The 144,179-nt window shown below is 49.4% G+C and overlaps 1 protein-coding gene across 1 annotated transcript; it reads left to right on the forward strand.

Moving 5' to 3' along the window:
- The first annotated feature begins 3,095 nt into the window (after positions 1 to 3,095).
- Positions 3,096 to 108,653, forward strand: LOC142310811 (alpha-2-macroglobulin-like protein 1). The gene is made up of 21 exons (XM_075348525.1): positions 3,096 to 3,429; positions 5,982 to 6,165; positions 7,962 to 8,124; positions 9,095 to 9,147; positions 11,340 to 11,360; positions 12,521 to 12,674; positions 23,787 to 23,871; positions 39,684 to 39,804; positions 40,964 to 41,078; positions 46,830 to 46,948; positions 53,747 to 53,914; positions 63,017 to 63,247; positions 63,759 to 63,822; positions 67,291 to 67,436; positions 68,370 to 68,519; positions 76,883 to 77,050; positions 85,897 to 86,008; positions 96,039 to 96,186; positions 96,284 to 96,509; positions 105,454 to 105,580; positions 108,267 to 108,653. Exons 1-21 carry the CDS (start codon positions 3,362 to 3,364, stop codon positions 108,416 to 108,418), a joined length of 2,775 nt encoding a protein of 924 aa, XP_075204640.1. The 5' UTR covers positions 3,096 to 3,361; the 3' UTR covers positions 108,419 to 108,653.
- The last annotated feature ends 35,526 nt before the right edge of the window (positions 108,654 to 144,179 follow it).

Genomic DNA, 144,179 nt, shown 5'->3' on the forward strand with positions numbered 1-144,179 from the left:
TCCCGAGGGTAGATCCTAGGATCCCACTCCGGCATTGCTCCGGGCAACAGGTATGCCGAGGAAATCATAGTCTGGGTCCCTTGGGCGCTAGTCACTGACCTACTGCGGGTCCCTGCAGCCTGGGTAAGAGTGGGGCTGCTTGCAGGCACAACACGGCGTTCTTGCAGGGGACTGCTTGTTTGCAGGGGGCTGCTGGCTTGCATGGGACCGCTGTGGTCTTTGGGGTCGTGCTTTGGCAGGGCCCTGGGCAGCATATAAGCCATGGAGATTTTGGTCTGCGTCTCCTGCATGGCTTTAGCAGGGCTGCTGCATAGTTCTGCGGCCTGAGCCTGCTTTGAGGTAGTGCTGCTGCTGGCGGGGGAGGTACTGCACGCTGGCATAGTGCGGCGCCACTCCGGTTCTTCTGGGGCTGCCTCTTCCCGCAGGATGTGGACATTCAGAGCGTACCAGCCACGGCTCCCCATCAGCCGGGTGTACTCCACGGTGTCACCAGGCTTAGCATCACGCTCTGGGTGGCCTCTGGGCAGGTGCTCCTCTATATCACGGCGGGCAACAAAGACATCCTTGCCCAGTCCGGGCTCTCTGATAAAGCCCCAGCCGCCTTTCTGCCGGAAGTCTATCACCTGGCCCCTTCTCACTGGGCCCTGAGATCCCTTGAGGGCTTTTCGAATCTGCTCCTTGGAGGCCAGGTTGGACGCCTCCTCGGCCCTCCGCTTCTCCTCCCGGGCCTCCCGCTCCCGCTGGTACTCCTCCACCAATTTCCGGCAGGACAGTTCATTTGCCAGGGGAGTCTCTTTGGGGCGCAGTGGCTGCTGCAGTCTCCCGCTCTCAATGGGCGCTGCGTCCCAGTTCACTCCCGGGGATGTTGCTCCCAGGAGGCTTACAGGGGGACTTGGAAGGGGGCCCACTAACTGTTCGGGGTCCACCCCACCCCAGGCGCCGTCTTCGGGGGTTTCCGGCAGGCCTCCGGTGCCCCACCGGGCATCAGCGGGGCTGGCGGGGAAAGCTAGCGGGACGGTGGAGGGACTGGGCAGTGGCGCTTGGTAGGGCCATGGGTCCGGACGGGTCGGGGTTATAAATAGCTCACCCGGACGCTGCTCGGCGGCCTCCATTCTGTGGCCCACGTTCTCCAGCACCATCGGGTTTTCTCTCCGCCGGTCCACCTCTGTTTGCATGCTGTTCAGCCTCCGGGCCAGGATTTTCATCTCCTCCCGGAGCAGGTCCAGCTCAGGATCCATCTTCCCGGTCCCTGGTGCGCACTTCTGCAGCCTCTCTGCCATGCTGCCGACCTGGGGAACGCTTGCTGGAACACTGCTCGGGTGCTCGACCACGCCACTCGGCTGCACCCTTTCCCTTCTCGGAGGCGGGGCTGGAGGCTGCACTAGCATCTGGCGCCAGACTGGCGCCCAGCCCATCACGGCCGGCACCGCTCCGCTTGCGATGAGGTACATTTTGGCTCTTGTCTGATCTGGCATCTAGACTCTTGCTGCCAGTCGGCCAGCTTTTCTAGTCGCCATATCTTCTTCTTCCACCGCTCTCCATGGCGGGCACTTCTTCGCGCTCTTTTGCCAAGACCAAGGGGGCGGGGCTTCTCTTCGCGCCCTTTCTTCTGACACGCCCCCTTCTTCCCGCTCTCAGCAGCGCTAATGGCGGCGGTTTTCACAGTAAAACACACAGTTTTGTCACACTGTTCTTCAGGCGCACAGTACCCGGTGGGCGCCGGGCACGAAATCCTGTTCGTGACGCCAAAAGTTGACTCGCCCACCCCAGGGCTATGGGACACCTGGTGCCGGGCCGGACTAGTCCGGGGGTCGTCAGTGGTGGCGGGGCCCGGCTCCATGGCCCTGGTGGATGTCAGTTAAAATATGGCTGATGACTTGGTGATGAATAAAGTTTGTGTTCGTGACGCCACCTGTGGTATGCGGCTATTAAGCCGCCGCTGCTGTGTAAGGCCTCCGGGGTGATGATATGGCAGCAATGATGGTACTGCTCCCCACAGGTGGAGCAATGCCCCGGGGCACACTGTTGGTGCTCGTGAGAGTCTATGGTGTAATGGAAGGCTAAGCAGATAAAATAACAGAGACCACTCCAAGGGTGTAGTTTCAAGTTCTTTACTCATACGTCCTGGTATGCGCACACTGGTGCCCTCAGACGACTGAAACCCACTGTCAGGGACCTCCGCCGTTTCTGGGTGATTCTTGGAGTGAAAACCGGTACCTTTCTCTCTAAGGTGTCTCTATCTTCAGCTGTCTTCCTAAGCCTAGCTCTTTTAGGATGAACCTGCTCGGCCTCCACTACAGCCTCCAGGCTGGGGGGTCACCTGTCGGATGATTCTCCCTTTTCTAGAGGTTCTGCTGTGGGCTGTGGCCCGGGGAGTTTACAACTTTCCCTGGGCCTCGGTTTTTACTGTTTGGAGATGATTTTGCACTCCTCCGGTTTCTAGGGACCGTCCCCTGTTGCAGCTTGATCCCTCCACCGATGTTCCTGCGGAGCAGGCCACCACAGCTCTACAGCTATCCGTGACCCTGGAATCCCTTCTTTTCTCTGCTTGGTGTCACCTGGACCCTCTAAGTCCCAGGATCTTCACCAGGAAGCGTCTCTTTCTTCTTCTCAGCTCCTGACTGACTTGGAGCTCTCTTTCCTTCTCTCCTTCTTGTCTGCCTCCTGCAGACCTCCTCCTCCTCCCCACTCTCTCTCTTTCTGCTCAAAACTTGACCTTCCTTTCTCTGACTGCTCTCTGCTGGCTCCTCCCACCTCCCCAGTTGCTAAGCTGTACCCTATAGGAGCAGGGATGGGTCTTACGGCCCCTCCCAGCATGCAGCATGGTAGGGTTGCTGCCACTCTCCCTGGTCCCAGTATGTACCTAACAATGGGTGTTGTGTAGATTTACCAGGGGACCGGTGTTCACTCCTTTCCTCACCCAGAATGGGGCATCACACCGCTGGATGGGGTGCAATGTCCTGTGGCGACGGAAGCCTCAGGGGCGCCACACTTCTCCACCATCCTATGGTCATTTAGTTTATTCTTGGTGCCTTATGCACCTTATTATAAAGGCTGCAGTAAGATAGTACCTCTCATTGCCTCATAGGACATATAAGAGGAGGAGGAGTCAAGACATAAGATTGAACTCCAGCAAAGGTGAGCAGCCAAGTCAGACAGAAACATTTCTCCAAAGACATAAGGACAGATTAATTCGAAGCAGCCTGGGACACGAATTCTCTGCTGACATGCTTGGAACCTAAAGTGGACAGTCAACAAGCTACCAATGAAGACGAGACCCACAGTCACATCCTAAGGTGGACATCACCTGCACTATTAAGGAACTATCCAGAATAGTTGAAGTTTTCTTATTTCCCAGAAGATGTGGTACCAGCTTGTACTACTCACTTATTGCTTCATCCCCATGACCATTGGAACGAGCTCATCCATGTAAGCAAAATTGTTATTACACTGTATTCAGAAATATTGTAGGAAGAATTTCCATAAACCTATGAGATCTATGTTAGAGATCCCAAGCATTGTAGGTATTGTTGGGTCACATTTCATATGGAAAAAAAGAGCTTATAAATAATATTGTTAAAAGTAAATTACTTTTATGACATGATAATTGTGGGCTGGAGCACAGTGTCAGGTGCCCACCAGTAACATTACCTCTGGTCTGATCAACTACATGCAGATATGACATTAACAAATGTACCTATGCTGCTATATAATAATATACTCGGTAGTTTGTAAAATGAATGATGCGATACTTCCTTGCCTGTGCGTAGCGAAACAAGTGTATTGTGGCAACTATTAATCATGTTTAGGGGATAAGTGACATAATACAGCAGAGGGGCCCACCAGAGAATCCTCCGGTTCTCCTGTGGGCCAGTCCAAGCCTGTCAGGAGGAACTTGGGGACTCTTCTAGTTTCAGTGCTTTACAATAAAATATATAGTTGGGTGTCAAGGGCAGGGATCTGAGCTCTATATGGAATCTGGAAAGCATTGGTTCGGGATGATGCTTTACAGTATTTATTACTTAAAAAAATTGTCTCAATTCAGCAAATTTTCACCTATGGGCAGTATAAGGCTGAAGCTACATGGCCACTTGGCCACAGTTTGCTATATGTGGCTGCTACTTCGTAACGAGGTGAAGGGGGGTTGCATTGGGCCTCCAGGGATACCATGGCAAGTAAGTCACAAAAAGTCTTTTTTTTTTTTGCGACTTGCTCGTCATGGTCAGATCACCCCCGGGGTTGCAATGTGAACCCAATCACTTGTACGGCTCTGAGATGTAATAGCAACACAGCTAACTGTGGCCGTGCAATAGGGGTCACAGCCAAAGTCACTGTGCAGCCCTAGCCAAGTGATAACTGGTTGATTGCTAGGAGTCCAACCATGGGACCCCTGTCCATCTTGAGAAAAAGTACACTCTAATTTATTTTTATAATATCGTGCTCCTGATTTATTAAATATCTGCTGGATAGGAGACAAATGCATGTCTCTGACCACTGGGATCCCAACCATTCTCATAAATCAAGACACCAGTCTCATATCCTTCCAGTCAGATCACAGATGGTCATTGAGCTGATAGGTAACACCATGGGTGGACATATCTTTGGTGCAACCTGTGCAGCTGCACAGGGGCTCAAGGGGCAAGGGGACCCACTTCCACCTTTAAAGCAGATGGAATTGTACATTGTGATGAGCTTTTGGACTGTAAAGGACCCATACGTTGTTCTTGCAAAGTGGCCCTCGTCTCTTGGTGTCCGCTAGTGGGTAAGACCATGTTGCTTTTGCTGTGAATTTTGAAAGCCCCAGCAATAAGGTGCAGTATTTGCCATGATTGCTAGCAAAAACATGAAAATAGGCAATACCTAATTTATAATTTATATATCAGTTATTTTGGTCTGACAGTCAGATCTCAAAGTAATGTGACTGTCAATAAAAGAGGTAGGGGTTGTTTACATGAATCCTATAGATGTGGACAATGACTAAAGGCCGCTTTACACGCTACGACATCGCTAAAGCGATGTCGTTGGGGTCATAGAATTTGTGACGCACATCCGGCCGCGTTAGCGATGTCGTTGCGTGTGACACCTATGAGCGATTTTGAATCGTCGTGCAAAAACGTTCAAAATCGCTAATCGGTGACATCACCCTATTCTCAATTATCGTTGCAGCTGCAGGTACGATGTTGTTCGTCGTTCCTGCGGCAGCACACATCGCTATGTGTGACACTGCAGGAACGAGGAACCTCACCTTACCTGCGGCCGCCGGCAATGCGGAAGGAAGGAGGTGGGCGGGATGTTACGTCCCGCTCATCTCCGCCCCTCCGCTTCTATTGGGGGGCGGTTCGGTGACGCTGCCGTGACGTAGCTGTGACCCTGAACGAACCACCCCCTGAGAAAGGAGGCGGTTCGACGGTCACAGCAACGTCGCAGAGCAGGTATATGCATGTGACGCTGCCGTAGCGATAATGTTCGCTACGGCAGTGATCACCACATATCGGCCGTATGACGGGGGCGGGTGCTATCGCGCTCGACATCGCCAGCAAATGCTAGCGATGTCGCAGGGTGTAAAGCGGCCTTAAGATTTCTTGCAATGTCCACACTGCCATCTCCAACCCCAAAGTTGAAAGACCGATCCATAATACACACTACCTTAGGAATCTACATTGTGTCTTGCACAGATGAGTTCAATGTATTCACAGAAAATCCCTTTAAGCTTTATTTTTCAAACAGATTATCTGACACATGCATTGATGCATGGCAGAACCAGAGTTAAGAAAGTCCGCGGCTTAGTAACAGTAGTAGCGTATTTAGTTAAATCCTGGCACAGAAAGCAAGAGACAGGATGGCACCAGCCATAACATGAGGACATCGAGCCAAACCAGAATATTAACTAGAAGGATGAATGAAAGGATGAACATTATGGAGTAATACAATGGGTGAAGTAAATAAACTGCAGTGTCTATGTGCTCCATTGTCCTCCACAGGAGTTACATACTACTAATTCCAGCCAAGATTCACTTTCCCTCCAATGAAACCATTTGCGTGGATGTCCAGGGAGCTCGAGAAATCCTTAAAGTCACTGCTACCTTACAGCATGGCGTAGAGGACACTGTCCTGCTCCAGGAGATGGTGACAGAATCCCAATTATTCAAGTGTGTGCAATTTAAGGTATTCATCCAATATTATACTAACTACTCACTGTTCATTCAAGAGTAATGTTTCTTCAAGTCCCTAAGCTTAGTGCTCCCTACTCCAACAAATGTCATGAAAGTGCTCCTCGACTATGACCATACAGAATGAATGTATAATGCAGAGCGAGTACTCCAAGATAAATGGCATGTAACCCCTGGGAAAAAAAATTCCAAGAGTAGAAAACCTTGTGTGTAGCTCAACATCACGGTCTCATTTATTGACTGATTTGACCTATTTGTGGAGACATACAGGTGCAGCTCAATAAATTAGAATATCATCAAAAAGTTAATTTATTTCAGTAATTCAATATAAAAAGGGAAACACATATATGATATAGAGTCATTGCATGCAGAGTGATCTATTTCAAGTGTTTATTTTTTGTTAATGTTGTTGATTATGACTATAAACCACAAAAGGTCATTGCTAAAGAAGCTGGCTGTTCACAAAGTGCTGTATCCAAGCATATTAATGGAAAGTTGAGCAGAAGGAAAAAGTGTAGTAGTAAAAGGTGCACAAGCAACCGGGATAACCACAGCCTTGATAGGATTGTTAAGAAAAGGCCATTCAAAAATTTGGGGGAGATTCACAAGGAGTGGACTGCTGCTGGAGTCAGTGCTTCAAGAGCCACCACACACAGACATATCAGACACATCGCTATGTGTGACACCGCAGGAGCGAGGAACGTCTCCTTACCTGCCGCCGGCCACAATGCGGAAGGAAGGAGGTGGGCGGGATGTTACGTCCTGCTCATCTCAACCCCTCCGCTTTGATTGGCCGGCCGCTTAGTGACGTTGCGGTGACGTCACTGTGATGCCAAACGTCCCTCCCCCTTGAAGGAGGGATTGTTCGGCAGTCACAGCGACGCTGCCGACCAGGTAAGTATGTGTGACGATGCCGTAGCGATAATGTTCGCTACGGCAGCGATCACAAACAATCACATGCGCGACGGGGGCGGGTACTTACACGCTCGCTATCGCTACAAATTGCTAGCGATATCGCTACCGTGTAAAGCCCCCTTTAAGCTTCTTCCTATCAATAACTTGCTGAGGGTCTGAGTAGTTGGAACCCCTAGAATAATGCCTATGGGACTGCGGAGTACAGCGCTAAGCTCTTTCCGGCAGTCCAATTCACAATGGGTTGGAGAGGAGGCAGTCCGATTCACAATCTCAATGACTAGAAGATACCTTAATTTTTGGGGGATAAGTCTTGATATGGAAATATCAGTCATTAAATGTCTTCATTAAAAAATGGTCCTACACACAATGGTTGGTAGAGTAAAATCTTTCTTAGACCCTCATTAAATTACTGTTCTACATGGGAAAAATATCTATCACTTTTGATGGTGAGGAGAACCATTGACCCAATACAAAATATGGTGGTCACTGTCAGTAATGGTGAGATCTATGGCATCCTATGGGTTGATAGCGCACAGACCATTGATATTTGTAAGATTCTTCCAGTTTATACCCTCTGCAGAGGCGTAACTATAGTAGGTGTAGGGGTTGCATTTACACCCAAGCCTTGGAGCCTCTTTAGTCCATAGGAGTAGACCTGTGATAGTTGGGGGCCCTTTTGGAGATTTTGCATTGGAGCCAAAAGCTTCAAGTGACACCTCCAACCCAATGTAAACTCTTCCTTATATAAGCCTTCTCACCATATTGGTAGTGAGGACCAATTAGATGATACATCAGTTGTATGTTTATGGTTTCTTCAGTTCTTCATAATGCTTATTACCATGGATTCATGTATTTCCAATGGCTTCTCCTATACAGACACCTCCTCCAGAAGGAGGCAAAGAAGAAGTCGTGACTGCTTTCATATCTCTTGTTGGAGCAACCACCCAAATGTCCAACAGTAAAAAAGTTCTGGTACGTGCTGTAGGACACGCAACGCTCATTCAAACTGACAAACCTCTGTACAAGCGGGGAGAGACTGGTGAGTAGCATCTTGTGGGTGCACAGTGAAAGGGTAATGCCCCCACTTTTGTTCCAGCCATGAGGCCTTCTTAGCAGACCTTAACCTTAACAGAGTTAAGGACTGCCTGAAAGGATCATTATCCTGTGGTTCATAGCATTTAAGGTCAGAGAGGTCAAAGTTATGTAATCTGCAACAGAGATATTTAGAATGTTAATGACTTAAAGATGTTGGCACCTTATTGAGCATTTATTTAACTTGAGTGCAGATTTTGGGGCTAAAATCTCTTCTTGCATTTGGTTTTCATTACAAATTTTGCATTATTTTGCTTTTACTGGCCCTATGTTTCTCTGCACATTCAACTTTAATGCAATCTGTAGCCATAAATCAGCTGAGGTGAGCTCAGAAAGTACATATTAAAAAGTTAGAGACTTTTCTATTAGACTTTCAGAATGAGCTCAAAAACTGACCAGAACAATGGCGACTGGTGGCGGATTATGTGACCAGACCAGCCCATCAGCCTCCTCCGACAGAAAAACAGCTTTCCCATGTGGAATTTTCCTATTGGAGGCGGTTGATGGACTGGTCTGGTCATATGTGTCTCTACCAGTCGCCAATATATGGACAGAATTGCTGATCTGTTTGGTAGGAAATTACAACAAAACAATATGGCTGACCTCTGCGTTTTTGTCTGAGCTCCTCTTAGCAGATTTTTGGCAACATACTACATAAAATTTGTAGTGACAGAGAACTAAAGAGTCTGTAAGAGCAAAACTGTGCAACATTTTTAAAAAAGTTCCCAAACATATCCAATCCCTTTAATATATGGCTGAGGCACTCATGCCCAGTTGTAGATGCTAATTCTGCACCTCCCATAGGCACACTTCTATAGAATCAATTATTTGCAATGCTGATTGCCTCATGTATATGAAGTGCTCTGTAAAATTTAGAATTAGATTGTGTTCTGATTATCTACCATTATTATTTCCAGTGAACATTCGAATCCTGATCTTTAATAGAGACTTCATGGCTGTTGAAGACAATGTAAGTAAAATCCCATCACACCATTATTACACTACAGAAAAATTCCTTATTTCTCCCAGACAATGAGGCAGTTCCATGAGCCACCTTATTACCCCCCAAAGCCAAAGTTCTCAACAGTGCCACTATAAATATCGTTTTATGGTGACACGAATTCTACCCCATGTGACCAGATCACAGATTAGGTCATTGGTGCAAAACTTTTTTTTTTTTTTGGTCCAAGGTCCAAGTGGTTAAACCAAACCTCTCCCAAGAGCCCAAGAGCCACAATAGAACTTAGGCTGCTTTCCTACCTGCAACGTTCACAGTCCGATGTAGACTGCGGGTCTCATGATCGGAAGTCTATAGCCTAATGTATAACTATGAGGCTGTAAAGTTCGGGTCAGGAAACCCGTGGCTGGTCCAGACATCACGGTACATACTCGGACCATGAATGGTAGAAATGTGAAACTTGCCTTAAGTTTTGATCACAAGAGTGAAACCAAATACATCAGACGAGTGCTATCCAATATTTTGTCAGCTGTCACAGGATGTTTGGCTCTAAACTTGCCGTGTGTCATGGCTGCACCAGACGTTGTTCAAACTACAGAAATACACTTAATTAAACACCAAACCCATAACCAGTATGGAAAGCTCAATGCATATAACACTGTAATTATACAGAAATAAACTTAATCACCAAACCCATAACCAGTACGGAAAGCTCAATGCATATAACACTGTAATTATACATCACTCGTGGATGAAGCATGGTTGTTGCGAAACGCGCGTCAGTGCTTGGGGATGCCACACCATCACTTTACTTGGACCATTGCGTACTGGTAATAATATTACTATTTGTGGTTTGAATGATACCGTAGAGTTGCTCATATAGGCTCTCACACTAGTGAATGTATAATATATGCTCCACTGATTATAGTGATGTTGGTTAATATTTTTTGCTGCACTTATTTTGGAATTAACATATAAATAGCCTATATATTGTAGGTACTTTTTTCATTGTAGTGTTGGTGCCGGGTCCCTGGTATCAATTCCATCCGTCATTTGGGTCGGTCCATTCGTTTTAAATGACTTTTATAATTGTCTGTAATAAAGATTTATTGATTTTTTTCATACTTTTTGACTTGCATTGGTTTATCAGACTACAGACTCTGATACTCCTCATTATGCTTTCTCTGGTGCATCTGAGTTGCACAGGCAGGCTCGAGTGTCGACCAGCTGTGTGCTCATTAGTGAATGGACTAGTAGGAGTTAATTTCTGCTAGTCTGCTGGTTACTTTTTGGATCACATATTGCAGGAGACCTATGTAGTTACTCCCAGCCTTTTTAGGATGGAAGACTTTGGCTTCCCATGCCAGCTATAGCTTTCTGCTAAACCCGTCTGTGTGCTGCTCTGTTCCAGTAACTGGTAATTTACTGCGTGTTGCTTGGTGTGCTGTGGAGATCCTCATATCATCTGGTTACTTCCTTCCAATTTTTATATTCCTTCTTATTACTTGTCTGATAACTCTGTGTGATAGCATTTTAGTTTCCTTTGTTTGTCTATCACTGTTGGTGTTAACATGCTCCCATCCTGGGTTAGGTAGGGAAGGAGTATTAGAAAGGTCAGGTTGGCGGCTCAGGCCTCCTCACTATCAGAGGTAACTCTGAGAAAAGGTATAGGTAAAGCTCCCTAGTCTAAGGTCCAGTCTAGGAGCCCTGGTCCCTCGATCATCATGACAAAAGCATTTGACGCAATGTTATTCGCCAACAGGGACATTTGCGATAATGATGCAGAATCAGTGTGTTCTGTTGGGCATCATTTTTGGCTGTATATGCCTATTTAAGGCAGTCAGCAAGATATAGTTGACTACTTGTTGCCGCCCTCCTCACCTAGGCGTACACAGCAGAAAATGATGCGCAACAGAACAGATCGTGACTCTGTCTGCATTATTATAGTCAATGGCCCCATCGGCGCATACTTGCGAATCTTGTTTGGTGGGGGTTCGGGCGTAACCCTCGACGGAGCAATTGAATGTAATAACAAGCTCTATGTGAACACAGCCTAAACTTAGAATACATAGGAAGGAATGGGAGGGAGCAATTACAGAGAAAGTGGATATTGTAGATACCAGACATCCAAACAAAATACATATTTACATTCACTAACCCCACCTATGAATCTTTCAATTAATTATCTCATTTTCTTCTTTTAGTGTCCTATGGTGGAAATACAGGTGAGTGATTATACAGTTTGCCTCAAATAGTCTCAATGCAACTCAAAATTTTTTTGAGTGTTTTACTACCGGAATCGCTGACCCATAATGCCGCCATCGTGTTATGCACATACGGTATCGAGAGGGTTCTAAATGCTGTCCTTCTACTTGGAATGGCATGGCGGTAGTGTGCCACCCCAGCATTGGTCAGGCTGTTCGGATCCGGGATAGTCGTGGCTTGAGGGGTCCGGACCCGGCGTGGCGGACACTTTGATCCGTAAAAGGGATTATTTATAGGGGAAAGGTTTGTGACGCCACCTCTGGGTTGCAGTAATGGGAGTACTGCCGCTGCTGGAAGAAGGAGCGGGGCAGATGGTGTTAGGCAGCAAGGTGTTAGTCCCTCCGCAGGTAGGGAAGACCCCGGACTCAGGGAATTGGAGCTTTGGGAGGACAGGGTGCAGGGACCAGGGTACTCACTGCGGGTAGTTGTGGTGTTGGATGAGGTTTAGAAAGGAGAAACACACACTGTAGGTAAACCGAAGTCTCTGAGTACAGCTGCCGCTGCCGGGAGCCCGTCCAAGTACACGGTCCCACCGGTGTCACTTAGTGATTCGGAGCCTGCCTCCGTGCACAATTGTTGACCGTTGATGGCCCCCGTGGCTTGAAGCTGTTGGGGGACCTGCTCACTATGTGTAGTGTAGCTGTGCTCTTAAGGGCTGGCACTTGGGACTTCAGTAGGTTGCTGTGTCTAGAAAAACCCTGTCCCTCTCTTTGTGCTGATGCCCTCAATGTCTGAGCGTTTAGGGAAGTCCTTGAAGATCCTCTCCCTTTCATGTGAATTGTCAGGACGTTGAATCGGCTCCTGACCTAGGGTCCTGTACCCCGTCGTGCTCAGTACCGGTCAGTTCTGTTGAGCCCTTCTGGTGCCGACAGTCCCTCCAAGTCTACATCCGTCAAACCCCTGTCCAACGTCCACATGTGCCGCCTCATATGTCTGCCAGCCTGACATGAAAGTCATTGTTGTAGATTCTGACCGGGGAAAATGCCACTGGATAATGGTCAAAAATACTAATTATACCTAAAACTTAGTTTCAAGGAAATCCAAGACTATATGTCTTAATTTTATATATGTTGTATTAATTTTTTTATATACCGTATATGTTTCTTTTTTTTCTCACAAGGATCCTAATAAGAATCGTACTGGCCAATGGGAAAATCTTAAACCTCAGAAAGGCATCATAGACCTTCCCTTTTCTCTTGATTCTGAGGCACCGCTTGGAGCTTACACCATCATTGTTCCCAACGCTCGCGAGAATTTCCATGTGGCTGAATATGGTAAGAGACTAATTCTGGGTTATTTTTTGTTTTATATACTGACATTTCATTGACATTTTAGATTTTTAGCCCCATAGAAGAAAATGGATCTATAGAATCTATGGTTACACATGGGCTGGATAATTAAAGGTCCCCATTTTACAAGTTGTTGGATGTTGAAGTAGTCATAGCTAAAGAAATCAGACATATATTACCCAACCGGTGAATAGGAGATAAATGCATTTAGTTGGTAAATGTGTCATCAGAAAATTTTATATACAGTATATATATTTATATACACTGTATATATACAGTACAGACCAAAAGTTTGGACAAACGATCTCATTCAATGAGTTTTCTTTATTTTCATGACTCTGAAAATTGTAGATTCACATTGAAGGCATCAAAACTATGAATTAAAACATGTGGAATGAAATACTTAAAAAGTGTGAAACAACTGAAAATATGTCTTATATTCTAGGTTCTTCAAAGTAGCCACCTTTTGCTTTCATTACTGCTTTGCACACTCTTGGCATTCTCTTGATGAGCTTCAAGAGGTAGTCACCGGAAATGGTTTTCCAACAGTCTTGAATGAGTTCCCAGAGATGCTTAGCACTTGTTGGCCCTTTTGCCTTCACTCTGCGGTCCAGCTCACCCCAAACCATCTCGATTGGGTTCAGGTCTGCTGACTGTGGAGGCCAGGTCATCTGGCGTAGCATCCCATCACTCTCCTTCTTAGTCAAATAGCCCTTGCACAGCCTGGAGGTGTGTTTGGGGTCATTGTCCTGTTGAAAAATAAATGATGGTCCAACTAAACGCAAACTGGATGGAATAGCACGCCGCTGCAAGAGGCTGTGGTAGCCATGCTGGTTCAGTATGCCTTCAATTTTGAATAAATCCCCAACAGTGTCACCAGCAAAGCACCCCCACACCATCACACCTCCTCCTCCTGCTTCACGGTGGGAACCAGACATGTAGAGTCCATCCGTTCACCTTTTCTACAAAGACACGGTGGTTGGATCCAAAAATTTCAAATTTAGACTCATCAGACCAAAGCACAGATTTACACTGGTCTAATGTCCATTCCTAGTGTTCTTTAGCCAAACAAGTCTCTTCTGCTTGTTGCCTGTCCATAGCAGTGGTTTCCTAGCAGCTATTTTACCATGAAGGCCTTCTGCACAAAGTCTCCTCTTAACAGTTCTTCTAGAGCTGCGTCTGCTGCTAGAACTCTATGTGGCATTGACTTGGTCTCTAATCTGAGCTGCTGTTAACCTGCAATTTCTGAGGCTGGTGACTCGGATAAACTTATCCTCCGCAGCAGAGGTGACTCTTGGTCTTCCTTTCCTGGTGCGGTCCTCATGTGAGCCAGTTTCTTTGTAGCGTTTGATGGTTTTTGCCACTGCACTTGGGGACAGTTTCAAAGTTTTCCCAATTTTTCGGACTGACTGACCTTCATTTCTTAAAGTAATGATGGCCACTCATTTTTCTTTACTTAGAATTTGTATTATGGCAAGAAAAAATCAGCTAACAGTCTACTGTATTCAGTAGGACTATCAGCTGCGTATCCACCAGACTTCTGCACAACACAACTGATGGCCCCAACCCCATTTATAAGGCAAGAAATCCCACTTATTAAACCTGACAGGGCACACCTGTGAAGTGAAAATCATTTCCGGTGAATACCTCTTGAAGCTCATCAAGAGAATGCCAAGAGTGTGCAAATTGTCTCTCCAGGAAAGGAGACAAACTCTAGCACAGCGCCACCTATTGGAAGTAGCGATCCTAAAAGTCAAAAGGGGATTTTTAACAATCCTTTGCATATGACTTAGGATTTATGCCAGATCAGAATCCCAATTTGTAGACACGGTGTTTCGGGGTGCTTGCCCCTCGTCAGTGCAAAGTATGGGGTGTCTGATCTGGCTCATGAGAAGCTTTGTGGGGACCACGGGGGAACACTATTCTCCTTATGGAGACTTTGCAAGGCAGTCTGGTTGCCAGTAAGGGGACTTATAGCTACAATGCCCCTCTGGGAAATATTCAAATTGTCTCTCCAGGAAAGGAGACAAACTCTAGCGCAGCGCCACCTATTGGAAGTAGCGATCCTAAAAGTCAAAAGTGGATTTTTAACAATCCTTTGCATATGACTTAGGATTTATGCCAGATCAGAATCCCAATTAATTAAGAGTGTGCAAAGCAGTAATCAAACCAAAAGGTGGCTACTTTGAAGAACCTAGAATATAAGACATATTTTCAGTTGTTTCACACTTGTTTTGTTAGGTATTTCATTCTACATGTGTTAATTCATACTTTTTATATGCCTTTAATGTGAATCTACAATTTTCAGAGTCATGAAAATAAAGAAAACTCTTTGAATGAGAAGGTGTGTCCAAACTTTTGGTCTGTACTGTATATATACTATATTAAAATCTTACATAGACATCAGTGCAGACAAAACAGTCATCTGGTATCCCTCCTGCAGCTGTTGTAACCTGCTATGTTTGTCGGACGTACATCACATCCTTACAAGTGACCAAACCATCATGTTGGACTTGACTGATCTTCAGAACAAATATTGAAAATCATCAAATAACACTCACATAAATGCAGGACCCGCCTTTATACTGGATTCTGCATCTTATACTGCATTTTGTTTTATCTTTTTTTGCCATAGAGATGCAATAATTGTAAAATATTTGATTGTATTGTACTTCAGTATGAACTGTGCAAATCGCCACTTCAGAGAGGAAGAGGACTAGAACTCTAGCGCCACCTATTGGACATAGCAATCCTAAACGTCAATATCAACACTTTAGCAAGCCTTTCCATATGACTGTGGATAAGAAACCAAACCAAAAACTCAATTTGCAAATATAACGCTTTTTTTTAAATTTAATATAATCTTTATTAACATTCATTTGTCAAAAACTTACAGTGTACTGTGCGGCAGCCCAGTATACACTCAATTCTACAGACACTCTTAGGCCTGCGACACACATCCATGCCGCTGGTACGTGTTTGCCATTTTTTCCACGTACCGGCGGCACGGAGACAAGTTCAGCAATGCTACCCTATTGTAGCAGGCACACACACGTAAAACCACACGGAACGTATGTCCGTGTGCGTTTGTACGTGTGTGCGTTTTTCTACACGCTGACATGTCAGTGTTTACTCCTGCAGCACGGGTGTCACACGGCCCGCACCCGTACCACACGAGTGTAGTGTGGATGCGGTCCCGTGTGACACGCGGCGGCGAAAACACACGTGTCAGAGAAGAAAAAAAACCCTTAACTCACCTTCTCCAGCCCTCCTGTCTCTGCCGCTGCTGCCACTTGCTGCCGACCGCCGCTCATTATTCTCATTTAATATTCACTTCACTGCGGCCGGAAGCAGCAGCAGTGGGGAGACGGCAGGGCTGGAGCCGAAGATCAGCACCACGGACAGCAGGAAGGACCACATGAGTATGTAAATAACCTGTTTTCCGTATGTTATCACGGATAGCATGCGGAGAACACACGTGTCCCGCACGTACCAGAGACACGTACTTACCTGCACGCAACATGCAGGGGAAATACTTGTCTCTCGGCACGTGCGTGATTTTCACGTGAGTGTGTCGGAGGCCTTACATAGTATAATGGAACGTTGTACTATATTCCTGTGCTACACATCACAATCAAGCTGAAATTAAAAAGTTAGACAATAAATACCAATAAATCGGGGATAAGTGAAGGAGGGGATAGGGAAGGGGGTATCACAACTTTATTGAAATGTAATGACCCGAGGTCTGAATGGGATCCAGCGAGTCACAAAACAAAGGCCCAGGCAGAAATATACCCATACACCAAGCTAGAAGCTAAAGATCAGCGTGTTAAGGGTGCTTTACACGTTGCGACATCGCTGGCGATTGCTAGCGATGTCGAGCGCGATAGCACTCGCCCCCTCATTCTTGCGATATGTGGTGATCGCTGCCGTAGCGAACATTATCGCTACGGCAGCGTCACACTCACATACCTTGTCAGCGACGTCGCTGTGACCGCCGAACAATGCCTCCTTCAAGGGAGAGGTGCGTTCGGCGTCATAGCGACGTCACTGCGGCGTCACTAAGCGGCCGGCCAATAGAAGCGGAGGGACGGAGATGAGCGGGACGTAACATGCCACCCACCTCCTTCCTTGCCGGTGGACGCAGGTAAGGAGATGTTCGTCGCTCCTGCGGTATCACACATAGCGATGTGTGCTGCTGCAGGAACGACGAACAACATCGCTACTCACCTGTCAATGATTTTTGGTGTCTCCAACACTAACGATTTTTACCTCTTTTGCAATCATTTTAGGTCGCTGAGAGGTCATACATGCTGCGATGTCGCTACCGGCGTCGGATGTGCGTCACTAACGACGTGACCCCAACGATATATCGGTAGCGATGTCGCAGCGTGTAAAGCACGCTTTAGTTCCACAGTTCCTTCAATATTGCAGCTGCCAGGAACAAATTAACCTAAGGGGTACTTTGCACACTACGATATCGCAAGCCGATTGCTGCGATGCCGAGCGCGATAGTCCACGCCCCCGTCGCAGCTGCAATATCTTGTGACAGCTGCCGTAGCGAAAATTATCGCTACTGCAGCTTCACATGCACTTACCTGCCCTGCGACGTTGATCTGGCCGGCGAACCACCTCCTTCCTAAGGGGGTGGGTTGTGCGGCGTCACAGCGAAGTCACACGGCAGGCGGGCAATAGAAGCAGAGGGGCGGAGATGAGCGGGACGTAAACATCCCGCCCACCTTCTTCCTTCCTCATTGCAGCCGGGACACAGGTAAGGTGATGTTCCTCGCTCCTGCGGCTTCACACACAGCGATGTGTGCTGCCGCAGGAACGAGGAACAACATTGTAACATCGGTCCTTCCGAAATTATGGAAATGACCGACGCTACACCGATGATACAATTTTGACGCTTTTGCGCTCGTTAATCGTATCAAAAAGGATTTACACACTACGATGTCGACTGCGACGCTGGATGTGCGTCACTTTCGATTTGACCCCACCGACATCGCACCTGCTATATCGTAGTGTGCAAAGTACCTCTAAGACTCACAAAAATAATAGTCAATCACAAACACAGCAGCAGATGGATAGTGTATATGTGCCGCCCCTGCAGCAGTCGAACCGCTCGGATCCGGGATTTGCTGTGGCTCAAGGGTCTCCGGACCCGGGGGCTTGCGTCAAGTTAAATGTAAAGGGGACTATTTACAGGGTATAATAGTTTGTGATGCCACCCGTGGTCCGTGGTAAGGGGAGTACCGCCGCTGCCGGTGTTGGGAGTACCTGGGGGAGATGGAGTGGGGCAGCCAGATGACGTTTCCCTCCACAGGTAGGGGAGACCCCAGGACTCTGGATTGTGGTGTGCAGGGGAGAGCAGGGCTAGGCGGTAGCAGAGGATGACCATGTACTCACTCAGACAGTGTCGGTGATGAAAAGCAGACTCTGACAACAAGGTAAACCAAGTCTCTGGATCCCGCTGCTCTCTTGAGGGGAGCCCATTCGGGTATCCATCCCCTACAGTACTGTCTGATGGTCTGGAACCTGCCTCTGTGCACAAATTTGAAGTGTTCTTGTGGCCCATTGGCATAAAGCTGTCTGGGCCATGCTCCCTACTGTTTGTAGTGGAGCTGTGCTCTCAAGGGCTCACGCTTAGGATTTCAATGGGCTGCTTGGGTTGGAAAGCCCTATCCCCCTCGTTGCGCTAGTGCCACTGATCTCTGAGCTTCTTGGGGACAGTCCATAAAGTTACTATCCTTCACAGGCTAATTGCCGGGTTGCCTAAAGCTACTCCCAGACCCAGGGTCCAGTACCCCGCCATACTTTCGGTCCCAGACCGGTTATTAGACTCAGATGCCTCCTGTCCTCCAAGACCGGGTCCAGGCAATCAGCCTCAATACCCTGAGACCAGGTCTCCAACTCCTCCGGCCCAGATCACCATCGCGACCCAACCTGTAACCCCCCAGGAGCTCCAACTCCCAGCTCCTCACTCTCTGGGAGCTACTACTCTTCTCTGGGGAGCTGTTACTCCCAGCTCCTCACTCTTTGGGAGCTACTTCTGTTCTACCTGTCAGCTCTGCTCTGCTCTCCACTTCCTCCCTCACTGAATTCCCTCCTCTCACAAATTTGCCTGACCCCTAGGTGGACGGCCCTATTCCAGCTCAACAGCCCACTGGTGTGTCTGGCAGGGTGTGTTGTGAGGTGTGGTTGGGATTTGGATGCTGATGGAGGCAGTACTATAGGTTGGAAACCCATAATCATGGGGGGTTGAGTCCTGCACTAAGGATAAAGAGCGTGCAGTACCCTGTGACAACCTGACTAGTCTAGGGGCGTCACATATATATAGGACAGGATATAGAAGGAGGGTAGGAGAGTCCCCAGGAAGAGATAGAGAGAAGAAGCTATTTATTGTCTGATTAACGATCCTAAGGGTCACCGCATTAAACCCAGACATGTGGGGTCCTGCTTTTGAGAGGACTGTGGAACTGCATCCCCAGAAGTGGGGTATTGTCCAGTCGGTCGGGGAAGCATTCGTTCTTTCAAGGATACGAAAACCCTAAGAAATCCCCTGCGAGACCAAAGTTCAGTTGGCCCTTGTCTGAATAGGGTAGGTCCTGGAGTGACGCTCTGGCCTATCAGGTCGTCACAGGGTATTGTGCAATCTGCCCTTCTGTGCAATATCCACCTCCTCCTTGGTTACAAGTCCCCAACTTATGGTGTTGCCAACAGCAGTCAATCAAAATCCTAGGAACACTCTGCACCACACCCACCAGACACACAAGTGGACGGCCTGAGTGGAATAGGGTTGCCCACTTGGGGGGTTGGTTAAGGGGAGGTCAGTAGTGTCAGGAGTCAGTCAGCAAAAGGGAGAGTGAAGCGTAGGAAGTGAAGGAGAAAGGAGGTCAGGAGCTGGGCTCCTTGGAAGTAACTAGGTGGCAGACGGTGGTCTGGACCTAGTAGGAGCTGGACCCCTGGTCGCAGGGGATCGGGGTACGTGGACCCTAGGTCAGGGAGTAGCTTCAGGCAACCTGACAATTTACCTGACGAGAACGGAGCCTTCAAGATCCACTCTCCACCCGCTCCAAAATTGGGGTACTAGCGCAACGAGGGGGACTTTCCACAAAAGCGGTCCAGAAAATCCCAAGCATCAACCCTGAGAGCAAGCTCCCACAGTTAGCCACACTGGGGATCGGGACCCGACTAGTTTTACAATACAGGGGCCAACTAGTAAGAGAACTAAGTGTCAGGGAAAAGGTCACAGATTATCAGGCAACACCATCGGGGACGGGACCCAAACTAGCTCCACTCAGCGGCAGCGGTGTCCAGAACTTTGGTTTACCAAGTTGTCGGTGTCAGCTTTATGGACTGATGCAATTGACCCTTTCACCCCCAACGGCACTTCCCAACTTCACCACCGAGGCCCGGGGCCTCCCCCCTAACCGTGGAGCGTCACAACACCTGGCTGCCCCTGTCATCACCCCGGGTACTCCTCAACGGCAGCCGTAGTGCTCCACCTTACCACACACCACGGGTGGCGTCACGAACTTTAAATACAGAATCCCCTGTAAATACCCCCTTTATTTGAATGGTCGCATGACCCCCGGGTCCGGACGGCTCTCGTGCCACCGCGGATCTGGATCCGAGCAGCCCGGCTGCTGATGCGGGGTCGGCACACTGGCCTACAGCACGAGCAGAGGAGTGCTATCGCACGTAGCCTTTTCAAAGTGCAAGCTAATCCCTGTGGGTGGGACGGAAAGACTTTAGGACTATTTGAATCGGTTCATGTAGCAGGACGTGACATGGGAGAGTGAGGGGCCTAGTGGTATCTAATTGAACCCAGGTGCCAGGAAGGTGTTCGGCTGTTAAAGTGGAGTGGAGTTAAAGTGGAGTCTGGAAGAAAGCCCATCAGGACCAGAAGCGGTGCCCGTGTAGTGCAAGTGAAGAAAGAATCTGTATTAAAGAATAGTAAAGTACCGTTGTTAAAAAAGAATACTCTGGTGTCCACTTTATTGTCTCAGAGAGCGAATGGATTGAAGAATGGACTGTGGCGGAGGGAGTCATCCTTTTAGTGGAGCGACAACTTCGAGGCAAGGGGATACTGAGCAACTGCGCTGTGACCTGGCAACCCCTCTATACACGACTACCGCTGCCTGCCATGTGCCTCCCACAACAGCACTACAGAAAAGGTTGTGGCTAAATCCCAGTGGCTAGAAGGACCTTGGGTGTGACAGGTTTGGATAGTGAGTGTGGCCAGCTTGGTTGTTGGGCATGGTGACATTTCCTCCTGTCCACTATAATGATGCAAGAGCGGGCTCCCCCCCCCCCCCGGAACCCTACCCCTTATGGGGGTCTGTTAAAAATATACTCTTAAATATATTTTTCTTCAAATACGCGATAAGACGCATGAAAAATGGACTACAAAATGTGTAAAAAATAAATGTAGTTTATATCTGATAAAAATGATTGCTAAATTATAAAGTTGCAGTTCAGTTACAGAAAAGGAAAAAAAAATATACTTCATTAGCTTACGTAAAAGAGTTCAATTAGTCTTTCTTGAGTTCCAGAAAGAGCAACCATATCTTGCTTCGTCTTGGGTGAATGCAGGATCAAAGGAACAGACAGACATGCTTCTTAGAGGCTGGATGGATGGGATGGATCAGCTTCGACATGTGTGGATTGACTCTCAGAGCAGGAGTCCATCGCCACCCCCTCCCACCGTGTGTTATATGACAACTCTCCAATCCATATAGGGTATTTCAGCTGAACACAGTTACACATGACATAATCACTAGAAGCTTCCAGATGGAAGGATATATATATATATATATATATATATATATATAAATAAATATATATATATATATATATATATATATATGTACCATGCTATGTCAGCAGCTATCCATATTCAATACAGATACCTTATTATTTATTCCTTATAAAAACTTTATCAATAAGCTATGCCCTTCCAATATAGACAAAACTGTGAAAACATATAATATGTCCTACTATAAAATGTTTGATAACTAGATGTATTAATTTTAATGTTTTTACAGGGTCTTACCCCCAGACCCCCCTTCTATTATAAACAACTCCATCACCATTTCGACTCAGAAAAAGAATGTTGCATCCTGGTATCAGCTATGTTGGTGGACGCTCCACTCCTTCTGGTCACATGGGCATGACGTCAGCAGAGGTCCCTCTGTCCACTGGGATTTAGCCGTTACCCTACAGTAAACTTAGCTCTGGGTTTTCCCCTGAATCTTTCCTCTTTCACTTCCTGGTCCCCACCACTTTCAGGGAGGAAGCCTCTGAGTCCTAGTGCCCTCAAGGTCCTTACCACATACATGGAGCTGCACACAGAGGAGACATGTCCGTACCCACAGAACTTTGCATACTCTTACAGAAAGACGAAACACATGGGGGGGGATTTAAAGGAAACCTGTCACCAGAGTTGTCCTCTACAAGCTGCGGCCACTACCAGTAACCTCTTACATACAGCATTCCAGAATACTGTATATAAGTGTCTAAGCCACTCTGTATAACCTAAAGAAAAACTTTTATTATCCTCACCTGCGGGCAGATCGGGTCCAATGGGCATCGTTGGTCTCTGTCTGGTGTCTCCTCTCTTTCTTCTCTCGCTGTCCTCCTTCCCAGCTCTATGTGGATGACACATACTATGTCATCCTGTCATCCACACAGTGGCCTCTGTTGCACTCCTGTACTTTTGTCTGCCCTACAGGTTCCCTTTAATCCTCGGCATAGTCATTTGGACTGTCCACGTGCTTTAGGTTGTTTGCCCCTCATCATGGCAAAGCAGGAGGTCTGATGTGGCTAAGTGAGAGCCTTCTGACAATGGATGTAGAGGGTTGCATCTCTCCTTGTGGTGAGTGCTAAACAAGGAAACTTTTTATAGGCCATACAATTGCTCCTCTGGGAAACTAAACATACAAATTGCCTATTATAAGAAGACTAGAACTCTAGAGCCATCTATTGGATGTAGTAATCCTAAAAGTTAATATCAGCCCTATAATGAACCTTACAATATATCTTAAGATAAGGAGCATTGCATGGACTATAAGCCTAACGCTGATGTGGCACTCTCCACAAGGCAAAAACGTTACATCCCAAACAATATGTCTGAAAATGTAGTGTCTGGTTTCACTTGTTGTCTAAAGTCATGTGGCTAAAGCCTGCTTTACACGCTACAAGATATCTTACGATGTGTCGGCGGGGTCACGTCGTAAGTGACGCACATCCGGCATCGTAAGGTATGTTGTAGTGTGTGACAGCGACGTGCAATTGCAATTGAACGAAAAACCGTTCATCGCATGCACGTCGTTCATTCCTGACGAATTGAACGTCAGATTGTTCATCGTACCCAGGGTAGCACACATCGCAGTGTGTGACACCCCGGGAACGATGAACAGATCTCACCTGCCTCCTGCGGCTCCCGGCCCACAATGCGGAAGGAAGGAGGTGGGCGGGATGTTTACGTTCCGCTCAGCTCCGCCCCTCCGCTTCTATTGGCCGGCTGCCGCGTGATGTCGATGTGACGCCAAACGTCCCTCCTACTCCAGGAAGTGGACGTTAGCTGCCCACATCGAGGTCGTATGGAAGGTAAGTATGTGTGACAGGGGTTAATCGTTTGTGCGGCACGTTCAATAAATTGCACATGCCACACATACGATGGGGGCGTTGCAAATCGCATACGATATAAAAAAAAATTCAACGTGTAAAGCAGGCTTAATATTAAGCTAATGGAATGCTTTAAAAAAAATGAACAAAAAAAAAATAAAATAAAAATAATTTATATTTATATACAGTATACTGTATATCAATTCCCAGAGGAGCATTGCATGCCCTATAGGTCTCCTTATTCTGACTTGGCGCTCTCCACAAGGATAAACATTCATCTTTAGCACACTTGTATCATAAAAATATACTTTATGTTCCCTTGTATTCGGTATTCCCCTATTAGTGGATTCATTTTGTAGAAAAAATAAAAACTTTCAATAAATATTTTTTTTCTTAACTGTATATATCTGTAATTACAATTTTTTTTAATGTAATGATTACTTTTGGCTCCATTGTATCTTCCAGTGATGCCAGCCTTTGAAATCATTACTTCTCTCCCTCCCGTCGTCACTCTCCTACAGGATATCTTCCCCCTGAAAACATGTGTAAGGTAAGTTCACGTATGTAGATTATATATACTGTATATATATATATATATATATATATATATATATATAATATTGACTCACGCTCTTTAGGTTCGAAACATTTATGGTGAAGGCTCATTTCTGTTGTATCTTGTTATTGTTGTGGTTAATACTAGTGTTGAGCGGACACGGATCGCAAAATTCGGATCCGCACGGTTTGAGCGTCAGATCCGAGTCCAACCCGGACGCGGATTTCTGGCTGCACGATCCGGATCCTTTTTTTTCTCTCTCTCTCTCCCTCTCTCTTGTCCCGGATTCCGCTCCCCATGAACATGTATAGGGCCGGATCAGATCCGGACTTCTTTGACAACCCGCCGCAGATCCGCCGGACCCGGATTATTTGCAATCCGCTCAACTCTAGTTAATACACTTATATCCTGGAGTGAAGACATATGATTCCTACAGATCTAACCTTGGTTATTACATTTTTTTGTAATGAGAAAATTCAATTTTATTGCTTAATATAACTGGATAGTTGGATACCACGTCTCAGGAACATAAAGTTGATCAATTCTGCCTAGTAACCTCTTATTTCATAACTAGAGTAAAGGAGTATGAGATTGTTGGGGGTCCGACACCAGTCTTATGTCGTGGGGTTATGGTAGTTGCTAAATGTAAACACTGTAAATGCCTTACTATTCTCCTGACCAGACCTAAACTGTCATCCCCCCAGGGAAGGTAGAGGCAGGAGTGTGAATGTAAAACAAATAAAGACAGACAGGGAAAAAAACCTAAACTCAGACACATTGCAAACTCACAGGAACAAACAGTAAGAAACTAAGGAGAAAAGCAAGAGAAGTAAGGTAGCAACAAAATTACAACAAGGGTTACAACCACAATTGCTCACAGCAATGAAGTACTACAAACACCAGTAATTCTGGATCACAATACCTCACCAGACCAGTATAAAGCTATAGCTGGAATTAAATGAAATGCCAAGCCAGTAAATATAGGAGTGGAGCAAATGTGACTGGCTCTCCCAAAGCATGTGATCAAAGGAGACTAATATGCAGCCCAGAAGAGATTAACTCTTGCTAGCCTGACCATGAACTACACGTCTGTGGGTTAATGCCCAAGTCTGCCTGCGCTGATCAGACATCAAAGAGGTTAGCAGGAAGAGTGCCAGAATTTTTAGTCTCTACAGATCCTGATGCTGCCATGACAGTCGGCAATGTTTGTAAAAATCTACTTGTAACATCCATTCACAGTCTATGGGACTGACAGAGCTGAATACAGCATTTGGCTATATCTGTCAATCTCATAGACTTTGAATGGAGTGGCAGAACACATGTATGATCGCCTTCTACTGGTAGATCACACGCAATGATCCCACAAGGCTGTGGGCAGGAGCAGCACAAATAGAAATATTATGGAAATTTCAAGTTCTTTTGTCCATTCCATAAAATGTAAGTTAAACAAACCTTCTAATGTAGAGGGGTGGACAATGGTGGTCGCTTTCCTGCCACTGAAGACACCAATCGCGTCATTGTATTCTATTGTATTGCACTGTGATGCACTTGGGTACTGTATGGTATAATGTATGTTGTGACAGAGTAATATTATATGCGTGTGTGTGTATATATATATATATACATACATATACATATATATATATACACAGTATATATATATATTTACTCTGTGTATTGGGAGATAAAGTGTAATGTAAAGTGTACGATGTTTGTATAGAAATGTAGGTAGAAGGATAAAGGGATTTTCCCTTACTTTTTCACCCCCTTGCTATATATCATAGTTCTTCTAAATAATACCTTATGTAATATACTTGAATTGGATATATAGCTTCTTTGGGTGCATCTGTCAGCAGTGATCACATAGTACTGGATTGTTATGCAGACTCCTCTTCCTCCTCTGTTGTGTGTGATACGTCCTTTTTCCGTCACAGAAATCAGACAAAATGAAAGGAAGTTGTCACTGGGCTCCTGATGGTGGGTGTAGATGTTTTCCAGTGAATCATACCGCAATGAGTCTGCCTCATTGTCTGTCACTTCTCCACTAGAGTCTGTGGCTGTGATTTCTGCTCCGGCTACCAGGTGCCGCCGTATTCCCACGGTGCAGGGTGGGGGTTATAGAGGTTGAGTCAGTACCAGTAGCTCTGGTGAGCGCAGTCTCCGCCCATCCACCAAGCTTGGTAGGCTTGGGACTTGCAGTACCACTGGCTGACTGTGGTGGTGTCTTCTTTCCAGGTGAAGTTATGAGCTTCCAGCTCCAGCGTATGGGAAGGCACCACACCTTTGTTATACCTTCAGTGGTCTGCTGCTCCCTGCCAGATATAGTCTAGGTATTACTGCTTGTCTCTGGTTCACACCCTGCTCTGTATTATTGATCTCTGTGTTTTGACCTTTGCCTGCTTTCTGACGACTCTCCTGTCTGACGCTTTTGTACTTTGCTGCTATCTCCAGTTTGACCTTTGTGTACCTCCTGGTTCACCATGCCTGATGACTACTCTTCTCTGGATTGCAGCCTTACATAGGCAGCAACCTCCTGGACCCTGTAGTAATTCCAGATCCCTGTACAGGGGTTAAAGGGTTTTGGGGTTCTTGGGATTCTGCTGAGTGGGCAGCTAGCCTCTAGTCTGTCCGTGACAGCCATCCTGAAACTGTGGTCCCAGTCAGACATTACTGTGTCTCACCAAGCTGAGCTGACAGTTTTATTTCACAGTAACAGCAGGGGCCAACACCTAGTGAAGGGCTGTAATCTGCTTTTAAAATCAAAGGACTTAGGTAATCCAATCACTGACTTGGACAGCTCAATAGTGCTGAACTTTGCATAACAAACACAGTGGCCATTGTCAGATGGGCTGGTACCTACCCTGGGCTGCTCTGACACTTGGTATCCCCCAAAGTCTTCAACAGCACAGGGTAGAGAAGGGAGGGAGCATGCTAATGTTGTTTCACAGACTGCAGGAATGGATGATAAGTGTATTGGCACACATAAGCCAGGGGAGAGGAAGAGATCGATTTAAACATCAGAGCTGCTGCTGCCAGACACAAAGTGATGTCTTCAGCATGATAAAAGGTTTATATTACTATAATAAAAAAAATGGATGCATTTAGTGGCACATAATAGCACAATTGATGAACAAAGAATTAAATGAGTTAGGGTAGTGGATAACTTCTTTAAAGTGAACTTGTCAGGTCCAATGTGCACCCAGAACCACGAGCAGTTATGGGTGCATATTTCTAATCCCTGCTTAACTGTCCCAACATATACTAGCATACATAAGATATAGTTAGAAAAGGTATTTCTAAAGATCCTTTATGATATGCTAATGAGCGCAGAGACTAGTCACAAGGGCATTATTTCCCCAACTAGTCCCACCCTTTTAGTATGTTAGCACAACCACAGGGGCATGCTAACATGCTATTCAATGCACAGCGTCATTGGTTGTGATGCTTGTACCTGCGTCCGCAGTCACCGCATCAGATGCCGGGTTTAAGGTCAGTGCACATGATCAGAAGTCCCACCACAACCGGTCATGCGCACTAGACCTCTTTGAAGCCGGGACGCGTACACCCGGCTTCATAGTGCACATTACCGGAAGTGCCAGGACTTCTGATCATGCACACTGACCTAAATCCGGCATCTGAGGTGGTGACAACGAACACAGGTACACGCGTCACCGTCTATTATGCTGGGCATTGAATAGCATGTTAGCATGCCCCTGTGGCTGTTCTAACATGCTAAGAGGGTGGACTAGTCAGGGGGAAACACCTTTGTGACTTGTCCCAGCGCTCATTAGCATACCAAAAAGGCTCTTTAGAAATACGTTTTCTAAAGATCTCTTTATGTATGCTAGTAAAGTATATGCTGGGACAATTAGGCAGGGATTAGCAATATGCTCCCTGAACTGCTCATGGTTCTGGGTGCAAATTGGACCTTACAGGTTCCCTTTAAGTCTTCCCAGCAACAGACTGCAGGGTCAGAACCAGTTAAGTGTTGAGACTAGCCCACGCTGGGAGGGGTTAGCTGACAGGGAAAGGATGTTCATTCTACAAAGAGTCAGTGAAGGCCAAGTGAGCGAAGCTATATAGTCGAGTGTGAGTGGGGGCATGTGATTGTGGGGCAATGTGTGTGTGCGGGGGTGTTTGTGTGCGGCTGTGTGTGTGTGCAACCGTGTGTGGGTGGTTGTGTGTGTGTGTGTGGGGGGTGCGTTTTATATGAGCGGGATTGTTGTGTCTGTGTGTGCGCGGCGGTGTGTGTGCATGGTGGTTTGTGTGTTCTGCTGTGTGTGTTTCTGTTGGGCTGTGCGGGAGTCGTGGTGTGTGTGTGTGTGTGTGGTTTCATTTCCCGCTGGCCATTAATAGTAATCATTGGCTCATGAGCACTCCGGGACGCAGCTCTCCCACTAACCACCGATGAATGCTGGCTACTTAAATATTAACACTGCAGTGAATGTTAAGTAGCCTCTCATGAATAGTAATAAGCGGCACATGAATAGTAATGAGTGGCTCTTTAACATTCACAGCAGTGTTAATATTTAAGTAGCCATGTGCTTCCCCTGCATTTATCGTTGGTTAGTGGGAGAGCTGCGTCCCAGAGTGCTGGGTTCCTAGTGCGCCGCAGCTGCGTCTCCTCCTGTCCCCGTCCCTCTATGTGTCTCTGTGGTGCGAGGAAGCCCTGCAATGCTGCAGCTGCGTCTCCTCCGGTCCCCGTCCCTCTGTGTCTCTGTGGCATAGTTGGGTCACTGACCTGCGCTTTGGGGCCTCCTGTGGGTCGGGGCTTAGGGCTCTTTCACACTTGCGTTCAGCGCAATCCGCCGCTATGGCGAATAACGCAGTCCGTTAACACCCTGCGCTATTCTCCATAGACTTGTATTGACGACGCACCATAACGAAAGTGTCTGGACGACGCTGAGTCGTTATTTTGACGCAGAGTTGGGCGGAGGGAATGCTGCATGTGCGTTAAAATAACGCACCTTGACGGATTCTGTTAGAATCCGTCAAGGTGTCTAATGATTGTCTATGGGGGCGGATTCCGCCGCAATCCACCAAGCGGCGGAATCCGCTGACGGATTCCATGACGTTCTACTGCGCATGCTCAGCATGTCCAGCAGAATGATCTAAATCGTTTAAAATCACTCCTGTCTCTCTCCCCCCTCTCTCATACTCACCGATCACCGGCGCGGCGCTGCACAGCTGTCACACTCCTCTGGCGGCTTCTCCTGCTTTTGAAAATGCCATTCCATCTAGTATTCACTGCTTCCCCGCCCACCGGCGCCTATGATTGGTTGCAGTCAGACCCGCCCCCACGCTGAGTGACAGCTGTATCACTGCAGCCAATCACAGCCGCCAGTGGGCGGGTCTATATCGTGCAAGACAATAAATAAATAATTGAAAAAAACGGCGTGAGGTCCCCCCTAATTTTGATACCAGCCAAGATAAAGCCACACGCTGAAGGCTGGTATTCTCAGGATGGGGAGCCCCACATTATGGGGAGCCCCCCAGCCTAAAAATATCAGCCAGCAGCCGCCCGGAATTGCCGCATCCATTAGATGCGACAGTCCCGGGACTCTACCCGGCTCATCCCGAATTGCCCTGGTGCGGTGGCAATCGGGGTAATAAAGAGTTAATGGCAGCCCATAGCTGCCACTAAGTCCTAGGTTAATCATGGCAGGCGTCTATGAGACACATTCCATGATTAACCTGCAAGTGAAAGTAAATAAACACATACACCCGAAAAAATACTTTATTTTGAATAAAAGACAAAAAACACCCTCTTTCACCACTTTATTAAAATCCCCAAATACCCCTCCAGGTCCGGTGTAATCCACAAGGTCCCATGACATATCCAGCTCTGCTACATTGGAAGCTAACAGGAGCGGCCCTAGAACACCGCCGCTCCTGTGAACTCCACGAAGAAACTGAAGGGAGTTGCGCTGTCAGCAGGGACGTCACTGAGGTAGTGCCTGCGTGTGTGCGGTGATGATGAGGGCGGTAGTGCTGGTGTGTGTGCGGTGATGATGGGTGCAGTAGTGCCAGAGTGTGTGCGGTGATGATGGGTGCGGTAGTGCCAGGGTATGTGCGGTGATAATGGGTGCGGTAGTGCCGGGTGTGTGCGGTGATGATAGAGGTGGGAGTGCCGGGGTGTGTGCGGTGATGATTGGAGCGGTAGTGCCGGTGTGTGCAGTGATGATGGGTGCGGTAGTGCCAGGGTGTGTACAGTGATGATGGGGGCGGTAGTGCCGGGGTGTGTGTGGTGATGATGGGTACAGTAGTGTCGGGGTGTGTGCGGTGATGATGGGGGCGGTAGTGCCAGGGTGTGTGCGGGGATGATGGGGGCAGTAGTGCCTGGGTGTGTGCGGGGATGATGGGGCCGGTAGTGCCTGGGTGTGTGGGGATGATGGGGTTGGTAGTACCTGGGTGTGTGCTGGGATGATGGGGGCGGTAGTGCCGGGGTGTGTACGGTGATGATGGGTGCAGAAGTGCCGGGGTGTGTGCGTTGATGATAGGGTGGTAGTGCCGGGGTGTGTGCGGTGATGATAGGAGCGATAGTGCTGGGGTGTGTTCGGTGATGATGGGGGCGGTAGTGGTGGTGTGTGTGCGGTGATGATGGGAGCGGTAGTGCCGGGGTGTGTACAGTGATGATGGGGGCGGTAGTGGCGGGATTTGTGCGGTGATGATGGGGGCGGTAGTGCCGGGGTGTGTGCGGGGATGATGGGGGCGGTAGTGCCTGGGTGTGTGCGGGTATGATGGGGTTGGTAGTGCCTGGGTGTGTGCAGGGATGATGGGGGCGGTAGTGCCGGGGTGTGTGCGGGGATGATGGGGGCGGTAGTGTCGGGGGGTGTGCGGGGATGATGGCGGCGGTAGTGCCTGGGTGTGTACGGTGATGATGGGTGCGGTAGTGGCGGGGTTTGTGCGGTGATCATGGGGGCGGTAGTGCCGGCGGGGTGTGTACGGTGATGATGGGTGCGGTAGTGCAGGGGTGTGTGCGTTGATGATAGGGTGGTAGTGCCGGGGTGTGTGCGGTGATGATAGGAGCGGTAGTGCTGGTGTGTTCGGTGTTGATGGGGGCGGTAGTGGCGGTGTGTGTGCAGGGATGATGGGTGCGGTAGTGCCTGGGTGTGTGTGGTGATGATGGGGGCGGTAGTGCCAGGGTGTGTGCGGGGATGATGGGGGCGGTAGTGCCTGGGTGTGTGCTGGTATGATGGGGTCGGTAGTGCCTGGGTGTGTGCAGGGATGATGGGGGCAGTAGTGTCAGCGTGTGTGCGGGGATGATGGGGGCGGTAGTGTCGGGGTGTGTGTGGGAATGATGGGGGCGGTAGTGCCTGGGTGTGTGCGGGGATGATGGGGGCGGTAGTGCCAGGGTGTGTGCAGTAATGATAGGAGCGGTAGTACCGGGGTATGTGCGGGGATGATGGGGGCGGTAGTGCCTGGGTGTGTGCGGGTATGATGGGGTTGGTAGTGCCTTGGTGTGTGCAGGGATGATGGGGGCGGTAGTGCCAGGGTGTGTGTGGTGATGATGGAGGCAGTAGTGCCTGGGTGTGTGCGGGGATGATGGGGCCAGTAGTGCCTGAGTGTGTGGGGATGATGGGGGGGGTAGTGCCGGGGTGTGTGCGGTGATGATGGGGGCGGTAGTGCCGGGGTGTGTACGGTGATGATGGGTGCGGTAGTGCCGGGGTGTGTGCGTTGATGATAGGGTGGTAGTGCCGGGGTGTGTGCGGTGATGATAGGAGCGGTAGTGCTGGGGTGTGTTCGGTGATGATGGGGGCGGTAGTGGCGCTGTGTGTGCGGAGATGATTGGGGCGGTAGTGCCAGGGTGTGTACAGTGATGATGGGGGCGGTAGTGGCGGGGTTTGTGCGGTGATGATGGGGGCGGTAGTGCCGGGGTGTGTACGGTGATGATGGGTGCGATAGTGCCGGGGTGTGTGCGTTGATGATAGGGTGGTAGTGCCGGGGTGTGTGCAGTGATGATAGGAGCGGTAGTGCTGGGGTGTGTTCGGGGATGATGGGGGCGGTAGTGGCGGTGTGTGTGCGGTGATGATGGGGGCGGTAGTGCCGGGGTGTGTACAGTGATGATGGGGGCGGTAGTGGCGGGGTTTGTGCGGTGATGATGGGGGCGGTAGTGCCGGGGTGTGTGCGGGGATGATGGGGGTGGTAGTGCCGGGGTGTGTGCAGTGATGATAGGAGCGGTAGTGCTGGGGTGTGTTCGGGGATGATGAGGGCGGTAGTGCCGGGGTGTGTACAGTGATGATGGGGGCGGTAGTGGCGGGGTTTGTGCGGTGATGATATGAGCGGTAGTGCCGGGGTGTGTGCGGGGATGATGGGGTTGGTAGTGCCTGGGTGTGTGCAGGGATGATGGGGGCGGTAGTGCCGGGGTGTGTACGGTGATGATGGGTGCGGTAGTGCCGGGGTGTGTGCGTTGATGATAGGGTGGTACTGCTGGGGTGTGTTTTGTGATGATGGGGGCGGTAGTGGCAGTGTGTGTGCGGTGATGATGGGGGCGGTAGTGCCGGGGTGTGTACAGTGATGATGGGGGCGGTAGTGGCGGGGTTTGTGCGGTGATGATGGTGGCGGTAGTGCCGGGGTGTGTGCAGGGATGATGGGGGCGGTAGTGTCGGGGTGTGTGCGGGGATGATGGGGGCGGTAGTGCCTGGGTGTGTGCAGTAATGATAGGAACGGTAGTATCAGGGTGTATGCGGGAATGATGGGGGTGGTAGTGCCTGGGTGTATGCAGGGAAGATGGGGGCGGTAGTGCCTGGGTGTGTGCGGGGATGATGGGGGCGGTAGTGCCTGGGTGTGTGCAGTAATGATAGGAGCGGTAGTACCTGGGTGTGTGCGGGAATGATGGGGGCGGTAGTGCCTGGGTGTGTGCGGGGATGATGGGGGCGGTAGTGCCTGGGTGTGTGCGGGGATGATGTGGGCCGTAGTGCCGGGGTGTGTGCGGTGATGATGGGGGCGGTAGTGCCGGGGTGTGTACGGTGATGATGGGTGCGGTAGTGCCGGGGTGTGTGCGGTGATGATAGGAGCGGTAGTGCCGGGGTGTGTGCGGTGATGATGGGGGCAGTAGTGGCGGTGTGTGTGCGGGGATGATGGGAGCGGTAGTGCCGGGGTGTGTACGGTGATGATGGGTGCGGTAGTGCCGGGGTGTGTGCGTTGATGATAGGGTGGTAGTGCCGGGGTGTGTGCGGTGATGATAGGAGCGGTAGTGCTGGTGTGTTCGGTGATGATGGGGGCGGTAGTGGCGGTGTGTGTGCGGGGATGATGGGTGCGGTAGTGCCTGGGTGTGTGTGGTGATGATGGGGGCGGTAGTGCCAGGGTGTGTGCGGGGATGATGGGGGCGGTAGTGCCTGGGTGTGTGCGGGTATGATGGGGTCGGTAGTGCCTGGGTGTGTGCAGGGATGATGGGGGCGGTAGTGCCGGCGTGTGTGCGGGGATGATGGGGGCGGTAGTGTCGGGGTGTGTGTGGGGATGATGGGGGCGGTAGTGCCTGGGTGTGTGCGGGGATGATGGGGGCGGTAGTGCCTGGGTGTGTGCAGTAATGATAGGAGCGGTAGTACCGGGGTATGTGCGGGGATGATGGGGCGGTAGTGCCTGGGTGTGTGCGGGTATGATGGGGTTGGTAGTGCCTTGGTGTGTGCAGGGATGATGGGGGCGGTAGTGCCAGGGTGTGTGTGGTGATGATGGAGGCGGTAGTGCCGGGGTGTGTACGGTGATGATGGGGGCGGTAGTGCCAGGGTGTGTGCGTTGATGATAGGGTGGTAGTGCCGGGGTGTGTGCGGTGATGATAGGAGCGGTAGTGCTGGGGTGTGTTCAGTGATGATGGGGGCGGTAGTGGCGCTGTGTGTGCGGTGATGATGGGGGCGGTAGTGCCGGGGTGTGTACAGTGATGATGGGGGCGGTAGTGGCGGGGTTTGTGCGGTGATGATGGGGGCGGTAGTGCCGGGTTGTGTTCGGTGATGATGGGGGCGGTAGTGCCGGGGTGTGTACAGTGATGATGGGGGCGGTAGTACCGGGGTATGTGCGGGGATGATGGGGGCGGTAGTGCCTGGGTGTGTGCGGGTATGATAGGGTTGGTAGTGCCTTGGTGTGTGCAGGGATGATGGGGGCGGTAGTGCCAGGGTGTGTGTGGTGATGATGGAGGCAGAAGTGCCTGGGTGTGCGGTGATGATGGGGGCGGTAGTGCCGGGGTGTGTACGGTGATGATGGGTGCGGTAGTGCCGGGGTGTGTGCGTTGATGATAAGGTGCTAGTGCCGGGGTGTGTGCAGTGATGATAGGAGCGGTAGTGCTGGGGTGTGTTCGGTGATGATGGGGGCGGTAGTGGCGGTGTGTGTGCGGTGATGATGGGGGCGGTAGTGCCGGGGTGTGTACAGTGATGATGGGGGCGGTAGTGGTGGGGTTTGTGCGGTGATGATGGGGGCGGTAGTGCTGGGGTGTGTGCGGGGATGATGGGGTTGGTAGTGCCTGGGTGTGTGCAGGGATGATGGGGGCGGTAGTGCCGGGATGTGTGCGGGGATGATGGGGGCGGTAGTGCCTGGGTGTGCGGGTATGATGGGGTTGGTTGTGCCGGTGTGTGTGCGGGGATAATGGGGGCGGTAGTGCTGGGGTGTGTTCGGTGATGATGGGGGCGGTAGTGGCGCTGTGTGTGCAGAGATGATGGGGGCGGTAGTGCCGGGGTGTGTACAGTGATGATGGGGGCGGTAGTGGCGGGGTTTGTGCGGTGATGATGGGGGCGGTAGTGCCGGGGTGTTTACGGTGATGATGGGTGCGATAGTGCCGGGGTGTGTGCGTTGATGATAGGGTGGTAGTGCCGGGGTGTGTGCAGTGATGATAGGAGCGGTAGTGCTGGGGTGTGTTCGGGGATGATGGGGGCGGTAGTGGCGGTGTGTGTGCGGTGATGATGGGGGCGGTAGTGCCTGGGTGTGTACAGTGATGATGGGGGCGGTAGTGGCGGGGTTTGTGCGGTGATGATGGGGGCGGTAGTGCCGGGGTGTGTGCGGGGATGATGGGGGTGGTAGTGCCGGGGTGTGTGCAGTGATGATAGGAGCGGTAGTGCTGGGGTGTGTTCGTGGATGATGGGGACGGTAGTGCCGGGGTGTGTACAGTGATGATGGGGGCGGTAGTGGCGGGGTTTGTGCGGTGATGATGGGGGCGGTAGTGCCGGGGTGTGTGCGGGGATGATGGGGTTGGTAGTGCCTGGGTGTGTGCAGGGATGATGGGGGCGGTAGTGCCGGGGTGTGTACGGTGATGATGGGTGCGGTAGTGCCGGGGTGTGTGCGTTGATGATAGGGTGGTACTGCTGGGGTGTGTTCGGTGATGATGGGGGCGGTAGTGGCAGTGTGTGTGCGGTGATGATGGGGGCGGTAGTGGCGGGGTTTGTGCAGTGATGATGGTGGCGGTAGTGCCGGGGTGTGTGCAGGGATGATGGGGGCGGTAGTGTCGGGGTGTGTGCGGGGATGATGGGGGCGGTAGTGCCTGGGTGTGTGCAGTAATGATAGGAACGGTAGTATCAGGATGTATGCGGGAATGATGGGGGCGGTAGTGCCTGGGTGTATGCAGGGAAGATGGGGGCGGTAGTGCCTGGGTGTGTGCGGGGATGATGGGAGCGGTAGTGCCTGGGTGTGTGCAGTAATGATAGGAGCGGTAGTACCTGGGTGTGTGCGGGGATGATGGGGGCGGTAGTGCCGGGGTGTGTACGGTGATGATGGGGGCGGTAGTGCCGGGGTGTGTGCGGGGATGATGGGGGCGGTAGTGCCGGGGTGTGTACGGTGATGATGGGTGCGGTAGTGCCGGGGTGTGTGCGTTGATGATAGGGTGGTAGTGCCGGGGTGTGTGCGGTGATGATAGGAGCGGTAGTGCTGGTGTGTTCAGTGATGATGGGGGCGGTAGTGGCGGTGTGTGTGCGGGGATGATGGGTGCGGTAGTGCCTGGGTGTGTGTGGTGATGATGGGGGCGGTAGTGCCATGGTGTGTGCGGGGATGATGGGGGCGGTAGTGCCTGGGTGTGTGCGGGGATGATGGGAGCGGTAGTGCCTGGGTGTGTGCAGTAATGATAGGAGCGGTAGTACCTGGGTGTGTGCGGGGATGATGGGGGCGGTAGTGCCGGGGTGTGTACGGTGATGATGGGGGCGGTAGTGCCGGGGTGTGTGCGGGGATGATGGGGGCGGTAGTGCCGGGGTGTGTACGGTGATGATGGGTGCGGTAGTGCCGGGGTGTGTGCGTTGATGATAGGGTGGTAGTGCCGGGGTGTGTGCGGTGATGATAGGAGCGGTAGTGCTGGTGTGTTCAGTGATGATGGGGGCGGTAGTGGCGGTGTGTGTGCGGGGATGATGGGTGCGGTAGTGCCTGGGTGTGTGTGGTGATGATGGGGGCGGTAGTGCCATGGTGTGTGCGGGGATGATGGGGGCGGTAGTGCCTGGGTGTGTGCGGGTATGATGGGGTCGGTAGTGCCTGGGTGTGTGCAGGGATGATGGGGGCGGTAGTGCCGGGGTGTGTGTGGGGATGATGGGGGCGGTAGTACCTGGGTGTGTGCGGGGAAGATGGGGGCGGTAGTGCCTGGGTGTGTGCAGTAATGATAGGAGCGGTAGTACCGGGGTATGTGCGGGGATGATGGGGGCGGTAATGCCTGGGTGTGTGCGGGTATGATGGGGTTGGTAGTGCCTTGGTGTGTGCAGGGATGATGGGGGCGGTAGTGCCAGGGTGTGTGTGGTGATGATGGGTGCGGTAGTGCCGGGGTGTGTGCGTTGATGATAGGGTGGTAGTGCCGGGGTGTGTGCGGTGATGATAGGAGCGGTAGTGCTGGTGTGTTCGGTGATGATGGGGGCGGTAGTGGCGGTGTGTGTGCGGGGATGATGGGTGCGGTAGTGCCTGGGTGTGTGTGGTGATGATGGGGGCGGTAGTGCCAGGGTGTGTGCGGGGATGATGGGGGCGGTAGTGCCTGGGTGTGTGCGGGTATGATGGGGTCGGTAGTGCCTGGGTGTGTGCAGGGATGATGGGGGCGGTAGTGCCGGGGTGTGTGTGGGGATGATGGGGGCGGTAGTACCTGGGTGTGTGCGGGGATGATGGGGGCGGTAGTGCCTGGGTGTGTGCAGTAATGATAGGAGCGGTAGTACCGGGGTATGTGCGGGATGATGGGGGCGGTAGTGCCTGGGTGTGTGCGGGTATGATGGGGTTGGTAGTGCCTTGGTGTGTGCAGGGATGATGGGGGCGGTAGTGCCAGGGTGTGTGTGGTGATCATGGAGGCAGTAGTGCCTGGGTATGTGCGGGGATGATGGGGTCAGTAGTGCCTGGGTGTGTGCGGTGATGATGGGGGCGGTAGTGCCGGGGTGTGTACGGTGATGATGGGGGCGGTAGTGCCAGGGTGTGTGCGTTGATGATAGGGTGGTAGTGCCGAGGTGTGTGCGGTGATGATAGGAGCGGTAGTGCTGGGGTGTGTTCAGTGATGATGGGGGCGGTAGTGGCGCTGTGTGTGCGGTGATGATGGGGGCGGTAGTGCCGGGGTGTGTACAGTGATGATGGGGGCGGTAGTGGCGGGGTTTGTGCGGTGATGATGGGGGCGGTAGTGCCGGGTTGTGTTCGGTGATGATGGGGGCGGTAGTGGCGGTGTGTGTGCGGTGATGATGGGGGCGGTAGTGCCGGGGTGTGTGCGGGTATGATGGGGTTGGTAGTGCCTTGGTGTGTGCAGGGATGATGGGGGCGGTAGTGCCAGGGTGTGTGTGGTGATGATGGAGGCAGTAGTGCCTGGGTGTGTGGTGATGATGGGGGCGGTAGTGCCGGGGTGTGTACGGTGATGATGGGTGCGGTAGTGCCGGGGTGTGTGCGTTGATGATAAGGTGCTAGTGCCGGGGTGTGTGCAGTGATGATAGGAGCGGTAGTGCTGGGGTGTGTTCGGTGATGATGGGGGCGGTAGTGGCGGTGTGTGTGCGGTGATGATGGGGGCGGTAGTGCCGGGGTGTGTACAGTGATGATGGGGGCGGTAGTGGTGGGGTTTGTGCGGTGATGATGGGGGCGGTAGTGCCGGGGTGTGTGCGGGGATGATGGGGTTGGTAGTGCCTGGGTGTGTGCAGGGATGATGGGGGCGGTAGTGCCGGGATGTGTGCGGGGATGATGGGGGCGGTAGTGCCTGGGTGTGCAGGTATGATGGGGTTGGTAGTGCCGGTGTGTGTGCGGGGATAATGGGGGCGGTAGTGCCTGGGTGTGTACGGTGATGATGGGGGCGGTAGTGCCGGGGTGTGTACGGTGATGATGGGTGCGGTAGTGCCGGGGTGTGTGCGTTGATGATAGGGTGGTACTGCTGGGGTGTGTTCGGTGATGATGGGGGCGGTAGTGGCGGGGTTTGTGCGGTGATGATGGTGGCGGTAGTGCCGGGGTGTGTGCAGGGATGATGGGGGCGGTAGTGTCGGGGTGTGTGCGGGGATGATGGGGGCGGTAGTGCCTGGGTGTGTGCAGTAATGATAGGAGCAGTAGTATCAGGGTGTGTGCGGGAATGATGGGGGCGGTAGTGCCTGGGTGTATGCAGGGAAGATGGGGGCGGTAGTGCCTGGGTGTGTGCGGGGATGATGGGGGCGGTAGTGCCTGGGTGTGTGCAGTAATGATAGGAGCGGTAGTACCTGGGTGTGTGCGGGAATGATGGGGGCGGTAGTGCCTGGGTGTGTGCGGGGATGATGGGGGCGGTAGTGCCTGGGTGTGTGCGGGGATGATGAGGGCCGTAGTGCCGGGGTGTGTGCGGTGATGATGGGGGCGGTAGTGCCGGGGTGTGTACGGTAATGATGGGTGCGGTAGTGCCGGGGTGTGTGCGTTGATGATAGGGTGGTAGTGCCGGGGTGTGTGCGGTGATGATAGGAGCGGTAGTGCCGGGGTGTGTGCGGTGATGATGGGGGCGGTAGTGGCGGTGTGTGTGCGGGGATGATGGGGGCGGTAGTGCCGGGGTGTGTGCGGGGATGATGGGGGCGGTAGTGTCGGGGTGTGTGCGGGGATGATGGGGGCGGTAGTGCCTGGGTGTGTGCGGGGATGATGGGGGCGGTAGTGCCTGGGTGTGTGCAGTAATGATAGAAGCGGTAGTGCCGGGGTGTGTGTGATGATGATGGGGTGGTAGTGCAGGGGTGTGTGTGATGATGATGAGGGTGAAAGCGCCCTTACTGTGCTCCGTCGCGTTGGGTGTAGAGAGCTTCCATGGTGCTGTCCCTTGTACCTGTCCGGCAGCTACTTCATGGCGTTCTCAGGGTTTCGGCGAGTGGGCGTGTCCTAATTGAGCAGTCGTCGCAGCTGATTGGGTGTGGGTAGAGTAATGTGTGGGTGTGTGGGTGGTGTAATGCAGGGCCGCTGCTGATTGGGTGACATGGAGTGAGGGTTGGGTGTGTGGGGGGTGTTCGGCCTGTTGGAGCTGTGTGAGCGTGGTTTAGGCGGTTCCAGTGTATGACATCATTTTTTGGACAGACAGAGAGACAGAATAGGGCGATTATATATATAGAAAAAGGACTATTACTTTTTCAGGGGGTACTTGGGGCAGTCCTACATTATAAGGGAACACTTGGGATATTATTATTGTATAAGGCGGCACTTGTGGCTTTGTAACTTTATAAAGGGGCACAGAGGTTATAAGTACAATATAAGAGGATGTGAGCCAGTATTATTTTATAAGTGGGCTCTCAGAGAATTATAACTTTCAAAGAGACACACAAGGGGCTTTTTCTATCTCTTCTCATAGAATGTGTCTCTCGGCCATCTTTCAGCGCTGACTGTTGCTCTCAAGGTTGCGGACCCCAGTTCTAGTACATCCATTCCTTATTCAGTGCTGACCATTATCCTTTACTTTTCAGATACACATTTGGAAAACCAGTCCAGGGTGAGATAACGGTAACAGTATGCCGAAAAGCTATTTGCTATTACTGGATGAGATCATCGTGCCCGACTGATATATGCACAGAATACAAAGGCCAGGTACGGCATGAAGACAGGTCTTGTGGAAATTAAGGGATTAAAAAGTCACTTATCATTCACCCCACTGATAAAAAAAAATAATACTCTGAGTAAATTTATCAAGTTTAAGTGGAGAACTTGCACATTGGAAGCTTTGTACTATTTTGGTAAAACTCCTAAATCTTGGTATTCTCATAATTAGCAAAACTAATAGACAAAACAAGCCAGCAACTGCTCAACTTCATTATCTTCTACAAGATTCTAAGGATGTAATTGTGATGCTAGGTACAGGGGAAGTACCACGCGAACATCAAAAGGGAAGGGGAACCCTGTGTCTAGGGAAGGGGGACATGGTGACCTCTGACCAAGGCTACCGCTGGGCCCTGGGTTCCCTCACCACCCCAGATAGGTTCCGTATCTATGCGCAGAGTCAGATACCTAACCCTGATCTGGATCCTAGGTAGGGATCGGATGGGATGAGCTCTACATAAACCACACTAGGCACTAAAGGACACACAGGGATAACAAACAAGGGAAAAACACAAACAACTTGTCTCTAGTTGTCTCAGGGAGAGAAGCTGCAACAACCACCAAGATTCTCCTGATGTATGCAAGCCACCTGCTTGCACTGAAGAGTTGATAAAGATTTATCAAATATCACCAAGTAATAGGAAATAAAGGTATAGATAGACAAGGAAAGTTCTGATGAACAGCAGCTGACAGGCTGAACAATGCCCCAGGGTCCTAAAGGGAAAAGGATGAAAACCAACCAGGAATGGGAGAGGGTCAGGGAGCAGTTTGTGCAGTGAAACGCTGTGACCTTCTCTAGCCAGACACTATACAGCTGTCTGTCACTCGTGTCTTACATGGACGATGACATCACATCAGGTCAACCAGTCTCTATTTATTAAAGTAGAGATACAATTGAACCAAAAATTGACATGCCATTGAACTACATCTTACGTGTTTTGTAGCACATTAATGATGTAGAGTTAGACATGTTTTCCCATATTTTCAACAAGAGGGTGTAATGTAAACGAGAGGCATGGTTTCCCAGGAGAGTGGACATGTTGTATAATGCAATACTGTACACCAAAATTGCACAATTTATGGATAATAAGGTCATACTGCACATACTGTATATTATGTTTGTAATTATGTATTTTTTTTCCTCATCCAGACTGAAGAGAATGGCTGTCTAGAAGTGGAAGTACCTACTGACCCATATAATCTCCGCTCTTATGACTACCAGTTAAACTTTGATGTTAAAGCTACTTTTGTAGAAAATGGAACTGGTGAGATTACTGACTCTTTTATAAGTAATGAGTAGAGTTTTACATAAAGTAATCTACACATATGGGGCTCCGATCTAAAAGTTGGAATCTCCAAAGCTTAGTAGAACAAAGAACCACTTCTATAGGCCAGAGCCTGCCTACTCCTATTGTTATCCATCTCCCCACAACTACCGTACTAATCTCAAAGGATAGAAATCCATCAGTCAATGAGCGTGGTGTTGCCACTCCATTCGTCTGATACTTACGGATATATTCTAGGACAGTGCTTTGCTTTCTCCGGCATTCCCATAGTGTCACGTCTCCACCAGAGTCCGCTCCTACGACTTCGGCTTTGATCACCAGACACTGCCGTATTCCCACCGCGGGCAGTGCTGTTGATGGGGGAGGAGTCAGTGGCTCTGGTGGGCACAATCTCCGCTCGTTCATTAAGCTGGGTTTCACTAGGAAAACAAGAAGAGGGAATCAGCTCACCGTAGGTGTAGTAGATAATCAGGCGCAAGAAGGTACAGGTGCACGAATATATGTGTCTGGCTTCTACAAGTTACACCACCGAAAAAGGTGAGTATCCAGCATCAATATGAGTAAAACCTCAATTTATTTCATCATTAAAATTATGATAAAACGCAAAACACTGACGCGTTTCAGACATCAGTGTAAAACTAGAGCAAATATTTTCGTAAGTGTTTTGACACGGAAATGACAGAGGAGAGCCAATGGATATGTCGCGGGCGGAGGAGGGGACGCCGCGCTCTCCCACTGCTCGGGTCCGGCTGCCGCGGCTGCTGCGGCCTGCCGCTGCTCGGTGGCTCGAGCGATGGGCCGGATCCCGGGGACTCGAGCGGCGCTCCTCGCCCGTGAGTGAAAGGGGATTGGGATTTGGGGATAGTTTATTGTCCGTGACACCACCCACGGTTGTGGTGATTGAATGTACACCACCGCTGCTCTGGCTGGGGATCCCGGGAGTGATGGTGTGGAGCAGCCAGTTGTTGTGTTGCCCCTCCGTGGGTAGGGGTTGGTGATCCCGGGGACCAGTGATGGGGTTGGGATGGTGGACAGGCGGGTATGGGGCCTGTGGAGGTGCAGGGGTGCGGGGACAGCGCTGTGCCGCACGGCACGGTGGTACTCACTCAGCCCAATGAAGCACACAGAGTCTCTGCTGAAACAAACGGCTGGATGGACGGGTCCCACAGGCGGCTGCGGTGTTTTCCCCTGACCCCAGGTTGTTAGTGTAAGTCCTTTCCTTCGCCTCCGTGCACACTCTTCCTGCTCTCCGGTTTCCAGCTGGCTCCCCGATTCAGTACCGGGGGGCCACCGCCCAGCCCCGGCTACCTGCGGTTCCACCAACTGGCTCCCCGGCTCCCTGCAGACGGCCACTACCATCTGCCTGACTTTCTGCACAGGGGCCCTAGGCTCCAACCTAGGCCCCAGTCTGCGTCTGCCTCTCTGCAGACTTCCTCTCTCCTTCACTCCTGAACTTCTCTGAGCTTGTTTCCTGCCTCAGGCCAGCTCATTCCAGGGTGGGCGTCCCCATCTCCTGACTCCGCCCACCTGGTGTGTCAGTCTGAGCCCGAGGCAGAAAGCAGGTCACTTTGGGTATGTCTGCTGTGAACTGCTGGGGGTGGGGGTGTGTGTGTGTTGTTACCTGTGTCCCCTGGCTTGTCCAGGGCGACACAGATATGGTAACAAATATTAGTTCAAGACGGAAACTAACAAATGCTTAACTCTTTCATGGATAGCAGTCGAAAACACATGAGAAGTAGTATAAAACAGGACCGTGTGAACAATACCTGAGATAGTCAGCATGGCATCGAGATATGTAATGAAAGCGTATACACGGTTCAAAATTAACTAACGATAAGTTATTTATTTCCATTATTGACTTTACGTGTCCAGCCTATGCAACATATTGTCACGCTCCCCAGCTCCTGTGCCATGCTCCCCAGCTCCCCTGCCATGCTCCCCGGCTCCCCTGCCATGCTCCCCAGCTCCCCTGCCACGCTTCCCCGCTCCCATGTCACGCTCCGCCGCTCCCGTGCCATGCTTCCCGGTCCCCCGCTCCACAGCCTCCATGCTCCCTCACCTGCGTCCTCCAGGCAACCCGGTCCCCGCTCCCGGCGCCCGTCGGCAACGCTGAGCCAGCCCGGCACTCCTGCCTCCTCTGCACCGCTTCCTGCTCTGGCTTCTGGCACCCGGGCCTCGCGCATGCGCATTAGGGCGCGTGCACGTTCATTGACCCTCTCTTAAAGGGCCAGCGTCCTCCAACAGGATATTGTAGAATCAGGTACAGGGTATATAGGGGGTTCCTTTCCAAGTGGGCGGGGCCTGCTCTTCGTGTTTGCTAAGCTAGGAATCAGGTCCCCCTGTGCCTTGTCCCGTACTCACCTATCTCTCTTGTAGAGCCGCTCCTGTCTCGCCAACCGGTCCTTACGGTTCCAGAACTCCGAACGGTGACTGTCCGCCATCTCGTCAGTCCCTACCGTCTGCGATCCCTGGATCCGTGTGGTGACCGACCTCCCCGCTCCGCTGGTTCCGGATTCTGCCTGACATCATCCCAGCCTCCGAACCTGAGCTCCGTCACCCGGACTACCTTCAGAGACTCCGTGGTCCCAGGGACTTCTACACTCCACTCCTCTGAACGGACTGTCCTTCTACCCGTAGTGCTTCGGCTACCGGGCACCTTGCCCTCGGTGGGGTGCTCAGTCCAGTGGATCCACCTCCTGGGCCTACCCGTCATCCTGGTCCTAACACATATCCTTAGTTAATTTGAACCATATATACGCTTTTCATACCGTGTTTGTATTTCGCTGTCATCTCCGTTTGACCTTAGGCTGATTACCTGACCACTTTCTTGCCTGTCGATTTTGTCCCTTTTGTATCTCCTGGTTTTGACCCTACCTGGCGACTACTCTTCTTCGGACTGTAGGCTTCCATAGGCAGCAACCTCCTGCACTCTGTACAGAGGTTAAAGGGTTTCGGGGCCTTCGTGATCCTGCTTAGTGGAAGGTTGGCCTTCAGTCTGTCCGTGACAGCCATCCTGAGTCTGAGGCCCTGGGCAGATGCCACACATAGGCAATGAATAGAGTGGGCAACCACCACTTCAGAGCCATACCCACTGGATTTGTGGGGGACTTATGGATAGGTGATAACTGTTAAATTACCAGTCCAGCATTTGTTGTTGTTTTTTAGTGCTGGATTGGCACCTTAAGTGGAAGTCTGTTGTGAGGATAGACACTGATGTTAGGGAGAAAGTCCGGCTCGCACTCTTTGTTCTACTTCATCCAAAAGTTATCAGACGGAGCTTAGACCGGGCTCTGTGCAGCCAGTCCAATTCTTCTCCATCAACCCCCCCCCCCTTTCCATGTCCTTATGGCCCTTATTTTGTACACTTGGGCACAGTACTGGGAGATAGAAAAGGGCCTTCATCACATTCTTCACACAAACTCGGGAGCTACAATTTCTTCCAGAATATCTTGTATGCTGAAGGATTAATATTTCCCTTTACTGGAGCTAAGTGGCCTAGAACAACCCCTAAAAAAGAATCCCGTGGTATTGTCCCTCCATCACAAAATCTTTACAGTTGGCACAATGCAGTCAGGCAGGTAGGTTTGTCAAACCTGGACTCGCCCATCACATTGACAGAGAAGAGTGGTCCATCAGTGCATAACATGTTTCGCTGCACCAGAGTCCAGTGGTGGCGGCTCTACACCCCTCCATATGACACCTGGCATTGAGGTTGGTGATGTAAGGCTTCCAAGCAGCCATAGAGACTTTTGTCCATACAGTACAGTGGGTATGGAAAGTATTCAGACCCCTTTAAATTTTTCACTCTTTATTTCATTGTAGCCATTTGGTATATTCAAGAAAATTCATTTTTTTTTCTCATTAATGTGCACTCTGCACCCAATCTTGACAGAAAAAAACAGAAATGTAGAAATTTTTGCAAATTTTTTAAACAAGAAAAACTGAAATATCACATGTTCATAAGTATTCAGACCCTTTGTTCAGTATTGAGTAGAAGCACACTTTTGAGCTAGTACAGCCATGAGTCTTCTTGGGAATGACACAATAAGTTTTTCACACCTGGATTTGGGGATCCTCTGCCATTCTTCCTTGCAGAGCCTCTCCACCAGTCGGGCCTTTATGGCAGAGTCGCCCAACGGAAGCCTCTCCTCAGTGCAAGACATATGAAAGCCCCCATAGAGTTTGCAAAAAATACATGAAGGACTCCCAGACTATGAGAAATAATATTCTGTGGTCTGATGAGACAAAGAACATTTTGGTGATAATTCTAAGCAGTATGTGGGGAGAAAACCAGGCACTGCTCATCACCTGCCCAATACAATTCCAACAGTGAAACATGGTGGTGGCAGCATCATGAAATGGGGGTGTTTTTCAGCTGTGGGGACAGGACGATTGGTTGCAATTGCAGGAAAGATGAATGCGGCCAAGTACAGAGATATCCTGGAAGAAAACCTCTTCCAGAGTGCTCTGGACCTCAGACTTGGCCGAAGGTTCACCTTCCAACAAGACAATGACCCTAAGCACACAGCTAAAATAACAAAGGAGTGGCTTCAGAGCAACTCTGTAACCATTCTTGACTGACCCAGCCAGAGCCCTGACCTTAACCCAATTGAGCATCTCTGGAGAGACCTGAAAATGGCTGTCCACCAACGTTCACCATCCAACCTGACGAAACTGGAGGGCTGTAGTGATATTTGACTTTGTGGAACTTTCTCTCATCTCCCTACTGCATCTCTGGAGCTCAGCCACAGTGATCTTGGGGTTCTGCTTTACCTCTCTCACCAAGACTCTTATCCCACGATTGCTCAGTTTGGCTGTACAGCCAGCTCTAGGAAGAGTTCTGGTGGTCCCAAACTTCTAACATTTAAGAATTATGGAAGCCACTGTGCTCTTAGGAACCATGAGTACGGCAGAAATTCTTTTGTAACCTTGGCCAGATCTGTGCCTTGCCACAATTTTGTCTCTGAGCTCCTTGGACAGTTCCTTTGACCTCATGATTCTCATTTGGTGTGACATGCACTGTGAGCTGTGAGGTCTTATATAGACAGGTGTGCGCCTTTTCAAATCAAGTCCTATCAGTTTAATTAAACACAGCTGGACTCCAATGAAGGAGTAAAACCATCTCAAGGAGGATCACAAGTAAATGGACAGCATGTGACTTAAATATGAGTGTCTGAGCAAAGGGTCTGAATACTGATGACCATGGGATATTTCAGTTTTTCTTGTTTAAAAATTTGCACAAATTCCTACATTTCTGTTTTTTTCTGTCAAGAATAAGATGGGGTGCAGAGTGTACACTAATGAGAAAAAAAATGAACTTTTTTGAATGAACCAAATAGCTACAATGAAACAAAGAGTGAATAATTTAAAGGCGTCTCAATACTTTCCGTAGACAGTGTATATCTTTACAGTGGTCAAAGCACCAGTTTTTCTGTACAGACAGAGCTACAAACTTTTAAATCTCAGCTACAATGAAGATAATGTACTGTATACATTTACATAATTTGTTTTGTTTGTTTGTTTTTTTTTTAATTTGGCTCATTCCTGATAATAATGGGGGAATTTTATCATTTAATCCTTTATTTATGCAGAGGATTTAAAGCTCTGCATCAGATAAAGAAGTTCTGACTAATTTACTATTATATCAGTAAACTAATAAACTGAATTTTTAGCTTATTTCTATTAGCAAACATTCACTTCAATTATTTTTTTTTGCACCTTTTTTTGTAGGTATTGAAATGACTGGTACAAGCAGTTGTCCTATTTCGGCTATGATTGCTACAGTGACCTTTGACGACAAAGAGTTAATGGATTCTTATTACAAGATGGGATTGAGATATAAGACAAAGGTCAGAGATGACAAATGACAGTTATCAGCCAATATTTATTGAAATTTACATAGGGCAATCTGAATCCGAAAAATCGAGCTCAGGTTTGTGATTTCTTTTCTTATGGCTTCCTGCAAAGAATCCAGCCTGCTGTAACAAGTAAGCATGTTAGGAAAAAACCCAGACTAAAGGGTGCTTTACACGTTGCGACATCGCTAGCGATTGCTAGCAATGTCGAGCGCGATAGCACCCGCCCCCGTCGTACGTGCGGCATTTGGTGATCGCTGCCGTAGCGAACATTATCGCCACGGCAGCGTCACACGCACATACCTTGTCAGCAACGTCACTGTGACCGCCGAACAATCCCTCCTTCAAGGGGGAGGTGCGTTTGGCGTCACAGCGACGTCACTGCGGCAACACTAAGCGGCCAGCCAATAGAAGCGGAGGGGTGGAGATGAGCGGGACGTAATATGCCGCCCACCTCCTTCCTTCCGCATTGCCGGTGGACGCAGGTAAGGAGATGTTCGTCGTTCCTGCGGTGTCAAACATAGCGATGTGTGATGCCGCTGGAACGACGAACAACATCGTACCTGCAGCAGCAACGATATTAAGGAAATGAACGACGTGTCAACGAGCAACGATTTTTCATGTTTTTGCGCTCGTTGATCATCGCTCATTTCTGTCACACGCTGCGATGTTGCTAACGGCGCCGGATGTGCGTCACTAACAACGTGACCCCGACGATATATCTTTAGAGATGTTGCAGCATGTAAAGCACCCTTAAGAGGTCAGGTTTAGAATATTAAAAGTGTATGGAGTTTTTTTAGCCATTCTGTCCACTGAGCCTTCTCCTTTCCTTAGAATTAAGTGTAAAGAAAGGATTTAATTCCTTTAACAGCCTTTACAAAGTTATTAATCATTGTAGTATACTCCAGTACCTTATTTAACTTCCTTCTTTCTCAAACACTTTGCTGTTTTAAGTGCTTCCTTTTATGAGCTGCTGTTTTAACTGCCTCTTTTGAGGAGCTGCTTTCAACTGCTGCTCTAGCAAGAATCCCAACTCAAGCATTATTTACGCACTCTCTCCCTGTGTGAGCTTCTCTGCTCCCCTTCCGCATACTTAGACAGCAGAGTGTTTTATAAACCATACTTGAGTACAGATTGTGCTTGAGCGGCAATTCAAAGCATCTTCTAAAAGAGCGTGAACTAGGCAGTTATACACATGGTACATGTTGGTACCCCTTGTTTAATGAAAGAAAAACCTACAATGGTCACAGAAATAACTTTAATCTAACAAAAGTAATAATAAATAAAAAAATCTATGAGAATGAACAAATAAAAGTCAGACATTGCTTTTCAACCATATTTCCACAGAATTAAAAAAAAAGCAAAAACTCATGAAATAGGTCTGGACAGAGATTATGGTACCCCTCAAAATAGTGTGACAAAAGGGACATGTTACATCAAGGTGTATCCACTAATTACAGGTGTCTACGATCTTGTAATCAGTCAGTGGGCCTATATATAGGGCTACAGATACTCACTGTGCTGTTTGGTGACATGGTGTGTACCCCACTCAACATAAACCAGAGGAAGCGAAGTAAAGAGTTGTCTCAGGAGATTAGAAAAAAAATTATAGACAAGCATGGTAAAGGTTATAAGACCATCTTCAAGCAGCTTGATGTTCCTGTGACTACAGTTGCACATATTACGCAGAAATTTAAGATCCATGGGTCTGTAGCCAACCTGCCTGGACGTGGCCGTAGGAGGAAAATTGATGACAAATCAAAGAGACGGATAATGCGATTGGTAACAAAAGCCCAGAAAAACTTCTAAAGAGATTAAAGGTGAACATCAAGCTCAAGGAGCATCAGTGTCAGATTGCACCATCTGTCATTGTTTGAGCCAAAGTGGATTTCATGGGAGACGACCAAGGAGGACACCATTGTTGAAAAAAAATCATAAAAAGCTAGACTGGAATTTGCCAAACTACAGGCTAACAAGCCACAAAGCTTCTGGGAGGATGTCCTATGGACAGATGAGATACAAATGGAAGTTTTTGGCAAGGCACCTCAGCTCTATGTACACAGACAGAAAAATGAAGCATATCAAGAAGAGAACACTGTCCCTACTGTGAAACATGGAGGAGGCTCTGTTACATTCTGGCGCTGCTTTGCTGCATCTGGCACGGGGGTCTTGAATCTGTGCAGGGTACAATGAAATCTCAAGACTATCAAGGGATTCTAGAGAGAAATGTGCTGCCCAGTGTCAGAAAGCTTGGTCTCAGTCGCAGGTCATGGGTCTTGCAACAGGATAACGACCCAAAACACACAGCTAAAAACACCCAAGAATGGCTAAGAGGAAAACATTGGACTATTCTGAAGTGGCCTTCTATGAGCCCTGACCTAAATCCTATTGAGATCTTTGGAAAGAGCTGAAACTGCCGTCTGGAAAAGGAAACCTTCACACACGAGACAACTGGAGCAGTTTGCTCTTGAGGAGTGGCCAAAATACCTGTCGAAAGGTACAGAAGTCTCATTGACAGTTTTGGAATCATTTGATTGCAGTGATTGCCTCAAAAGGTTATGCAGCAAAATATTAAGTTAAGGAGGAGGAGAAGGAGGAGGAGGAGGAGGAGGGCAGCCCATCATTTCTGTCCAGGCCTGTTTCATGAGTTTATTTTTTTAAATATTCTGTGGAAACAGAAAAGCAGCAATGTCATTTGTTCATTTTCATAGATTTTTTATGTATTACTTTTGTCAGATTCAAATTGTTTCTGTGACCATTGCTGGTTTTTCTTTCATTACACGAGGGGTACCAACAATTTTGATCACGTATGTAAAAGCATTATCAGCATGGGAAAAAAAAACAGCAAAATGTGGAAATGGAAACAGCTGTATAAAAGCTAATCAAAAGAAACTTACAACCTATAGTATTTTTTTTATTTGAGTCCATGCTCACGACCAATTTTCTTGTCCAAGGGCTATCCGTGGTTTTGACGGATAGCACTCAGACCCATGTTATTCTATGGGGCTGTGAACATGTCCAATTTTTTTTATCCTCCGACTGAGTGCTCTAGGGACAAAAAATGATGACATTTTGTTCCGAGTTTGATCCAAGAAATGCACATCTATGGGTCCATGGAAAACATACTAGAATGACCTAGGGAGCAGTCCAATTTTCACGGGCTGACATAATGTTGGAGGAGGAGGAATTTTTTATTTCTCTGGACCTCTGAGAAAAACTGACCCCACTCTGATCAAACATTGAACATACAGTACTCTAATCACCATAATCGCACCCTTTTAAGCAGATTAAGAGAAAACAGTTGGGTGCACCTACCCTTAGTAGGAGTCAGGCCTCCAACTTCCCTTCTTACTAACTAGAAGAAATTCAGTGGCTGAGCATGCGTGTTTATCATTCCTTATAAAGACTTCAGTAAAAGAGTCAATGTAGAATGGACAGCAAAAAAGGTCTCTGATTTCTTTATTACGACTGCTGGAAAGCTGCCAATTTTTGATTTCTCTGATGTAAATTGTTGCAGGGGATTTGTTACCAGATTTCCCAATACAAACTGCACATATTACGAAATAGATCTCTTAACCCTGATGTCAAAATGCCTGTATATATATTTTCTTCTTTTTTTGCCTTGCATTAAAACTAGCTGTAGTACCCAATGTTGTATAGTAACCAAGTGTCCGTCTCCCTCCTCTGTCTATCTCCTTCCTCTGTTGGTCTCCTTCCTCTGTCGGTCTCCTTCCTCTGTCTGTCTCCTTCCTCTGTCCGTCTCCCTCCTCTGTCTGTCTCCTTCCTCTGTCTCCTTCCTCTGTCGGTCTCCTTCCTCTGTCTGTCTCCTTCCTCTGTCCGTCTCCCTCCTCTGTCTGTCTCCTTCCTCTGTCTGTCTCCTTCCTCTGTGTCCCTCCTCTGTCTGTCTCCTTCCTCTGTCTGTCTCCTTCCTCTGTCTCCCTCCTCTGTCTGTCTCCCTCCTCTGTCTGTCTCCTTCCCCTGTCTGTCTCCTTCCTCTGTCTCCTTCCTCTGTCTGTCTCCTTCCTGTCTGTCTCCCTCCTCTGTCTGTCTCCTTCCTCTGTCTGTCTCCTTCCTCTGTCTACTTCCTATGTCTGTCTCCTTCCTCTGTCTGTCTCCTTCCTCTGTCTGTCTCCTTCCTCTGTCTGTCTCCTTCCTGTCTGTCTCCCTCCTCTGTCTGTCTCCTTCCTCTGTCTGTCTCCTTCCTCTGTCTACTTCCTATGTCTGTCTCCTTCCTCTGTCTGTCTCCTTCCTCTGTCTGTCTCCCTCCTCTGTCTGTCTCCCTCCTCTGTCTGTCTCCTTCCTCTGTCTGTCTACCTTTTTTGTCTGTCTCCTTCCTCTGTCTGTCTCCCTCCTCTCTCTGTCTCCCTCCTCTGTCGGTCTTCTCCTCTGTATGTCTCCCTCCTCTGTCTGTCTCCCTCCTCTGTCTGTCTCCTTCCTGTCTCTCTCCCTCCTCTGTCTGTCTCCCTCCTCTGTCTGTCTCCTTCCTCTCTCTGTCTCCTTCCTCTCTCTGTCTCCTTCCAGTCTGTCTCCCTCCTCTGTCTGTCTCCTTCCTCTGCCTGTCTCCCTTTTCTGTCTGTTTCCTTCCTCTGTCTGTCTCCTTCCTCTGTCTGTCTCCTTCCTCTGTCTCCTTCCTCTGTCTGTCTTCCTCCTCTCTCTGTATCCCTCCTCTGTCTGTCTCCCTCCTCTGTCGGTCTCCCTCCTCTGTCTCCCTCCTCTGTCTGTCTCCCTCCTCTGTCTGTCTCCCTCCTCTGTATGTCTCACTCCTCTGTCTGTCTCCTTCCTCTGTCTCCTTCCTCTGTCTGTCTCCCTCAGTCTGTATCTCTGTCTGTCTATGTCTCTCTCTTATCCATCTGTCTGTCTCTGTCTGTCTGTCTTCCTCCTCTCTCTGTATCCCTCCTCTGTCTGTCTCCCTCCTCTGTCTGTCTCCTTCCTCTGTCTCCTTCCTCTGTCGGTCTCCTTCCTCTGTCTGTCTCCTTCCTCTGTCCGTCTCCCTCCTCTGTCTGTCTCCTTCCTCTGTCTGTCTCCTTCCTCTGTGTCCCTCCTCTGTCTGTCTCCTTCCTCTGTCTCCTTCCTCTGTCTGTCTCCTTCCTGTCTGTCTCCCTCCTCTGTCTGTCTCCTTCCTCTGTCTGTCTCCTTCCTCTGTCTACTTCCTATGTCTGTCTCCTTCCTCTGTCTGTCTCCTTCCTCTGTCTGTCTCCTTCCTCTGTCTGTCTCCTTCCTGTCTGTCTCCCTCCTCTGTCTGTCTCCTTCCTCTGTCTGTCTCCTTCCTCTGTCTACTTCCTATGTCTGTCTCCTTCCTCTGTCTGTCTCCTTCCTCTGTCTGTCTCCCTCCTCTGTCTGTCTCCTTCCTCTGTCTCCTTCCTCTGTCGGTCTCCTTCCTCTGTCTGTCTCCTTCCTCTGTCCGTCTCCCTCCTCTGTCTGTCTCCTTCCTCTGTCTGTCTCCTTCCTCTGTGTCCCTCCTCTGTCTGTCTCCTTCCTCTGTCTGTCTCCTTCCTCTGTCTCCCTCCTCTGTCTGTCTCCCTCCTCTGTCTGTCTCCTTCCTCTGTCTGTCTACCTTTTTTGTCTGTCTCCTTCCTCTGTCTGTCTCCCTCCTCTCTCTGTCTCCCTCCTCTGTCGGTCTTCTCCTCTGTATGTCTCCCTCCTCTGTCTGTCTCCTTCCTCTGTCTGTCTCCTTCCTGTCTCTCTCCCTCCTCTGTCTGTCTCCCTCCTCTGTCTGTCTCCTTCCTCTCTCTGTCTCCTTCCTCTCTCTGTCTCCTTCCAGTCTGTCTCCCTTCTCTGTCTGTCTCCTTCCTCTGCCTGTCTCCCTTTTCTGTCTGTTTCCTTCCTCTGTCTGTCTCCTTCCTCTGTCTGTCTCCTTCCTCTGTCTCCTTCCTCTGTCTGTCTTCCTCCTCTCTCTGTATCCCTCCTCTGTCTGTCTCCCTCCTCTGTCGGTCTCCCTCCTCTGTCTCCCTCCTCTGTCTGTCTCCCTCCTCTGTCTGTCTCCCTCCTCTGTATGTCTCCCTCCTCTGTCTGTCTCCTTCCTCTGTCTCCTTCCTCTGTCTGTCTCCCTCAGTCTGTATCTCTGTCTGTCTATGTCTCTCTCTTATCCATCTGTCTGTCTCTGTCTGTCTGTCTCTGTCTGTCTGTCTGTCTCTGTATGTCTATCTCTCTCTGTCTGTCTCTCTCTCTCCTCCAGCATATTACCTCACACATAAGCTTCTTATACTAAGAATGTCCTTCATTGCCTATAGCAACCAATTACATCTCCTATTAATGACCTGTAGCTCCCAGCTCCATTGACTTTAATGTAAGCAGGTTTTTTGGCGAATAACTGTAAAGCATGGGGTTACATTTTCTCCTCAAAACATAGTCTATGACGTTCCCTGAGTCAAATGGAGTGTCTGTGCAAAATTTTGTGGTTGTAAATGCAATGGAGTGGATTCCTTTAGCGGACACACATACACACATACATACATACATACATACATACACTCAGCTTTATATATTAGATTACCATCTAGCTGGAATCTTAAAATGTCCATGTAATAAAGCCAACCTGACATTTCATTTTCACAGTAAGTACACCAGCTTCACCAGGTCTAAGAGATTTATTTCATAAAGCATTCCATTTATCTTGTTTTAGAATCACTTTAATATATTATCACTATTACCATGTATATATTGCTCAGATTGTTTTTTTTTGTTTTTTTTCCATTTCCTACAAGCCTTTTACATGCAATATAATTTCCATGCAAATTTTGGTTATATAAAATTAAGTTAAAATTTAGAATAATTAGGGTTTTTTTTTTCTAGATGTTATTGGAGAGCGCTGATGGATCTCCAATCAAATCTGAAACCTTGTATTTAACAGAAAAGTATGGCACGACAGTAAAAGAGCATGAGTATACGACAAATGAGAAAGGTGAAGCCTATATTACTATGAACACCAGGCCATGGAATGGAAATACAGTGTATCTGACGGTGAGTAACTAGAGAACAGATATTCATACAATATACGGCAGAGATTTTTATAGATATTTATGGGCTTTTTTTCTCAGCATTTTTGTTAATGAAATGCCCTATTGAAATATTAAACATACTACAATTACAGATGAAAAAATCACTTTGAGGCAAATCAAATTTCCTTTGATTTTTCCAAAAGAATCGAGTTTGCCAAAATCGGAATTTTGGGGGGATTCAAATCATGCAAAATGGCAGCCAAATACCATCTTCCTGGATTCAAAAGGTCCAGGGAGAAGTTAAAAACACGCTTGTTACCTGTCTTCTTAGTACCAGTTATTGGTGCGATCTTCTCTGGTCGATTTTTGGCATCTTCCAGCGCCTGCAATCTTTGGCATCTCCTGTGCTGACTTGGCTGCATTGAACAATGTCATACCATCATGGCATAGTCAGCGCAGGAGATGTTAAAGATGGTGGGCATTGGAAGATGCCGAAGATGGCCCAATGAATACCACAACAGTGACCACAACAAAGAAGAAGACCAGACTCGAGCAGGACTCTGTGGTGGGAAAAGTGAGGGTGAGCTGAGTATAATTTTATTCAGTTGTTTTAAGTTTTTTTATGGCCTAGTGCATGGGTGAGGGATTTTTTTGGCAAGGGCCATTTGGATATTCATAACATCATTCGGAGGCCATAAAGAATAATCACCTTGAAAATTATCTTGTGATATTTGGTCAATTAATTAACTCACCCCTATTGTGGTGGTTGGAACTGCTTCTCTTTGGTGCATCATTTCATTTTAGGTGATATTGTTGATGATGCTACTCACAACTGCTTTTCGAGGTTTGCATTGGTCTGAAACAGCAGTAAGTGTTTCCGAATACAGATGTATATTACACTACATGTTTCCTCACAGTTGGAAATATATCGCTGCTCATTTAACATTTATAGAACTCAAGAAGTGGGAGGTCTGCAGTATACGACACATAGAAGACACTGAGACTTCTGTATACATCACATACGAGACACTGAGACTTCTGTATAGGTGACGCCCCTGGACTAGTCAGGGCATCACAGGGTTCTGCACTTGCTGCTCTTTAGTACAGGGCTCAACCCCCCATGGTTCTGGGTTCCCAACCTATGGTACTGCCTCCATCCACATCCAAATCCCAACCGCACCTCACACCACATCCTGTCAGGCACACCACTGCCTAGCTGGAATAGGGCCGCCCACCTAGCGGTCAGGCAGACTGATGGGAGGGAAGTAGAACAGAAGAGTGGTAGCTCTCCAGTAGTGAGGAGCTGAGGGAGTGTGTGGCTCCCTGAGAGTTACAGGTTGGTTCACAGACGGTGGTCTGGGCCCGGAGGAGTCAGAGACCAGGTCGCAGGGTATTGAGGCTGGGTGCCTAGACCTGGTCTTGGAGGACGGTCAGCAGCTCTAAGTCTAATAACCGGTCCAGAACCGAAAGCATGGCGGGGTACAGGACCCTAGGTCAGGGAGTAGCTTCAGGAAACCCGGCAATTAACCTGTGGAGGATAGTGACTTTATGGACTGTCCCCAAGAAGCTCAGAGATCAGGGGCACTAGCGCAACAAGGGGGATAGGGCTTTCCAACCCACGCAGCCCACAGAAATCCCAAGCATGAGCCCTTGAGAGCGAAGCTCCACTACCAACAAGTAGGGAACAGGGCTCGGACAGCTTTAAGACAACGTGCCACTAGAAAACTTCTAATTTGTGCACGGTGGCAGGCTCCGTACCACCTGGCAGTACTATAGGGGATGGATACCCGGACGGGCTCCCCCAAGAGGGCAGCGGCACCCAGAGACTTGGTTTACCTTGTTGTCAGAGTCTGCTTTGCGGCCGCATCATCACCAACACTGCCTAAATGAGTACATGGTCCTTCCCTGCTTCCAACCAGCACTGCGCTACCCTACAACCAGCACACCACCATCCAGAGTCCCGGCGCCTCCCCTACCCATGGAGGGAACGTCATCTGGCTGCCCCGCTCCATCTCCCCCAGGTGCTCCCATCGGCAGTGGCGGTACTCCCCTTACCACGAACCACGGGTGGTGTCACAAACTCTTATCTCCTGTAAATAGTCCCCTTTACATTTGAGTTCCCGCAAGCTCCGGGTCCAGAGACCCTCGAGCCACAGCAAATCCCAGATCCGAGCGGTTCGACCGCTGCAGGGACAGCACATATACATCACAAAGGAGACACTGAGACTTCTGTATATATCACATAGGAGACATTGAGACTTCTGCATACATCATATAAGAAACACCAAGACTGCTGTATACATCACATAGTTACTCAGATTACTGTATACACCTTATAGGAGACACCGAGGCTGCAGTAAACATCACATAGGAGACACTGAGATTTCTGTATACATCACATAGACACCAAGACTTCTGTATACATCACATAGTTATTCAAACTACTGTATACACATTATAGGAGACACCGAGGCTGCTGTTTACATCACATAGGAGATTCTGGAGCAAATACATAACGTAGGAGTGTTAAAAATAGGATTGACGTAAAATATGCTTAGCCAGTATATTAACGATTGAAGAGAAATAGGTGCAAAATCATATGTGGATTTATTCAATAAAAGTTAAAGTCATTACAGAAAAATAATGTTTTGGCTTTAGTTAATGAAGAGATAAAGATAAAAAAATAGAGAAAAAGAGTCCATTTATCTTACATAGCTGTGATGTTATGATAAGCCGTCCTCTGGTTGGTCTGGTTGAGAATGGTCCCATTCTAACCCTTTGAAGTGTGGTCTGCTTAAATATAATTAGCCACACCCCCTGATTCTCCTTGTCTCTTTAAATGGTCTTAAGCATTATTTCAAGAACTCACTATCATTTTTAACTATAGCATTATGTCATATCACGTGGTCCAAAATCTGCAGAGTAGGTGTCATGCGCAGTACAGACTTGTAAAACCATACAATTTACCCTTTACCATAGAATGTATAGACCTCTTTGAAGTTTGCTGACCTTTGACCTTAGTGTAACACTTAGAAGGTTTCAATGCTAATTTCAGATCTTTGCTTAAATACCAGATAGAATATAGCACTGAGCTGTCAGCTATTGATGTACCATGTCAGATGGCTTGGTTCTAACCATGTCAGATGCTTTTTGGCTAGAAATTTCAACTCACAAAGACACTCTTAAAGGGATGGGTAAAATACATACATTTTATGAATGCATGTAATCAAGTTTATGAATCAAATCTCCATAAACTCACTATTTTACAAGGAGACACCGAAACTGCTATTTATATGTTACATAAGATACACTGGGGAACTGGTACATATACAACACATTGGAGACACTGATTTTGGAGCATACAAATCTTATGGGATACACTAGAACCAGAGCATATACATAACATAGGAGACACCGGGGCTGCAGCTTACACATCAAATAGGAGACGCGGGGCTTCAGCATATAAATCACAGAAGAGATGCTGGCGCTGCTGTCTTAATCGGTAGGACAGGATCGCTGAGCATGCCAACTCCACACACAAAGTACAATGGTCAGTGCCAGCATCAGGACGTAATCCTTCATGGCATGTGCCGCAGCTTTCTGTAGTGAATGCTGCATGCATACAGTCACTGTGTAGAAAGAAATTTAAGGGCTAGCGGCTGACAAAAGTGGACTTGCGCCCCGAGAACCCTGGTCCTCGGGAATCTGTCTGGTGGCTAGAGAAAAGAAATAACGGGGTGAAGGTTTCCCACCCCAGATTTACAGGATACAGACTACTAAAGGCCAATAAGTCATTGTCCACAATGGAAATGTGGCGCCCCTGACCTAGTCAGGCACCACTGAGTACTGCACCCATGCTGGCGACAGTACAATACAGGTAATCCAGAAGGCTGACAGGGGTGTGGAACACAGGCGCATAGTAATCAGCTCTCACACATGTACCCATGAGAGGACCCCTGGGGATCCCAGGAGGGGGAAAAGCCTTGACCTTCACTGGAATAGTGGAGGGGGCCAAAAGCCTCCATCTCCTCTCAAGGGGTGTGGTAAGAGAGTCTGGTTGCTAGGTGGCGTAGGCAAGAACAGGAGAGGAGGAGCAGTGAGCCAGTTCAGTGTAGAGTCCAGGGAGCTCAAGTGAGGAGCAGATCCCTGGAGCTGTGCAATCTGACAGCGTCCGCGCAGTGGCTACAGACGGGGGAGAACGGTCAACTAGGAGTGCTACCTGAAAGCCAGCTTCAGCTAGAGAGTGCAACGGAGTGGGAAGTAAGGAGACTGCTAGAGAGCACCAGGCCCAAACGGGCGGCAGATCCCGAAGCGGAGATAGATCCAGCTTTCTTTTGCTAAACCTGCCGGTGTGGGGCTCTCAAAGCCCACGCCACAACACCACAAAAAAGCCGCAGCCACGTAGCCACAGTTAGGGCCCATAGCTCACAGGAGGCAAGAAGCTGGAGTGATCTGGCCCAGGCAACAAGCACACGGCAAACGAAGGGGAGTGAGGCTTCAGCAACTTCCCTGGGTGACCCCCATAGGGACTCAAAGTCGGGGTCACCCCAAACCACCAAGGGCTAAGGAAGGCGAGTTAGTAGTCACCCTCACAAGTCAGCCTGAAGGACACCTGGTTCCCGCCTGGTTCATCCCAGCTACGCCCGGGTTACTCACCCTGCCACCTGAAGTGAGTAAAAACCCTGAAAGACATTCTGCCTGTGTGGTTATTCTGCGACTTGTGGTACTACAAACCTACACTGGGCCCTGGGGCTTGCCTCACTCTCAGGAGGCTATTCCAACTAACTGCACACACCATCAGCCCCAGGCGACCCTCAACCTGCAGTGGCGGTCCCTACTGGCCGCAATACTGAGAGTGGCGTCACGATCAAACAAGAAGATTTCCTACCAGTGACGGAGATCCAGCCGAGTGGAGTCCCTGAAGGTAATGCACCGACACTACACCCGTGGGGCTTCACATCTGGCGTCACGAACAGGATAAGGACTAGACCTGTTCAGACAGGTGACCATGTGCCTGGGCGGTCCGCTTGGAAAATTGGAAGCGCCGCCATATTGCCACCATGAAAAGCGCGCTGAAAAACAACAGCAGCCCGCGCTGGAAGAAGTTACCGCCCACGAAGAGGTGTGGCTACCCAGAGATCCCCTGCAGAGTTCTGACCTTGCCAGCTATGAGAGTGGAAGCGTCCAGAGACGTCGGGACAGAAAGGAAGCCACAAGCCTGCTGCTGGGAGAGGAGCTGCTGAAAGAGGCAGAGCAGAAACTGAACAGCTTGCTATCAGAGGCAACGGCGAGTCCACAGCTGGAGAGTCGTGCAGAAGACGGCGCAGAAGAAATGGCGTCTGACCGCAGAAATCCAGAACCGGGCTCCGCTGCCTGGTGGTATCGGGAGCTGGCCCAGTTCTGCGACCGACTGGAGAACCGGGTCGTGGAGCAGATTAGAGAAGAACGAATGGAACTGCTGGAGATGGCTGCCGCGGTTCGGGCCTATGAAAGGAGAGCCGCGCGCCGAGTGCCAGACAGGACGGCGACGACGCAGACCCCGATGCTGCCACCGGTGGGTGAGTCAAGTGATGCCCCGGCCAGTGCAAGTGCCCCGACCCCTGCTGCCACGTCCGCGGTCCCCGAAGAGGCGTCCGGTGCGGCGACGCTGAAGCAGGCCGCAGCCACGCCAGGTGCGGCCCGCCAAGCCCCGGCCGCCGCAGCGATGCCCTGCTCGGCCTACCAAGACCCGGTCCCTGCAGCAACGCCCAGTCCGGCCCGCAAAGAACCGGCTGCCACCGCGACCCTCATCCGCGTCGCAGGCGTAACGCTGACCCAGGCCGCCGCCCTGCTAGGCCCGGCCCGCCGAGACCCCACCGCCGCAGCAACGCTCGTCCGCGCCGCAAGTGAGGTGCTGAACCAGGCCGCAGCCACGCCAGGCGCGGCCCGCCAAGCCCAGACTGCTGCAGCGACGTCCAGCCCAGCCTGCACAGAGCCCCCTGCAACAGCGACGCCGATCCAGGCCGCCGCCAAACAGGGCGCGGCCCGCCAAGACCAGGCCGCCGCCATGCCAGGCGCGGCCCGCCAAGACCAGGCCGCCGCCATACAGGGCGCGGCCCGCAAAGAGATTGCATCACCATTTACCCCGGCCTGCAAGGCCAGAGCAGACACCGCTCCCCAGTCTAAGGAAGTCCCTGCTAGGAAGTCCCTGATAGGAGAGGACCCCGAATACTGGAAGCTGAAGGCTGACCTAGAGGCCCAGTTCCCACAAGAGATGGTGGATCGGTATCTGCTCCCTCCGCACACCCCCAAGAGGGTTCCGGCAACCCCTGCAGCAACCACGCCAAAGAGTCCCCCGCCTGGGCCTGCTGAAGAAAGCCCATCCCCAGCACTGCCACCAAAGGAGTGCCAAGAAGAACTAAGGGGGAGAGGAGGCCAGGAAACTGAGGAGCTGACTCTGGAGCCACCAGCAGTGGATCTATACTCAGAGCCGGAGATGTTGCCCTATTCCCGTTGGGATGAGGAGGACTTGACACCGTCTGCTGATGAAGACCAGCCCAGAAACCTCACCTGGGGCCCTGCAGGCATTGAGGTAACAGCCCAGCAGAACCCAGCCCGCAAGACACAGCGCCGCAGTAGAACCCAGTCTTTCCCTGCACCGCCATCCCCAGAGCAGAGAGAAGTCACAGCCAGAGACCTACAGGAGAAAAGGTTCCTCAGAAGAGCCAAAGCCCAGGTCAGAGGACCCCTTTGCAGAGGAGTAGTGGAGGACTTCAGCCTCAAGTCAGGATATGGGTTCATCGTAGCACCTGGTATAAAAGAAGGTATTTTTGTCAATCGGAGAGACGTCAGAGCTAATCTGCCCAGAGGACACCCTGGCAGAAACTTAAAGATGGGAGACTCCGTACAGTTCACCATGCACCAAGGAGAAAGAGGGTGGTACGCACTAGATGTAGTGCCATGTCCCAAAGAAGAAAGGAAAGACAGCCATAAGGAAAGAAAAGACCAAAGACCTAATGATGAGACAACAACAGATGAAGAAAGAGGCCAAGAAAGCAACAGGTGCCGCAGCCCTACAGGCCCAAGCCCTGGTGAAGAGGAGTCTGCATAAGTTAAGTAAAGTACAGCAAGTTTTGACCAGTTTGGAAAGTTTGTTTTGCAACGTTTTAAAGTTCAAGTATGTGCCCACATAAACTATTGTGAGAAATAAACCTTAAGGCTATGAACTGGCTATAGCCACAAACTCTCGCAGTGTAAATAGTTACACCAGAGGGCACCACCACCACCAGAGTCAGCCTGTTTAGGGGCTTGGCTCGTCTGCAACCAGGAGGAGCCCGTCCGTATATAGGGCCTTGGCTCACCTGCGACCAGAGAGCATGCCTGTTTATGGGGCCTGGCTCTCCACCACAAAGAGGGTACCTGGTCAGCACCAACTGTGGAGGCCGCCTCTGCATCCTGCCAGAAGAGGCTGAAGGCGCGGATCCACCAGGCCAGGTATACCCTGAAACCACCAGCCCATGTAAGCCGCCTCTACATCCTGCCAGAAGTGGCTGAAGTCGCGGCCAACGTGAAAGGGTTTTGGGGTGGGTTAACGGACTTGTGGGTGGAGGGTGGTGATGTATGGTACCTGGTGCTTTTAAATGTTTTACATGTTTTAACGTTTTATGCATTTTAAAATGTTGTCTTGCAGCCCGAGGACGTGCTGGTGATAACTAAGGGGGAATGTGGCGCCCCTGACCTAGTCAGGCACCACTGAGTACTGCACCCATGCTGGGGACAGTACAATACAGGTAATCCAGAAGGCTGACAGGGGTGTGGAACACAGGCGCATAGTAATCAGCTCTCACACATGTACCCATGAGAGGACCCCTGGGGATCCCAGGAGGGGGAAAAGCCTTGACCTTCACTGGAATAGTGGAGGGGGCCAAAAGCCTCCATCTCCTCTCAAGGGGTGTGGTAAGAGAGTCTGGTTGCTAGGTGGCGTAGGCAAGAACAGGAGAGGAGGAGCAGTGAGCCAGTTCAGTGTAGAGTCCAGGGAGCTCAAGTGAGGAGCAGATCCCTGGAGCTGTGCAATCTGACAGCGTCCGCGCAGTGGCTACAGACGGGGGAGAACGGTCAACTAGGAGTGCTACCTGAAAGCCAGCTTCAGCTAGAGAGTGCAACGGAGTGGGAAGTAAGGAGACTGCTAGAGAGCACCAGGCCCAAACGGGCGGCAGATCCCGAAGCGGAGATAGATCCAGCTTTCTTTTGCTAAACCTGCCGGTGTGGGGCTCTCAAAGCCCACGCCACAACACCACAAAAAAGCCGCAGCCACGTAGCCACAGTTAGGGCCCATAGCTCACAGGAGGCAAGAAGCTGGAGTGATCTGGCCCAGGCAACAAGCACACGGCAAACGAAGGGGAGTGAGGCTTCAGCAACTTCCCTGGGTGACCCCCATAGGGACTCAAAGTCGGGGTCACCCCAAACCACCAAGGGCTAAGGAAGGCGAGTTAGTAGTCACCCTCACAAGTCAGCCTGAAGGACACCTGGTTCCCGCCTGGTTCATCCCAGCTACGCCCGGGTTACTCACCCTGCCACCTGAAGTGAGTAAAAACCCTGAAAGACATTCTGCCTGTGTGGTTATTCTGCGACTTGTGGTACTACAAACCTACACTGGGCCCTGGGGCTTGCCTCACTCTCAGGAGGCTATTCCAACTAACTGCACACACCATCAGCCCCAGGCGACCCTCAACCTGCAGTGGCGGTCCCTACTGGCCGCAATACTGAGAGTGGCGTCACGATCAAACAAGAAGATTTCCTACCAGTGACGGAGATCCAGCCGAGTGGAGTCCCTGAAGGTAATGCACCGACACTACACCCGTGGGGCTTCACAGAAACATTTTATTCTTCTATAGCATTACATGATATCATAAGAATGCTCCCTAATTTTAGCAAGATACTCCCTTCTTCCTCTAAAATCATGGTCCACAAGATCGAAGTAAAAAATATATAACTTGTTGTAATGTGACAATACAGCATGAAGATGATATTTGTAGAAAGTTATCCATTCTCAGTTGCCTGTAACATTGGTGGATAAATGTAAGTTTAATAACATGCGTATTTATTCAGTTTATATATCTAATGCATCTATAATAACCATTTGAAGGCCACATACAAAAAGGAGAAGCTGGAGAGGACTTACGGAGAGCTCAATCCTTACTATGTTGACGCATTTCGAATCCTTCGGCCATTCACCACCATTACAAACAGCTTCTTAAAAGTCCAACCTCTTGACTCCCCCCTGACATGTGGGAAGGTGCATGAGATTGAGATTGACTACATCATAAGAAGCAGTGAGCTCCTATCCAAAGAAGACAAACTAGAGATCCATTACGTGGTAAGAAAAATCACACTTTTCCCATTTTTCATGGGGTTGACAAATAGAGAGCAGCATCGACGTATGTGACATTCCTAATTTATTCAGTTAGCGCTTTGCTGGGGGCATTTTTTTAAGCAGAATTATAATTACTATTGGGGAACCTTACAAAGAACAAGAACAATTAATACTAGACTATAATTTTGCTAAGGAAGCCAAGAGGAACCAAAAACAACCCAAAAGGCGAGCAGCGGCTTCTGGCACTACATGTAAGCTTGTGTACCATAACATACTACGTTAGTCCTGCTGGATAGTCGGGATCATCATTAAACTTAAGAATTTTCAAACCCAAATCAACACCAAAAAAAACTAAACAAAAACGTAGTATTGTGTACAATGAAACATATTTAGACAAATACACTTATAATTGAGCATCGTTGCAAATTGTTTTGGCTTTTTGGAGTCTTAAAAGCTTAAAATTTGTTGTTGCTTTACTTTGTAGTTTTTGTTTCAAATTATATTTTTTTTCTAGGTTGTGGCTAGGGGAAACCTTGTGTTGAATGGAAAAATTAATGTCAAAATGGAAGAAACATCAGGTAAATAACATTTATATTCAGTAGATGAATCATATACAGCAAGAGGGATGTCAAACCCTAATACACATTGTGCCTAAGTTAAAAATGTGGACAAAGTCGTGGACCAACCTAGTCGTGGGCCCCAAATAGTCCTCCCATACAGAATAATGGGCCCCACATAGCCCTCCATACAGAATAATGGGCTCCACATACCCCTACATACAGAATAATGAGCCCCACATAGCCCTCCATACAGAATAATGGGTCCCACATAGCCCTCCATACAGAATAATGGGCCCCACATAGCCCTCCATACAGAATAATGGGGCCACATAGCCCTCCATACAGAATAATGGGCCCCACATAGCCCTCCACACAGAATAATGGGCCCCACATAGCCCTCCACACAGAATAATGGGCCCCACATAGCCCTCCATACAGAATAATGGGCCCCATATAGCCCTCCATATAGAATAATGGGCTCCACATACCCCTCCATACAGAATAATGGGCCTCACATAGTCCTCCATACAGAATAATGGGCTCCACATAGCCTCCATACAGAATAATGGGCCCCACATAGCCCTCCATACAGAATAATGGGGCCCACATAGCCCTCCATACAGAATAATGAGCCTCACATAGTCCTCCATACAGAATAATGGGGCCACATAGCCCTCCATACAGAATAATGGGCTCCACGTAGCCCTGCATACAGAATAATGGGCTCCACATAGCCCTCCATACAGAATAATGTGCCCCACATAGCCCTCCATACAGAATAATGGGCCCCACATAGCCCTCCATACAGAATAATTGGCCCACATAGCCCTCCATACAGAATAATGGGCTCCACATAGTCCTCCATACAGAATAATGGGGCCACATAGTCCTCCATATAGAATAATGGGCTCCACATAGCCCTCCATACAGAATAATGGGGCCACATAGTCCTCCATACAGAATAATGGGGCCACATAGTCCTCCATATAGAATAATGGGCTCCACATAGCCCTCCATACAGAATAATGGGCTCCACATAGTCCTCCATACAGAATAATGGGGCCACATAGTCCTCCATATAGAATAATGGGCTCCACATAGTCCTCCATACAGAATAATGGGGCCACATAGTCCTCCATATAGAATAATGGGCTCCACATAGCCCTCCATACAGAATAATGGGCCCCACATAGCCCTCCATACAGAATAATGGGCCCCACATAGCCCTCCATACAGAATAATGGGCTCCACATAGCCCTCCATACAGAATAATGGGCCCCACATAGCCCTCCATACAGAATAATGGGCCCCACATAGCCCTCCATACAGAATAATGGGCCCCACATAGTCCTCCATACAGAATAATGGGCCCCACATAGTCCTCCATACAGAATAATGGGCCCCACATAGCCCTCCATACAGAATAATGAGCCCCACATAGCCCTCCATACAGAATAATGGGCCCCACATAGCCCTCCATACAGAATAATGGGCCCCACATAGCCCTCCATACAGAATAATGGGGCCACACAGACCTCCATACAGAATAATGGGCCCCACATAGCCCTCCATACAGAATAATGTGCCCCACATAGCCCTCCATACAGAATAATGGGCCCCACATAGCCCTCCATACAGAATAATGGGCCCCACATAGCCCTCCATACAGAATAATGGGCCCCACATAGCCCTCCATACAGAATAATGGGCCCCACATAGCCCTCCATACAGAATAATGGGGCCACACAGACCTCCATACAGAATAATGGGCCCCACATAGCCCTCCATACAGAATAATGTGCTCCAAATACCCCTCCATACAGAATAATGGGCCCCATATAGCCCTCCATACAGAATAATGGACGCCTGGCATCGAGGTCCAAATAAAATCAGCCCACGGCCCAGATTTTTACATATGTGATATATACAGCAATCCGGAAATGGGTGATGAGGTGCCAGAGTGGGGTTCCAAACTGTAATAAGTAGCAGTAAAACTCAGAACTTGGAGGCTTTGAAAAAAATGTGGATTTATTCACAATCTGGAACAGTCCGTAACAAACAGCTAACTGACGTTTTGGTGAATCATAGACTGCGCCTTACCTCTAGTGACACTTTGGTGAGTGGTATGCATTCATAATAAAATATAGTTACACAGCGAATTACTGATGAAGGTCTATGATTGACCAAAACTTCAATTAGCTGCTTGTTACGGACTGTTCTTAATTGTCCATAAATTCAAATATTTTATAAAGCACCACTTTGAATGCCGAGTTTTACTACGACTTAAAATTTGTATGCAATTCTGCAAAGTATTATAAAAATGCACTACTTTTATAAACAGTGTTTGTCTCAAGCTATTTATGACAGTTTTGTATTTTATGCATACTTTTGGGATTCTCATTAAAGGAAATCTGTCAGCAGATTTGTGCTATTTAATAGTAGTGGCATAATGTGTGGATCGAGAACCTGATTCCAGGGATGTGTGACTTATTAGCCTGTGTGCTGTAGTTTTGAATACAAATTGATATTTTATCACCGGGAGATTATCACTAGAGTACTGCATGTCTTGTGGAAGCCAGTCCAGCTAATCTGTGTAACCCCGCCCACACCCCTGATTGGCAGGAAGCTGCCAATCAGGGGTGTGGGTGGGGTTATACACAACTCAGCAGTCATCGCATGCTACATATAGAGCAGATAACACAGGGTTTCTCTCTAAACCAAACCAAGCAGCCCAGTAAGTGACACATCACTGAGATCAGGGTCTCAGTCTCTATAGCATGCTGCTCTCAGATTACACAGCAAAACCTTGCTGACAGATTCCCTTTAAATAAAATGTTTTGGGTTGGTTTTTTTTTTATTATTCGCAATATGTTGATGTTGTACATTTTAAATATCTTTATGGCACGATTTAAGAATTTATTTTCTTGAAGGGGTTATCTGGTACTTTTTTTTTCCTAGGGGCTAAGCACTTATTAGCTGTCAGTTGGTAACAACCTGTGACCGATCTGTGAATAAATGACTGTGCTGCCCTATGACGATCTCTCCTGGCTCAGAGCGGTCTCGGACGGCTCCTGCTTCCTGTGACATCATGTCAACAAGTCAATTCTTTCTTATTTGCTTTGCTCTGTTGACGGGTCATCACTGCCGATGTCATGTTGGTTGACAGCCAGCTCAGCCCAACACAGCTTTCAGTCAACATGACATCGGCAGTGACACCTCCTGGACAGACACAATTACACAACTTTATCAATTCAAGTGTCATTTTACATAGCACATATTTAGGCAGAACTGTGCTCTGATCTCAATACCTTTTTCGCGGGTCATGTGTCCTGATATGAGTTGACTATAAAGCAGTGAGATCACGAGCCTAGGCGATCTGGCCAAAATATTGGGTGGTGTTTCACCATAGACGTAAGAGACCGGGCCGATGTGTGGCAGGTGAAATAACTACAATCAATTATAACTGTGCTATGTTTGTTTCTCCAGTGATGATGGGCACCGTCATACTCCCGCTCAATGTCCCTGCGGAGATTTCCCCATCGGCCCAAATTCTTGCTTTTACAATACTCGGAAATGGCAGAATCGCGGCCGACACTGAAAAGTTTCCTGTGGTCAAGTGTTTCAATAACAAGGTAAATGGATGCTCATTTATGAGGAATGTCTCACCAAGTCAACCAAAATTGCCTTTGCCATTCGTATATTCCTATGTGTCTAATTTCTCGTAGCCACCACTTATAGTTACGGGACCGTTTATAGCACCACACACTTATAGCAGGCAGATTACACAGAATGTGAACCTCTCCATTCATTTCCTACCAACATGTGGCATCGAGTTGCCACCCAACGAGGCGGGGATCCCTGTCCTCGAAAATATGCCATTCCCAAAGATGAGATACACAGCTCATATATTTAGGCACTTTATACACTGATTTTGTTTTATGTTTTCAAAAGCAATGAGTTTTCTAGTGAGAACCGCCTCGTGAAATGTTCCTTCTGTTGAGAGTCTTTGGAGAAGTTTTCTGAGTTTTAAAACATTTTTTTAGTGTTTTTTTCAAGCCTGACCCTTTGATGCAACAATGTTTTGTTTGACACATATTCCATTATCAGCAACTTCAAAGATGTGACATGCACTTTTCCCCCATCTGGTAGTTTTTAAATCCTCAACCAGAAAAAAAAATGTTCAAAAGGCTGAGCATATGAATAAGAAGAGTATTTCAAGTGTTTCTTAGCATACTTTTTTTCAGGTGTTTTTCAGAGCAGACCAAAACATCCCTTAAAAATCTCTTTGTGCACACACTGTTATTCATATCCAGGGAAAATATACAGTACAGACCAAAAGTTTGTTTGAAAACGCTGCGGAAAAGCATGGAAAAACGCAAAGTGCGCACATAGCCTAAAGCACAAGTTAAGTGTTTCTTGAATACAAATCAGGTGTATCATGGTTATAGTGGTTGACCAAGGGTCCATGATCTTTTATAATCCTTCTCAATTTGACTTTTTACGGAAGTGCGGTTGTCTATCACTAGCTGACATCTGATACCATTGCTATTATCTATCTATTCCAGGTTACTTTGGACTTTTCGAAAAAGGAAGCTTTGCCGGGGTCTGATGTTACGTTACATGTTAGTGCCGATCCCGGATCTTTGTGTTCTGTGACAGCGGTGGATGCGGGTGCCCTGTTACTGAGACCAGAAGCTGTTATCTCTGAGGATAGGGTAAGTTTTGCTCATAGTTTTACGTATCATTCATGTTATCATCCATGAGTAGGTCAGGTGATGAGTAATCAGATCCCTACTTTGAACAATAGGAGAACTAGTCTCACTGGTCATCAACATCCTACAAAGATGCTCCACGAAGATTGTTGGAGATGCCAAAGAAATAATAGTTATTTTTTCCACCTTGGTAAAATATGAAATGGAGGGAGCAAGTTTTGACTCTGAAGTCTCGTCCGTAAATATGAATATGCAAAGTTAATTTATTTATATAATCTACAACTATTTTAACCTTATCCTCTTGAGATACCCTCAACATTGAGCTGATTGCTGGGAACGCTAGTGAGGATCATCTGTTGTCTCCAGAGAAAGCCGGAGATGCACAAGTTGCCTTTATGTACAACACTAAAGAATATGTTCACACACAGGGTTTTTTTTATGTGCTTTTTCCACCCCAAAACCTACACTAAAAAATGGTTCAAATCTGATTGCAACAAGCTTTCCATTCATTTACATGAAAAAAAACAAAACTTACCCACAATGCACGTCGTGATTTTTTTCTGTAATGTGTTAAAAAAAGTGTCATGTTTACTCTTTGTCCTTTTTTTGGAACATAAATCATGGCAAAATGTGTGATTTTTCACATTGGTTTTTAATAAGATTTTTATGGCAAGGTTTTTGCTGTGTGATTTTTGGTGCATTTTTAATTATAGTATAGGATAGGGTATGTTATCCATGCCCAAAAAATGATTAAAAAAATTAAAAACACAGTAAAAAGACTGACATTAATGGGGGGGAGGTTTTCCAAGGGTATGATCATACTGAGTCTTTTGATGACATTTTTTGGCTCAGATTCCATGCCAAAATCTACATCCAAAGCGCTTCTGCTTACAAGTAACTCATTAGTTTGAAAGACAAAATATACCCATTGTGATTTTTTTTTTCCATGTGTTATTTAATGTTTGTTTGGATTAAAAAAATGTGTCATCAATTCCTTGTGTATTTTCAGCTTGATTTTATTGCAGATTTGGGTGAGGTTTTTTCAGCGAAAAGCTACCAAAAACCTCACCAAATTTATGAGGCTTATTATTAAATATCAAAATAAATGTAAAAAAAGTAAGAATCGTGGGGACAATTCCCCAAACTCACCAAGCTTCAAAGGACGAATTAAACAGTATGAGAAGTCGCGATGAATTCCCATAAATAAAACATAGGGGTGCAACAATATAAAATAAATTATTTTATTAAACCCAGTTTGTTTTTTTGTTTTTTAAATTATTATTAAATATTATTAAATATGCTTCAAAAACCATACTGAAAAAACATATATTGCTGCATTTTAGCAATACCTATTGTTACGCTTCCATTAGTGATGAGCGAGCATGCTTGTCACTACTCGGTACTCGCACGAGTATCACTGTACTCTGGCTACTCGGCGGGGACCGAGTAATCTCGCGATACTCGTGCTGTACTCGTGGTCTTCATCCCTGCATGTTGGCGCTCTTTTGAGAGCCAGCCCTCATGCAGGGATTGGCTGGCAGACCACTGCAATGCCACAGCCCTGTTAGTTGTGGAATTGCAGTGATTGGCCGGTCTGCACAGCGTGACCGAGCCTTTATACCGGCCGGCGCGCTGTGCTCTGCTCACAGCTATCCAGACAGTGAGTGCAGGGAGAGTGTCGCTGATTCAGGGAAAGCTTTGCGGCCCTTTATAGCTTTTTCAGTTGCAGGGCTGCAAACAGTGTGACCAAAAGTCCTTCTCAGGACTATTCTAGTTGTATACAGGCAGGCAGGGTATAGCCAGGTCGGAGTACAGTAGCAGAGTCCTTCTCAGGACTATTGTTGCTGTATACAGGCAGGGTATAGCCAGGTTGGAATACAGGCTAGTGACCAAAAGAGTCCTTGTCAGGACTATTGTAGCAGTATACAGGCAGGCAGGCAGGCAGGCAGGCAGGGTATATAGCCATTCCTAGTGGTGACCGTATACCAGCCTTCATCATATCTGGGGCTGGTGTACACAGTCTAAAACAGTCCTGATAGTGTCAGACTTCTCAGCAATTGTCGCTCCTAAAACCTGTTAGGTTCTTAGTGCGTCCGTGCTTGCATTTAAAAACCGCACGTGTGTGCCTGTCGGTGGCAGCGTACAGGTGCACTTGTGTGCGTTTTTACCAAACTATTATATAACGCACAAGTGTAGTGTATAATACACGTCAGTCAGCAGTGGCTGATAGTGTCAGAGTTCTTAATTTTTGCTCCTAAAACCTGTGTTAGGTTCTTAGTGCGTCCGTGCTTGCATTTAAAAACCGCACGTGTGTGCCTGTCGGTGGCAGCGTACAGGTGCACTTGTGTGCGTTTTTACCAAACTATTATATAACGCACAAGTGTAGTGTATAATACACGTCAGTCAGCAGTGGCTGATAGTGTCAGAGTTCTTAATTTTTGCTCCTAAAACCTGTGTTAGGTTCTTAGTGCGTCCGTGCTTGCATTTAAAAACCGCACGTGTGTGCCTGTCGGTGGCAGCGTACAGGTGCACTTGTGTGCAATTTCCACAAACTTTGATATAACGCACAAGTAGTGAATACACGTCAGCACAGCATTGCAAAATGCGCAAGGGCATTGGCAAGGAACAAGGAAGTGGACGTGATGGTGGTGCAGGCAGAGGCCGAGGTCGTGGGCAAGCTCTAATTTCGCCACAACAAAGGGCCACATCTAGTCGCTCGCACGTCCTGTCCCAAATTCTTGGGGACCGCAGCAGTACACCGCTCTTGAACCAAGACCAGTGTCAACAGGTTGTTAGTTGGATAGCAGATAATGCTTCCAGTCAGATTGGCACCACCACAAACACTCTGTCTTACACACGGTCAAGTGTCAGTAGCCGTGATACTGCACCGCACATTTCTGAACCTGATCCTCCTTCCTACCACCAGGCTGAGTACACGTCCTCCTCGGACATTAATGATCCCACACTTGGACACTCGGAAGAGCTGTTCACGTTTCCATTCACACATTCTGGCCTCTCGCCAGCTCATATTGAAGTGGGTCATGAGGAGATCGTCTGTACAGATGGCCAAATATTTGAGCAGCCACGTTCTCACGAAGTTGGCAACGTGTCTCAACAAGTGGTGGACGATGATGAGACACAATTGTCAGGAAGTCAGGAGGAGGAGCAGGGTGCGGAAGAGGAAGACGACGTGGTGGATGATCCAGTAACTGACCCAACCTGGCAGGAGGATATGCAGAGCGAGGACAGCAGTGCACAGGGGGAGGGAGGCGTAGCATCACAACAGGCAGTAAGAAGCAGGGTGGTGGCCCCAGGCAGAAGTCAGGCAACCGTTCCCCGGAACAACACGACGACACAAGGTGCCTGTACAAATGTTAGGTCTTCCCGAGTCTGGCAGTTTTTTAGGTTGGCTCCAGATGATTCTAAAAAGGCCATTTGCAACACCTGCCGTGCCAGCATCAGCAGGGGTACCAAAACTAGCAGCCTGACCACCACCAGCATGATCAGGCACATGTCAGCCAAGCACCCGACTTTGTGGGAAGTACAACAGAGTCGAGGAGCAGTGCTTGCTGATGTCACTGCTACGTCTTCGCTGGTTGTGCATGCGAACCAATCCCCTGTCCATGCTGCCTGCGAACAAGCCTCCTCCACTCCTGCACCTGCAGTTGCCTACGCAGAAAGAACACCATCATCAAGCACGTCCTTGTCCCAGCGCAGCATTCAGTTATCCATTCAGCAAACCTTTGAACGCAGGCGCAAATACACTGCCAACACCCCACATGCCACAGTTCTAAATGCTAACATTTCGCGACTGCTTGCGCTGGAAATGTTGCCTTTTAGGCTGGTGGAGACAGAAGCATTCCGCGACCTGATGGCGGCAGCTGTCCCACGTTACTCGGTCCCCAGCCGCCACTATTTCTCCCGGTGTGCCGTCCCCGCATTGCATAACCACGTGTCACAAAACATCACACGTGCCCTGAACAACGCTGTTTCACCCAAGGTCCACCTAACCACAGACACGTGGACAAGTGCTTGTGGGCAAGGCCGATACATCTCGTTGACGGCACACTGGGTTAATATTGTGGAAGCTGGGACCCAGTCTGAGCGAGGGACGGAACACGTCCTTCCCACACCAAGGTTTGCAGGCCCTACCTCAGTCAGTGTTTCACCCACACTCTACAGCTCAGGAATGTCATGCTCTTCAGCCTCCTCCTCCTCCTGCGCATCCTCATCCACTGTACCCTCCACACCAGTCCCAAGCTGGAAGCACTGCAGCACTGCCTCGGCGAAGCGGCAACAGGCTGTGCTGAAGCTAATCTGCATCGGTGACAAACCCCACAATGCAGAAGAGCTGTGGACAGCTCTGAAACAGCAGGCAGATCACTGGCTCACACCTCTGAACCTAAAGCCAGGAAAGGTCGTGTGTGACAATGGCCGGAACCTGGTGGCGGCTTTGAGGCGAGGCCAGCTGACACATGTTCCATGCGTGGCCCATGTGCTCAACCTCGTGGTTCAGCGGTTTATAAAGTCATACCCAGAGCTGTCTGATCTGCTGGTAAAAGTTCGCCGCCTGTCTGCACATTTTCGAAAGTCACCTACTGCTTCAGCCGGCCTTGCCGGCTTTCAGCGCAGTTTGCATCTTCCGGCTCACAGACTGGTGTGTGATGTCCCCACGCGTTGGAATTCAACTCTGCACATGTTGGTCAGGATATGTGAGCAGAAGAGGGCAGTTGTTGAGTACCTGCATCACCTAAGCCGTCGGGAAATGGTTCAAATTCCACACATAACACCTGAGGAGTGGAGATGGATGTCAGACCTATGTACCATCCTCCAAAACTTTGAGGACTCCACCAAGATGGTGAGTGGTGATGACGCCATTATTAGCGTCACCATACCGCTACTCTGCCTTCTAAAACGGTCTCTGCTGAAAAACAAACATGATGCATTGCAGGCGGAGCGCGATGAGTTGCAGCAAGAAACAGTAGTGGGTGTGGGTGATAACACACAGCCCAGCCTCGTCTCATCACAACGTGCAGTGGAGGACTATGACGAGGAGGAGGATGAAGACATGGAGCAACTCTCCGGCCAAATTGAGGATATGACATGCACACCAGTCATATCCTCGGTTCAGCGTGGCTGGCCAGAGGACAGGGTAGATGAGGAGGAGGAGGAGGAGGAGGAGCAGAACAGCATGTTCAGTCATCTTGTTGGTCAGGCTACTGAAGTCCTGGCTGTTAAGAGTCTGGCGCACATGGCTGACTTTATGGTAAGCTGCCTGTCTCGTGACCCTCGCGTTAAGAACATCTTGGCCGACAATCATTACTGGTTGGTAACACTGTTAGACCCACGCTACAAGGAGAACTTTTTGTCTCTTATTCCCGTGGAGGAGAGGTCAACCAAAATGCAGCAGTTCCGGAAGGCCATAGTCACGGAAGTAGGCAAAGCATTCCCCTCACAAAACGCTAGCGGCATAGGTCAGGAATCAGTGGACAACCGAGGCGTACAGCCGAGAGAGGCACAAGTCCAATCCGCCAGAGGTAGGGGAACAGTCTTTAAGATGTGGGACAGTTTTCTCAGCCCCTCACGTACCACAGCCCCTGAGGTGCGGGGTAGTGCCACAAGATATCCTAAGTTTGCCCAGATGCTGAAGGAGTACCTTGCAGATCGAACAACTGTACTCCGACATTCCTCTGTGCCTTACAATTATTGGGTATCCAAGCTGGACACGTGGCATGAATTGGCTCTCTACGCCTTGGAAGTCCTGGCCTGCCCTGCCGCTAGCGTTTTGTCAGAGCGTGTTTTTAGTGCCGCAGGTGGAATCATTACAGATAAACGCACCCGCCTGTCAACTGAAAATGCTGACAGGCTGACTCTGATCAAGATGAACAAGGGTTGGATTGGGCCAGACTTCACCACACCACCAGCAAATGAGAGCGGAATTTAAAGTTTGCCATGTACCTCCACTCACCCATGGGTACACACTTCTGGACTTTGGATAATCGCTGGACTGCTCCTCCTTCTCCTCATGCGCCACCATGATGACCGTTACAAATTGCAATACTTAGGCCTTTGTTTCAGGTATACCCCCAGTGGTAAATTTTTTCGCCCATTCTTTGCAGAATGGACATTACAACGACAGGAGACCCGCTCCTTTGCAATGGGAACAATGTTTTGAGGCCCTGATGCACGTCTCTACCCAGGGACAACGTGGAGCCTCCCAATTTTTGGCTGCCCTGCCTAAGGGCTATACTATAATACACCCACTTCCTGACAATGGACACTTAATGTTTTGAGGCCCTCATGCACGTCTCTACCCAGGGACAACGTGGAGCCTCCCAATTTTTGGCTGCCCTGCCTAAGGGCTATACTATAATACACCCACTTCCTGACAATGGACACTTAATGTTTTGAGGCCCTCATGCACGTCTCTACCCAGGGACAACGTGGAGCCTCCCAATTTTTGGCTGCCCTGCCTAAGGGCTATACTATAATACACCCACTTCCTGACAATGGACACTTAATGTTTTGAGGCCCTCATGCACGTCTCTACCCAGGGACAACGTGGAGCCTCCCAATTTTTGGCTGCCCTGCCTAAGGGCTATACTATAATACACCCACTTCCTGACAATGGACACTTAATGTTTTGAGGCCCTCATGCACGTCTCTACCCAGGGACAACGTGGAGCCTCCCAATTTTTGGCTGCCCTGCCTAAGGGCTATACTATAATACACCCACTTCCTGACAATGGACACTTAATGTTTTGAGGCCCTCATGCACGTCTCTACCCAGGGACAACGTGGAGCCTCCCAATTTTTGGCTGCCCTGCCTAAGGGCTATACTATAATACACCCACTTCCTGACAATGGACACTTAATGTTTTGAGGCCCTCATGCACGTCTCTACCCAGGGACAACGTGGAGCCTCCCAATTTTTGGCTGCCCTGCCTAAGGGCTATACTATAATACACCCACTTCCTGACAATGGGCACTTCAGGTTTACAGGCCCTCATGCACGTCTCTACCCAGGGACAACGTGGAGCCTCCCTATTTTTGGCTGCCCTGCCTAAGGGCTATACTACAATAGACCCACTTCCTTACAATGGGCACTTCAGGTTTCCAGGCCCTCATGCACGTCTCTATCCAGGGACAACGTGGAGCCTCCCAATTTTTGGCTGCCCTGCCAAAGGGCTATATTACAATAGACCCACTTCCTTACAATGGGCACTTCAGGTTTCCAGGCCCTCATGCACGTCTCTATCCAGGGACAACGTGGAGCCTCCCAATTTTTGGCTGCCCTGCCAAAGGGCTATACTACAATAGACCCACTTCCTTACAATGGGCACTTCAGGTTTCCAGGCCCTCATGCACGTCTCTATCCAGGGACAACGTGGAGCCTCCCAATTTTTGGCTGCCCTGCCAAAGGGCTATACTACAATAGACCCACTTCCTTACAATGGGCACTTCAGGTTTACAGGCCATCATGCACGTCTGTATGCAGGGGCATTGGTGAACCTCACAATTTTGGACTGCCCTGGCAAAGGAAAATACTACAAAGACTCAGTTCCTCAAAATGGGCACATTAGACTCAGAGGCCTTTATGTACGTCTCTTCTTAGGGACATCGGAGTGCCACACAATGTTTTCGCGTAAAATCTTTCATGTATTAATCTCAAAAAGTAACATACACCAGCTCTATCTCACTATTGGGTATGTGCCCTTAACATTTCTGCCATGAAAAATCATTTTGGGGTCATTTTGGAAGGTTTTCTGGTGAGTCCGTAAAAATGGCGTGAAACGCGGACAAAATTGTTCACAGCTGTGACTTTTGAGTGATAAATGCTTCAAGGGGTCTTCCCCATGCTGTTGCCATGTCATTTGAGCACTCTTCTGAGACTTTTGTGACATTTTTAGGGTTTCTCCATGCTGCCGGGGGGTCATTTCACAAAAATACTCGGGTCTCCCATAGGATAACATTGGGCTCGTTGCTCGGCCCGAGTACACGAGTATCTTGGGATGCTCGGCCCGAGCTTCGAGCACCCGAGCTTTTTAGTACTCGCTCATCACTAGCTTCCATCTCTAATTTTTAATATTCGCTAAAATCATTTTTCATTGTTTTATTTCACACGTTTAGGGCACTGAACTTTTAATTATACATTAAATTAAAAGTTATGTTTTAATATTTACTCCAATTGGTTTAGTCCATGGAATTCAGATTGTGTCCCACGGAATTGATGTGATCAATTGTGATAATTTTTTTCATTGCTATGTTTTCTATTAAGACTTGTGGGACCGGATCGACCTGTGTATGTCTGGAAAAGTTCCTGAAGAATATATAATCATTATTATTTTTCTGCATCTTCTTTTTAGGTTTACAGTTTTGTTGCAAGAAGAAATCAATTTGGATACCCGTATCGTGTCCATGAAGAGGATCCGATATGTTGGAAGCCACCTATAAGCTATCTATACAGCAAGCGCAGAAAGAGATCCTATAACTGGCACCCACCATCCTCTCCTGATGTGTTCACTCTAATCAAGGTATAAAGGAACATTTTACCATGCCGTAGATTTATGTACTTGTATAGTTGACCTTACCCTATAGGACAAAAGTATGTGCCCCCTCTACATTACACCTAAAGGGGCTTTTATGACCTCCCATTATACATCAATAGACCTTTTTAGAGAGTCACTACAAAAGGAAAAACACATAGACCAGCTCACCAGGTGGAGGAACAATGAGGGTGGGGTGCACGGAAGCTCTGGACCAGCTACCAGGCAGTGAGGACAGTTCAGAGAACGGAACAGGCTACCATGGGAGGTGAGCTCTCCATCAATGGAAATCTTCAAGCTGAAGCTGGATAGACATATGGCTGGGATGATTTAATAAAACCTGTACTCGCAGGGGGTTGGACCCGATGGCCCTTGAGGTCCCCTCCAACTCTATCATTCTATGATTCAAAAAGGCTGATGAAAACAAGGAGGAATCTAGAATCCACAATAAGTGGTAGATAAAATTTGGCTTTATTAATAATCCATAAGAACAAGCAAATAAAACATGTGTAGATGAAGTCTACGCGTTTCGAGCAGCACACTCGAAACTATTAAGAACAGTGTCCTGCTCGAACTGCATAGACTTTGTCTACACATGTTTTATTTCCTTGTTCTTGTCATGATTAAGAGCAGTGTCCTGTTCGAAATGCGTAAAAACTATGTCTACACATGTTTTATTTGCTTGTTTTTGTGGATTATTAATAAAGCCAAGTGTTATCTACCACTGATTGCGGATTCCTTCTCATTTTTTATCAGCCTTATTATAGAGTCCCTTTGCAGATATAACAGCATCAGCTCTTCGAAGAAGAATTTTTAATAGATTTTGGAGATGTCTGTGAGAATTTTTGCCCCCTTCATCCAGAAGAGTATTTGTGAGGTCAGAGATTGCTGTTCGAGGAGAGGGCTAGGCTCACAATCTCTAGACTAGTTCATCCCAAAGGTGTTTGATTGAATTAAGGTTAGGGATCTGTGTGGATGATCAAGTTCTTCCACATCACAATCCCCAAACCATCATATGAAACAGAAAATGGCCTTCCCAAAACTGTCCCCAGAAGGATATTGAGCAAACAGAGCTTTGGTGATTTTTGTGCCCTCAGTACCTGGTACCATGGACCTCTTAATTTAGATGTTCCTTTATGAATGTTTGTGCTGGCAGGCTGAATGGCAGGGAGCTTGGTTTTGTAGACCTGTGGTGATGGAGCTTAATGAAAAACCTGAATTAATAGGGGTGCCCCACTACTTTTTGTCCTTTCATATATACGTACATTCACTAACCTAGTTACATACAGTGCTGGTCAAAAGTATTGGCACCCCTGCAATTCTATCAGATAATACTCAATTTCTTCTTGAAAATGATTGCAATCACAAATTCTTTGGTATTATTATCTTCATTTATTTTGCTTGCAATGAAAATAACACAAGAGAGAATGAAACAAAAATCAAATCATTGATCATTTCACACAAAACTCGAAAAGTGGGCCAGACAAAAGTAGTGGTGTACCGCCCCGCGGGCTCGGCTGCGACCGCCGAGCCGCTCGGATCCGGGCTCATGTGTCGGTGGCTCGAGCGCCTCCGGAACGGGGATAACGTCGCTCTGTGAAGGGGTGTTTGCTGGCGCTGCACGCGGGGAGTGCCACGGCCGGGAGGGCCGCGGCGGTTTTCGGATATGTTTGGTAAGTTTGTGACGCCACCTACGGGTTGTGGTGAATGCGGATGGACACCACCGCTGTCGTTAATTAGGCCTCCCGGGGACGGTGTTGCGCAGCTTGGTGTTGACCGCTCCGAGGGTAGGGGAGTGATGGTCCTGGGGGCCCGAGGGAGGAAGATGCGTGAGGTGCTAGGGACGGGCTGCGTGGCTGAGGTGCTGGTGCGGTGCGGTGCGCGCCCGAAGGCACTGGTGTACTTACTATGACACAATACACCGAAGTCTCTGGTAAACCAAACGGGGCCCGCAGCCGGCTGCAGCTTCTCCCAGTATAGGCTGGTGGTTTCCACCTTTCTCCTGCACCTCTGTGTGTAAATGTTTGACTCCTATGCCTAGACACAGGTAGTCCGCTCCCCGACTTGTATATGCCGTAGGAGCCCGTTTGCGCGCAGACGCTAGCCCATTGGGTCTCTATGCCTTGGCGGTGGCTTCTACCCTGTATGGTTGGGCTGTTGTCTTCAGTCGGGCCTTGTGTGGGATAGGTCCTTAAGTCCAGTCCGCAATCAGCTAATTTGACTCGGTCCAGTGGCTTCTGGACTTTGTCTGGGTCCGAGTACCCCTCCTGGTGCTCCGGTTTCCAATCGGCTCACTGGTTCGGTTCCGGCGGGCCACCGCCCGACCCCGGTCCCTACGGTTCCACCGGCTGTAATCCCAGCTCCTGCAGGAGGCCACCACCGTCTGCCTCCTTGCCAAAGGTCACTGCTGGCAGGCCTGGTCCCAGGTCTGCCCTTCAACTTCACTCCTCTCAACTTCACTGTCAAACTCAACTAACTACTGTCTGTTTTCCCACCTCCGGGGCTGTGAACTCCTCGGTGGGTAGAGCCAACTGCCTGGCCCCACCCCCCTGGTGTGGACATCAAACCCGGAGGGTGGTGACAAGGGTTTTCTGTGGTTGGCTGCTGTCACCTAACCGGTAGGGGGTGTGGTGTTGTGTGTGTAACAACCTGGGACGACCTGACTAGTCCAGGGCATCACATTCCCCCTTGGTTTAATGCAGACCGTCCACGGGCTGCCCGTCCATCACTGGTTTATTTTATTTCTGAAACATATGAATAAAACATTTGAACATTATGCATTCTTAAATCTTCCCTTACGGGAGGCACATTCTTAAACCATTCCAAACATCATAAAAAACATTTTTAATAAAACGGGAAATGGGACCGGACCATCATCACCCACCCAAACAACCTAGGCCTTGATGCTGCCCCTAAGAAATGGGTAGCACCCCTTTTCCCCAGTCCAGGAATGGGCCCAGATGTTGCTGTAACGGGACGGGTGTAAGTTGCCAAAATGGGCCGGGTACAAAGTTCCGCACCCGGCAGTCTCTCAGAGGCCCCACGTCCAGGGGACCCCTGACCCGGAGGATCGCCACCGGTTGTGTTAGTGGTGCGACCCCAACCTGCTCTGCTGCGTGTCCTCCCTCCAATCTGCCTCTCCGGAGGCTGCAAACGGGAAAAGGCCGGTCAAGGGGGGGTTTATTTACATGCCCAAAAGTTTTTGGGTGGCCTGTCAGTTCTCGGCCTTGTCTTTTGTGAACGGGGCAAAAACAAAGTCCCAATGGGGACGGGCAGAAGGGTCTCAACGGGGACAGTGTCACTTGGGCAGCCGGGTTCCGCTGCCTTTACTTTAGATCATCCTCTTCGTACTGCTCGTTGACGACAACCTCAGGGCTGTACGGTGGGGGAGGGGACTGGGGCCGCTCCGGGGCACCGCGGCCCTCTCTCAGGCGGACATCCAGGGCAAACCAGCCCCTCTCCCCACAATGCCGGGTGTATTGAACTAAGTCGCCGGGTAGCAGGTCACGATCCAGGTGACCATAGGGCAGGTGCGGGTTTACATCTCTACGAGAGAAGAATACTTCAGCCTCCAGGCCGGGCTCGTAGATGAACACCCATCCGCGGTCACGGTCAAACCTCCGGACCTGGCCCTGGTACTTTTGGCCTCGCACCCGGTAGGTGTCACTCCGCAGATTTTCTTTCTCCCGTATCATGCGGGCAAGTATCTCCGCCTTCCTCTTCTCCCGGGTTTCAATCTCTCGGCCCGTCTGGCTTGGCTGCCGCTCCCAATACGGGGCGTCTGCGTGCCCGGGGTCTCTATTGGTGGGGGTCTGGCCCAGCTGGAGTTCCCCGGTGGCAGCCACGACTGTCACCCTCTGGAGGGAACCCCACTGTGTCGCGGCCGGCTCTGCTGCCTTGCAGCTGCCTCCCCGCGGGACCTCAGCCGAGGCCCGAGACCCGGGAACGGCCTGCCTCACCTTCTGGGCCTTCTTCCGGGTTATGCTTTCCTCCTCCCTGGCCAGGCGGACTGCCGGGGCCGTGACCACATCAGGCACGGGAACCTTCCGGAACTCAACCTTCCACGGGAGTAGAGGTAGTACGGGTGGATCGGGTGACTGTCCGCATGCCGCGGCCACAGGCAGCTCCTCTTGGGCGTCGGGGACGGGCTCCGCCACCAGTGATGGGGGTGGGGATCTGAGCGGAGAGGTAGCGGCGTCCGTTACGGGCGGTGAGGGAGGCAGTATGGAGGGCAGGAGCAGACTGAATCTTTCAGCCGCAGCAGCCGGTCCCTCTCGGACATAGGGGCGTGGGTCGCGTACCCTTTCCTCCAACACTGCCGCCACTTCACATGCCCGCACGGCGGCAGCTATCCCCTCCATCTCGGCCGCCCATTGCTCCATTAGGTAGCGTACCTGGGCCTGGAGACGGCAGCACATCATGGCCGTCCGGGCTTCCACCCACGCCGCTGTTCCGGGCGTGGGCTCCGGGAATTCGGGCTTCTCAGACGGGGCGGACATGTTGCCACTTGTTTGTCCAGGAACCAGACAGATGTCAGAGTCCTGGAGTCCCTGCCTTTTATCTCCTCAGTCACATGAGGCTGGATCTTCACCCGCCCCCCCTCGGTCTTTTCCGAGCACCTCGCTTCTTTTCTGCACCGCTCTGCTCTCTGGGGGCGGGGCTTCAACTCTCGCGGGGAAGACAGGTCTGGCGGGAAATTTCGCACCACTGCACAGCGACAAGATGGCGACTTCTGAAAATTTTTCAGCGGGACGCCGCTGACGACAACTTCCAAGGCGCACTTCTACAGGTAAGTGGACTGCTTGATCCTGTTCGTGCCGCCAGGAGAGGCGATGTGTACCGCCCCGCGGGCTCGGCTGCGACCCCCGAGCCGCTCAGATCCGGGCTCATGTGTCGGTGGCTCGAGCGCCTCCGGACCGGGGGTCACGTCGCTCTGTGAAGGGGTGTTTGCTGGCGCTGCACGCGAGGAGTGCCACGGCCGGGAGGGCCGCGGCGGTTTTCGGATATGTTTGGTAAGTTCGTGACGCCACCCACGGGTTGTGGTGAATGCGGATGGACACCACCGCTGCCGTTAACTAGGCCTCCCGGGGACGGTGTTGCACAGCTTGGTGTTGACCCCTCCGAGGGTAGGGGAGTGATGGTCCTGGGGGCCCGAGGGAGGAAGATGCGTGAGGTGCTGGGGATGGGCTGAGTGGCTGAGGTGCTCGTGCGGTGCGGTGCGCGCCCGAAGGCACTGGTGTACTTAATATGACACAATACACCGGAGTCTCTGGTAAACCAAACGGAGTGATGAACGGGGCCCGCAGCAGGCTGCAGCTTCTCCCAGTATAGGCTGGTGGTTTCCACCTTTCTCCTGCACCTCTGTGTGTAAATGTTTGACTCCTATGCCTAGACACCGGTAGTCCGCTCCCCGACTTGTATATGCAGTAGGAGCCCGTTTGCCCGCAGATGCTGGCCCTTTCGGTCTCTATGCCTTGGCGGTGGCTTCTACACTGTATGGTTGGCAATGTAGATAATAGTGATGAAACCGGTCTTAGTGAAGTGATAACAAGAGCTTTATCTTTTTAACAATAAAGCCTAATCTTCAAAAGAACATTTAGAATCTGATCCATCATTAGCGCTCAAAGACCGGTTTCATCACTATTATCTACATTGCCTACTCCTGAAGGGGAATCCGGCAAAGAGCTGCTGAGGATCACAGAATCTATCAGTTCACTTTGAATAATCCAGCGGGAGGACGGAGAGCCGACCTGAAAGCTCCGGGATCAAAGGAGTCGGTGAACCTCCAGCTCCATCCAGCTAAAAGGATCGGATAACACCAGTTACCACAGCCCCTCAAATCCAGAGGAATTACACGCTCATCACCGAGGTTGTGCGAGGGCGCACAACCAAAGCAGGTGAGCAGCTTCTAACTACACTAATCTAACACAAATACATCGGGTGCTCTTAGATTGCGCTATTGATTTATTTTTACAGTGGACACTGTATGGTTGGGCTGTTTTCTTCAGTCGGGCCTTGTGTGGGATAGGTCCTTAAGTCCAGTCCGCAATCAGCTAATTTGACTCGGTCCAGTGGCTTTTGGACTTCGTCTGGGTCTGAGTACCCCTCCTGGTGCTCCTGTTTCCAATCGGCTCCCCGGTTCGGTTCCGGCGGGCCACCGCCCGACCCCGGTCCCTACGATTCCACCGGCTGTAATCCCAGGTCCTGCAGGCGGCCACCACTGTTTGCCTCCTTTCCAAAGGTCACTGCTGGCAGGCCTGGTCCCACGTCTGCCCTTCAACCTCACTCCTCTCAACTTCACTGTCAAACTCAACTAACTACTGTCTGTTTTCCCGCCTCCGGGGCTATAAACTCATCGGTGGGTAGAGCCAACTGCCTGGCCCCACCCCCCTGGTGTGGACATCAAACCCGGAGGGTGGTGACAAGGGTTTTCTGCGGTTGGCTGCTGTCACCTAACCGGGAGGGGGTGTGGTGTTGTGTGTGTGACTACCTGGGACGACCTGACTAGTCCAGGGCGTCACATTGGCACTCTTAGTCTAATACTTGGTTGCACAACCTTTAGGGGTACTTTTCACACTACGACATTGCAAGCCGATGGTAGCGATGCCGAGCGCGATAGTCCCCGCCCCCGTCGCACCTGTGATATCTTGTGATAGCTTCACACGCACTTACCTGCCCTGTGACGTTGCTCTGGCCGGCGAACCACCTCCTTCCTAAGTGACGTCACACGGCAGGCGGCCAATAGAAGTGGAGGGGCGGAGATGAGCAGGACGTAAACATCCCGCCCACCTCCGTCCTTCCGCATAGCCGGCATGAGCCGCGGGATGCAGGTAAGGAGATGTTCCTCGCTCCTGCGCTTCTCACACAGCAATGTGTGCTGCCGCAGGAACGAGCAACAACATCGTACCTGTCGCTGCCGCGATATTATGGAAATGAACGACACTACACCGATGATACGATTTTGACGCTTTGCGCTCGTTAATCGTATCAAAAAGGATTCACATACTCCGATGTCGACAACGACGCCAGATGTGGGTCACTTTCGATTTGACCCCAACGACATCGCAGCTGCGATGTCGTAGTGTGCAAAGTAACCCTTAGCCAAAATAACTGCGAACAACCACTTCCAGTAACCATCAATGAGTTTCTTACAATGCTCTGCTGGAATTTTAGACCATTCTTCTTTGGCAAACTGCTCCAGGTCCCTGAGATTTGAAGGCCTTCTCCAAACTGCCATTTTGAGATCTCTCCACAGGTGTTCTATGGGATTCAGGTCTGGACTCATTGCTGGCCACTTTAGTAGTCCCCAGTGCTTTCTATCGAACCATTTTCTAGTGCTTTTTGAAGTGTGTTTTGGGTCATTGTCCTGCTGGAAGACCCATGACCTCTGAGGAAGACCCAGCTTTCTCATACTGGGCCCTACATTATGCTGCAAAATTTTTTGGTAGTCTTCAGACTTCATAATGCCATGCACACGGTCAAGCAGTCCAGTGCCAGAGGCAGCAAAGCAACCCCAAAACATCAGGGAACTTCCGCCATGTTTGACTGTAGGGACCGTATTCTTTTCTTTGAATGCCTCTTTTTTTTCCTGTAAACTCTATGTTGATGGCTTTTCCCAAAAAGCTCTACTTTTGTCTCATCTGACCAGAGAACATGCTTCCAAAACATTTTAGGCTTTCTCAGGTAATTTTTGGCAAACTCCAGCCTGGCTTTTTTTATGTCTTGGGGTAAGAAGTGGGTTCTTCCTGGGTATCCTACAATACAGTCCCTTTTCATTCAGACGCCGACGGATAGTACGGGTTGACACTGTTGTACCCTCGGACTGCAGGGCAGCTTGAACTTGTTTGGATGAACTTGTTTGGATGTTAGTCGAGGTTCTTTATCCACCATCTGCACAATCTTGCGTTGAAATCTCTCGTCAATTTTTCTTTTCCTTCCACATCTAGGGAGGTTAGCCACAGTGCCATGGGCTTTAAACTTCTTGATGACACTGCGCACCGTAGACACAGGAACTTTCAGGTCTTTGGAGATGGACTTGTAGCCTTGAGATTGCTCATGCTTCCTCACAATTTGGATTCTCAAGTCCTCAGACACTTCTTTGGTCTTCTTTCTTTTCTCCATGCTCAATGTGGTACACACAAGGACACAGGACAGAGGTTGAGTCAACTTTAATCCATGTCAACTGGCTGAAAGTGTGATTTAGTTATTGCCAACACCTGTTAGGTGCCACAGGTAAGTTACAGGTGCTGTTAATTACACAAATTAGAGAAGCATCACATGATTTTTCAAACAGTGCCAATACTTTTGTCCACCCCCTTTTTTATGTTTGGTGGGAAATTATATCCAATTTGGCTTTATGACATTTTTTATTTTTTTTTTTCATTGAAGGCAAATTAAATGAAGATAATAATACCAAAGAATTTGTGATTGCAATCATTTTCAAGAAGAAACTGAGTATTATCTGACAGAATTGCAGGGGTGCCAATACTTTTGGCTGCACTCTATATCTATATAATGTTAATTAGAGATAAAAAAAAAGTTCCTCAAATCCAATAGGCCCATTATAAAATAATTAGGTCCTCAATCTGTTTTCATGGCAAGAACAGTACAGACCAAAGCCCTATTCTTGCCATCAAAAAGTCCGTCATGAGTCATTGACTCCTCATCAGAATTTGTGGAGATGTGTTTGAAAATGGATCCATCCATGGGTCTCTTAAGAAAACAAAGCATGATAGTCATGGGAACAGAACCTTAGTAGATTGCAAGCAGTGGTACATGGTAGAAGAGAAAACAACACCAAGTCTTCATCTTTTTTTCTTCTTTTTCTCCCCTAGCATCTTGGATTGAAAGTCATCACAAATACCCTGGTGAAAAAGCCACCAGTGTGTTTTGAATTTCCACCGGTTTCTGGGCTGAATAGTTTTGGTTCTGACTCACCTTTCATTGGTAAGATAATCTTTCTAAAAAACGTATTGCTCTTCTTTTTTTTTTAATTCTTTAATTTAATTGAAATCAATGCAAGCATAATATACCAATCCTAGGGCCTAACGGCCCAACTACATCAACATGAATGCAAGATTCCAAAAGTTTAGATAAAAACATAATATCATAATATAAAAGGCAATTAAACTTTTTAACAGAATAGCAAAAAAGATAGATGAAAAAAGATCAGAAGAAGTAGAAAAAAGAAGGGAGAGGGGGAAGTAGAGTCTGAATAAGAAGGGGGGATAAGAAGTAGAAGAGACAAGGCAAGGGAGGGGGGGGGAATAGGCATGGCAATACTCCATCTCTCCAAAGCCGAAATGCAACTCCAGACATACAATGACGCCCCGCTATTGGACCCTGCACATTCCTGCACCAGGTCACGATAGTCCACTGTTTGTTGGAAGTCGATCCACTCTCTCCACGTAGCCCAGAATTTCATATAGGAGTCATGCACAGAAGAGGTCAGGTCCTGCATGTGCATGAGTTCATTAGTTTTGGCAATCCACTGTGCGACAGTGGGTGGTGCTTGACTTTTCCATCTCCCTGGGATGCATGATCTGGCAGCCATTATGAGGAACTTCCTCAAAGAGGATTTGTAGGTTTTTTAGAGGGGTCTCACAGTGATGAAGCAGGAAGGCAGCCGGCCCCAACTCCTCAGTGGTTCCGGAACATTTTCCGGATGATATCTGATAATCCCGCCCGGAACAGTCGGATTGCCTTGCTTTCCCAAAACACATGAAACATTGTTCCCTCCTCCCTACCGCATCTCCAGCAAGTGGGGTCCACTGATGGAAACATGGCGTGCACCTTAGTTTGCACCCTTTACCATCTGGAAAGCAATTTGTAGCTGGCCTCCTGGAACCTAGAGCTGACAGATGAACTGTGTGCTAGTGAAAACACCCGCTCCCTCTGGTCAGGGGACAGATCAATGCCAAGGTCCCATTTCCATTGTAAGATAAAAGAGGGAGGAGACTGATCAGGGGGAGGACAACATAGCGTAGACTACCGAAAGTGAGTGACACACAGGGCCCACACCCCCGCATAGGAGTAAATTGTGTGTTAGAGAGCAGAAAGCAAGCCTTAGGTGGAAGCTTACTGAAAAAATGTGCGAGTTGTAAACATCTCCACTGTCCATGCGGGGATGGGGTCTGTCTAGCAGCCAACATGGATAGAGAGGGCCAAACTGCATCGTCCCCAAAGTCCTCCACCCGATCCAACCTTTTGTGCACTCATAGTTGATATATGGGGTTCGCTTTACCTGGCTTCAAAGAGGGATGGCTCAAGATAGGGGTCATTCTAACGTGGGAGGGGATCAATCACGCACTGATTGGGGCCGTGTCACAATATGCCACCGTTGGACTAATGGTCGGGTGTGACTTCAACAGCACGGCAACCTCAGAAAGTACCTACGGCAATTTAATTAGAGGTATGGGGGAGAAGAACTGTTCTAACTGCACCCACACCTTCTGTGTACCGTTCCTCCACCAATCTATAATTCTGGTAAGGTGTCCCGCCAAATGGTAACTCCTCATATTAGGCAAACCAATGCCCCCTCTGTGTTTGGGTCTCGACAGAATCGTTCGTCATATGCGTGCTGCTGAACTCCCTGCCCATATAAAAGAGGACTGGACTGATTCAAGTGCCTTAAAGAAGGCAGAGGGAATCTTAACTGAGAGAGCTTGTAGCAAATACAAGATCCTAGGCATAATGTTCATCTTGTAGATTTGGCATCTACCAAACCAGGAGAAGAGAGACTTCCCCCATCAGTCACAGTCCCTTCTAATCGAGGCAAGCAAGGTAGGAAAATTATTCTGATAAAGGAGACTGAGATTACTAGTAAGACGTATCCCCAGATAACCGAGAGACTAGGCTGCCCACCTGAAGCTAAAGGACGACTTCAACTCCTCCACCTCCTTGGGACAAAGGTTTCTGTTCAGCGCTTTACACTTTGAGAAGTTAATTTTTGAAGTTGGATAATTGAGCGTAGACCTGGAATTCTCTCATCAAATTAGGGAGGTATGTTCTGGGCGCAGATACAAAGAACAGGAGATCATCCGCGTATGTGTGGCGCCCCTGAGGCTTCCGTCGCCACAGGTCATTGCACCCCATCAGCGGTGTGATGCCCCATTCTGGGTGAGGAAGGGAGTGAACACCGGTCCCCTGGTAAATCCACACTACACCCATTGCTAGGAACACACTGGGACCAGGGAAAGTGGCAGACAACCCTCCCATGCTGCATGGTGGGAGGAGACATAAGACCCATCCCTGCTCCCATAGGGTGGTAGCTTAGCAACCAGGGGGTGGGGAGAGCCAGCCGAGTGTAGAGCAGAGAGGAAGGTCAGAGTTTCAGTCTACCTCAGGGAGTGAGAGAGTGAGGAGCCAGCATGTAGTTGAAGAAGGAGAACGAGAGAGAGTGGGGAAGGAGGAGGAGGCCTGCTGGAGGCAGGCAAGGAGGAGAAGAAGTAACGGAAAGAAAGCTCCAAGTCAGTCAGGAGCTGAAAGGAAAGAAAGAGACGCTTCCTGGTGAAGATCCTGGGACTCGGAGGGTCCAGGTGACACCACGCAGAAAACAGAAGGAGTCGCAGGGCCACGGGTAGTCTGTAGAGCTGTCCAGGGCAGTTTAGAGCTGCGGTGGCCTGTTCCACAAGAACACCGGTGGAGGGATCAAGCTGCAACAGGGGACGGTCCCTAGAGACTGGAGGAGTGCAAAGATCATCTCCACACAGTAAAAACCGAGGCCCAGGGAATGTTGTAAACTCCCCGGGCCAGAACCCATAGCAGACCTTCCAGAAAAGGGGTAATCAGCCGACAGGTGACCCCCCAGCCTGGAGGCTGTAGTGGAGGCTAAGCCAGGTTTACCCTATAGAAGGCAAGGCTAAGGAAGACAGCAGAAGATAGAGACACTAAAGTGAAGGGTACCGGCTTTTACTCTCAGAATCACCCAGAAACGGCGGAGGTCCCTGACGGTGGTCCCAGCAGTCCAAGGGTCCCTGGGCCCAGACAAGAATTGTGAGTAAAGAACTTGAACTGCACCCTTGGAGTGGTCTCCGTTATTTCTGCTATCCAGACTTCCACTACACCATAGACTCTCACGAGCACCAACAGTGCCCCGGGCATTGCTCCACCTGTGGGGAGCAGTACCATCATTCCTGCCACATCATCACCCCGGAGGCCTTACACAGCAGCGGCGGCTTAATAGCCGCAGACCACAGGTGGCATCACGAACACAAACTTTAAATCAAGCCACATATTTTACTGACACCCACCAGGGCCACGGAGCCGGGCCCAGCCACCACTGACTACCACCGGACAAGTCCGGCCCGGCACCGGGTGTCCCATAGCCCTGGGGTGGGCAAGTCAACTTTGGCGTCACGAACAGGATTTCGTGCCCGGTCCCACCGGGTACTGTGCGCCTGAAAAGACTGTGTTACTGCATGCTTTACTGTGAGAAACTGCCGCCATTGAAGCCACTGAGCGCAGGAAGAAGGGGGGCGTGCCAGAAGAAAGGGCGCAAAGAGAAGCCCCGCCCCCTTGTCCAAGAAAAGAGCGCGAAGCAGTGCCCGCGATGGAGAGCGGAGGAAGAAAAGATGGCGCGTGAAGAAGCTAAGATGATGGACGCCGAGCAACGAGCGGCCAGAGGAGGAGTGGCCGAGCCGGGACACGCACCTCAGAACCGGGTGGTGTCCTGCGTCCTGGAGAGCGGAGAAGGTCCAGCAGCCGCTGCAGAGCCGGGTAAAGAGAGTGTCACCCCCAACCGGCGGAGCCCGGATTGCCAGGTGGGGTTCCTGCCCAGTCCTCCTGCAGGCGCGCGTGCCACCACCGCAGCTCTGATACCAGCGACCACCAGAACACCGGAGATGCTACTGAGGGGTGAGTCATTTAATGCCCCTGCCGGCACGAGAGCCCCAACCCCCGCTGCCATGCCCGCGGTCCCCGGAGAGACGCCCGGCACGGCGACGCCGATCTGGGCCGCAGCCGCGCCAGGTGCGGCCCGCTAAGATTTCGCCGCCGGAGCGATGCCCATCCACACCGCAGCAGCGACGCCAAGCCCGGCCCGTCCAGCTCAGGCCCCAGCAGCGATACCCCGCTCGGACAAGCAAGATCCCGCCGCAGCGGCGACGTTAATCCACGCCGCAGATGCCGCCCGCCAAGCTCAGGCCGCAGCCACGCCAGGTGCGGCCCGTCAAGAATCGGTCACAGCAGCGACTCCAATACAGGCCGCCGCCATGCTAGGCGCGGCCCGCCAAGACCCGCAGACGCAGACTGTGCTGGCCGCTGTCTACCTGCTGCCAGGTGGGGAGCCGGAGAAGAATCCCTACATGTAAAGAAGTAAGAAGATGCTGAACTGTATATAGCCCCTGTCTGCCCCTTATGCTTTGTGAAGATGTCCCTTTTGTGCTGCCCTAACGTTCTTTTTGAAGATGACACCCTTTCCTGCCTATTGCCCCTTGTACTTTTTGAAGATGTCACCCCCTATGTGTTACCGGGCCACGGAACTGGAATGTGGGCCCCGGTGAATGTGATGTCTTATGTGTCCTGTGTAACCAGGCCACTGGACTTAGTGGCTGGTTTAGTTTTTGCACTTTTGTTGATTGAAAAAGAAACAAACTGCCAGGCTACTGGACTTGTTGTAGCCAAGAATGTATATAGTTGCACCTGTTGTGCCCCCTACCAGAATTATGGGGGAAGTGCCCAAACTGTGCAATAGACTGAAAGTGCACACTTAGATGTTTCTTTATAAGAAAGTTTGCAACGGTCAAGTATTTGTGCCTCCCATAAAGGGAAGAAATGTTTTATTGTTTTATGTTATGCATAACAAAAATGTTTCTGCAGTTTCTCCCACATGTTTTGTTGTCTTTTCAGCCCGAGGACGTGCTGGGATTCGCTGTGGGGGAGTGTGGCGCCCCTGAGGCTTCCGTCGCCACAGGTCATTGCACCCCATCAGCGGTGTGATGCCCCATTCTGGGTGAGGAAGGGAGTGAACACCGGTCCCCTGGTAAATCCACACTACACCCATTGCTAGGAACACACTGGGACCAGGGAAAGTTGCAGACAACCCTCCCATGCTGCATGCTGGGAGGAGACATAAGACCCATCCCTGCTCCCATAGGGTGGTAGCTTAGCAACCGGGGGGTGGGGAGAGCCAGCCGAGTGTAGAGCAGAGAGGAAGGTCAGAGTTTCAGTCTACCTCAGGGAGTGAGAGAGTGAGGAGCCAGCATGTAGTTGAAGAAGGAGAACGAGAGAGAGTGGGGAAGGAGGAGGAGGCCTGCTGGAGGCAGGCAAGGAGGAGAAGAAGTAACGGAAAGAAAGCTCCAAGTCAGTCAGGAGCTGAAAGGAAAGAAAGAGACGCTTCCTGGTGAAGATCCTGGGACTCGGAGGGTCCAGGTGACACCACGCAGAAAACAGAAGGAGTCGCAGGGCCACGGGTAGTCTGTAGAGCTGTCCAGGGCAGTTTAGAGCTGCGGTGGCCTGTTCCACAAGAACACCGGTGGAGGGATCAAGCTGCAACAGGGGACGGTCCCTAGAGACTGGAGGAGTGCAAAGATCATCTCCAAACAGTAAAAACCGAGGCCCAGGGAATGTTGTAAACTCCCCGGGCCAGAACCCATAGCAGACCTTCCAGAAAAGGGGTAATCAGCCGACAGGTGACCCCCCAGCCTGGAGGCTGTAGTGGAGGCTAAGCCAGGTTTACCCTATAGAAGGCAAGGCTAAGGAAGACAGCAGAAGATAGAGACACTAAAGTGAAGGGTACCGGCTTTTACTCTCAGAATCACCCAGAAACGGCGGAGGTCCCTGACGGTGGTCCCAGCAGTCCAAGGGTCCCTGGGCCCAGACAAGAATTGTGAGTAAAGAACTTGAACTGCACCCTTGGAGTGGTCTCCGTTATTTCTGCTATCCAGACTTCCACTACACCATAGACTCTCACGAGCACCAACAGTGCCCCGGGCATTGCTCCACCTGTGGGGAGCAGTACCATCATTGCTGCCACATCATCACCCCGGAGGCCTTACACAGCAGCGGCGGCTTAATAGCCGCAGACCACAGGTGGCGTCACAAACACAAACTTTAAATCAAGCCACATATTTTACTGACACCCACCAGGGCCACGGAGCCGGGCCCAGCCACCACTGACTACCACCGGACAAGTCCGGCCCGGCACCGGGTGTCCCATAGCCCTGGGGTGGGCGAGTCATATGCAGCTACTTTATGTATGGCCTGGCGAACCACGTTGCCCGTGACATCACTGTTAGCTTGTACATGTCTGAGTAAGGGTTCCAGAGTCAGGATGAATATCAGTGGGGACAACGGGTACCATTCAAAATATTAAATGAGTCCGAAAGGATCCCATTCACCCATACCCTAGCTGAGGGGACTGAGTAAAGAGACAATATCCATCTCCATAAATGTCCAGTCCACTCTGTCAAACGCCTTTTCGGCATTGGTCGAGAGCAGCATGGATGGAATGCCCCCTGATTTAGCCTTATATATTAGGTTAATGGCCTTGATAGTATTATCGCGGGCCTCGCAACCCGCCATGAGCCCAGCTTGGTCTGGATCGATAATCTTTGGGAGCAAAGGTGCCAATCTGCTTGCAAGAATTTTAGCAAAGAGTTTAGTGTCCACGATTAATAGTGATATTGGGTGAAAGCTACCACATTGTGTCGGATCCTTTCCTGCCTCATGTATTACAGTAATATGTGCCCTTAATGAATCTGCGTTTGGAGTAAAATTCACCTGAGCCCTAGAGTTAAAGGCCAACAGAAGGTGTGGGGTCAGTCTGTCTGAGTTTTTTTCAGGGTAGTATTTATCACAGTTAAAACTTCAGGATTATCCAGGAGGAACGTGTTCAGCCTCCACTGCCACTGATGCAGCACGGGAGATTGCAATAGTATCATAACTGTGCAGAGAGCATGGTCTGAGAATGTGATGGTCTCTATTTGAGACTTGGAGACCCTAGCAAGCTAGCTATGTTTAATAAAAAAGATAGTCAAGTCTGGAATAGACTCCATGTGCTGTCGAATAAAACGAGTAGTCCCTATCGAACAGATGAAGAAGCCTACAAGTATCCATAAGTTGATAGTTATGTAGTATGCGTCTAAGTTTGCGTAAAGCAGACAGTAAGTGTGCGGCTGAACCCGTAGAGATATCCTGGGCCAGATTCAAAGCTATTCCACCATAGTTTCCAGTAAGTCAGCCAATTTCGTAATTTGATCCACATTGGGTAGGTGTATTGAAGTTATGGTGTGTGTATGCGAGGCGTTCCTACCTTAACCAAGAGCAACCGTCCTGTGTCATCACTCCAAATCCAGGAACTCCCAGGGGATGGAACGAGAGATGAGAATACTTGTCATGCAGGACTTCCAACTAGGAGAAAAGATGTGGTAGACCTCGGGAAACCAACAGCTCGACATCTTGAAAGGCCTGTGCTTGCACATGTGCGTTTCCTGTAAAAAAGCAATTTGAACGTGAGCCCTTCTCAACATGTTCACTAAAATGGATCTCTTGCCGGGACTATGTAGTCCCTTAACATTAATAGTTCCGCATTTCACCTCGGCATTCACCGGTCTGTGCATGACTACCTATCGGGCTGGAGATGCCCCCCTGCAATCAAAGGACAGGGAAGGAGAGGTTAGGTGCAGAGGAAGAAGGGAGGAAGAGAAGTATAAAAGTCTGAAATAGAAAAAACTAGACAAGTACAAAGGAAGAAGAAGAGAAAAATGAAAACAGAATAAAATTATAAAAATCAGTACAGTCTAAACAAATGTTTGAGACTTGGTGTTCTCGGAACAGAAGAACACCCCTTGGGGTACTTTGAAAACAAGGGGTCAGAGCTATTCAGACTCCAGGCATAAATGAGAAGATACAGTGTGCTAAATACAAAAACTCCCATCTCACCCCTCCGCTTTACGGTGTCGAGGTAGGTGGTACTTAACTCAGGTTGCGTTAACTGTTAAAATTCAACGTCAAACATGAAAACATATACAATAATACTAGATGTGGCAAAAAGACCATCAGCATAAAGACAGGTGGAAGTAAGAGTTTCACTGCAGCATAACATAAAGTAACAAGTTCAAATTCTACAAGATTTCAGCTATAAACCCCCAGAAATCAATCATGCGTGACGATTGAAAAAGGTGACCAAGTCAAAAATATTCATACCACAAGTTTTTTATTTAAATTAAATAAAAATTCATAAAAAAATAGATACAGCAAAGGTGTTTAAACAGATGGTAATAATATACCAGGGGGACAGAGGATCGACAGGGATTAACACAGCCAGGAAATAATTACATCACCAAATAGATGCTGCAAAAGAGTCAAAATGATTCATTATGTAATATGTGTAAATCATGGGATATGTGTTGCCACAGAACATATGATAAAAAATCTTTCACCATATCCATATATTTAAATAATAATAGATGAGAACATGCAATTATTTCAAAAACCAGTGATGTAAAAAGGCACAATTGCTGAGATGGCATATATGCATATGCAAACAACCGTGGTGAATATAATGGTGTCTCACATAAGCAACAATGCAGGCCCAGTGGCCAGAGAGACAAATCCTATAAACACCAAAGAGTAAACAAGTAATATAACTGGAGATAGGTGAGATCCTGTATGTTGAGTGCACGTCCCCCACCCCGACACGTGTTTTGCCCAAAGCTTTGGAATCAGCTTCTGCAGAAATGAATTCTCCCTACTGCAGACCCCTAACAGGTGAGGGAAGAGGCCCAGTGTCAGCTCAGCATAATCATATGCGTTTAGCTGATTGGGCCCCTGTTGCTTCTGTTAGTATTGAAGCTCCAGACGGCAAAAGAAATCCCCATATGTTTTCATGCCCTCGGGGCCCCTGTGCCACTGCATCGGCTGCAGTGGCGGTATGTCTTCCAGTGGGCAAGGCTGTGTGAGAAGGTAGCCACCTGAAGACACAAAATAATTGTGTACATAATGTGTAACGTCCAAGAGAATGACAATAATAATGTTTGTAGGAAATGTTGTCATCTAGTGACCGGTTTAGATAGTGCTTGTGTAAACAGATGACAGAAGGATAAGAAAGAGTTAAGCTGCGGGATTGGCCAACAGGGGCGGAACCAGTTCCTGCGGGTAGAGGAGATACTCTATCTTAGCATTGGTTGAAGCTAGGACCAGAGAGAGTGTAGTATTGCCAGGTGTGCCCAGTGAAAGTCGGGCAGGACTCACAAACTCCCGGGCGTAAAGACTTCTGGACGTCTGGAACAGAAGGCTCAGTGCTTGTGTTAAGAGGGCATTGAAAAGCCCCCTTCCGTGTAGCTGTAGAAGACAAGGAGTCATTGGGAGGAAGCATCAGGGATCCCGAAGAGTGAAGGCTGGTAGTGCTAGTGAAGACATTACATTTTGTGTAGTATAGAGTTGGTCTAGTTCCCTAGCGCAGAAAATCCTGAAATGTCTGGGGCAAGAAGGTCGAGTAGGGTGGCCAGTGAGGCACCTGAACCCACTGCCAATGAAGGAGTACAGGACATGAAGCTGTGGGTGTATGAGAGAAGAAACTCTGAAGGTGATACAAACCCAGTGAGGGAAACAGAACCATTGAAGTGCGTGAAATGGAACCAATGAAATCAAGTGTTGCCTGATTTATATGCAGCGGGCTGCCTGAGATGGAGGAGACTGAAGGCAACAGTTAACAAGTAAGTGTACTGCACCCCACACTGTTAACCGGGAACATGTATTTTTTGTAGTGTGCCAGGGCGTGATACTGCAGTGAAAACTCGCCCACGACTACTGCCCTCTGTCACCACATAGCTGTAATTGCAGGGATTTCTGCATGTGGCCCTCATACTCCATGCCGAATAAATCAAGAAGTTTTGAAAATTTTGTTTCCAATTTTTTCAGCTTTTGCAGATCATTAACTTGAAGTGTCTATCCATCCCGTGATTTCCATAATTCCGCAACTTTTCCTTCTTGGTATTGCAGTTTCAATGTTGACGATTGTATTTCTATTTTCTAGATACCGGTATGTCTGATGTTCCAAACGTGATCGATGTGGATGACTATGATGACTCCTACGCACGTGTAACGGTCACTGTCGCTGAGCTCACAAAGAAAATTCGGACAATGTTTCCCGAGACCTGGATCTCTAACTTGATTACAATTGGGTAAGTCCTTGTTTTGTAATTATTATAGAAGTTGTTATTTAAGCATAAAAAAAAATGATGGATGTCCACTCACAAAGGTTGTGTTACACTATTTCAGCTCATCGGGTCAGGCAGATCTACCATTGCAATTACCCGATTCCAATACTCAATGGAAAACCACTGCATTCTGTATGGGAGACGCCGGGATGGGTATTGCACCCAGAACCTCTATCCTGTCCTCCAGCTCCTTCTTTATTGATGTCAAACTTCCATATTCTGTCGACAAAGGAAAGGCGTTCACCATTACTGCTACTATGTACAACAATCTGGCCAGCCCAATGATGGTAAGTGCAGCACACGAGTCAGTATTTCTAAAACCAATAAACACAGAGATTACTCTAGAATCCTATAATGATCTATGAGGGGACAGTAAACTAAACTGTGGCTTGCGTCACCTTACGAAATTGATAGTCTACTGCAGATATTGATATTAAATTACATATACAGGGCTGAGACAGCCGTTTATTCTCTAATGGGAGAGAATCGGGCTGATTTATGCTAATATCACTTGGATTAAACTCTACCAGAGCGTGAGACAAGTGTCCCCTAAGTATGATCCGATTCTCTGCATTCGAGAACCGGATCACAGGTGCAGAGAAGATGGAGAACATAATTGCTCCATCTTCTCCATTGCCTGTGAACTACATTCGGATAACAACAGTGCAGTTCAATGTTTCACACGCGCCAATAGACCTGTATGGGTGCGCATGATTAAAATATCAAAGCCACTCACAGTATGTCAAATTGGCATGAGAGAAAAAAATCACAGATTTGCTCTGCCACATATTATTACACTGGTCTGAGTGCAATCGGATAAAACATTGCATAGTACTCGGCTATGTTATACGACGGTGTGAGCGAGCCGATCAAGAGAAAAATGGAGAAAAACAATGCAATGAACTACTTGAGAAATAGCTTTGAATAATAAATGTTTTTTGTAGCAGCATTAAACAAATAAAAGGTTACCAGTTAAGTGAAATCTGCACCAAAATGGAATGGGTTAAATGCTCTCTAAAAAGATATTAGCCCAAGGCTTACTTTTTTATTTATGTCTTTTTTCTTTTTTTTTTCTTTAAGTCATGTGTGTTAATCTAGAATTAATTGGCACAACAGAAGAATAATTTTATCTTCACACCCCTCTCCCCTGGTTGCAGTTTGTTTTTTAATTCTGTGCTTTATTCATCCTCCTTGGGTCCAGTGCGGAGTCTCCACTGCTTCCACCGGTGTCTGTTTTTGTCTGCATTGGTGATGTGTGCCCTGGACTGTAAAAGTCCAGATTCAAGTGGTTTTCAAAAGTATCCGAGCGCCGACCCCGAGCACAGCGTTCTCAGGGAAGGCGGGGTACCTATAAGGATCCTCCAACTCGGGTAATTTAACAACTAAAATAAAGGAAATATAAAGAAAATAAGGGGAATGAAGGTGCGTTATACTTAACAGTTTGTGGCTGTAACAATACTTCCGGGGCAGCTAATTATTCTTCATACATATGCACTGCTTCCCCCGCCCACCGGTAGTCCCGGCGGCTTTGATTGGTTGCAGTTAGACCGCGCACCCGCCCTGTGTAACAGCGTCTGACTGCTTTTAGTCACTGACGCTGTGTGCGTGTCTATATTGCTGTAAAATAAATTAAAAAATGTAAGATTTGGTGTAGGGGCCCCCCATATTATGCATTATTGCTTAGAACAAAATGACAAACTGGCATCATATCAATACTCTAGGCTAAATGGTCATATTGCCCAGGAGTAGGGCAAAGAAAAAGACTAGTAAAAAGAAAGAGAGGGAAAAAAAGAGGAGTACGTGAGCAGGTAAAATGGGACTGACAACCTGATGGCTTTTCTTTTCATCATGTCACAAGCAAACCTGATTTGCCTTAAAGATTTAGTTTTATATTGATGGTCTATTCCAAGGATAGGTCATCAATGTCTGATCGGCTAGAGTCCGACCCCCGGCACCCCCGTTGATCAGCTGTTCTCTGTGCCAAAGGCAGCAGCAGGGGGCTGGAAATGCTCAGTTCTGGAGCTGCCCCGTCCTCTGATGGTGGCCCTGGTCCAGTACTGCACATCTACCTGCTATTGGTTTGAATGGGAGGCGGATGTGCAGTAGCATCAGAAGATGGAACAGCTCCAAAATGGACCATTTCTGGCTTCCTGCTGCCGCTGCTGGTACAAGAAACAGCAGATCGGTGGCGGCGCCTGGTGTCGGACCTCGGCTGATCAGACATTGATGATCTATCCTAAAGGCCCTGTCACACACAGAGATAAATCTGCAGCAGATCTGTGGTTGCAGTGAAATTGTGGACAATCAGTGCCAGGTTTGTGGCTGTGTACAAATGGAACAATATGTCCATGATTTCACTGCAACCACAGATCTGCCAAAGATTTATCTCTGTGTGTGACGGGGCCTTTAGGATAGGTCATCAATGTAAAAGTAGCGAACCACAACTGGACAGTTTTTCAAGCCTACAAATTTGACTAAAGCGGCCTTTACACACTGCGACATCGCTAGCACCGGCTAGTGATGTCGAGCACGATAGCACCCGCCCCGACGTACGTGCAATATTGTATGATTGCTGCCCTAGCGAACATTATCGCTATAGCAGCGTCACAGGCACATACCTGTTCTGCGACATCGCTCTGGCCGGCGATCTGCCTCCTTTATAAGGGTGCGGTTCATGCGGCGTCACAGTGACGTCACACGGCAGGTGTCCAATAGAAGTGGAGGGGCGGAGATTAGCGAGACGTAACATCCCGCCCATCTACTTCCTTCCACATTGTCGGTGGAAGCAGGTAAGGAGATGTTCGCCTCTCCAGTGGTGTTACACACAGCGATGTGTGCTGCCGCAGGAACGAGGAACAACATCGCTAATAAGCATTAAACGATTTTTTGTTTCAGGACGGCCTCTCCACGGCAAATGATTTTGACCGCTTTTGCTATCGTTTAAGGTCGCACATAAGTGTCACACACTGCGATATCGTTAATGAAGCCGGATGTGCGTCGCTAAGAATGTGACCCCGACGATAATTCATTAACGAGATCGTAGCGTGTAAAGCCCGCTTAACTTTCACGCTAGAGGGAAAAGTTTGTAACCAAAGTTGTAGAATTGTGCTTGCTATTAAATGTGACCTTTTTTTATTTATTTTTAAACAAACTGCAGCCAATTAACAAAGGATTTTCCAAACTGGTAAATCCCTTTAAAATCTATGTACACTGGCATGGAAAAATGTTTTTTTTTTTCATGTTAGTGGTTACCTTCAATTAATAAAATTGCTCAAAGTTTCAGTCTGCAAAATTAATTCCTTCATTTTCAGATTCCTCAGAAAAGCAGGCAAATAGACTGGGGAAAAGCAGAGGTTTGGAAGCCACTTACAGGCAATCTTTTTACAGGAATAAAGTAAAATCCTCTAATAAAGTGATATATAAAGTTTCATAACTTTCCAAGCAATTGTTCAGCTCCAATTCTCTCTTTGATCAAATGACGGATCGGAGGAAGGTACTTCTTCTTCATATACTAGGAAGACTAATAAAAAAAGAGCTTGGCTAGCAATACATTGTTTGGATTGATATATTTACCCTAGTTTTCTAAGGTTTAATTAATTATTTTTAGCATTTGCTCTTGATTTATTTGGCTACAAAAATACTTGGGAATATTTAGTAAGCTAATTTCTGGCTAATTTACGTAAAAAAAAAAGACAAGCCTTCAACCAGATTTATTATACATACGAGTTCATGATGGACAATTGGTTTAATGGAAAGGGCATAATTTGTCGAGACTGACAAGACAGTCAAAAGATAAAACAAATTTATCAAACGGCAAGAACCACTGATAAATCTGGCACATTTTTTATGGGTTTTGACAACGTTTGCCCTGTCCTATTGTGGCGCCCTGGACAAGCCAGGGGCCACAGGTAACAACACACACACACCCCCACCCCCAGCAGTTCACAGCAGACATCCCCAGTGAGACCTGATTTCTTCCTCGGGTTCAGACAGACACACCAGGTGGGTGGAGTGAGGCAGATGGGCACGCCCACCGAGGAGTTTAGCTGGCCTGAGGCAGGAAACAAGGCAGACAAGTCCAGGCAGAGGAAGAGAGAGGAGGTCTGCAGGGAGGCAGACGCAGACTGGGGCCTAGGTTGGAGCCTAGGTCCCTTGTGTAGCCAGTGAGGCAGACGGTAGTGGCCGTCTGCAGGAGCCGGGAAGACAGTCTTGGTGGAACCGTAGGTAGCCGGGAGAGGGTAGTGGCCCGTCCGGTACCGAACCGGGGAGCCAGCTGGAAACCGGAGTGCAGGAGGAGCGTACACGAAGGGTTAGGAAAGGACTTACACTACTAAACTGGGTCAGGGGAAAAACACCGCAGCCGCCTGTGGGACCCATCCATCCAGCCGTTTGTTTGACCAGAGACTCCGTGTGAATTACTGGCTGAGTGAGTGCCACCGTGCCGTGCGGCACAGCACTGCCCCCGCGACCCTGCACCTCACCAGGCCCCGTAACCCGCCTGCCAGCCATCCCATCCCCTCACCGGGCCCCGGGACAACCAACCCCCTACCCACGGAGGGGAGAACCAACATCCAAGCTGCTCCCAGTCATCGCTCCTGGGATCCCCGTCCAGAGCAGTGGTGGTGTCACAACCTCACCACAACCGTGGGTGGCGTCACGGACAATATCAAATCCCCAAAACCAATTCCCCCCTTTTCACTCATGGGCGAGGAGCGCCGCTCGAGTCCCCGGGATCTGGCCCACCGCTCGAGCCACCACCGAGCAGCAGCAGCAGCCGGACCCGAGCAGTGGGTGAGCGCAGCGCCCTCCCCGCCCGCGACAACTTGGCGTCACAAACAGGATCTTACCGCTCTGCCGTCGGGTAGAGGTGCGCCTTGTGACCGCCGGAGGTGTCCGGCCGAAAATTTTGAGAAGCCGCCATTTTGGGCGGGAAAAGTCCCCGCTCGAGCGTCTTCCCGAGTAGTGGAGGCGCGAAAGCCGAAACCCCGCCCCTGTAGAGGAGGAGCCGGAAAAAGACTAAGGGGGACAAACGGCGTCTAGCCGCATGTGAACCGCGGCTGTGGAAGCAGGGACGCCAGGACTCTGCAAGTATGTGGTTCCTGGAGCACCGCTGCACGAGATGTCCCATCCGTCCGGCACCGCTGAAACCTCAGTGCCCGCGGCCAACGCCCCGACCGACCCGTTACCTCTGTCACCGGTAGCGGAGCTCACAGCGTCTGTGAGGGAGGGCCCAGACCTGGGGTCCCCAGGCCTTACCTTCGTCACCGCCCTGCCACCGGTCCCGGCTTCCATCCCGGCCGCACCGCTTATGGCGATGGCCCCGGCAGTCCGCCTGGCCGCGACGGAGATGACGACGGCTCCGGCAGTCCGCCCGGCCGCAACGGCAGCAAAGTACCCATCCCGTTAACGAATCTGGGCCCGTTCCTGGACTGGGGTCAAGGGGTGCTGCCCACTTTCTAGGGGCAGCATCAGGGCCAGGTTGTTTGGGTGGGTGACTGAAGGACCCGTTCCGTTGTTATTATTAAAAAAATGTTTTATTGTTGTGCAACGGTTGAGGTGATATGCCTCCCGTAAGGGAAGTTGTATGGAAAAAAAATGCATGTGTGAAAATGTTTAAAAAAAAAAAAAATGTTTTATTCTTTTTCAGTTCGTGAAAAATAAAACCGGTGATGGACAGGCACCCCGCGGACGGTCTGCATTTTACTAAGGGGGAATGTGGCACCCTGGACAAGCCAGGCGCCACAGGTAACAACAGACACACACCCCCACCCCCAGCAGTTCACAGCAGTCATCCCCAGTGAGACCTGATTTCTTCCTCGGGTTCAGACAGACACACCAGGTGGGCGGAGTCAGGCAGATGGGCACGCCCACCGAGGAGTTTAGCTGGCCTGAGGCAGGAAACAAGGCAGACAAGTCCAGGCAGAGGAAAAGAGAGGAGGTCTGCAGGGAGGCAGACGCAGACTGGGGCCTAGGTTGGAGCCTAGGTCCCTCGTGTAGCCAGTGAGGCAGATGGTAGTGGCCGTCTGCAGGAGCCGGGAAGACAGTCTTGGTGGAACCGTAGGTAGCCGGGACAGGGTAGTGGCCCGTCCGGTACCGAACCGGGGAGCCAGCTGGAAACCAGAGCGCAGGAGGAGCGTACACGAAGGGTTAGGAAAGGACTTACACTACTAAACTGGGTCAGGGGAAAAACACCGCAGCCGCCTGTGGGACCCATCCATCCAGCCGTTTGTTTGACCAGAGACTCCATGTGAATTACTGGCTGAGTGTGTACCACCGTGCCGTGCGGCACAGCGCTGCCCCCGCGACCCTGCACCTCACCAGGCCCTGTAACCCGCCTGCCAGCCATCCCATCCCCTCACCGGGCCCCGGGACAACCAACCCCCTACCCACGGAGGGGAGAACCAACATCCAAGCTGCTCCCAGTCATCGCTCCCGGGATCCCCGTCCAGAGCAGCGGTGGTGTCACAACCTCACCACAACCGTGGGTGGCGTCATGGACAATATCAAATCCCCAAAACCAATTCCCCCCTTTTCACTCACGGGCGAGGAACGCCGCTCGAGTCCCCGGGATCCGGCCCACCGGTCGAGCCACCACCGAGCAGCAGCAGCCGGACCCGAGCACTGGGTGAGCGCAGCGCCCTTCCCACCCGCGACACTATGGTTCCTCCATAAAGAGAGCCAGACTTAACGATATAGACAACGAAAAAGAAGATGTGGTAACGTACCACCTGATTACCTGGTCCTGTGCTGCCGATGGCTGGGAAACAAATGGAAGCTCCTGAGTAATGCTGGATCTTTACCGGTGCTTACTCGCAGGAAGATACCTGCCCAGAGGTAATCTGGTAAAAGAAGAAAAATGTGGCACCCACCGTGACATTAATCCAGATTTTTAGCGTGGTGCATTAAAATCACAGAGGTTCGAGGTCAGGCGCTGGCACCCTGAAGGACTTTCAGGGTGCCAGCGCCCGATCTCGGACCTCCAAAATTTTAATACACCGTTCTCAATAAAGTCTGGATTAATGTCACGTCGGATGCCACTTTTTCATCTTTCACTGGATTACAGATATGGACAGGTTTAGCCAACAGTGAGACAGATGAGGTTGGAGAGAAAGTGATCGGGCATGCCCGATTTCAGTCTTTTTTTCTGTAGAGATAAGCTGCCACCAGAGACGTGGGCAGCGGCTCACTCCAAGAATAAAGGAGAACTCGGCAAGCCCACCAGTGAATGGAAGAGTCGTTGAGATAGCTGCCGGCCAAATAATCAGCCAAACCAATGTGTGACTGTTGGCTATCTAATGTGTATGGGAGGGCATAAAAATTTGGCAGAAGTAGTTAAAAAGCCAAAATAAATGTACTGTATAATAATACTAAAGTTGCTCTATAAGCAGCTTATTACATCACTTTTGTCAGTCCCTCACCCAGGGGAGTAACTATAATGGGTGCCGGAATTGCAATCGCACCTGGGCCCTGAATCTTACATAAGACGATTATTAAAGACCTGTGATAGTTGGGGGCCCTGTTGTGTACATTGGGGCACACAAGCTTCTAGCTACACCACTGCCACCACCCTTACTTTTTCTGTCAGATTTAGTAGGAATATTGGGGTCATGCTGTTCGTGAATGTTATATAAAATGCCAACAGATACTTGTTTTGTTTTGCTGCCAATCTGAAAAGTAGTTTTGCGCTGGAAATGTAAATTACATAGCATAGTGGTGGGCATTAGTTGTATCATGGAGCTAAGGTGGTGAAGATCTTCAACATCCCAAAATCCCCCCACATAAGATGTTACATGGTTATAAATAACCCTGATGGATCACACATGCCTGGGTCACCAATATTGCAATCAGCACCGATTGGTTTCCGAATCTGCTAAGATATGGGTTGAGCATTTTGCCTCATGGTGTGAACTTAGATGGCTTGAAAAGAATACCTAATGACCAGTAATGCCGACTGTGCCGCCCCGTGCTCGGCTGCAACCGAGCCGCTCGGGTCCGGACCTGCAGTGGGTGGCTCGAGGGTCTCCGGACCCGGGGGTCCTGCGGTCACTCCGACCAAAAAGGGGTTGGTGGTTTGGGGACGTAGGTGTACGGCTGGAGCCGTGTTTTAAGTTCGTGATGCCACCCACGGGATGTGGTGAAGGTGGACACCACCGCTGCAGTTACGGGGCACCCGGGGGAGATGGTATGCAGCAAGTTGTTAACCCATCCGTGGGCAGGGATGGTGGCCCCGGGACCCGTTGGGGTGCTTTGGCGGTGCAGGGAGATGGGCGGCCGGAGGGCACTGGTGTACTCACTATTAGAATGAAACACTCGAGTCTCTGGTAAACCAAGGTGATGGTGGTCGGTGCCCGCAGCCGGCTGCAGTCGGGTTCCCCCACCCGGTTGGTGTTCTCTGCCTTTCTCCTGCACCTGTTTAAGATGTTGGACTACCTGCGCTTGCAGCGTCAGGAGTCCGATCCCCGGCTTGTGGATGTCGGAAGAGCCCGTTTGCCCGCAGACGCTGGTCCGTGGGATCTCTGAGCCGTGGCGGTGGCTGCTTATCCCCCTCGTTGGGCTGTTGTCTTCTATGAGGGACTTTGGATGGGAAAGGACCTCAAGTACAGACCGCACTCAGTTAATTAACTCAGTCCAGTAGTTTCTAGACCTCGTTTCAGGGTCTGAGTACCCCCTCTTGTGCTCCGGTTTCCGAGTCGATCCCCGGGTCGGAATCGGCGGGCCACTACCCTGTCCCGGTCCACCACGGTTCCACCGAGCCGTCTTCCTGGCTCCTGCAGACAGAGGCCTCCGTATGCCTCCTAGCCAAAGGTGCCCGGGCTCCAACTCTGGCACCTGTCAGTCTGTCACAGGCCTGACCTCCTCCACTTCACTCTCCAACTCCAACTTCAACTGTTTTTGTTTTTCCTCCCTCAGGCTCTCTGAACTCCTCGGTGGGCGTGGCCAACCACCTGGCTCCGCCCCCTGGTGTGTCCATCAAGCACTGAGCGAGGTGACTAGGGTGTTATGTGGTTGGCTGGTGTTACCTAGTGAGGGGACTGGTGTTATGCGGGGCTCTATCTGTGACTACCTGGCTTGTCCAGGGCTTCACACCGACCATGTAGGCTGGGATGGTACAGCTCATATATGGGGTTCCAGTGCAACTCGTGATCATATTACATTAGGAATGGCATGGTGACTGTCATGTTAGCGATGGATTGTCCAAGCTCCAACTTTGAATCTTCTGTCTCTACACAGGTGAAATCCTATAGTAAGAAATCTGAAGACTTGCAGATGTCTGACTGTCCCAAATGCAGCATCCCTCAGTGTCTCCTACCACAGAAGACTATAGCATTCAATTGGGAAGCCAAAGCTCTCCGCATAGGTAACTATGTCTCATGCTACACATATATTTCACATTGGGCTATGACGATTTTAGGAATTAACTTGTCACGGTGAATGAGGAAAGGACAGGGGCTCCTAGAGTGGCCCTCAGTCTAGGGGTCCCTAGCTATCCCTTATCTCAGAGTTACCTCTTAAGGTGAGGCTATTTGAGCCTCCACCCTTGCCCTGCTCCTGATCTTATAGCCCTCTTCCTCAAACCCAGGGGAGGGCCGGGACAGGAGTATGATAACACCAACAGAGATGGACAAACAGGGGAAATCAAAACTATTATCACACAACACACTCACACAGAGGTATAAGACAATATGGACAAGGAGGAAATAAGACAACGAGTTTCTCCTCAACAGCATCAAGCGCAAAGCAACACAGTCACAGGCAGGACTAGGACACGACAGCACACAGACCAACACAGGAAAGCTATAGTCGGCATGGAAAAACAGATTCCACCATCTTAAAAAGGTGGGAAGTAAACGTGATAGATTTCCAAAAACATGTGATCCTAGTGTTATCCAGCAGGCTAACAGAGATTAACTTTGCTAGACCGACCATTTTTCAGCACACTGCTGGTCGACACCTGAGCTTGCCTGTGGAACTCGGAAAAAAATCTGGAAAATCGTAGTGTGGAGTGTCAGAATCTGTGTTGTAATAGAAAAAGGGAGAGAGGGCACTCCTGTGTGGAACCGTAAAACAATTGGTAAAAGTGTATTATTGTACACTCACCTGGTAGTGTTGTACAGCAGGTACTACACTGTTAAGGATGCTGATGGGGGGTACCAAGGCACACTATTCCTCACCGCCGGGGATCCTGTCCTGTCAGTCCCGCAGGAGTCCTTGCCTATGTAGCCGCTAGTACGATTCAGAGACACGTGCAGCGCAGAACCGTTGGACCAGCGGTGGACAGCGGCTCCTCCTCCAAGTCTGATGGTCCCGTGATCCCGGTGACGGTGTAGAACCAACCCCTTATTGCAGCGTCAGTGGTAATGGCAAACTCCTGATCTGGCGGCAGCAGCCCCGTGAGCTCCCGACGGGAGAGATGAATTTCAGTTCAGTGTAAAAAACGGCCGCGCTGCCCAGACTGGAGATGGAAGTATTAATGTAAATTTATTTTATTGATATTATTATAACGGCACAACGCGTTTCGGGGGCATGTTCTCCCCCTTCCCCAGGTAGCAGAAAAATAACATATTATTAGACATATATGCAGAGGCATTTACAACAATTAGATGTAAAACTCATGAAAGCTAATCAATTAAATTGATCAATGGATTGATTAATTAGTTAGATCCTCCCCATACATAGCCCAAAAACAAGGGAAAAAAACATAAAATTAGGAGGAATTCAGGAATCTACATGATATGCATTAAAAAACATTAAAAAACATCATCCACTCGATAAATTCAAAGTGATTTTGATTAAATTACAGTATGATTAAGATAAAAGAACATGAATAATTAAATAAATAGGTCTCGTAGGTCTAATAATATGTTATTTTTCTGCTACCTGAAGAAGGGGGAGGACATGCCCCCGAAACGCGTTGTGGCTTTATAATAATATCAATAAAAGAACTTTACATTAATACTTCCATCTCCAGTCTGGGCAGCGCGGCCGTTACTGTGATTTTATACACTGAACTGAGAATCTGTGTTGTAAACAGTAACTGATACCACTATGACACTCAGCGAGTTTTGAGCAAATCTCTGTGTGATCACAGGCAAGAAAGACAACTGCAGGGGTGTTGTCAAAATCCGCATGCTGCTATATAGAGTAACTGACAGGCCATCTGACATCTTAGGGCTACTTTGCACTCTGCGGCATCGCAAGCCGATGCTGCGATGTCGAGCGCGATAGTCCCCGCCCCCGTCGCAGCAGCGATATCTTGTGATTGCTGCCGAGGGGAATATTATCGCTACGGCAGCTTCACATGCACTCACCTGTCCTGCGACGTCGCTCTGGCCGGCGACCCACCTCCTTCTTAAGGGGGCGGGTCGTGCGGCGTCATAGCGACGTCACATGGCAGGCGGCCAATAGCAGCGAAGGGGCGGAGATGAGCAGGATGTAAACATCCCGCCCACCTCTTTTCTTCCGCATTGCAGCCGGGACGCAGGTAGGAGATGTTCCTCGCTCCTGCGGCTTCACACACAGCGATGTGTGCTGCCGCAGGAACGAGGAACTACATCGTACCTGTCGCTGCACCGGCATTATGGAAATGTCGGACCCTACACCGATGATACGATAACGACACTTTTGCGCTCGTTAATCATATCAAAAAGGATTTGCACACAACGATATCGCCTGCGACGCCGGAAGTGCGTCACTTTCAATTTGACCCCACCGTAGTGTGGAAAGCCGGCCTAAGTACAAATTTGTATTTCCTCTTTTCTTGAGTTGTTGTTTCTCATTTTTTCCGCCTGGAAATGTCAGTGTGCCCCTGCACAGTTTTTCACTGTCAGAACTGATTGTATAGTGGTAAAAAAAAATGCAGAAATACTCCTTTACAAGAGGAATGCTAATCATCCTATACCGAATTTCCAGTACAGGAGAAATACGGTATCAGAGGATAGGCACAATGAAGAGTCCTCAAAAAAGATGTCCCAGACTTTACTGAAATGCACACGTCAGAACTTGTTTCCTTTCAATATACATAAACATATTGTTCTTCTTTTAAGGTTTGGCCGAAATCCAGCTAAGGACAGAAGCCATTAATACACAAGAGTTATGTAACGGGCAGCGGACAATTGTACCGGACACTGGATCTTCAGACGACCTGATGAAGACTGTGCTAGTTAAGGCTGGAGAGTCTGAACATGAGCCACAGTGATATGGAGAAGATGAATGACGAATGGAAAGAATGTGCATTTGGTCCCATTCAGACGCCTATTTTTTTTCTTTCTTGTATGTGAATTAAGCAGAGTGATTTTCACCAGTGCACTGATTCCACTTTTATGCATTGTTGGCCCATGTGTCCTTATTTTAATCCTTGATTTAGTATCTGTGATTTTGTATGCAACAATAAAACTTCCAAGCTTCTTCTACCCATTAAACTGCACTCATACATCCAATGTACTGTCCATTTCTTATTTTTCTCAGACAGCCCAAAGACTCATAGAGTTTCATTAATCCACACACACACCTCTGTTTCAAAAATGATTCGGTGACTCTGAGACTCAAAGTGTGTTCTAGTCTCATCCGTTTTGTGGATCAGACTCCACTATTAAAGGAAACCGGCTTCAGAGGGTCAATGTGAGTAAACAAAGCCACACGCATGTGCGATATTGCCAGGCAATATCTGTGATGCCGACTCATGGAAATCATGTTATCACACACACAGGGGTGTGATGACATGGAAAGAGAGTTGACTAGTGTGACGGGTGTGACAGACAGTCATGGGGTTTCTGGCCATAGAAGGTCACAGTGTTTGGCTGTGCAGAATGCTCCCTGACTTTCCATTGTTCCTGCTGTCAGCATTCATTGTATTAGGTAGCTTTCCTGCTGGATTCATCCCCATTTTGGATCCAGCAGGAGCTTGAATTCCTCCCAGCTGTTGATTATCGGTATTCCCTTGGTGTTTATATACCCTTCCTTCTGTTGGACTGATACTGGTGATATTTTCAGTTCTTTCATGCCTAGGCTGCAAGCAGGTGGTTTGTACTCCTCTGTGATATCGTTGCTGACAACTCTGTTGAATGTCTACCTAAGTCATCTGTAGTTAACTAGTTCATGATTTTCCCCCAAGGAATCCCCCTTGTGTCTTCTATAGCTGATTAGTGGGTTTGACGAAGAGCTCATCCTATCCATTCCCTATTTAGGGTCCAGGACTAGGGATACCTAGGGTCAAGTATACGGCTCGGCGCATGGGTGCGGAAGCTATCTAGGGTGATGAGGGACCAGCAGTAGGTTTGGTCAGGGGTCACCATCTGTAATGCCTGAGTGTAGCCACAGACTCAGACTGGCTGTAAGGGGAGTCTAGAGTAAGGCTGCTCACAAAGCAGGACCCTAAGAACTCTGCAACCCTTTAACCCCTATACAGGGATGTGGAATTACACAGAGCCGCAGAGATCACTACCTGTGGCAGGCTGTAGTCCGTGGTCGTCAGGCAGGGTCAAAAACCAGGAGATGCAAAACAGGAACAGAATCGGCAGGCAAGAGCGTAGTGAGGAGACAAAGCAGAGGTCAAATCCGGAACTGGCAGCAGGGTACAATAACGACAAGCAGGAGGGTAGTTAACAACAAGCAAAGGTCAGCGCACAGGAATCACAATACAAACAGCACATGAGCCAGGAGTACAGAACTATCTCTGGCAGTGGTCATGTGACAGGAGGGGGAATAAGAAGGGTGTGGTCTCTTCCCATTGGCTGCAAAGTAAATCTTCTGTGTCATTGTTGCATTGTCCTGAGAAAGGGGGCAAAGACCCCTGAAACGCGTAGACTTGTTCATGCTTCCTAATAAATGACTTGGAAAATTATTCTTTGGATCGAATGGTGAAAAGCGCGGCGCTGATCCCCGACTTCTTTATGAAACTGCTATCTCATTGTTACGGGTCCGCAGCTGTCTCCACTGACTTTTATGCTTCATGAGGTGTTGTGACTCTCACAACATCCATAGGTGAGTGCACCCTAATATCCCTGCTATTGTTTTTATCGGTTAAGACCCTATGCGCCTGTCTTTCCTCCACAGTTTATAAAAGTTCTATGAAAAGGTGAGGCAGACAATTAGGCAAAGTATACAATGAATTCAAGCTTACCCATAGTGCTCCCTGTACCGGTCGGCGAGCCACTGGCCCCAACGCACGTTTCGCTAAGGGCTTCCTCAGGGAAAGTTTTGAGGATTTTTTCAGTTAATACTAACTGTATTAAAACATCTGAATGTGATACTACTTATCAACTGGGCGTTGTCCTGAAGAAGATGCATTGAGGGCCACACCCACTTGGCCAATAAAAGAATAAATTTATATACGGGGAAGAGAGGGCCATAGCTCAGGAACGGAGAGGAGTAGGAACAAAAAAAAAAGTGCCGAAATCAGGACAGGACAAGAGAGACAATTACACTAGGTAAACACTAGGCAAAATATATATTTATTGTGAGTGACATGTCCTCAAAAGTCCCTTAACATCACATTAATATGAATATTAGTTATAAAAGATGCTCTATGGTTTTTCAAATATACAAGAATGGAAATCTGGGCCATTTCTGTCTCTGATTTACTGTTGTGGATGAGATTATGACCGTGCCCTAGTTGCTACAAGCTTAATGTTTAGCTCCGGCTCACAGTGTCCCCATTACGCTCAGTGTTATCCTTATCTCATTCTGTGTCAGCAACTCCCATAGCATCAAATTGTGCTGAGAAACGTGTGAACGCAGACAACACTAAAATCTAAATACCATCTGTTTTACTCACTTCTAAATGGTGCCCTGAACATTTATAGCAAAAAGACACATTGGGAAACTAAAACTATAGTAAAACAAGCAGATATTCACAAAACATACAATAAACAAAAAGAATGCATTGCAAACTTGTAACAAGGATTCACTCAGATGTGGCAGATTTATTCTGGATCTTGATGTAGATTCTCAGATTTGCAGTAAAATCCACAGCAGATTATCCTGCAATATATGAAGTAATTTAAGCTCAGTAACAGAAACTAGTAATAAATACTAAACCATATAATAAATATATTTATTATTTTGCAGCATATACAAAATACAATTAAGGCGGACGTGTCAGTTCTCCCAATTTTGTCAGCAAGGGTATTTTCCCAAACCGTTCCATCATTTCAGAATTGGACAGTATCATAAAGTGTGTAACAGTGGCGTAACTAGAGTTTGATGGGCTCAGCTCAGCTTTTCTCCCCTTTTCTGATGGACAGGTATGGGCAGAACTTAAATCGAACATACAACGTCTGTGCTGAATGCTAGTGGAGAGACTGTCAGAGTCAGGGACCCAGCGGACGATCCATCGATTTCCTGGTGGGTTGAAGAACAGAAAAATCTTTCTCTTTAGGCCTAAGAAACACGGCATGAAAATCGGACCGAGTGGAGTGCGATAAAACATTGCATTCCACTCGGACCAATATTAGCCTATGCCCCAGCACCCATGAGCGATTATTTTCTCAGCCCCAATCGGACCGAGAGAACAATCACAGTATGCTGCGAATGTAATGCGAGACTCTTTCTCTCGCACTCATTCAAGTCTATGGGGCAAGAGAAAAATCGCACTGCACTCGCAGTACACCGGTGTACCGCGAGTGCAGTGCGAGAATGGCAATAGCTGGTTACGGAGGAGAGAGGGAGATAAATCCCTCCCTCTCCTCCTCCATGCCAGCCTTCCCCTCCTCAGCGCTGGCCCGCCCCTCCTCAGAGCCGACCCGTCCCCCGCAGCTGAGGTCCGATCGCATGATCGGACCTTAGTCGCAGTGACACTCGCATGACACTCGGCTCCCACTGTGCTGCCAGCGCACGCCGAGTGTCATGCGAGGATCGCATTAGTTCCCGTGTGGCCCCGGCCTTAATAGCAGCACACGATTGTCCAGCAGCAGCTGCAGGAAGCCGTCGGCTGAGTGATCACTGTGCTGTTATTAAAGAGAATGAATATTCACTGATCTCCCCACCCATAAGTCCGCCAACCTCTCAGCACTGGCTTCAGTAGAAAGAAGTGGGCAGGATTATGGGTGTGGAGAGCAGTGAATATGCATGTTCTTAAGCAGCCGGTACATGTGTTAGCCCAAGAGCAGGCTGCTGCATCCTGTGATGCCGAGCCGCCGCAATTTACAGCACAGGAACCAGACGAGTCTCAGCGCTGCAATACATTTCAGCTGGATGTGTGCGCTCCAGCTGAAATAAGTGTTCAGGTCCTTGGGCCCCTTGAATCCCCTGGCCCAGTCTCCCTTGCGACCACGATCGTTCTGACCCCCACTGACAAGGCGAATGGAAACCCAAAGTTATCAGTTTGGCAAAACCTTTTAATCACCACTATGTGGGATGGGCAAGAAGTGTGACGCTCTCCGCTTATGAACACACATGACTCCCAATCATGAGTCCACTGTATTATTTTAGCACTCCTATAAACCATTGGCCACATTATTTTGGCTAAATATAAATACAGACCTGATTCGGAATCGAAAACTATTTTAGCCACAAAATTTTAAAGGCATTAGATGTGTTTTGCGTTTTTATATTTACTTCTTTAATTTTCAAATCTCCATTTATTTTCAGTGTTTCCATAGAGATTTTCCAGAATTCTATTCTCCGTAGTGGAGGTACACTTTTGTAACACCCCAAGAGGTCGGGGAAAATACTCGTCACCGGGCCGGTAAGGATCAGGGGATGTGACGGGTGGCCCTGCCCGGTTTCGTCACCCCAAGGTGTACATGGAGGCAGAGGGGGAATAAGGATGATGGTGGAAGTTGATTTCATGACGCCACCTGCAGAATGTGGCCAGGGAATTAGCCACCGCTCCTGTCGCTGTCCTCCGGGCTGGATGGTAGTAGCAGCCGAGGTGTTTCTGCTCCCCACAGGTGGAGCAGGTCCCGGGCAAGATGATGAGGGCTGTAGTGGTGGCGGAGGATATTGGTGACGGGGCGCAGGGCAACGGCGCCGAAATAACAGTCCGAGTCGGCTGCTGCGGTTCCAGGTTTTACTCACATTTTATGCCGCTTGCCCAGGTATTACCGGTCACCCGCTGTGATGGGCCCTGTCGACATAAGTTGGAAGAAGTCACTGGAGTTTGGAAAATGTCCTTTCTAAGAGTTGCCCCTCCAGTGGTGAAGAACCCAGGCTGAGCGTTCCGCTCCAAGCCACAGGCCCTGTGAAAGAAGAAAAAGGAAGACGGTGGTGTTAGTGTCTTGTCGTCAGAACTGGAGTCCCGGGTAGACTGTCTGATGATTGTGTGAAGTTGCTCTTACTTCTACCCCAAGTGGAACCTGCCCCCCCCAGGTGGTTGTCCTAGTGACCAGGAAGTTCCAAGCTTCATGTTGGCTAACCACCTGCCTACCGCAGTCCAGCTGCCCAGTGAGAAGGCTCCTAAGCTGTATGTAAAGTGTGAATGTGGAACACCGGTGATTAACCCTCTCCTTACCCGAGGCGAATACCACACCGCAGGAGTGCTACACTTTTCTTTTTTCTGACTAATAATTTTTACTTTTTTGGAAAGAGGCACAGCAGGATATAAGTGAATAAATAAATCCACTGTGAAATGTCTTACATGCAGACCGAGTTGCTAATGCACCGAGGCTTTTACGCTATGCATTGCAAAGTGTGAAATCTGAGCTAGAAATCCATACGTTTTTAGCACAAAAACTAGAATGCTAAAGATATAAAAATTACTTTGAGGTTTTTTTTTTTCCACTTTATGTAGATGTTTTTATGAAAATCCTATTCTCTTGAATTATAGTCTGCAATATCCCAGATCTGTGGTTCGGATTCTGCACATATGTTTACACAATGGCACACTAGTAGTATTTAAAGGGTTAAATGTGGTCTTATAATAATGTACATATATATAAGGCAATATAGGTAGTTGTTAAATCTGCCCTATTTTACACATATCATCCCCCTAAGCACGGCCCTCCAGGCACTTTTTTTTAAGTCCCAATCCCCAATCCTACATTTTCATACTTTCAGTGCTCCTGATTGGCTTTCTGCCAGTATAGTTCTGCTGCCTTCACCAATGAAATAGCATGTATTCTACGTTTAGAATACAGTCTATTCTTCTATGTACTTTATGCTCCTGTAAACAAATTTGCATATATGTTTTTACCTCATTGCTCTGTTAACTGTTTTCTAGGAGCTCTTACCAGTTCTGTACTTTGCTCTGTAGTGTCCGCACAACTGATCACTGTACAGCTGCTTAGGCAAGGCTAAGCTCTATTTGATACCAACTACTGATAGATCAGTTATATAAAACTGCAAATGCCAAGGTGTTGATGCATATAGCAGAAGGTAATCATTTACCTTATGCGTCAGCATACATTATTGATCTGTCAGCAGGTTGTGTCGCGGGCGGAGGAGGGGACGCCGCGCTCTCCCACTGCTCGAGTCCGGCTGCTGCTGCTGCCGCTGCTGCTCGGTGGTGGCTCGAGCGGTGGGCCGGATCCCGGGGACTCGAGCGACGTTCCTCGCCCGTGAGTGAAAGGGGTGGTTTGGGTTTAGGGATATTGTCCGTGATGCCACCTACGGTTGTGGTGAGGTTGTGACACCACTGCTGCTCTGGACGGGGATCCCGGGAGCGATGACAAGGAGCAGCTTGGATGTTGTTTTCTCCCCTCCGTGGGTAAGGGGGGTTTGGTTGTCCCGGGGCCCGGTGAGGGGGTAGGGATGGATGGCAGGCGGGCTACGGGGCCTGGCGAGGTGCAGGGTCGCGGGGGCAGCGCTGTGCCGCACGGCACGGTGGTACTCACTCAACCAATGATGTACACAAAGTCTCCGGTAAACAAACGGCTGGATGGACGGGTCCCACAGACGGCTGCGGTGTTTCTCCTCCCGGCAGGTTGATGGTGACTGCCTTTCCCTGCACCTATGTAGTGAATACGGTTCCAATGGGTTCCCACCGGTAACCCGCTCCCCAGCTTTGAAAGTTGCTGAAGGAGCCCCTTTTGCCCGCAGGCTCTGGCCCTGGGAACTGTAGCCTTGGCAGTGACTGTGTTTCCCTCTATCAGTTGGACTGTTGCCTTCTATCGGGACTTGGCTGCTGGGAAACCCCGGAGGTTCCCTTCGCTAACGGATTTGACAATTTCAGCGGCGACTCCTAGCCTTGTCGGGGTCCGTAAGCCCTGCCGGTTGGTGCTAGCTTCTCTTTGCGTACCGGTCCGGTACCGCCAGGCCACCGCCCGTCCACGGTCCTTACGGCTGGCTCCGATAGGCCTCTCCTGCAGACGGTCACCACCGTCTGCCAACCTTGCTGTATCGTCCGGGCCACACACCCGGACGCCGTCAGTTTCCTCCTTTACCACTTCAAAACTCAACACTATCTGACTCCTTTTCCCGCCTCCAGGACTGTGAACTCCTCGGTGGGCGGGACTAACCGCCTGGCCCACCCCCTGGTGTGGACATCAGCCCCTGGAGGGAGGCAACAAGGGTTTTTGTTTGACTTAGGTGTGCCTGACCGGGGTGTGGGGTGTGTTGGTGTAGTGCTTGTGATGTCCTGGCTTGTCCAGGGCGCCACATTCCCCCTTAGTAAAATGCAGACCGTCCGCGGGCTGCCCGTCCATCACCGGTTTTATTTTCACAACTGAAAAAGATAAACGGTAAAACATATAAAAGCATTTTTCAATCTTCCCACATCAGGAGGCACATTCTTAAACGTTGCTAATGGTAACGGCTTCCGCTCTCTCCCACCCAAGCAACCTGGCCCTGATGCTGCCCCTAAGCAAATGGGCAGCACCCCTTGACCCCAGTCCAGCACAAGTTGCCCGAGCGGGTTCTGTCCTTTTCAGGGGACCCACGTCCATGGGGAACCCCTGAAACCCCCGGAGGATCGCCACCGGTTGCGGTAGTGGCGGGCCTGGGCCATCCATTTCCTCCAGGCCCATCCTCCAAATCAGCCTCTCCGGAGGCGGTAACGGTAAAGCCATAGAAACATATTTTAATTTACACACCACAAGTTCGTGGTTGCCCTGCCAGTTCTCGGGCTTGTCCGTAGCAGTTTCTACGCATTGGTTTCAAACAGTCACCACGGGGACAACAGTTGCCGGCAACGACCGGTTTAAATCAAGGTTGTCAATCAGGTGAACTTCGGTTTATTCTTCCTTATCATTCATCAAACTTTCAAAACGGTACTTGTGATCCCAACGGGGACAACTTGCAACGGGACTCCGCTGACCTCATGGTGCACTTTCGTCCTCCCCACCCGGCTCTGGGTGGAAGAACATGGGCACCAGCCCCTCCAGAACATAGCAGACGCGGCGAGGAAGGGCCGCCCGATACCCGTTATTTCCGCTCCGGGGGATGTAAGTGGCCTCCATGCCATGCAGAACGACGACTCCTTCGTCCTCCTCCGAAACGGGCTCGGTATCAGGCCCGGAGTCACTATCGTCCGTCCCTGCGCCAGGCGGGTTGCCGCCAGCTGCCGCAGTCTCCAGGCTCGCCACTCTCTCGGCCACTGCTACGAAGGGGTGTTCGCCCGACGGGCCAGGCGCAGCGTGGTGCACGGGCAAGGATGACGGAGGCGGCATGGGGGCCAGGGGTAGACCGGGTCCCTCAGCCGTGACGGCCGGTCCCTCGGGGACACAGGGGCGTGGGTCACTCACCAGCTCCTCCATCATGGCCTCCATTCCATACACCCGGGCGACCGCAGCTACCTCCTCCACCTCCGTGGTCCACTGCTCCATCAGCATACATATCTGACTCCGGTAGTGTCGGCAGATCCCTGCCGTTCGGGCCCTCAGCCATGCCGCTGTTCCGGGCACCGGCTCGGTAGCCTCCGCATAGCTGGGTGGAGCGGACATTCTTTGCAGGGGTCAGCGGATCGCGGGGTCCCGGCGTCCCTGCTTGTATAGCCGCGAGCTACATACGGCCAGACGCCATCAGTCCCCCTTAGTCTTTTTCCGGCTCCTCCCCTACGGGGGCGGGGTTTAGGCCTTCGCGCCTCCACTGCTCGAGGAGACGCTCGAGCGGGGATTTTTCGCGCCCAAGATGGCGGCTTCACAAATTTTCCGGCGGTCACAAGGCGCACCTCTACCAGACGGCAGAGCGGTAAGATCCTGTTCGTGATGCCAAGTTGTCGCGGGCGGAGGAGGGGACGCCGCGCTCTCCCACTGCTCGGGTCCGGCTGCTGCTGCTGCCGCTGCTGCTCAGTGGTGGCTCGAGCGGTGGGCCGGATCCCGGGGACTCGAGCGGCGTTCCTCGCCGGTGAGTGAAAGGGGTGGTTTGGGTTTAGGGATATTGTCCGTGACGCCACCCATGGTTGTGGTGAGGTTGTGACACCACCGCTGCTCTGGACGGGGATCCCGGGAGCGATGACAGGGAGCAGCTTGGATGTTGTTTTCTCCCCTCCGTGGGTAGGGGGGATTTGGTTGTCCCGGGGCCCGGTGAGGGGGTAGGGATGGATGGCAGGTGGGCTACGGGGCCTGGCAAGGTGCAGGGTCGCGGGGGCAGCGCTTTGCCGCACGGCACGGTGGTACTCACTCAGCCAATGATGTACACAAAGTCTCCGGTAAACAAACGGCTGGATGGACGGGTCCCACAGACGGCTGCGGTGTTTCTCCTCCCGGCAGGTTGATGGTGACTGCCTTTCCCTGCACCTATGTAGTGAATACGGTTCCAATGGGTTCCCACCGGTAACCCGCTCCCCAGCTTTGAAGGTTGCTGAAGGAGCCCCTTTTGCCCGCAGGCTCTGGCCCTGGGAACTGTAGCCTTGGCGGTGACTGTGTTTCCCTCTATCGTTTGGACTGTTGCCTTCTATCGGGACTTGGCTGCTGGGAAACCCCGGAGGTTCCCTTCGCTAACGGATTTGACAATTTCAGCGGCGACTCCTAGCCTTGTCGGGGTCCGTAAGCCCTGCCGGTTGGTGCTGGCTTCTCTTTGCGTACTGGTCCGGTACCGCCGGGCCACCACCCGTCCACGATCCTTACGGCTGCCTCCGATAGGCCTCTCCTGCAGACGGTCACCACCGTCTGCCAACCTTGCTGTATCGTCTGGGCCACACACCCGGACGCCGTCAGTTTCCTCCTTTACCACTTCAAAACTCAACACTATCTGACTCCTTTTCCCGCCTCCAGGACTGTGAACTCCTCGGTGGGCGGGACCAACCGCCTGGCCCACCCCCTGGTGTGGACATCAGCCCCTGGAGGGAGGCAACAAGGGTTTCTGTTTGACTTTGGTGTGCCTGACCGGGGTGTGGGGTGTGTTGGTATAATGCTTGTGACGTCCTGGCTTGTCCAGGGCGCCACAGTTGCATTAAAGACAGGTCAGTCCTATTTGTGTCAGCTCTGTTGTGCTAAGTTATTACAAACTCATTTGTGGAGACACAGTATAGCAGAGTTCAGGACTATTAGTCCCTGCTGGAAGCCAGGTAACAGAGTAAATGATGTAAAAACACAGAAGCAGCTACACTGATTGATTGTAAATGACAAAGTAAAATTGGGCTGACAATTTAGTGCACAAAGTCATACAGTACACATAATTGAGTGTATTTTAAACATAAATTAGCTTGTTGATGTGCCACATATCAATGATGCAGACACAGCAGAGTTGTGCTGTATTGTGCATTAATAATTCAGCCATTTTCCAGCACAGCTTTTAGACACAAATGTAAAACGGTGGCTCTAGTCAAAGGCACACAGGAGAGGGAGGGGTTTGCAGCACTGTAGAGAAGCAGGGTGCTGCTGGAAAATGTCGTTTTAGCAGTTTCAGAATGGCACTGCCTATTGAATTATGTAGAGATGGAAGCACAGTCTGGAGGACAGATATGAAAAAAGACACAAAGGTATAACAGAATCTTTGTGGCTTGATCTGTACATAAACAATAAATATGCATTTACTGCAGGTTGTAAAAAATAATGCTATTTTGGCAATAACCCTCTACCGGCTGTGTCACTGTAGAAGTCAGTTGGATGGTTCAGCACTTTGGACAGTTCATTAGAAGGGCAATGTGTTTATCATTATCTGTAAATTGTTTCTTCAGGGAAGAAGTAGACAAACTCTAGTGTCACCTGTTGGAAGTAGCAATCCCAAAAATCAAAAGTGACCCTTTAATGAGCCTTATCATATGACTTAAGATTTATGCCAGATGAGAACCTCAATTTGCAGACACGGTGTTTCGGAGTGATTGCCCCTCGTCAGTGGAAAGTATGAGATCTGATCTGGCTGTATGAGTAGCTTCTGAATTTTTGCTTTTCTTTTTCTTTCAAAATCCATAACTAATTTTATTTCTAGCCATATGAAGGGTTTTTTTTGGTGGTCATTGGTTAGTAAAGAGGACTTGGTAACATGATTCTTCAGGTCAGTACAATTATAACAACACCAAACAGTTTATTTATTCTTAAAAAAAAAAGTGACTTTTTTTTTCATTTTGGGGTGAATACAAATATTTGATTTTTTTTTAGTTAATCAGTCGCCATGTGCCTCTAATAGGTGCAGGTAGGTTGGAGATACGCCTGCGGCTGTTAACCAGTTAAATCCCTCACTCAATCTTTGACAGCGGGATTTACACCCGCTGGTGGGGAATTTCATTCCCTGCTTCAATCGGCGGGCCTGTGACATGATCGCAGAGCACTGATGGGATGTGATCACAATCCTCCTGTGAGCGCCAGCTGCAAGCGACATTCATAGGAGGTTGTGATTTCTGCTGTATAGAGCTGTAACAATGTGACTAAGAAAATGAGGGATGGGGCTCATATGCTGTCCCTCATACCAGCTATCCCTAACCTCAGGGTTACCCCTAATGGTAGAGATGCGTGAGTCCCTTGCCTGGTTAAGCTCCTGACCATTATGGATCTTCCCACCAGGAAAGGAAGGGACAGGACAGATGAAAACACAAACAGGGAAAAAACAAAACTCTGACACACAGCAAACACACAGAAACAAACAACAAGAGACTCAGGAGAAAAGCAAAAGCAGGAAGGTAGCTACAACCACCAGTTAGTCTGGATCACAACACCTCACCAGACCAGCTAAGATAAACTATAGCTAGCACTAATTGAAGTGTCCAGCCAGCATATATAGGAGGGAAGCAGATGTGATTGGCTCCACCACGACATGTGATCAAAGATGACTGACAAGCAGACCAGCAGAGATTAATTCTTACAAGCCTGCCTATAAACTACCAATCTGTTGGTTGACGCCCGAGTCAGCCTGCACTTTTTACAGACCTCAGAGAAGTCATCATGCAGTGTGTCAGAATCCGTAGTCTGAGCAGATCCCAATGACAGTGGGCAAAGGTAGTAAAAATGTCCATGTGACAAGAGAGATGTCATGTGTCAAATAATCATTAGATGGTTGGGTGATCTGACAAATTTGTTAAGTTTGGCTGATAATATGTATGGTCAGTTTTCTCCGTAACATTACACACAATCTGCAGACAGCTATGCTTCTGTGTTTAAAAGCGGACATAATTTTGTGTAATGCTGTATAACCCCAGTAGATGTTTTGCTTTGTTATAGAAAATCCAGTCTAAGAATTGATGAGATTTTCTTAGGGGTACTTTGCAAGTTGCGACATCGCACCTGCGATATCGTCGGGGTCAAATCGAAAGTGACGCACATCTGGCGCCAGTAACGATGTCGCAACGTGTAAAGCCTAGATGCGCCGATTTACGATCGCAAAAGCGTCGTAAATCGGCGATCTGTGTAGCGTCGGTCATTTCCATAATTTCGGAATGACCGATGTTACGATGTTGTTCATCGTTCCTGCGGCAGCACACATCGCTGTGTATGAAGCCGCGGGAGCGAGGAACATCTCCTATCTGCGTCCCGCCGGCTATGCGGAAGGAAGGAGGTGGGTGGGATGTTTACATCCCGCTCATCTCCGCCCCTCCGCTTCTATTGGCCGCCTACCGTGTGACGCCGCTGTGACGCCACAGGAGCCGCCCCCTTAGGAAGGAGGCGGTTCGCCGGCCAGAGCAACGTCGCAGGGCAGGTGAGTGCATGTGAAACTGCCGTAGCGATAATGTTCTCTACGGTAGCTATCACAAGATATCGCATGTGCGATGGAGGCGGGGGCTATCGCGCTCGGCATCGCTAGCATCGGCTAGCGATGTCGCAGCGTGCAAAGTACCCCTTAGTCTATGAGCACACCAAGTCTTTTTGATAAATTTTCATGGCAGAAATTCAACATTTTTTGAGATTGGGAGGAGGATTTGGAGAGTTTACGCTCAATTTCTACTCCAAGAATTCCTTGAAAAACTTTGCACATATCTATATTCTGAAATCTAATGCATCCCTAACTCCATGAGGATGAAGTGTCTTTATTCTTACAATTATTGATTGTTCTCAGTGAGAGAAACAAAATTAAAATGTTCTAGTTGTGATACCTTTCAATGGCTAACTAAAATAAAATATATGATGATGTTATAAAGCAAGCTTTCCAGACATCTCAGGTCTCTTCCTCAGGAATGGTATGACAAAATATCTGAAGAAACATAAATACAGTGCCTACAAGTAGTATTCAACCCCCTGCAGATTTAGCAGGTTTACACATTCAGAATTAACTTGGCATTGTGACATTTGGACTGTAGATCAGCCTGGAAGTGTGAAATGCACTGCAGCAAAAAAGAATGTTATTTTTTTTTTTTTTTTTATTTTAAATTGTGAAAAGTTTATTCAGAGGGTCATTTATTATTCAACCCCTCAAACCACCAGAATTCTGTTTGGTTCCCCTAAAGTATTAAGAAGTATTTCAGGCACAAAGAACAATGAGCTTGACATGTTTGGATTAATTATCTCTTTTTCCAGCCTTTTCTGACTAATTAAAAACTTGTGAACAGCACTCATACTTAGTCAACATGGGAAAGACAAAGGAGCATTCCAAGGCCATCAGAGACAAGATCGTGGAGGGTCACAAGGCTGGCAAGGGGTACAAAACCCTTTCCAAGGAGTTGGGCCTACCTGTCTCCACTGTTGGGAGCATCATCCGGAAGTGGAAGGCTTATGGAACTACTGTTAGCCTTCCACAGCCTGGACAGCCTTTGAAAGTTTCCACCCGTGCCAAGGCCAGGCTTGTCCGAAGAGTCAAGGCTAACCCAAGGACAACAAGGAAGGAGCTCCGGGAAGATCTCATGGCAGTGGGGACATTGGTTTCAGTCAATACCATAAGTAACGTACTCCACCGCAATGGTCTCCGTTCCAGACGAGCCCGTAAGGTACCTTTACTTTCAAAGCGTCATGTCAAGGCTCGTCTACAGTTTGCTCATGATCACTTGGAGGACTCTGAGACAGACTGGTTCAAGGTTCTCTGATCTGATGAGACCAAGATCGAGATCTTTGGTGCCAACCACACACGTGACGTTTGGAGACTGGATGGCACTGCATACAACCCCAAGAATACCATCCCTACAGTCAAGCATGGTGGTGGCAGCATCATGCTGTGGGGCTGTTTCTCAGCCAAGGGGCCTGGCCATCTGGTCCGCATCCATGGGAAGATGGATAGCACGGCCTACCTGGAGATTTTGGCCAAGAACCTCCGCTCCTCCATCAAGGATCTTAAGATGGGTCGTCATTTCATCTTCCAACAAGACAACGACCCAAAGCACACAGCCAAGAAAACCAAGGCCTGGTTCAAGAGGGAAAAAATCAAGGTGTTGCAGTGGCCTAGTCAGTCTCCTGACCTTAACCCAATTGAAAACTTGTGGAAGGAGCTCAAGATTAAAGTCCACATGAGACACCCAAAGAACCTAGATAACTTGGAGAAGATCTGCATGGAGGAGTGGGCCAATATAACTCCAGAGACCTGTCCGGCCTGATCAGGTCTTATAAAAGACTATTATTAGCTGTAATTTCAAACAAGGGTTATTCCACAAAATATTAAACCTAGGGGTTGAATAATAATTGACCCACACTTTTATGTTGAAAATTTATTAAAATTTAACTGAGCAACATAACTTGTTGGTTTGTAAGATTTATGCATCTGTTAATAAATCCTGCTCTTGTTTGAAGTTTGCAGGCTCTAACTAAGGCTAAGTTCACATTTCCGTTGTTTTGTATCAGTCACATGCGTCGCTTGACGCATGTGACTGATGCGCTGTTCAACGCTGTACAACGGATGACAAAGAACAGAATTCTTTGTCGGATTCCGTTGTGTGCGGGGGGGGGGAGCCAAGCGGGGCCGTGGCACTGAGGACGTCAGTGCCGCAGGGACTGCAGGACAGGTGAGTGTGTGTGTGTGTGTGTGTGTACACATGCTGAATGCGGGAGGGGGCGGAGCCGAGCGGGGGGCGGGGCCAGGCGCTGAGGATGTCAGTGGCAGTGCTGCGGTCTGCATGGCTGGGGACAGGTGAGTGTATCTGTGAGTGAGTGTGTGTGTGTGTGTGTGCATGTATGTATGTATGTGTGTGCACATGCGGAGTGCGGGAGGGGGCGGAGCCGAGCGGGGGGCGGGGCCAGACGAGGGTGTCAATGGCAGTGCTTGTCTGCATGGCTGGGGACAGGTGTGTGTGTGTGTGTGTACATACATGTGCGGAGTGCGGGAGGGGGCGGGGCCGAGCGGGAAGTGTCGGCCTCCCTGCACACGTAACCAGACTAAATATCGGGTAGCAAAGCACCCGATATTTACCTTGGTTACCCGATATTTACCTTGGTTACGGGCCTACACCGCTTAGCGCTGGCTCCTTGCACCGTAACCAGGGTAAATATCGGGTAACCAACCAAAGCTGGTGACGTGTGCAGGGAGCCAGAGAGCATGCGCAGCGAAATCCGACGGATCTCGCTGCTCAAAAAACGTTACATGCTGCGTTCCTCCCGCCCGGCGGTCAGTCGTTCCACGACTGATCAGTCGGGCGGAGGGTGCAACGCAGCATCATCAGTCACAATCCGCTGCTCATACAAGTCTATGGGAGCAACGGAATCCGCTAAACGGATTCCGTTGTTTTCAAGAGCAGCGGATTGTGACTGATACATTTTAGCGGAAATGTGAACTTAGCCTTATTTGCATCTTATCAAACCTGCTAAATCTGCAGGGGGTTGAATACTACTTGTAGGCACTGTATATGCACAAACAGGGCAGAGGTGATGCATGGTAAAAGGACATTTAAATAAACAAACACTGAGCTTAGAAAGTGAATCCTTAATTAGCTTTGATTAGTGGTGTGAGTTTTATTATAAGGCCTAAGCCACACGGCGAGAAAAACAGTGCGAGTGGAGTGCGATAAAACATCGCATTCCCCTCGGACCAATTCTAGCCTGTGTGTCAGCACACATGAGCGATTATTTTCTCAGCCCTAATCGGACCGAAAAAACAATCGCAGCATGCTGCGATTGTAAGCTGAGACTCTTTCTCTCGCACCCATTCAAGTGAATGGGGTGAGAGAAAAATCGCACTGCACTCGCGGTACACCGGTGTACTGCTAGTGCAGTGCGAGAATAGCAATACCCGGCTACACAGGAGAGAGGGTGTTAGGGCCAGAAGGACGGGTAGACCCTGGAGGTGGATCCACTGGGCCGAACTCCCGGATGAGGGAAAGGAGTCCGGTAGCCGGAGCACTGTAGGTAGCAGGACAGTCCGTGCACTGAGAGCAAATGGAGAAGTCCCTGGGACCACGAGGTCACGGATGGTGGTCCGGGTGACGGAGCTCAGGTTCGGAAGCCGTGATGGTGTCAGGCAGGGTCCGGAACCGTTGGAGCGAGATGACGGGTCACCGCAGGGATCCGAGATGGTACGGACTGTCAGGATGGCAGATGGGCAGCGTTCGGGGTTCGAGGTACCGCAGGACCGGATGGCGATGCAGGATCGGCTCTAGAAGACAGAGAGGTAAGTATCTCATAGAACACAAGGAGACCTGACTCCTAGCTTGGGAAAACACGAAGAACAGGCCCCGCTCCCTTGGACATTAACCCCCTATATACCCTGTACCTGAGTGCATCATTTCCTGTTAATTGACACTGGCCCTTTAAGAAAGGTTCAGTGACCGCGCGCGCGCCCTAATGCGCATGCGCGCGGCCCGGGTGCCAGAAGCCAGGGCAGGAAGCTGAAGGGAGGACGCAGGGGAGCCGGCCAGGAACTGGGAAGCCGTCGGGCGCCGGGAGTGGAGACCAGGGGGCCTGGGAAGTGCGGGCACCGGAGGCTGGAGAGCGGGGAGCGTGGCAGGTGAGCCGGGGAGCGGAGCTGAGGACCCGGGGATCGGAGCAGGGGACCCGGGGAGGGGATCCGAGGACCCGGGGAGCGTGACAGTACCCCCCCCCCACGCCCCCCTCCCCGCAACCGGGACAGGAAGGCACGGATCAGAGGAGTGCCCACGTTCTCCCTGGGCTCCCAGGATCTATCCTCAGGACCATACCCTTCCCAGTCCACCAGGAAGAACTGTCGACCACGTACGGTCTTCATGGCCACGATATCTCTTACCGCATAGATGTCGTCCTCAGCAATAGGAGGAGGGGCCGGACTGGCGGCAGCGGAGAAGGGACCAAGGACAACCGGCTTGAGCAGAGAGACGTGAAAGGAGTTGGGTATTCTCATCGTGGCCGGGAGCTGCAGTTTGTAGGAGACCTCATTGATCTTGCCGAGGACTTTAAACGGTCCGATGTAGCGAGGTCCCAGCTTGTAGGATGGTATCTTCAGTCGGATGTATTTGGAAGCAAGCCAGACGAGATCTCCCGGAGAGAAACACGGAGGATCCAGACGTCTCTTGTCCGCATGTCTCTTCATCCGCAGGGAGGCACGTGCAAGGGAGGCCTTAACAGAGTCCCAAATGGATGTAAAGTCACGGAGTACTGCATCAGCAGCAGGGATGTCCGAGGAAGAGGATACAGGCAATGGGACAGACGGCTGAAGTCCGTAGACGACATGGAAGGGAGAACTGGAGGAGGACTCACTGACGTGGTGATTATGGGAGAATTCAGCCCAAGGAAGAAGCGTGGACCAATCGTCATGATGGGCGTTCACGTAGTGACGCAAGAAAGAGGTCAATATCTGATTGATCCGTTCCACTTGGCCATTCGACTGAGGATGGTAGGCTGAGGAGAAGTCCAGAGTCACTCCCAGATGTTTGCAGAGAGCCCTCCAGAAGCGGGAGGTGAACTGAGTTCCTCTGTCGGACACTATGTGTGATGGAAAGCCATGCAAGCGGAAGATGTGCTGTATATAGGCGTCCGCGAGTTCCTGAGCAGAGGGCAGTCCAGCCATAGGAACGAAATGGGCCATTTTAGAGAACCGATCCACCACGACCCATATGACTGTGTGTCCGGAGGATAATGGCAAGTCCGTAATAAAGTCCATCGCTATGTGTTGCCAGGGAACTGAGGGTATGGGCAGAGGCAGAAGACGGCCGTATGGCAGGTGTTTGGGTGTCATGTTCCTGGCACAGGAGGAGCAGGCAGAGACAAAAGAGGCGACGTCCGTGCGCAGGGATGGCCACCAGTAATGACGTACAATAGCGCTCCATGTTTTCTTCTGACCTGCATGACCGGCTGTTTTCGAGGCATGGCCCCAGTGTAACACTTTTTGCCTGTCAGCCTCAGAGACATAAGTCTTCCCAGGTGGTATCTGGGCCAGGGTGACAGGAGCCACCGGAATAATCTTACTTGGACAGATGATGGGTTGAGATGTCTCTTCCTCCTGTTCCAGGGGCACGAAAGACCTAGACAAGGCATCAGCGCGTACATTCTTGTTCGCGGGTCGGAAATGAAGCTGGAAGTCGAACCGGGCAAAGAACAAGGACCACCTGGCTTGCCGTGGGTTCAGTCGCTGAGCAGTCCGCAGGTATTCCAGGTTTTTGTGGTCCGTGTAAACAATGACAGGGTACACTGCTCCTTCCAGAAGATAGCGCCATTCCTCCAGAGCCAGTTTGACCGCTAATAGCTCTTGGTCACCGATGGTGTAATTGCGTTCAGGCGCGGAGAAGCTCTTGGAGAAGAAACCGCACGTCACCATCTTCCCGGAGGAGGACTTCTGCATGAGCACTGCTCCAGCTCCCGAGGAGGAGGCATCCACCTCCAAGGTGAACTGGCGGTTTAACTCTGGATGGTGGAGTACAGGAGAGGAGGCAAAGGCTCGCTTTAGAGCGCCAAACGCGGCGTCGGCCGCAGGTGACCAGTCCTTTGGATTAGCCCCCTTCTTGGTCAAGGCGGAGAGAGGAGCAGTCAGAGCCGAGAAGTGAGGAATGAACTGGCGGTAATAGTTAGCGAATCCCAGAAAACGTTGGATTGCCTTCAGTCCAGAAGGAGGAGGCCAGTTGAGAATGGAGGAGACCTTCTTGGGATCCATCTGCAGTCCGGTATCGGTGATGAGGTACCCCAGGAAGGGGAGAGAAGACTGTTCGAAGACGCACTTCTCGTACTTGGCGTACAGACGATTCTCTCTCAGTCGTTGTAGAACCAGTTGCACGTTCTCTCGGTGGGTCTGGAGGTCCGGAGAGAAGACAAGGATGTCATCCAGATATACCACCACACAGACGTAGAGAAGGTCCCGAAACACATCGTTCGCTAATTCTTGGAAGACTGCTGGTGCGTTGCACAGGCCGAAGGGCATCACGCAGTATTCATAGTGCCCATCGCGAGTGTTGAACGCGGTCTTCCATTCATCCCCTGAGCGGATACGGACCAGGTTGTAGGCACCCCGAAGATCCAACTTGGTGAACACACGAGCTCCTCTGAGCCGATCAAACAATTCGGGGATGAGCGGCAGGGGGTACTTGTTTTTCACGGTGATTAGGTTCAATCCCCGGTAGTCTATACATGGGCGTAGGTCACCCTCTTTCTTCTTTACGAAGAAGAAGCCTGCTCCAGCAGGAGAGGAGGATCTCCGGATGAATCCCTTAGCCAGGCTCTCTGTGATGTACGTAGACATGGCCCTTGTTTCGGCTGGAGATAGTGGATATATCCGTCCTCGAGGTGGTGTAGTTCCCGGGAGCAGGTCAATGGCACAATCGTAAGGACGATGTGGCGGGAGTACTTCGGACTCCTTCTTATCAAAGACGTCCACGAAGGACCAATAGGCTGAGGGCAGTCCCGGTAGGGACTCGGGAACCGGAGGTCGCCGGATGGGTTGTATGGTCTTCAGACATCTCTCATGGCAAGAAGACCCCCATCGAGTGATATCGCCAGTGCCCCAGCTGACTGAAGGCTCGTGTGTCCGCAACCAGGGAAGTCCCAGCAGGATTTGATGTGACATATGTGGGAGGACGTAGAGAGCGATGTTCTCGGTGTGCAGAGCACCGATACGCAGTTCAAGCGGCTTGGTGATCCAGGAGATGGTGTCAGAGAGGGGTCTCCCATCCACAGAGGCAATCACTAGGGGCTTGTCGAGTGGAGTAACAGGCACCTGGTACTTGTCCACCGTGGCCTGCTGGATGAAATTGCCTGCTGCCCCAGAATCGAGGTACGCCTCAGCCGTAAACCGCGTCTCTCCCGTTGTCACTTGCACAGTCCATGTAACTGGGTCTGAGAGAGTCCCAGCACCTAGGGTGGCCTCTCCTACCAACCCTAGGCTTTGGAGTTTCCCGGCCTCTCTGGACAGGCGCGTAGCAGGTGTGTGCCCTCTCCGCAGTAAAAGCAGAGACCCTTGGCGAGCCGCTCTGCTCGACGTTGTTCCGACTGTCGCACACGGTCGATCTGCATGGGCTCATGGACGGAGACACCAGAGGCCGTTGACTGGAGTACGGTGGGCTTCGGTGGAGGAGAGGAATGCCTTACCGGACGTCTCTCACGGGACAGCTCTTTGGACCGCTCCTGAAAGCGTATGTCCACTCGAGTCGCTAGGGTAATCAGGGCGTCCAGAGTGGACGGTACATCACGTCCAGCCAGCTCATCTTTGATTCGACCCGATAGTCCTTCCCAGAAGGCGGCGGTTAGGGCCTCGTTATTCCACCCGAGTTCTGAAGCCAAGGTGCGGAAACGGATGGCGTATTGACCCACCGTCAGTGTTCCCTGACGTAACCGGAGAAGTGATGACGCAGACGCGGAGGCGCGTCCGGGTTCGTCAAAAGTGCTGCGAAAGGCCTGCAGGAACTCCTGGAGGTTCTTGGTCATAGGGTCCTCCTTCTCCCACAAAGGGTTCATCCACGCCAGTGCCTCGCCCTCTAGGTGAGACATGATGAAGGCGACCTTGGCTTGGTCGGAGGCAAACAGATGTGGCAGCTGCGTGAAATGGAGGGAGCATTGGTTTATAAACCCCCTGCAGGTCTTGGGATCTCCGGCGTACCGGGGTGGTGAGGCCAAACGCAGTCTGGAAGCATCCGAAGAGGCGGCCACGGGAGCGGGGGTCGTGGCTTGACTAGTGGAGGCTCGGGATGTCGAAGACGTGACTGCCGCTTGTAGCGTGGTCAGGCGGGTGTCCACGGAAGTCATAAAGTTCAGCATGCGGGTCTGGACTTCACGCTGGCGTTGGAGTTCCTCATGCAAGGCCGCTAGTGCTTCGGCGGGATCCATGGCCTGTTCTTACTGTTAGGGCCAGATGGACGGGTAGACCCTGGAGGTGGATCCACTGGGCCGAACTCCCGGATGAGGGAAAGGAGTCCGGTAGCCGGAGCACTGTAGGTAGCAGGACAGTCCGTGCACTGAGAGCAAATGGAGAAGTCCCTGGGACCACGAGGTCACGGATGGTGGTCCGGGTGACGGAGCTCAGGTTCGGAAGCCGTGATGGTGTCAGGCAGGGTCCGGAACCGTTGGAGCGAGATGACGGGTCACCGCAGGGATCCGAGATGGTACGGACTGTCAGGATGGCAGATGGGCAGCGTTCGGGGTTCGAGGTACCGCAGGACCGGATGGCGATGCAGGATCGGCTCTAGAAGACAGAGAGGTAAGTATCTCATAGAACACAAGGAGACCTGACTCCTAGCTTGGGAAAACACGAAGAACAGGCCCCGCTCCCTTGGACATTAACCCCCTATATACCCTGTACCTGAGTGCATCATTTCCTGTTAATTGACACTGGCCCTTTAAGAAAGGTTAAGTGACCGCGCGCGCGCCCTAATGCGCATGCGCGCGGCCCGGGTGCCAGAAGCCAGGGCAGGAAGCTGAAGGGAGGACGCAGGGGAGCCGGCCAGGAACTGGGAAGCCGTCGGGCGCCGGGAGCGGAGACCAGGGGGCCTGGGAAGTGCGGGCACCGGAGGCTGGAGAGCGGGGAGCGTGGCAGGTGAGCCGGGGAGCGGAGCTGAGGACCCGGGGATCGGAGCAGGGGACCCGGGGAGGGGATCCGAGGACCCGGGGAGCGTGACAGAGGGAGAGAAATCCCTCCCTCCCCTCCTGAGTGCCGGCCCGCCCCCTGCAGCTGAGGTCTGCTCGCATGAACAGACCTCAGTAGCAAGGACACACGCATGACACTCGGCTCTGCTGTACTGCCAGCACGAGCCGAGTGTCATGCAAGTGGATCGCAGTAGTCCCCGTGTGGCCCCAGCCTAAGGCTATGTGCGCACAGTGTGTTTTTCGCGGCGTTTTTGCGCGTTTTTCGGGTGCTTTTTGGCCTCAAAACTGCAGGACTTTGCTTCCCCAGCAAAGTCTATGAGTTTTCATTTTTGCTGTCCGCACACATCTGTTTTTTTTACCTGCGTTTTTGAGTTAAAAAAAAAATGGACATGTCAGTTCTTTCCTGCGTTTTTCTGCGTTTTCCCCCCATGCAATGCATTGGAAAAACGCAGCAAAACGCAGAGATCAAAAACGCAGCAAAACGCAGCCAAAAACGCACCAAATCGCGTGAGTTTTTTGATGCGTTTTTTCGACGCAGGTGCGTTTTTGTGCGTTTTTAGCGGCCAAAAACTCACAAAAACGCAGCGTCAAAAAGACGCAGTGTGCGAACCTAGCCTAAGGCTATTTGCGCACTTTCCGTCGTCCTACATGCAGTTGTAAACGCACGTTTTAGCCTTAATTGATTTAGCCAAAGTTGCCTTTTTCAGAAATTTAGCGCAGAAAACGCATGCATATTTACCGCGTTTTAGATGCGTTTTCAGCGCTTTTTCCCTTGCGTTTTGACAGATGCGTTTTGAACATCAAGACACTACTAAATAAAGTTTAAACTATCAAACGGAATGAAAATGTAGAAAAAAAGGGACAAATCTATATTATTGGGAAAAATAATGGAAAAAGATATATTTAATAAAATTATAGCGTTAATATACATTTTATGGGTAAAATAGCAATAAATGCATATTATTCTAAAATTTAATTGTCGGACTATGTGTGTGTGTAAAGGGTAGAGTTGAGCGCGGTTCGTGGTTCGTGGTTCTCCAGTTCGCGGCTCGAGTGATTTTGGGGCATGTTCTAGATCGAACTAGAACTCGAGCTTTTTGCAAAAGCTCGGTAGTTCTAGAAACGTTCGAGAACGGTTCTAGCAGCCAAAAAACAGCTAAATCATAGCTTGGTTTCTGCTGTAATAGTGTAAGTCACTCTGTGAATCAAACTATTATCACATTTCAGTGTATAGTGTGCGTGAACAGCGCCTTCAGATCACTGCTGTTTCTATAATGGCGATCGCCATTTTTTTTTTTTTTTTTTCTTGTCTTCCTTCCCTAAGCGCGCGCGTCTTGTGGGGCGGGCCAGCATGTCAGCCAATCCCAGACACACACACAGCTAAGTGGACTTTGAGCCAGAGAAGCAACGGCATGTGTGATAGGATCTGCATGTCACATGTCCCTGCATTATAAAACCGGACATTTTCTTCACGGACGCCATTATCTGCCTTCTGCGTCTTTGGTGTCAGACATCACTGTCGCAGCTCCGTCTTCCTGAGTCCTATAGCCGATACAGCTGTATGCGCTGCATACACAGCGTTAGACAGCTTAGGGAGAGCACTTTATAGCAGTCCTTTTAAGGGCTCCAACCGGCAGGGTCAGAGAGCCATAGGTGACAGGTCCTGCAAACAGCAACAGCGTCTGTGTAGCCCAGGTCAGGGATTTCCTACCTGCATTTCACCATTAGGAGGGAATAGAAAGGCAGGCTTCCATTCCTCTACCCAGAGCACCACAATCCTGCCACTGTACCCTCCTGTCCTCTGCACACTCCAACTGATAACTAAGCCATTATACTAGCAAACACTCAGTGTACCTAGTGGCATCCTATACGTGGCTATTGGACTTTGCTATAGTCCCACTAGTGCAAAGACATTTGCAGAGCGCGTCTGCCTGCATTGCACACTACAACTCATTCTAACCAAGCCATTATACTAGCAAACACTCAGTGTACCTAGTGGCATCCTATACGTGGCTATTGGACTTTGCTATAGTCCCACTAGTGCAAAGACATTTGCAGAGCGCGTCTGCCTGCATTGCACACTCCAACTCATTAAAACCAAGCCATTATACTAGCAAACACTCAGTGTACCTAGTGGCATCCTATACGTGGCTATTGGACTTTGCTATAGTCCCACTAGTGCAAAGACATTTGCATAGCGCGTCTGCCGGCATTGCACACTCAAACTCATTTTAACTAAGCCATTATACTAGCAAACACTCAGTGTACCTAGTGGCATCCTATACGTGGCTATTGGACTTTGCTATAGTCCCACTAGTGCAAAGACATTAGCAGAGCACATCTGCCTGCATTGCACACTACAACTCATTCTAACCAAGCCATTATACTAGCAAACACTCAGTGTACCTAGTGGCATCCTATACGTGGCTATTGGACTTTGCTATAGTCCCACTAGTGCAAAGACATTTGCATAGCGCGTCTGCCTGCATTGCACACTCAAACTCATTTTAACTAAGCCATTATACTAGCAAACACTCAGTGTACCTAGTGGCATCCTATACGTGGCTATTGGACTTTGCTATAGTCCCACTAGTGCAAAGACATTAGCAGAGCACATCTGCCTGCATTGCACACTACAACTCATTCTAACCAAGCCATTATACTAGCAAACACTCAGTGTACCTAGTGGCATCCTATACGTGGCTATTGGACTTTGCTATAGTCCCACTAGTGCAAAGACATTTGCAGAGCGCGTCTGCCTGCATTGCACACTCCAACTCATTAAAACCAAGCCATTATACTAGCAAACACTCAGTGTACCTAGTGGCATCCTATACGTGGCTATTGGACTTTGCTATAGTCCCACTAGTGCAAAGACATTTGCATAGCGCGTCTGCCTGCATTGCACACTCAAACTCATTTTAACTAAGCCATTATACTAGCAAACACTCAGTGTACCTAGTGGCATCCTATACGTGGCTATTGGACTTTGCTATAGTCCCACTAGTGCAAAGATATTAGCAGAGCACATCTGCCTGCATTGCACACTCCAACTTTTTTAAACTAAGCAATTTTACTAGCAAACACTCAGTGTACCTAGTGGCATCCTAAACGTGGCTATTGGACTTTGCTATAGTCCCACTAGTGCAAAGACATTTGCAGAGCACGTCTGCCTGCATTGCACACTACAACTCATTGTTACTAAGCCATTATACTAGCAAACACTCAGTGTACCTAGTTGTATCCTAAACGTGGCTATTGTACTTTTGTCTATTCACAGTATTGGAACGATATTTGCAGCACGTCTGCCTGCATTGCACACTCTAACTTTTTTAAACTCAGCCATTTATAGTAGCAAACACTCAGTGTACCTAGTTGTATCCTAAACGTGGCTATTGTACTTTTGTCAATTCACAGTATTGGAACGTTATTTGCAGCACGTCTGCCTGCATTGCACACTCAAACTTTTTTAAACTCAGCCATTTATAGTAGCAAACACTCAGTGTACCTAGTTGTATCCTAAACGTGGCTATTGTACTTTTGTCTATTCACAGTATTGGAACGATATTTGCAGCACGTCTGCCTGCATTGCACACTCTAACTTTTTTAAACTCAGCCATTATACTAGCAAACACTCAGTGTACCTAGTGGCATCCTATACGTGGCTATTGGACTTTGCTATAGTCCCACTAGTGCAAAGACATTAGCAGAGCACATCTGCCTGCATTGCACACTACAACTCATTCTAACCAAGCCATTATACTAGCAAACACTCAGTGTACCTAGTGGCATCCTATACGTGGCTATTGGACTTTGCTATAGTCCCACTAGTGCAAAGACATTTGCATAGCGCGTCTGCCTGCATTGCACACTCCAACTCATTAAAACCAAGCCATTATACTAGCAAACACTCAGTGTACCTAGTGGCATCCTATACGTGGCTATTGGACTTTGCTATAGTCCCACTAGTGCAAAGACATTTGCATAGCGCGTCTGCCTGCATTGCACACTCAAACTCATTTTAACTAAGCCATTATACTAGCAAACACTCAGTGTACCTAGTGGCATCCTATACGTGGCTATTGGACTTTGCTATAGTCCCACTAGTGCAAAGATATTAGCAGAGCACATCTGCCTGCATTGCACACTCCAACTTTTTTAAACTAAGCAATTTTACTAGCAAACACTCAGTGTACCTAGTGGCATCCTAAACGTGGCTATTGGACTTTGCTATAGTCCCACTAGTGCAAAGACATTTGCAGAGCACGTCTGCCTGCATTGCACACTACAACTCATTGTTACTAAGCCATTATACTAGCAAACACTCAGTGTACCTAGTTGTATCCTAAACGTGGCTATTGTACTTTTGTCTATTCACAGTATTGGAACGATATTTGCAGCACGTCTGCCTGCATTGCACACTCTAACTTTTTTAAACTCAGCCATTTATAGTAGCAAACACTCAGTGTACCTAGTTGTATCCTAAACGTGGCTATTGTACTTTTGTCAATTCACAGTATTGGAACGTTATTTGCAGCACGTCTGCCTGCATTGCACACTCTAACTTTTTTAAACTCAGCCATTATACTAGCAAACACTCAGTGTACCTAGTTGTATCCTAAACGTGGCTATTTTACTTTTGTCTATTCACAGTATTGGAACGATATTTGCAGCACGTCTGCCTGCATTGCACACTCTAACTTTTTTAAACTCAGCCATTATACTAGCAAACACTCACTGTACCTAGTTGTATCCTAAACGTGGCTATTGTACTTTTGTCAATTCACAGTATTGGAACGTTATTTGCAGCACGTCTGCCTGCATTGCACACTCAAACTTTTTTAAACTCAGCCATTATACTAGCAAACACTCACTGTACCTAGTTGTATCCTAAACGTGGCTATTGTACTTTTGTCAATTCACAGTATTGGAACGTTATTTGCAGCACGTCTGCCTGCATTGCACACTCAAACTTTTTTAAACTCAGCCATTATACTAGCAAACACTCACTGTACCTAGTTGTATCCTAAACGTGGCTATTGTACTTTTGTCAATTCACAGTATTGGAACGTTATTTGCAGCACGTCTGCCTGCATTGCACACTCAAACTTTTTTAAACTCAGCCATTATACTAGCAAACACTCACTGTACCTAGTTGTATCCTAAACGTGGCTATTGTACTTTTGTCAATTCACAGTATTGGAACGTTATTTGCAGCACGTCTGCCTGCATTGCACACTCAAACTTTTTTAAACTCAGCCATTTATAGTAGCAAACACTCAGTGTACCTAGTTGTATCCTAAACGTGGCTATTGTACTTTTGTCTATTCACAGTATTGGAACGTTATTTGCAGCACGTCTGCCTGCATTGCACACTCAAACTTTTTTAAACTCAGCCATTATACTAGCAAACACTCACTGTACCTAGTTGTATCCTAAACGTGGCTATTGTACTTTTGTCTATTCACACTACTGCAAATCTATGTGCAGCACCTCTGCATGACAACCTCGTGCTCTGTTTTTAATAAGCTATAATGATAGCACAAAATACTGCCATTTTGTGGCATCATAGAACTGGCTGTTGTATTCCATTAGTGCCCCACTGGTGACAAGCTATTTCTAGCACCTCTACATCACACCCTCATGCACATTTAGCTACGCTAATGTTATAGCAAACTCATGGAATTCATTGCTGCATTTCATAATTCGGAGGGATAGAAAGTCAGGCTTCCTTTAGCTTTTCCTTCTGTTCATAGACAGCATCTCCAAGACAAATTTCCCCTCCACGTCTAAGTGTGGAGAGGCAGCTAGTGCGCATGCGTGTGCCGATGTACCCCAGCTGCAGCATAATTACAGTGTTTCGCCTAGTGAGTATGCTCAGCCTGACTGTGCCATTCCTGACGCTAAGTCTTCATTTCGGGATACAGCGCATGCTCCCACACTAAGTGTGAAAAGCCTCTTTGCACAGGTGCTTGCATTCTGTGCCGGGTCTAAGTCCTGTTTTGTGCCTAGACACCATGCTAAAGCTGATAGTCTTTTTTCAGAGACTGTATTTCATGCTACTGAGCATGCTCAGGCACTTCCTGCATCAGAGACTAGGTCCGGTAATGAACTCTTTGGCCCTGGCCCTGATGTGGGGGTCCCATATAGACCACAGGGCATCAGGTGTCCTCCCAAATGGCTTGCAGAGGCCCACACCTATGACTTGTCACCGCATTATTGATGGTCAGACGATGACTGGTGAGGTGTTTGGGTCATGGCAGCCATGAGGTCATCATTGAAGTTGCGTTTCCAAATAGGACGCTAGTTATGCCACTCATGACGTGTCACTCTGCTTTTGTCTCCAGGAGGTGCATTGTGGTTCACCCTGGTTTGGGGCGGACCCAGGTTATAAAAGGGGCTGGAGCCAACAAGGAGGTGCGCAGTCTTCTATTATGCTCCGAAAGAGCACACCTCCATGTGTTGAACCCATTGCGGCTTTAGGCCAGAGGTAGGCAGGGATAGGGTGGTGGATGCAGGCCACCACCACAGTTGGTAACGCAGAACGGTTAAGACCAGCTCCTGTCCTAACAGTCCTGCTTGTGCAGCCCAGTGGCATTAACAGGCCTGCTGCTGCTGATGCGCCTGCTGTCCACAGGTGTGGCCCCTACGCACACGGTCAGCGTACTCAATGGCCCCTGTGTTGTTAACAGGGAGTTCCTGGGCTGGGTGGGCATGTGGACCCTGTGACGCTAACAGGGCTCACAGTCTCCAGATCCGAATGGCGTCTAACTCGGTTCAGGCTACTATTAGTTTCATAGCCACACAGCTCTGTATCCTCCACCAAACCTTCAAGTTGCCAACCTCTCCTTTTCCAACTGGGAGCACGGTGGACACTGACTGCTGAAGGTGATATATACCTTTCTCTTTCTTTTCTTATTAATTTTTGTTATATAGCGGTCACAGATTATATACCACTTTATCCAAATCTGCCAGTCCCACTGTAACAGATGTTGTTTCTTCAGCAAATGTTACAGTTGTTTAACCACCAAATCCACGGACCAAAATTTTTTTCCCCTTTCCAACACACCTGTTCCCCTTTCCAACAGCATCTGTCCTTTTTCAACTCATTTTGGGATATGACCAAAAGTGCAACTGTGCAGGGACACCGTACTCAACGCCATCTCAGCACAGCAGCCATCCCTCGGTCCCTCCGATGTGGACAAGTAAAAGACCATTTCCTCCTATCCATGACAAAGTGTTGAGATTCACTCTGTGCAGCACTGGTGTTTAGTGGAAAAGTAGATCTAAGATTGCGTACCACATTCTGCAGATACTCCTGTATACGTGCGTCTATTTCTATGGCAGGAATTAGTTCGCCAAATTTTGTCTTGTACCGGGGATCTAACAGTGTGGCAACCCAGTATTCAGGATTACTTCAAATTCATACAATCCGAGGGTCATGTAGGTAGTGCAGCAAGAAGGCGCTCATGTGTCTTGTGCATCCAGGAGGACCAAGTCCTTGGTGTGTTGGTGGCAGAGAGGTGAGAATCGTGCATCCTTCCTCTGCCCTCTACCCACAACCTCGCACAACCGAAATGTGAGCAAGCTCTCACTCATCTGCTGAGTCTTCCATGCCCATCGCCAGTTCGTCCTCCATTTCTTCATGGGCTCCTGCACTTTCATCAACACGTTTTGCTGATACTATGCGCCCTTGTTAATCCCTCTCCCTCACCATGACTGCCGCATAGGTGCCGCTGACCATCTGGACCTCGTAGATCTTGTTATCCCTTCCGCATATGACTCCTCCTGTACTTCCTCCCCTTCCTCTTGTCCCAACACCTGACTCCGAATAATAATTACAGTGTGCTCCATCATGTAGATGACCAGAATTGTCACGCTGAGAATGACATTGCCAGTGCTAAACATCTTCGTCGACATTTCAAAACTGTGTAGCAGGGTGCATAGGTCCTTGATCTGACACCACTCCAGCAGCGTGATCTGCACCACCTCTGGATCAACTTATCCCAGGCTATATGTCTTACCGTATTTCAGCAGGGCTCTGCGGTGCTGCCACACACGCTGCAACATGTGCAGATTCCAATTCCTGCGTGTCGGAACATCGCATTTCCGGCGTTTAACTGCCAGACCCTAAGACTTCCGGAGTGATGAAAGTTGTTGAGCTGCTGTGTGCGCACGATGGAAGTGAGCACATAGCGAGCGTGCCCGCTGCACAAGGCCATGTAGGCCGTGATGGTGTTTTAAAAATTGCTGGAGAATTCGGATCAACACGTGAGCCATAAAAGGCACGTGTGTCACATTGCCCTGAGGATGGCCCGCAGCCAGGTTTGCATCATTGCCGCACACGGCTGTTAAGTCACCAACGGAGTCCGCTCCGTCAATTTGTACTCCGGTCGCCAGGTGACAACGTGTTCCTTTCATGAATAGTGCTGATGATGGGAGAGTAGTCGATGCCAGCGGCGCAGGTGGACGCAGGTTATGCTCACCCACTGGGCTGCATTACCTTGACAGATGCAGAATCTCTGGCTGAATGTAGCTGGTGGGTATCTCACAGATGAAATACCATCATTCAGCTACAACCAATGGGAAGACACCACACCCTTTTTTATGCCCATCCTGTCTGCAGACCACTGCCAGACATAGCTATGAACCTCTGGTTAATTTTACCCCCAGTTCAGTTTTATGATTTTGTGTGCTTGTTACCTGACTACTTTTCCTGCTTGCTGTTTATGTACCTTGTTGGCCGATACGCATTTCACCTCTGCTTGTTTTCTGATTAAGTCCTGGCCGTCCCATTCTGTTCCTGTTCCTCAATTAATGTTTTGACCCTGCCTGACTACTATTCTCTGTAATAGCGGTGTGACTCACATTTCCCATACATTTCAAAGTAAAACTTTGACCGCCTGATGGCATTGAGCTCTGCTGCCAGCATAGTAAGGAGGTGTGTGGTAGTCCTTGTGCGCAGTTGCAAGGAAGGGTGGCCTGACCACACAGGGTTTGCGCAAAGGTAGAGGACCCACACGAGGTTGAAGAGGCAGAAGCAGTGTATTAACTTCTACATACAGAACAAGGATTGAAACAACTCGTGGGGACGGCAAGACTTGTACAGCAGACCCTTCTCCATCTCTCACCATAGTTTGCCAGTGCCCAGTCAGTGACATGTAATGACCCTGTCTATGCTTACTGGTCCAAGTATCTGTGTTGAAATGCACCCTGTCGCACACAGATTTTCTCAAGGAAGTGGTGATGTTGTGTGCGACATGCCGGTGTAGCGCGGGCATGCTTTTCTTGGAGAAGCAGTGGTGATTGGGCATCTGGTACTGGGGCACAGCGACAGACATAAGGTCTGTAAAATCCTGTGTGTCCACTACGCGTAAAGGCAGCATTTCGGTAGCCAACAGCTTACAGAGGGATAGAGTCAACCACTTAGCTTTGTCATGGGTCGCAGTAAGTGGCCTTTTATTTGACCACATCTGAGGGACAGAGATCTGGCTGCTGTCTGTAGACGGTGTTGAGTAGGGTGTCCCTGGAAAAATGCAGGTTTGTGAGAAAAGTGCAGGCGGAGACATGATGTTGGCTTCATCTTGCCTTCAGATCTGTTCATCTTGTATCATTTTTAAAAAACACAGCAAGCAAGGGTTACTCCAAGCGGAGTCTCCCTTTTTTTCCAAAAATTGGGCCCCACACAGACACCTTATCAGTGGCAGCACTTGTGCCCTAGTTGCAAACAGGATGTTTTGATTTGCATCAAGCACATTCCAAATCCACAAGCATTTACTCTCCCCAGGATGACACAGGGGTAGTAAATTCCTTCTGGATCCATGACTTGTTCATTTTGATGAACGTCAGTCTGTCCACATTGTCACTGGACAGACGCGTGCGCTTATCTGTCAGCACACACCCAGCAGCACTGAAGACACGTTCAGAGACAACGCTGGCAGCTGGACACGACAAAATCTTCGAGGCGTAACTGGAGAGCTCTTGACATTTTTCTAGATTTGAAGCACAAAAGGAGCAAGGCTCCATTTGCAAAGTCATTGCATCGATGTTCATTTGGAGATACTCCTGTATCATCCTCTCCATCCGTTGACTATGTGTCAGACTTGTTGTCTCTGGTGGCCTTGCAAAGGAGGGTCTAAAAAAATTATGAAAAGATTCCATAAAATTGCTGTTACCAGCACCAGATACGGTCCTACTGGTACGGGTAGACTGTTGAAGATGACGAGGCCGTCCCATGTTTGTCAAGTTACAACTGGGAGAATCACTCCCTTCACCTGCACGGTTGTTTGGTGGAAAAGCCGAGCTAAGATCGAGTAACAGCTTCTGCTGATACTCCTGCATACGTGCGTCCCTTTCTATGGGTGGAATTATGTCACAAAATTTGGACTTGTCCCGGGGATCTAATAGTGTGGCAAGCCAGTAGTCATCATCACTTCTAATTTTGACAATACGAGGGTCATGTTGGAGGTAGTGCAACAAGAAGGCACTCATGTGTCTTGCGCAGCCATGCGCACCAAGTCCACGCTGTGTTTGTGGCATAGAGGTGCTAACCGTTCTTTCTTCCTCTGTCATCTCCCCCCAACCTCTTTCAACTGAAATTTGACCAAGGTCCCCCTCATCTGCTGAGTCTTCCATGTCCATGGACAGTTCGTCCTCCATATCTTCATGTCCTCCTGCACCTTCCTCAACATCTCACCTGCTACCATGCGCCCTTGTTGATCCCTGTCCCCCATGGTCCCATGCCTGCCGCGTTGGTGATGATGAACGTCTGGACCTTGGTGATGTTGTTGTGTCTTGCGCATATGAATCCTCCTGTAGTTCCTCCCCTTCCTGTTGTCCCACCCCCTGACTACGAATAGTGTTTAGCGTGTGCTCCAGCATGTAAATGACTGTAATCGTCATGCTGATAATGGCATTGTCAGCGCTAAACATATTCGTCGCCATGTCGAAACTGTGCAGAAGGGTGCATAGGTCCTTGATCTGAGATCACTCCATCAGGGTGATCTGCCCCACTTCTGCATCTCGTTGGCCCAGGCTATACATCATGACGTATTGCACCAGGGCTCGCCGGTGCTGCCACAGTCGCTGTAACATGTGGAGAGTTGAATTCCAGCGTGTCGCCACATCGCATTTCAGGCGATGAACCGGCAGGCCGAAAGACTTCTGGAGCGATGCAAGTCGCTCAGGTGCGGCGGTTGAACGGCGGAAGTGAGCACTGCAGACAGTTTCCGTGCCCTGGTCAGAAGGCCATCTAGGCCGGGATAGTGTGTTAAAAATTGCTGGACAACAAGGTTAAACACGTGAGCCATACAAGGCACGTGTGTCACCTTGCCCAGGCGAAGGGCCGCACCCAGGTTTGCAGCATTGTCGCACACGGCCTTACCAGGCTGCAGGTTGAGTGGAGACAACCATTTATCAAAATCAGTCTCCAGAGCTGCCCACAACTCAGTCGCTGTGTGACTCCTATTTCAAAGACATGTCAAGCTAAAGACCGCCTGATGCCGTTGCGCTCTGCTACCAGCATAGTAATGAGGGGTGCGTGATTCCTTCTGCGCAGTGAGAACGCTGGTGGCCTGACCAGGCAGGCTTGGGGCGGAGGTGGAGGACCCAGATGAGGTGGAGGATGCAGAAGCAGTGGCGGAACTTGGACAGACAGAGGATTGACACACAAGTCGTGGGGACGGCAAGACTTGTGCAGCAGACCCTTCACCATCTATCACCATAGTTACCCAGTGGCCAGTCAGCGACATGTAACGTCCCTGTCCATGCTTACTGGTCCAAGTATCGGTGGTGAAATGCACCCGTTCACACACAGAGTTTCTCAAGGAAGCGGTGATGTTGTGTGCGACATGCTGGTGTAGCGCGGGCACACCTTTCTTAGAGAAGTAGTGGCGACTAGGCATCTGGTACTGGGGCACAGCGACAGACATAAGGTCTCTAAAATCCTGTGTGTCCACTAGGCGGAAAGGCAGCATTTCTGTAGTCAACAGCTTACAGAGGGATAGAGTCAACCTCTTCGCTTTGTCATGGGTCGCAGGAAGTGGCCTTTTATTTGACCACATCTGAGGGACAGAGATCTGGCTGCTGTGTGTAGACGGTGTTGAGTCGGGTGTCCCTGGAAAAATGCAGCTTTGTGAGGAAAGTGCAGGCGGAGACATGATGTTGCCTTCATCCAAAGTTGGTGCTATCGATGTCTGAGAGAGCTGTACACACTCACTTGTTTCCCCTTCCAAACCAACTGACGACCTACCAAGCAAACTGCCTGTTGCGGTTACAGTGGTGGAAGTTGTGGGTGGAAAAACAGGTGTGACAGCTGTCCCCACAGTCCTAGAAGATGACGAGCGCGCGGATGCACTGGAAGGGGCAGGCGGTGGATGGTTCGCTCCGCTAGGCCGCATTGCAGCACGGTGAGCTTCCCATCGGGCCATATGATATTTATTCATGTGACGATTCATGGAAGAAGTTGTCAAACTGCTGAGGTTTTGACCTCTACTAAGAGAACCATGACAAATTTTACAGATCACATAATTTGGGCGATCTTTTTCTATGTCAAAAAAGGACCTGGCTAGGCAAGGCTTAGAGGCCATGCGACCTGTTGATCCACCCCGAATAATGCTCAGAGGCAGAGTGGTGGCTGAGGATGCAGTTGTAGACGTGCTACCAGTGCTCCGACTGTGTCCAGGAAGGCGCCAGGTTACTTCGACGTCGGTTGCATCCTCCTCCACCGCCTCTGTTGACCTCCTCGAGTGTCTGACTGTGGGTTGACAGTAGGTGTGATCTAGAACTTAATCATCAATTGTTGTGTTTGCACTCCCCTACCCCTCAGACCGAGTTTCTTCTTGCCCTGACCGAATATTTAAGTTGTCATCCCAATCGGGTATCTGCGTCTCATCTTCATCAGTATGTTCCTCATTGCCTATAACCACAGTTGTTGGAAAGGCAGCATTTTGGTAGCCAACAGTTTGCATATGATGAAAGTCAACCTCCAAGCCATTTCATGCCCTTCTAAAAGCATGTAAAACACAGCGAGGGGACTCCAACCACAGTCTCCCTCGTTGCCACTAACTGGGCCACACACACCCCACTTGACTGGCATCGGTTGAGCCCCCTTTTGAAAAAGAAAAAGATGCTTTGCATGAAGCACTCTCAAAAATACGCGTGCCTTTCCCGTCCCCTGGCTGACCCAGGGGAAGAAAAGTCCTCTGAGAGCCATGACTTGTTCATCTTGGTTCTTTTAGAGACACAGCGAGGGGACTCCAACCACAGTCTCCCTCGTTGCCACTAACTGGGCCACACACACCCCACTTGACTGGCATCGGTTGAGCCCCCTTTTGAAAAAGAAAAAGATGCTTTGCATGAAGCACTCTCAAAAATACGCGTGCCTTTCCCGTCCCCTGGCTGACCCAGGGGAAGAAAAGTCCTCTGAGAGCCATGACTTGTTCATCTTGGTTCTTTTAGAGACACAGCGAGGGGACTCCAACCACAGTCTCCCTCGTTGCCACTAACTGGGCCACACACACCCCACTTGACTGGCATCGGTTGACCCCCCCTTTTGACAAAGAAAAAGATGCTTTGCATGAAGCACTCTCAAAAATACGCGTGCCTTTCCCGTCCCCTGGCTGACCCAGGGGAAGAAAAGTCCTCTGAGAGCCATGACTTGTTCATCTTGGTTCTTTTAGAGACACAGCGAGGGGACTCCAACCACAGTCTCCCTCGTTGCCACTAACTGGGCCACACACACCCCACTTGACTGGCATCGGTTGAGCCCCCTTTTGAAAAAGAAAAAGATGCTTTGCATGAAGCACTCTCAAAAATACG

The sequence above is a fragment of the Anomaloglossus baeobatrachus genome, chromosome 5 (genome assembly GCF_048569485.1).
Source record: "Anomaloglossus baeobatrachus isolate aAnoBae1 chromosome 5, aAnoBae1.hap1, whole genome shotgun sequence".
NCBI lineage: Eukaryota > Metazoa > Chordata > Amphibia > Anura > Aromobatidae > Anomaloglossus > Anomaloglossus baeobatrachus.

What these genes read in the sequence shown, in the direction of transcription:
- LOC142310811 (XM_075348525.1), top strand. Translation starts at nt 3,362, where the DNA reads ATGTGGTACCAGCTTGTACTACTCACTTATTGCTTCATCCCCATGACC. An exon ending in CAAAATGGAAGAAACATCAG is followed by an intron (nt 63,823 to 67,290) that starts GTAAATAACATT and finishes TTGTTTCTCCAG; the next exon opens with TGATGATGGGCACCGTCATA. An exon ending in TTCTGACTCACCTTTCATTG is followed by an intron (nt 86,009 to 96,038) that starts GTAAGATAATCT and finishes TCTATTTTCTAG; the next exon opens with ATACCGGTATGTCTGATGTT.